Raw genomic sequence first — 144,179 nt, forward strand, 5'->3', positions numbered from 1 at the left:
TGCACCAGGCTTGGAGACTGAATCTGCAACAGGTAAGCAGCTTGGTGTGAAGAAATCACCTGTGGGAGCAATTATTAGGAAATGGAAAACATACGAGACCACTGATAATATCAATCCATGTGGGGCTCCCCCCAAGATCTCACCCCTTGGGGTCAGAATGATCACAAGAACGGTGAGCAAAAATCCCAGAACCACAATGGACTGTGGTTCTGTGAATGTCCTGCAGAGAGCTGGGACCAAAGTAATGAAGGCTACCATCAGTAACACACTACACCACCAGGGACTCAAACCCTGCAGGGCCAGACGTGTCCCCCTGCTAAAGCCAGTACATGTGCAGGCCCGTCTAAAGTCTTCTAGAAAGAATTTGGATGATCCAGACAATTATGCACCTTGTGTGTCAGAAGATTCATAACCTCCTATAACAGTAAAATCTGTCCAACACGAGAGAACCAAAGATGCAATATTTGATTTGAGGATGTTTCTGGAAAAGAGCAGTGGTCAGAAGGAGCGGCATTATATTTTTATAGATCTAGAGTAAAGTCTATGACAAAGTAGAGAGAGAGGAGCTGTGGTTTGTCTGAAGTCTGCAGTGGCAGAGAATTATTTTGGAGTTGTTCAGGATATGAGAGACAGTAGGGAGTTGTGGTGTAACAGTTCAGACGTGACAAAGGAATTCAAGGAGACGGCTGGACAGCTCCAAGGATCAGGTTTGAGCTCCTTCTTGTTTGCTGTGTTGATGGACAGACTGACGGATGAGGTTAGACGGGAATCTCTGTGGATCATGATGTTTGCAGATGACCTTGTGATCGGAAAGGAGAGCAGGAAGCAGGTGGAAGAACAAAAAATGACAAATTGATAAAAAATAATCTGCAGCTGTAGTATTTCAGTTATGGATTTAAAGGAGTGTTTTTTTAATGAGCCCATTGCAACTGAATGAAAAGTATAAGACTAGTTTATTTTCAAGGTTAAATTGTTCCGAACCTGCTGCAGTGGACTAAAACCACCTTTACATGTGTTGTTATCTTTAAAGAGAAAGGATTTTGCTGCCAGCAGGCTCCATTTATGACGTCTAAAAAAGTTAGACAAAATCCAGAATCCCTTTTGATCTCTTTGCATGTCCTGCTTTGCTTGTTAAACAACTTCAGCCCAAATGCCACTTGTCATGTTAACTGAAACGAAAAGGTGAAAATAGGTTTTCATGTTAGCCACTGCATTTCTCTCAGCATGTAAGAGAAAGACAGCAAAAGACAGAATGCAATTTGAGCAGTTGCATGGAGAAGAAGATACGATCGGGAGGTGCAGATTATGTAAGAGTATAACAAATATCATGGTAAAGACCAAAGAGGGAGCTGTGCTATTTTAAACCTGGGCTGGAGCTCAGAGAGAGAAACAGTGTGGGCTGTTATGTTGGCCATCGCGGCAAACTGTGAGTAAGCCTGTATGTGTTCTCCTCCTGCAGAAACTTGGCGCACACCGGACTGGGACTTTAAATACTCATTACATAATGAGGGCGATGCTTCTTCACAGTCAAGCTCCTCTCATTTGTGTTCTGGTTAAAACATTCTCTTCCCTGATGTTTGATGCATTCAAATGTTGCTAAAAATGTAAATAACAAAGCAAATCAATGAGGAAAAGAATCACAAAGTAAAGAGGCTGATATATGAGCTCGGCGTTAACTCCTTTGACGTCTTAATGCTAAATATTTATGGTAAATTATGATATTGGAAAATGCTGCTCATTTTTTGGATTTTTATAGATGCCTTGTTAGTGGACTGAAATATGTGCATGTAGCCTTAAATTCATGCTGTAGCCTTAAATCCATGCTGTAGCTTTAAATCCCTGCTGTAGCCTTAAATCCATGCTGTAGCCTTAAATCCATGCTGTAGCCTTACATCCATGCTGTAGCCTTACATCCATGCTGTAGCCTTAAATCCATGCTGTAGACTTAAATCCCTGCTGTAGCCTTAAATCCATGCTGTAGCCTTAAATCCATGCTGTAGCCTTACATCCATGCTGTAGCCAGTGTGACGTGGGTTCTTCTTAGCACTGAATGGTTAGCACTCTAAAATAAAATGACCAAGCCAGCTGACTACAAATACTTGTTTGGTTAAAAAAATAGATAGTAACAAATGAAATACAGAAATTGGTTTGAAACATAATCAATTAGACAAAAAGGAAAACAAAGCAAAAAAGTAATAAATAAAAAAACAATTCTGAGATGTGATGTCACTTCCTGTTTCCTGTGGATACGTAAGCTGATGTGACAATGCTCTGCTTTGATCAAGGTCTGAGGAAGAGACAGGATTGTAGCAGCAGTGGGGGAACCTTGCGGTTGATGGTATTGATCAAAGGTTAGCTGTTGCTGTCAGGTAATCCAATGACCTCCAGGACACGCCCCTGCATGCATGTAGAGGCAGAAAGGAGGGGATGAACTCAGATCATCTTGAAGGAATGTTGAGAAAGCTTTGGAAGGCGTTCTCCATCTCCAAATAAAACTGGTTAGTTTATTACCTTGGATTATGCTTCCCCTTCCACTAACAAAAGAACTCTGGGGATGATGGGAAATCACGTATTAACATCGTCAACATTTCTTTAGAAGTTATCCATACTCCTATAATTTGTGTTGACGTATCCAGCTCTGGGGTGGGGGTACGTAGGCCGCTCTCAGGTTGCTGTGTGTGCTTCTTGAATAACTGCAGTTTGGTTTAACGCAGCCGTCTTCATCAGAACTCAGAGGAGGAGGGGAAGAGGACTGCTGGTGAAGATCTAGTGCCATGTCATCCAGGAGTTCCTACCAAAATAGTCATCATGGATGCTTTTGTGCACGTGCAGAAAGATGTCACAGTGGGCATCTGTGAACCGTTGTGATGGATATCAAAACCATGTGGAAGGGGTTTCCCCTGACAGAGTTTTTTTCTGGGTTCCCTGAACTGCCTGGTGAGCTCATGCACAACACCAGCACCTCTTATTGACTAGGTTCCTGTTTTAGCTCTGTCTTTTAAGAGGCTGGCAGCATCACTGCACTGACTAAAACAATCTTCCTTGGTCTTACAAAACGCACAAGTGTTTCCTCTGAGCGGGGGCTGGCTCTCCATGGGGTCCTGCAACTTAAAGAAAAAATCAAATTTGGAATTTTCAAGGCTAAATACAAAACTAAGGCTAATAAAGAAAAAAAAACATTTAAATGAAAGATTTAGATAAATTATTTTCTCTGTGGAGAATTAGAAACCAAAAAGTAAAACCCAAAAACCAAAAATTCATTTTGAAGAAAAAAAATGAAAACACGAAACACAATAAGAAATCAAAAAAAGGTTTAAAAAAATGGATGCAAATATGATGAATATAAATAAAACTTTGCCTCACATCCAAAGAGGGTTCATACAAATATGCACCTTGTGTGTCAGAAGATTCATAACCTCCTATTGTAACAGTAAAATACCTCCAACACAAGAGGCCTTCAGCTCTCATCTGCCTGCTCAGCTGTTGGACAGGACATGATATAAAAGTCAAAAAAGCAAAAATGGGAGAAGGTCACGGTTGTGGACTCCTGCTTCTGAGTAGAGTCTGTCTTAACTCAGTGGACCCTCTCAAGGGTTGCTCCAGGAAGCTGCACCGGCGCTACACCGGCAGCAGGACCATCAGCCCTGTGGCCGTAAAGCCGGACCCCACGTGTGTCCTGAGAGACCATCCACTGTTCCATGTGAGCAAACTAAGCTTAGAGAGTGAGTTCCCTTCATGCTGCTGCTGAGGTTCCCCCCCTGTCCCGTCTCATTAATGGCGGCCCAGTCAATGGTGTCAAACAGCTCCTTGCCTCTCGGGGGGGTTGGCTGAGGTGTCCTTCACTTAACCCCATTTGTCCTGTCTTGTATCTGGGTCATCCTGACAGTCCGTAATCCTCAAAGTCTTCCTAACCTTGTTTTTCCCACCACACCACCCTCTTCTACCCTCAAATTCCATTCAAACCCTTGATGAAAGGCTGTGGTTTTATCCCTGAAACATAAAAAACATGTGACATCAGTTGCCACCAGCTGAAGGAGCCTAATCCACCACTGTGGAAGAGTGGATAATCGGAAATGTTCTTCATGTTTGACCCTTGTGCTATCCTAGGCACCTTGACATTGGGAGTTGGGTCATCTAGACCCACTAGACAGTGCGCTGAACCTTTTTTCTTCAATGATTTGTGATCTTCACTGGTGTCCATGGATTACATGAAATCTTTCCACCTTTATCCACCTTCGTCATGGTAGGGAGAACACGTCAATGTAAAGGTGGGGTCATCTGGACCCCATAGGATAGCACAAGGGTTAAGAGAAGCCACCACAGGAGTATTTTTCCCGTTAGGGTCCTCCCTTCCACAGCTGGACAGGAGGACGTTCAACGACTGCAAGTGAAAATAAAAAGTTTAGAAATAAGGAAAAAAGATGGATTTTTCAGTTTTGGTTCTGGTCCAAAGAGAGAAAATCCAAACTCTTTCTAAAGTGCTGTGATTCAATGTCTTCATTGTGTGGTTTTGTGTCCTGCTGTTGGTGGCTGTCCTGCAGTGACAGGAATCTACATTCAATTAAGTGGGTGTGGTAGAAAGGAGACAGTTTGCTCTTTCCAGGTGTGATAAATCTTCATGTAGGCCACATGAATTACTTGTGGAGTAGAAATGATGCAGTTGTTTCCTTGGGGATGAAAATGTCTTACAGCATTCCTCCCTCATTTACGTATTTGGACCAAGTAAACTTATGTTGAATTTATTAGAAGATACATTTTTTCATATTATCATTAAACATTGCTGTGATTATTGAATCTGATTTTCTTTATAAATGTGGCACATTGTTACAGTTTACTCGTCCTTTGAAGGTTTTTTACATATTGTGAGATAATTGGACCTAGTAGCACGCTTAGCAGCTATAAACTGAAAGTTACTAAAATGGTTTTGATGGTTTTAGCATAAGACCGTGTCAAACAGCCACTACGTACATTTTGTTCATATTGCAGGGATGAAAATTGGTCACATATGAATCTAAAAGTGAAAAAAGTTATGGTCTTTACTTTACATTTTCACAGATGTATCACAAAGGAACCACACAAAAACCACAGAAGAAGTACAAATAAAGCACGCAAAGAACACGTCAACCTGCAAGTCATTGAATGACTTCACTTTGACATTCAGAGCACAGGGCAGAAATCCCGTCAGCACCATGGTCAGCTCCCGCCGCGGGCCCTCGCCATGTGTTGTTTGGATTAAACGGTCAGAATTCCCTGGTCCGCACCGGTTCTAAGTCAGCTGCTGGCCGTAAGCCGAGAGTTCGTGCACATTTCTGTCCTGCGGGGTGAGGTGGACACTTACGGGGGAGCATGTGAGACACAGGCGTGTTCTGCTGATATTTATTTTATTCCCCCGACACCCTCGAAATCCGTTAGTGCTGTTCAAGCGATACACTAATTTACCAAAGGTATTGGCTAACGCTTTAGTGAGAGATTATAAAGCTGATCTCTAAAGATTTTGCACCAGCTCACACTTCAGCAAATGACTTTCATCTACCTGAAGAGGCTGGACTTCTGTCTGGGTTTTCCAACTAGGAGTAACGTATATATACTTAACAAATATTTTTAAAACTTTAACTTGTGTGATTCTACACTCTTCAGATAACAAATGGTTAGTAACTTTGTAAAGAAGATGAAGGAATGTTAGACTGAACTCAGGATAAAAACTTCAAACTTTAAAAGATGGACCAAAGATTTTATTGGTTAATTTAAGCTCTGCGTTGTTGCCACCTCTGCCGGCTCCCACGTCATCATCAGCAGTGTTTTCTAGATGTGTTTCCATTCACCATGAAACTCAGCAAATTGGATTTGCAATAAAAAATTCACCCAATGGAAACACAACAATTTTTTATCCAAAAAAAATTTGTTTGTTCTTGGAGGAGGAGCTTTTTGAGGCGTATCCAAATTAACACATTTCACTAAACTACAATGGAAACACTTTTTTTAAATGAAATGAGTCATGTGACCAACAACCGCATGGCGATGCCCTTCTTGTGTCACAGCTCATCAGAAGTTGAGCGTGTCATGTGGAATTGTTGGATCCACAGCTCCTCTGGAAAACCACCAACCACCATTTCCCAAAACGGCTTCATCCGTAGCCCCTCCCACATGTAAGGAGCTCGCTGCACCACGGCCTGAAGAAGACGCCGACGTCTCCTTTGATAGATGATGATGAGCGCTAGTGCCGTGGTAGAAATGTTAATGGATCTGCTGTCAATCAAAGTATTGGTCACATCCGTGTTTCTGAATGACTTATGGGGGGAGTCGGTTTCTTTTTATTCACATAATTAGGATTTCATGGAAACAGTGTAGCTGTGAAATTGTGTTTTTTGTCATATTTCTAGAATTTCTACTAAGTTTTGCACCTACGTGTGATGAAAACACCGCTGCTGACAGCCCGATAATCTCTGAACCAGCGAAGCTTTTGTGATCTGATGGTTGACCGTTGTGTGATTGAAGTGAATGAGAGTATTGACCAGCGGATTGTGGTCACCAGTTTGACAGTCTTTAGGTATTTTGGTTTTGGAAAGCTGTTCTCAAACAGTACTATGTATATCTTTATCTCAGACATTTTTAGAAACTTTGATGGGTTTCTATGATTTACATAACTTTTGTTGATCATAGACGCTGTCCAAAGAAAACAGGAAATCAAACAGGTGACCCTCTGAGTTTTCTCTTACCGGTGTGGAGCCTCAACCCAAACACTTATTGCCACAGATCCATTACATTCGTCACAGATCCAGGACTCATTTGTAATGTTTTGAAGTGCATTTGTTCAGTTGTCTGTTAACCACTGAGCTGAGCCAGATGATATGACACATCCACATGATGTGCCCTCCACTGTCCAGACCACGGCGTGTTCTTCATGGAGTGTTCTGCTGGGGTTGCAAACATGCTGGGAAAAAACACAACTAGAACGTGCAATCCTGTCAGTGACCTTGAGCGGGTCACAGATATCAGCTTTAATCCTGCAAGAGCTGCCCATGTGATGCAAATCTTTGTCTAAAAATGGGATGCAGCGCCCTCTGGTGGGGCAGCTGTGTTACTGATTTATCACCAATCTTGTGCTCATTTTGTCTCCAAGTATCATAGGGATGTTATGTCTCTGCATTTTCATGCAGGGTCTTGTGCTGCATACATACATTTGTATGAGCATCTGTTTTCCTGTAAATCCAGTGCGGCTGAATATTTTGTTCGATGCTAAACTGCGAAGCCTCGATGTGTGCTTAATGAAGCTGCAGACAGGTTGCCATAGTGATTCTCAGAGGTGAACCCAGTGAACAGTCCTTGTCCATGAAAGATGAGATGTTTTGCTACATGCGGTTAACTTGCGACATCTATGTTACCTAATTAGAATCTCTGTATTTCCTGAAGTGCACACATGGTCTATAGGGTTCTCAGCCACAGGCTTCATGAAAAACTGCCACTTTGATCATCCTGCATGACAAGTTAGACGCTAATCTTTATTAGCCTTATTCCTGCTTGATAAATCTGTATTACTGTTCACCCTTGTGCTTTCTTAGCCCTTGTACTATCTTAGATGACACCACCCTTACATTGACGTGTTCTCCCTACCATGACAAAGGTGGATAAAGGTGGAAAGATTTCATGTAATCCATGGACACCAGTGAAGATCACAAATCATTGAAGAAAAAAGATTCAGAGCACTGTCTAGTGGGTCTAGATGACCCAACTCCCAATGTTAAAGTGCCTAGGATATCACAAGGGTTACACAAAAACTGCAGCCGTTCTCTTTAAACCCAAAATGAAGTCTCAAAAATTCCCTGGAAGGATAAATATCCCTAATTATTTTTAAAACGATTCTTTTACTTTTGGTAAAATAGAAAATTTAATGAATGATGTAATGTAATCTGAATTCAATCTTCTTTAGAGAAGTGTTTAGAAATGTTTTTTTTTATGGGATGTTTGAAAAAGTTCTTTGACAAACAATCTTCGTATGAAGCTGTTTGGTAAATCTGCAATCGTAAGCGTCTGTCCGTCCAAATTAGTTTTCAGTACAATAAACTTGTTGATGAAAGGCATAAAGTTTGATTGGCAGTTTCTTCAGGCCATTTTCATATTTCAGCAGAAAGTTAATTCCACCTACATCCCTTAATATTTAGGGAGGGATACTGAAACTAGAAACCTAAGGGAGCCAGTTCAGCTCGTGCTAGTTTGCGGCGCCTTCTGTCCGTGAACCCAGGGTTCAAATCTGGGCTGCTCCCTGTTCCCCTCTCTGCTTCTGTGCCGGTCCCAAGCCCGGTTAAATTGAGAGAGTTGCGTCAGGAAGGGCAGCCGGCGTAAAACGTGCGACTCATCCTCGAAGGAGAGATTGTTTCGCTGTGGCGACCCCTGATGGGAAAAGCCGAACGAGAAAGAAGAAGACTGAAACCAGAGACCTATTCCGTTCTTTTGCACAGTGTGGAATGTCAATGTTTGTTATTTTGTATATGCAATATTTGTTAATAAAGTTTATTTAAAAAAAATGTAAACCACCCCTCTGAACACAGGAGTCACGGCTCTCCAGTAAAGTAAAATGAGCTACTGTGGTGATAAAACCCAAAACGTCCACGCACGTGGACTCCTGGTGTGAAGAATAAACAAAGAAGAAATATTGAACAAAAACTAAACTATCGTTACCGACATTAAACTGCGAAGGCTAAACAAAAACTAATCTACAAATCTTTCCGTAAACGCAGCGCAATTTGATTGGACTAGACAAACAACGGGGCGGGAGGCTGCGCTGTGAGCGTCAGTGGGACGTGTTGACGTCATCGGCGGAAGTGCTGTCCCAGTCACGCGCTGAACAGAATCCTGGATCGTCCTGCAGTCATGGCTCTGGAGGCCTGGTACATGGACAGCTCTGACGAAGATCAGAGGGAGCCGCACAGGCTCCACCCACATCAGCCCGTCTCCTTAGACCAGCTGAAGGAGCTCGGAGTTTTTCACTGGAGGGTAAAGTCTTCACTCAGCTCATTTCTCTCCTTCATCCACTCTGCACTTTCCCTCTGACGTCAGAAGCGGCACGCGGAATCAACCGTGTCACGTGACTCTTGCCTCTGCAGCTGGATGCTGATCGGTACGACTCCGACCCAGAGCTGAGCAGAATCCGCCAAGAGCGAGGCTACTCCTATATGGACATCATCACGATTCACGAGGACACGTTACCCAACTATGAGGAGAAGGTAGCCACGCCCCCCTCTGTGTATACATCACTCCCTCAGACGTCACGTGTGGAGCTGATCTGTTGCTGTTCTGCCTCAGTTGAGGATGTTCTACGAGGAGCATCTCCACTCGGATGATGAGATCCGCTACATCCTGGATGGACGCGCTTACTTTGACGTGAGGGACAAGGAGGACCGCTGGATCCGGATCTCTATGAGCAAAGGAGACCTGATCACGCTGCCCGCTGGCATCTACCACCGCTTCACCCTGGACCGCACGGTGGGTCTGAAAGTCACCGTGAATCCCGACTTGTCCAAAATTTGTCTCTTTTCTCCTTGTTATTGAACCCCTTTGTTGTTGGCCGTTGAACCAGCGACTCTTGCTCTGTCTCTGCAGAACTACACCAAGGCCATGCGGCTGTTCGTGGGGGAGCCGGTGTGGAAGGCTCACAACAGGCCGGCCGACCACTTCCCCGTCCGCCAGAAGTACGTGTCTTCTCTGCAGGGGTCCTGATGGACGGTCCCCTCCATCAACAGAGAAATCAGCCTCCATGTGCATCACATGGTTGTTCCACATCAGTGCCAGTTCTTCCAACCCGATGATTTAGAGGTCACATTCTGAGAAGACCGACCTTTAGCCCGCCGTTGGACCAGGAACTACAGAAAAGAAAATTAAAATGACAGGGTTTTCCAGGAAATGAAAATAAAGTTGCTGTCATTTTATTTCTCCCAAGTGTTCTTTTTTTTTTAAGGAGGGGTAATTCATTTAAATGATTTGGACAGAACCCTTTTATTGTGTAAAAATGCTGCACAACATTGGAACAGAGCAGGAGGAAGCCGAGAGAACAGAGCCAGAGGTTTGGTGGAGCTTGGTTCATGAAGTGCAGGGGTCTCTGCGGGAGTCCAGCTGTTCTCAGAGGACTGGAGCTCCAGTTTGTTCTCAGACTCCAGTTCGTACGCAGACTCATGAACTGGACCGAGTCTGCACAACCGTCTCCCAACCACAGCCGCTGCTTCTGGGCTGAAAGGATCTGCGTTGAGGTCAGATCTAGGCATTTTAGCTCTATGAAACACCACCTTAGCTGCTCCACTCCACGGCGTCTCACTTCTGACAGACACAGCTTGGAGCTCCAACACCCGCTTTATGCCCGAGTATCCATTAAGCACCTCATGGCTGTGATTCAGTTACTGCTCGTTTCCAGTCTTTAGTGTTCGTTTCCCACACACACAAACAATAATGCTGCTAGCAGTTCCCAGCCCATGAAAGCTCTGGTTTCAGCGAATTCCCTCTTTCAGATCTCAGCGTCTGGATGCAGCGACTCCACGAGACAGGAGGAAACTGCAACCTGAGGTTAAAACAAAGACCTACGGGAAAGGGGATCTTTTTTTTTTTTGAAAAGCTGGGAGTGTAAAACATGAACACGAGCTGCCAGATTAACAGGCTGATGGTCAGTCACATGACCACCACCCTCTCTCCCAGCACATCCATACTGTCTCTGTTGCTTAGCAACAGTCGTAGATCACAACAGTTCATAACCCCGGCAAAGCCGATTTTCACATTTCCATTTCTGCACGAGTGAAACAAAGATGATTTGTTGTGAGCCTCACCTGATAGTGGTTGGTGGTTGTGAGGGTTTGGGTAACGTACAGCTAGTTCATATTTACAAGAAACAACATGTACAACATTTTACACGCATGTGACGTGTGGCTGAGGAATATTTCTGCCCTCAAAATGCCTTTTTTTAAAGTGATAAACCAGAGCTTCAAACTAAAGCAACCCTCTCCCCCTAAAAGAGGCGGAGCTTGCAGCTTCTCGGCGGACCGGCCGTGCGGGTCCCCCCCTCCAGCGTCTCAGGCCAGCTTGAGGCACTGCGTGTTGAAGCTGTCCCCCTCCCTGCAGGCCACGGCTTCCAGCAGAGCCTGCTTCTTCTGAGTGCTGCGGGACGACTCCAGCTCATACATGGTGGTCAGGTTGAAGAGCACGCTTTCATGAAGGTAGGAGGCGGGGTCCTGCTGCACCAGGCCCTCCAGCTGGCCCAAGGACTCCTTCAGCCGGCCCAGGTACAGCAGGCACACGGCTGCGTTATTGTTTGCCTAGACAATGGCAAATAAGGAGCTTCAAGACAAGACATGACTGGATCATAAAGTATTAAACCTATTCAGAAGGTTCGGTTGAGATAGTCATCTCAAAACAGAGCTGGCAAAGATGACAAGTTATGTAACAAGAGCATAAACATGAAAGTTCCTGTCACGGCCCAGAATGCAGCAAACCTGAGTCCTGCTGGTGTGAAAACAAACATTCACCCCCCTCCTGCAAGCAGAACAGCATGACTGAAGGAATGCACTCACCACTGGGTTTGTGGGGTCAATCTTGAGCACTTCCAGGAACGTTGCGTGCGCCTCAGTGTAGTTGTTCTGGCTGAGGTAGACAAACGCCCTGAAAAAACACATTCACCTCCTCAATTCAGATTTCTGAAACACAAATGTTCTGAAAGAACAAGTGGCAGATAAATACCATCAAATCACTGGATTCTTTCTAAGCTTCTTTCCATCCAAAGTTACAGCTTTAGAATAGTGTGGAGTGCTGCCACCTGCTGGCCACTTTGTACACATCAGGATTTTCACTCTAAAGCAGGAAAATGATGGAGCTGAGCTTCAACTATTTTTGTTTGCACTATTTTAGAATTACGCATGACCATCATGCATGGAAGATGTGCCCAGGCCACTGGTTTGCAATGTGACACAGTGTCAAAGTCCATGGCTGAAACCCAATCTGCTGCCTCACTGACTCTTTCCACATCCATATGTTCAGATTTAGTGTATATATATATAATTTTTTTTTCTAAGGTTGTTCATCAAAAGACACAAACATGCAAACCACCCCATCATTGCAAACGGACTAAAATGATGCTAAAACAACGATGCAGCCATGCATCAGCAAAAGCACAGTCTGCGTACCTGTTCATTAACACACATGTGGTGTCAGAGAGGGGTCCACCTTTCTGGCAGCCTTTCTCCACGTCCTGGAAGAACCTCTCCGCCATTTTAACATCTCCAATCTGAAAGAGAGCAAACACACTTGTGGACACCCAAAGCACAGACGTATCTGATCACACCGTGCTGCAGATGCTAAGTCTCTCTGGTTTAGAAGGAGACAGACTCATCATCAGCCCAAACGCAGGCAGGGACTGGCCACCCTGCACGCCACCAGATGAGAGGTCTGCCTACTCCCCAGAGAGTCCCATCTGACCCAACCTCATCAATCAGCCCAGTCAAATCTGACCATAAAGAGGGGCGTCTGGGAGACAGCTTCCTGTAGCTTGTTAGGCGGGTCTCTGAGTGAGTCCTCCATGAGGGTGACAACCAGACCTGTGCCCAAAGGAAGGGACACGTATGTCCCGAGCCACCCCCCGAAGAAACTCCCCCACCAGAATGGCCTGTGGAACGAGCGGTGATTGAATTGAAGTTCTGTCTATTATAGGACAGGATCTTTGTCCTGTGTTCTGTACTGTTAAGAGTCTGAATGATAACCGGAAGTCACCATGGAAACCAGTGACCCAACACAACCTCCTGTTGGCCTTGTGTAAACATGAGCCCACTGACCCTTTCAGGAAATCACGGGGCCCGTCACCGAGGACCAGTCTGCCACGGGACCCTCAGCCAGGGCTGGAGGGCTCCTGGGATCCCTCAAGCTCTCAAACCCCTCCACCACGTGAAGGTGGTGCTTCACATTGTTTGTTCACTTCCTCTGTTGTCGTGTTTTGTATTTTTTTTGTAGTTCTAACTTGTTGATATGATTTAAAAAAACCACAGAGGTAAAAGGTGTGAGGTGGTTTGCCCAGGTGCCTTCCTAGTCAGGCAGTGTCACCATGAGGAGGCACTGCTGTAAGAAGGTTTTTCTCACACCTCAATATCTCCTGATGAGACTAGGAGGCTGGGAAAGAGGAGGGCAGCGCATCCTTGACCCAAACCAGACGGACGGTCCTTATGGGATGGATGTGAGGGCAACAGTTTCCTACCAGTTCAGAGATAACAGCACACAGTTACCAAAATGAAGAGCATGAGGATGATGATGTTGTGGAAGGCCTCTGGTTCCCATCAAACATGATTTTCTTACTCAGATTTTGGAAACCAGGATTTTCACTTTTATGTCTCCCAGGAAAAAAGGACAGTATATGATGAAGCATCCATCTGGTGATGTGCCGACCTGCAGGAAGATGCGCCCGATCCCGCTGAGCAGCTGCACTCTCTGCTGGGGTTCATACTGGACGATGGAGCGATAGGTCTCCACTGCCAGGACGTAGTCCTGAGAACAGGGACAAGCAGGTCAGAAAAACTCCTGAAGAAGAAACGTGGACATAAGCAAGAGTGCTGAGAAGACAAACAGTCAAGTCAGGAGGCAGTGTGCGGGCGAGCTGGTGGAGGCAGGGAGAGAGAGAGAGAGAGCATTCATTAAACATATGGCGGTCTGGCAGAGAAGCCCCTCCCTTCAGAGCAGCCCTGCGCTGATGATAGGTGCACCAAAGGTGAGCAGAGGGTGTTCACACAGGCAGGTGTCCACAAGAAACTGCAGATAAACCAACATTTGGAAACATGTTCATTACTGACACCTAAAAATGACTTCACACCAACATTTGAGTCAGATAAAAGCATCCAGCAGAGCTTTTAACTCCCATTCCACCCACTTCATGGAATAATACGTCCCCAGAGCTGAGCATGTCTTCACTCCTGCGGTGGCCATAGTGGAGAGGTAGAGTGGTCAACCTCTAATCGGAACATCGCAGGTTCGGTTCCCGCCCTGCCCGTCCATGTGTTAAGGCGTCCTTGGACCAAACAATGAACCCCACACTGAAAAAGCTCGGGTTTGTGAGACTCCAACTCTGATCCAACGTTTTGTATTTGTCCACAGTATCCCCCCTCCGTTTTCACGAGGTTTAGGGACCACCCCTGAATATGGAGAAGCCCCCCCCACCCATAGGCCGAAGAATGTCCGTCACTGATCCTTCCTCATCCAAAACCCTTCTGAAACATTTCTGATGCTTGTAAATCATCGGATTGCTCAACATGAAGCGTTTTTTATTTAGATCCATAGACTGTGCGGTAGCGTCCATTTAGAACATTAGGAGTGTCACTGTTGGTGCAGGAACACGTCCTGCTTCTTCCTCCTTCATCAGTTTAGTGCCAGAGCTCGTCTTCCTCCATCATTCATTCAGCTGGATGATATTATTCTCTGTGATTATCTTCCTCAGCGTTTCAGGATATTTTCAGGCCGCTTCTGAGCCAGTGGGCCACAAACCGCGAATATTGTGCGAACACTGTAGTTCCATGAACATCTGGCTCAGAGCCGTACGGCTGCATAGCCCCGCTATCGCTCGCCGTTTTTAGCTACGCTAATGTTAGCTTTCTAATGAACTCCGGCTGTTCTGCAGAAAATATGAAGTAATAAGAACAGATTAGATTTATCTGCTTTTCCAGACGCTCAAAGTTTTTCCAATGTGTCCATCATTCATTCATTCTTGGGGATGGTGACTAGTGATGTACCACAGCTGCCCCGGGGCAGACTGATGGGGGCGGGGCTGCCAGTTCCCGTCTGCGGCCCCTCTGACCATCACATTCATGCACATTCACACACCAGTGGAGCCACGCTGGAGGCAGGGAGGGGGAAGTGTCTTGCCCTGTCTTGGCTGGGGGGAGCGGGGATCGAACCGCCAACCCTTCAAACATTGGACGACCCGCTCTACCGCCTGAGTCACTGCCGTTCAATGTCTCAACCATTGACAGTTTTTTTCTTTATTTTGGCCAAAAACTTTAAAATCATAATTAAAGGACCTCTGGGAATCAGAAAAAATACAGTTTGAGTGTCACGAGCTTAAAGCTAATTCAAACTGAAAGAACAACTTTTGGTTCTTTTTCTCATCATAGGTAATAATGAACTTGATTTATATCTAGTATTTTACTGTATTGGCAACATATTATGATGATATAATTTGAAAACTTCTCAATCTGAGTAGGGAACATGGCTGTGGCGTGATCCTGAATGCTGCAGCGGATACGTCTAAGTATTGTTTGACGTTCTCATTGTTTGTGTTGCGTAGCAACAGCCATTTGTGGGTCCAACAGCAGAACGTCTTGGTCCGGCTAACACCATTAAATACAACATTTCTTGTGGTACATTACAGTAACTAATTACTGCAGAGTTACTGTCTGAAAAGCGTACATTCCTCTCAGCGCTCTTTTTTACCACATCACAGCAGTGAGCTCCGCATGACAGCACAGCGCTGTGGTGGGATTCTGCGTCAAAAACAGTATTTCCATCTTGAACAATATAATCATATAGAACACCACAGGATGTATTTATGTTATTTTGAAATTCAGACTTTGTAGAGGGAATACTAAAGATATTTCTCTCATATTAAGCGTAGTATCTGTATCTGACTCAATGCCACAATTCTATGCGTTTTTACAACAAAATGTATAGAATTTATCTCTAAAAGTTTACTTTTTCACCCTCTGGACTAAACACAGAACTGCTGTGTTTGTTATTTAATCTGGAGGTAAATGTGAGAACATTTAAATTGGTCTTGAAGCTATGTTGTGAATTACGGACATGTTGTCTTCCCTTCTTTAAAGATTTTGGCAGAATGGTGACTTCAAAGCAAAGAGAACATTCAAATTTGTTGATGTAGCTACTTAATCTCTGGAATAACTTGCACATCATTTTATATTGGATGCCGCTTTCCCAACGTCAAATATGAAAGTTCCGTCACTGAAGCCGAGCTGAGTGTAATAACAACCGTCACCAGCAGGTGGCAGTATGTTTCTCTGTGGGTCAGAGCTGAGCCCACACCTCCCCTCCACTCCCACATCCACCGGCTTTCTCTCTTACTGACCAAGAATCCAATTAGTGGTCAGTCTGTGGGGATTTCACTGTGAATCCTCCAACTGCCTGGCATCAGAAATCTCGGAGACTCTGTCTCACGCACACACAAAGGCGACGTGCACACCAGCACACCGTCACACAGAGCTGACAAACACACACTCCTACCTTCATCAGCAGCAGGCAGTTGGCCATGGAGTACATGACCCGGCTGAGACGAGACCTCCACAGCTTTAGAGACGCTAGCAAGACGAAGATAAAAAAAAAGAGACCAAATAAGGGGGTGCCACGACTTTCTATTTTTATTCCAAGTGTTTGTTTCTTGCCCCCCCCCCCCCATACTTCTTTCACGTCCCACTCATTAAAGCCTGCTGTGCACCGGCTTTATTTTAATGAAAAGCAGCAGAACTGCAGCATCCAGAATCTGAATGGCCTGTTACTATTCCCCGCTGCAGATGCAGGGGAGCTGGGGAGAGCGGCTAGTCACTCAGTGGGGCTCTGAAGCGTGATAGCATGGCCCCGTGTTATTGACTTGACTGTCAACTGTGTGGGCAGAGCCAGGAGAGACAAAGGACACAGCCGTTACAGTGATGCTGCATGGGGACAAATGAGCTCCATTTAAAGCCCCTCAGGCACACGCACTCCTAGATGTGCTACCTCGCTAATTCTCTCAGTGTAAACACGTCTATATTTAGTTCCAGTGAAACAAGTTATTAAGCTGATAAATGCATGTTGCAAACATGCTAGGAGCTATATGATGTGTGGATGCAAAGAAAGAAAGAGGAAAGGGATTGTGGGAGTGGCGAGTGTACACCTGCTCATCTCCCTAACGCACTTTTGCAGACATCGCTGGATTGGTGGGATTGATTTCTATTGATCTGACTGGTGTGCAGAGCTGCTAAATCCATTTGATATTCAGTGCGAGTTCCAGGGCAGCGAGGTGCTAAACACTAAGAGCATCACATTGGAGTGAGGCTGGGATGTGCTGCAGTCCTGCAGCAGGTGTGTCTGAGTGCTTACCTTGCCTGTTTTCCTGTGTTAAGGTGACCATGCTGCCGTCTTCAGCCAAGCCCTTTTCCAGGTTATCTAAAATCTGAAGGGGAAGAAGAAGAATCGACAACTGCTTCTCTGCCACTACTGTACTACAACTGCAGCTCCATACGCTTTCTAAAGGATTGAGCATGGTATTATGTTCTGTGCTTTACTAACAGCGAGGCAGATCGTTTCTAGGTGGTGAAGGCGGTCCAGAGCCTCCTGGGGCTTGGCCAGGTACTGGGGGAGCTCAGCGTGCAGCAGCCGCATGGAGAACGGAACCATCGAGCCTGGACAAAAAAAGAAGATGGGTGGATGAAGAAGGGAAGGGGTAAAGGAAGAGAACAGAAGATATAGGGAGGAAAACACAGAGGGATGGAAGTGAGAGACAGAGATGAGAGCATAAACCCATCCACCCACACACAGACTGTACACAGCCCTGCAGGCAGGAACCTACAGATGGCATTGAGCTACGTATGGCTGCTTATTAAAGCCTCTCATCTCTCCCTCTTACTGTGCTGCACCGCTCCATCACTCATCCCTCTGTCTCTGCCTGCCTCCGCATCATTCACACTGTTTTCACACACACTCATTCAGCTAAAGTCTGTGTTCAGGTGAGTCTTCGGGCTTTGATGGCAGTCTTTTTTGATCCCGTCATCTGATCTAAAACCCAGCTCGCTCATCCTTTTGGTTTTTATCACAGTTTCAGCTGTGGTTGAGATTCCAATCTGCCTGCAATCTCTCTCATTCCTCTACAACCCCCCCCCCCCCCCCCCCCCTGCATTTGTGACAGCATCTGGGTTTCAGACCCTCGAGTCGTTCATGCTGACTGGTGAATGGGCTAGCACATTATTCTGTTCATTTTTACTTGTCAAAAACATTTGAGAAAGTTTGTTTCCACAATTCATTAATTCATTCAGCCTATCCATACGATTATGCATTAAAGCACTTGGGCTCCAAAATCATAGTATTTACGGACGATAAGTCCCTCCGGACTATAATCTTCCTTTTGGGAGAAAAGTGGGACGCGTCTGAACGTCACACACGCCCAGCAGATTTACGCCGATTCATGCGTCCTCCATGTTTGTTTTGCATCAGGCGTATCAGCGGCAATTCTTCTTCTTCTTCTTCTATCAGTCGCATATTCTGCTAAGCACATCTACATTGCCCTCTAGCGGTTATTAGTGGGAAAATAATGACTATATGAGCCTAACTATTATTTTAAAATCACAAATAAATTGTGCCTCTGGCCAAACTCTGCAAAAAACAAGGAACCTTAATTTAGCATCAACTTGAAAGCAAAAACATAAGTGATTTTTTTTATGGCTGGAAATAAATTCAGCTGTCAAGGGGCGTTGGTTAGAATCCTAAAATGTTGAAGCAGCTTTTACACAAAGACAAGAACAGCTTCAACTTAAAGCAACACAGAATCCTCACAGAAAAATCATCTAGCAGCATTGGTAGGCTGCAATCAGGGGTGTAACGATGAAATCACTTAATTGATTTCTATTCCAACAATCCAACCAGATCGATCTGTTTGAGGCTAGTTGTTAAACCGAATCCACCTAAACCGTTACAAAGATTGTTGTAAATGAAATAAATCCATTATATCGATCTCCGAAAATACCGTTTTAGATAGAAACGTGGTACGTTTACTTTACAAAATGGATCAGTCCATCATTCCAGTCCAATGTGTGGACAGACTTTGAATAAAGTCATGTGACCATCCAGTGTCTAGAATGTTCTAAGAATGTTCCCTTTGGATTCTTTGGATGTGGAAAAACAACAGTGGGGAACTTTAGGAAACTAACATGTGAATGGATTTGACATTCATTCTAGTTGACTTGTTTGTTTGGCTAAAGATGATCTGGATCCATTTGAGGCCAGTAAATAAAATGAATCCTTATACCACTGGTTGCATTTTAGGAACCAATGTGAAGTTTTATTTAAGACTTACAAAATTTGATCATTGTTTGAAAATCTCCTTCCATTTTGTCCGTACCCGACACGTCCCTGATTTAGCGCCACCTTTGGGGCGTCTGCAGTCTAACAATTGAACACAGCAGAGGCAGAAAGTCTGCTGGAAATGCATATTGGTAAACAGAAACAGCAATTTGTTGGTTGATTACTATTGCTAAGATTTACTGAAACTACCGTTTGTTATACGCTTACCTGCTAAATGAGTGTATTTCTGAGTGACGTTACTGCGCCATTGTTTAACAGTCCATTTTAAACTCAGTTTTTATTTCAAAAGCAAGACAATGAGGGATGAGCAAGCTTTTGCTGAGTTAACCCTTGTGCTATCTTAGATGACCCCACCCTTACATTGACGTGTTCTCCCTACCATGACAAAGGTGGATAAAGGTGGAAAGATTTCATGTAATCCATGGACACCAGTGAAGATCACAAATCATTTGAGAAAAAAGGTTCAGAGCACTGTCTAGTAGTGGGTCTAGATGACCCAACTCCCAATGGTAAAGGGCCTTAGATAGCACAAGGGTTACTCTCAATTCTTGGTGATGACACAGGTATAAGCCTTCTTTTATCGCGTTAACAGAGGGTTGTTGGGGATAAAAAAACAGCCTACACATGCATCAGACAATACAAACGTTGGACTTCTGATCCTATACTACACAACTTAGCAGTTTGTCTCTGGGGAATCAGTGGGCATAAAGGGTTTAATATTGAGCAATGGAAAGTCAATGGGTGCGCTTGTCAGAAGGCTGTGCGATGTCGTTTTGAGCGCTGCTCTTTTTTAAGAACAAGTGTGTGTGTGCAGCTGTATCTCTGATACTGCCTTCATTGTGGTAGCCAGAGGGTGAAGCAGATCCAAAGTAATGGGAATACATTAGAGAGCGATTCATGCAGTGTAAAAAGAGGAAAAACAAAACCAGAGAACTGCTGGAGACAAGTAGAGTTGTTGAAGTTTGTCAATGATACAGTCTGATGTGAAGCTCCTGGCAGAAACTTTCCTGTGAATATTTAATTAGAAAGTTGTGGTGCAGTGTTAATAATGCGGGTATGAGGCTAAATTCTCCTAGAGAGCAGAACAATAGTGCTGCAATTACTTCATGACACTTTTTCAGCAAACATTTGAATTTAGCAGGTTTTAGACAAATGGAACATGAAAGGAGACGAGAGTTAAAGTCTGAGTGTAGAACTGAGGAGCGTAACCTTTGAAATCTCACTGTCTTTAACCTAATTTGAAAGTCATTCCTTCATATATAATTTCACTCATCAGATGGGGGAAGGTTCGACGTTTTTACACATACCTCTCTTCCCGGGGTAAACAGCTGGGTAGTATTCGTAATACAGGTCTGGCTGATCCAGGTTGCCAAAGGGTTCAAACTCTAGCTCAGCATTTTGGAAAAGGTTCAGCTTGGTGAACAGAGCCAGGCGTACAAACCAGAGCTGGAACACACAGAAAATCATTCTAAACTGTTGGTAAAACCATTTTCCAGCCGGTGTTATCAGGCAGACAGCACCACTGTGGCATTTTCCATACAAACATTTCACATAGAAATGGGTTAAAGAGGTTCATATATCTGCGTTCTCTCTGAAACGTCCTGAATGTTTCAATGCATCATTATTTAAAGGGTCTATATCATGCAAAGTCAACTTTTATGAGCTTTTAAGTGATTTATAATGTTTATTCCTCATGAAAAACAACCCCAAAGTGGTACTTTGATCCATTCACTCATTTCTAAGTATTCCACTAAAAACCTGCTCTCTGAGGACCAGCCCCTCCCAATCCACAAAAATGAGCGGGTTCATTGTCACATTGTGACATCACAAAGTGAGAACCCGCCCCTTCCAGGAAGAGAATTTTCTGCAATCCCCTCCCCCAGTCTAACACACACGCCCACTTCCTCCGTGGAGCTAGTGATCGGCTAAATGCTTCCATTTATGAACAATATGAACATCCATCTTTGGAAATGTTCAGATGTGTTGTTTTCATGGGAGAAACTCAGACACTATGCTGAGGCCAACTCTAGGATGATGTCACGAAATGGGCGGCACCCACAAGGAGAGAAAGGCGGAGCCTCAGAGATCCAGTCGTCTTAGTTCCAGGTAGGAAAATGAGCAAAAATAACTCATATTTCACAAAAGAATGGTTCTTTAGTGGGTCAAAGGTCATATATGATCATAAATGTGGATTTAGTTTACTCTAAAAGACTTAAGAAAAGCAGGATATAGACCCTTTAAAGTAATCAGTAGAAAGTAGCATTCAAATTCAGTCAAAAATTCTAGACATGTCTCTAAATCAGACAGGCATCTTCTAAAATAGTTTAACTATTCAGGTGTGGTAGCTAACAACATTTTGTTCCAGGAATGCTCTTAGGTCTACTGCTGGACGGGTTCTATTTCCTACTAAGAAGTAATCGCATTACTAGGCAGCACAACATGCGCCTTGGCTTCATTCATCTCTCCTGCCCACAGAAACACAGCACTCGAGTGGCGGGAAGACAGCGAGATGGATGGCTGCAGAGAAACTGCTGGCATCCTACCTGCAGAGAGTCGGTGGTGTGAGACGCCGCTTGGCCGGCCTTGCCGTATCCTTGACCATGAGCTGTCAGCAGCCGTCCCGTCAGATCCACTGCTGCTCGCCAGTTCTTGCTGCTCTGCAGGGGGCAAATGCATTGCATGTTTGAGACCTGCTGACCGGTGGAACAACAGCAACACATTTTTTAGAGCGCTTAAATGCACGGATACCTTGTTTTCCTGTCATCAGGGCACTTTTCATTTCATGTCTTCATTCTTTTCAACACTGATTGACCCAAAAACAAAGTTTCTAAGACTAGCGTGACCGGGGGACATAAAACTAAGGTTAAAGCAACAGAAAAAGAGTTATTCAAAACTAAAGCAGAAAATGGATTTGCTCATCTCCACTGCAAAATCCACAACGAAGGGGAAAACGTCTGTATGCACTCCAGATAAAGAAAAAAGTGGTGCTGATTGCTGAACAATCTGTTAAAAAATGACAGCAATGAAGGTCAGCGCTTGGGTTCAGCGGCTCTTCTGAAAACCGTCATCAGTTAGAAACCTGAGTTAGAAACAGAGAACACAGACAAACACGATTCAGAGAGTTGTGTGCGTTCTCTAGAACCACCTCTCCTGTGAGCTGATTATAAATGGTGCTGCTGGAGTTCGGACGAGTCAGCACAGACTTGGAGATCCCTAAAGGCATCGCCACTGTAACTGAAGAGAGTGATGGGGAACAGTGAAAAACTTCCATCATGAAACCTATATATAACCTGTAAAACCCCAACTGATGACATATCATCTCAGTGATTTGTTCAAAGCTGGACTTGGTAGAGATCCTAACGGTGAACGTCAGTAAACAGAATGATCAAACTGTGGTCCAACCACGACGGCCATCAATGGAGGCATACGTGGACTTTGTTAGCTACCTACAGATTCAAATGATAATCAGAGGGACACATCGTCTCAGCTCCATAATTTATGGAGCAACCTGGCAACTAATCATCTAAAAAATGAAGAGGATTTCGATATATTCCTGTAATCCCCTGATTCATCTTTAATCTCCAAAAATACTTCACCTCTTGGAAAACCTGGAGCTCATGCAGTATTTGAGTTGTGAGACAAAACTGGCCTTCTTCCAGGTTGTTAGGATTTGAAAACTGCAAACAAATGAAAAAGATGTGTACAAGCCACAACAGCAGAAAGTATCCAAACTCACAAACAGACACAAAACCAGATATTAGCAGCATCTGCTTTCACCAGAGGCGGCACAATCAACGCGGGTGGCGGTGTGGTGGAGAGGAGGGCGTGGAGTCACCTCACCCTGTCAACACACGCGACAAGGTCGGCTCACCGACTGGGTCCTCAGCACTGCGCCATTCATCACAGCCATGTAAGCTAATTAGAAGGGAAGGGGACGCCAAATTCGTCGCCAGCAATTTTTATCCCAAAAACTCATCACAGTTTTCTCTAATCGTTCTCCATTTTAGCCGCCTTCTACTCATTCATCCTTCTGGCAATCTCTTCCACCGTTTTCATGCACGTCTCCTGAACTTTGTTGTTTCGCAATCTTAATTTTATTCCCTCCTTTTTTCCGATTTCATCTTCTCCCTCCACTTCATCAGACTGGAACCCCCCTTCCCTTTATGCCGTCGATGTCTGCTCATTTGATCCTTCGTTCTCATCCAAACCTCCTTCATCCTTCTCTCCTGCCGGTACTTGCACTGCCTCTGAATCTTCATTAGGGGGGGAAATGAAGCTGAAAACGAGGAGGCAGCCTGGACAGCCAAAAGCAGCTGCAGTCACTCACACGCACACACTTCCCGCAGTAAGCCCCAATCCCCTGCCACACAGCACAAGGCAAGGCAGGTGTGTGAGTGAGGGTCTCCCAGTGGCTCTGGTGGACTGGAATGGGTCAGAAAAGCAGCCTTCTTCAAAATACCTGCAGAGCTGAGACACGACACCAAAGAGATTTCTGCAGAGAGGAGGCTAGAGTACAGCCGTCTAGGTTCCCCAGTGACAAACACATTAAAAAAAGAAAAAGTTTGAAACCAAAAGAACGGAGGACAAAGCAAACCTTAAAGCTAGAGATGAGGAGAAGAGTTGAGAGGAAATCAGAGGGGAACACCAAGAAGTCAAAGAAAAAACCCAAAAATCTGAAGTTTTATGGCCCAAATAGCCTTTCTGCCTCAGAAAACACAGTATAACATTTTCCAATATCATATGATCCTCAGTGCTTAAGCAAACAGAGTCCACACTGGTGGCAGAAGGCTGCTTCTTTTCTAAGCTAAGGTGGCGTCATTTACCTCACTGAGTGAGAAAATAAGGTCTAACCCCACTGATGACAGAAGAATCCCAAATAAAACCCAACCAAAATGCTAATCTGACATCCAGAATGTTTTGACTGCAGGTTTTCAATGTCACTAAGTCTATTCTGTGAGGTCAAACTTATTGAAACAAAGGAGGAAGTGACCATGCCGACCTTTCCTTGGAAAAGAGACGGTAAAACTGATGACATTTAAACCTTTAACAGAGCTGGTTCACGTCTGCACTGATGACTTAACCAGATAGGATCAAACTAACTAGTACCAAACTTCTCATTACGCATCCGCTGTCTTTAAACTGGCTTCCTGTTCAGGGGTTGGACGTCTGCACATTGATTATGTAAACACAAACCTGCAGTTGTTTTCTCTGGAGTCTGCTTTGACCTCATTTAGAAACTGAGCATATATTTCACTTCAATTAAGATTTTAGTATGTAGAACATTTTTACATGTCTTAAACAGCATGTGTAGCACACCACACTCTGCAGATTTTGGAAACTAAATCTGTATTTTGGGTGAAGGTCAGGCTTTAGCGAAGGAACTCTGCTCATACATCAGTCAGCGCCATCCTCCAATAAATGCACCCATTTATTGGAGGATGGCGCTGCAGCAAGATATACTGTATGTTTTCCTGCAACATTGCAGTATTCTTTCACTGCAAACTAGTCTCCTGCAAAATTAAATAAATAAATAAACAAAACAATGTGGTTGAGCAGACTGTGAAAATCCCTGCTGGCGGAGAACGCTCACAGACGAATGGATCAGAGGCTCCGGTAACAACCAATAGCAGAGTACGGACTGTTCAGGATGACAGACAGGAGGACGTATTTGGTTTTATGCCACATATTAATTATCCACAAGCTTCAAATGAGTGGAAGCTGACTCATTTGTTTCAAGCAGAAGCTGATGCTGAAACAGAAACACAGACAGGAAACTGCATCCGCTCTTTAGACCGATTCTCCAACCAACCGAGCTATGGTGGAAATCTGCTGGGATGTGGTCTATAATCTAGCCACAGGGGTTGCAATCTAGCCACAGGGGTTGCAAGCCAGTAACTTCTGTGCCGGTCCCAAGCCCGGATAAATAGAGAGGGTTGCGTCAGGAAGGGCATCCGGCGTAAAAATTGCCAAAATAACCATGCGAATCATCCACAACACTTTAGACATACCGGATCGGTCGAGGCCCGGGTTAACAACGACCGCCACCGATGCTGTTAACCTACAGGGTGTCGGTGGAAATTTGACTACTGTTGGTGGAAGAAAGAGGGGAGGCAGAAGGGTCCGTGGCCAGAGAGAGAAGGGAAAAGGCAGGAACATAGGTTTGAGAATAGGGACTCTTAACGTTGGCACAATGACAGGGAAAGGCAGAGAGCTGGCAGACATGATGGAGAGAAGGAAGGTAGATGTACTGTGTGTGCAGGAGACAAGGTGGAAGGGCAGCAAGGCACGTAGTATTGGAGGAGGATACAAACTGTTCTATCATGGTGTTGATAGGAAGAGAAACGGCGTAGGAGTGATTCTGAAGGGGGAGTTTGTAAACAGCGTTCTAGAGGTGAAAAGAGTCTCAGACAGGATGATGAGCCTAAAGTTAGAAATTGAAGGGGTGATGGTGAATGTAGTCAGTGGGTATGCGCCACAGGTTGGCTGTGAGTTAGAAGTGAAGGAGAGATTCTGGAGTGAGTTGGATGAGGTCATAGAGAGTTTTCCCAGAGGAGAGAGAGTTGTTATTGGAGCAGACTTTAATGGGCATGTTGGTGAGGGCAACAGAGGTGATGAGGAGGTGATGGGCAGGTTTGGTGTGAAGGAAAGGAATCTGGAGGGACAGATGGTGGTGGACTTTGCGAAGAGGATGGAAATGGCTGTAGTCAACACTTACTTCCAGAAGAGAGAGGAACATAGAGTGACATACAGAAGTGGAGGTAGGAGTACTCAGGTGGACTACATCCTATGTAGACTAGGTCATTTGAGAGAGGTTAATGACTGCAAAGTGGTGGTAGGAGAGAGTGTAGCCAGACAGCACCGCATGGTGGTGTGTAAAATGACTCTGGAGGTCAGGAAGAAGAAGAGAGGGAAAACAGAAAAGAAGACCAAGTGGTGGAAGCTACAGAATGAAGAAACTTGTGAGGAATTTAGGCAGAAGTTGAGGCAGGTCCTGGGTGGTCAGGATGAGCTTCCAGAGGACTGGGAAACTACAGCAGAGATTATCAGGGAAACAGGTAGGAAGGTGCTAGGTGTGTCATCTGGAAAGAGGAAAGACGGTAAAGAGACTTGGTGGAATGAGGAAGTACAGGAATGCGTCCAGAGGAAGAGGTTGGCTAAAAGGAAGTGGGATGTAGAAAGGACTGAGGAAGGTAGACAGGAGTACAAGGAAGCGCAGCGTAGAGTGAAGAGAGAGGTGGCAAAGGCCAAACAGAAAGCTTACGATGAGCTATATGACAGGTTAGACACAAAGGAAGGAGAGAAGGACTTGTACAGGCTAGCCAGACAGAGAGACAGAGATGGGAAGGACGTGCAACAGATAAGGGTGATTAAGGACAGAGATGGAAAGGTGCTAACAACCCAGGAGAGTGTACAGAAAAGATGGAAGGAGTATTTTGAGGAGCTGATGAACGAGGAAAATGACAGGGAAAGAAGGGAGGAAGATGTGGTTGTTGTGGAGCAGGAAGTAGCAGAGATTGGAAAGGATGAGGTTAGGAAGGCTCTGAAAAGGATGAAGAGCGGAAAGGCCGTTGGTCCTGATGACGTACCTGTGGAGGTATGGAAGTGCCTAGGAGAGACAGCAGTGGAATTTCTAACAAGGTTGTTCAATAGGATTTTAGAGAGTGAGAAGATGCCTGAGGAATGGAGGAGAAGCGTTCTGGTCCCGATCTTTAAGAACAAGGGTGACACGCAGAACTGCAGCAACTATAGAGGAATAAAGTTGATGAGGCACACAATGACGCTGTGGGAAAGAGTAGTGGAAGCCAGGCTTAGGAAGAAGGTGGAGATTTGTGAGCAGCAGTATGGTTTCATGCCCCGTAAGAGCACCACTGATGCCATTTTTGCTTTGAGAATGTTGATGGAAAAGTACAGAGAAGGTCAGAAGGAGCTGCATTGTGTGTTCGTAGATTTAGAGAAGGCGTATGACAGGGTGCCGAGGGAGGAGCTGTGGTACTGTATGAGGTCGTCTGGAGTGGCAGAGAAGTATGTCAGAGTAGTTCAGGACATGTATGAGAGAAGTATGACGGTGGTGAGATGAGCTGTAGGTCAGACAGAGGAGTTCAAGGTGGAGGTGGGACTACACCAAGGATCAGCTTTGAGTCCTTTTTTGTTTGCTATGCTGATGGACAGGCTGACAGACGAGGTAAGACAGGAATCTCCCTGGACAATGATGTTTGCGGATGACATTGTAATTTGCAGTGAGAGTAGAGAGCAGGTGGAGGAACAGCTAGAGAGGTGGAGGTTTGCTCTGGAAAGAAGAGGTATGAAGGTCAGTCGTAGTAAGACAGAATACATGTGTCTGAACGAGAGGGATCAAGGTAGAAGCGTTAAGTTACAGGGGACTGAGGTGAAGAAGGTGCAGGAGTTTAAGTACTTGGGGTCAACAGTTCAGTGTGATGGGGAGTGTGGAAAAGAGGTGAAGAGGCGAGTGCAGGCAGGTTGGAGCGGTTGGAGGAAAGTGTCAGGAGTGTTGTGTGACAGAAAAGTGCCAGCAAGACTCAAAGGAAAGGTGTACAAGACAGTGGTGAGACCAGCTCTGCTCTATGGGTTAGAGACGGTAGCAGTGAGACAGAGACAAGAGGCTGAGATGGAGGTAGCGGAGATGAAGATGTTGAGGTTCTCCTTAGGAGTGACCAGGTTAGACAGGATAAGGAACGAGTACATCAGAGGGACGGCTCATGTTGCCTGTGTTAGCGACAAAGTCAGAGAAGCCAGACTGAGATGGTTTGGACATGTTCAGAGGAGGGATAGTGGATATATTGGTAGAAGGATGTTGGAGATGGAGCTGCCTGGCAGGAGGGCAAGAGGACGGCCAAAAAGGAGATATATGGATGTCTTAACAGAGGACATGAAGTTGGCTAATGTTAGGGTAGAAGATGTCCATGATAGAGTGAGGTGGAAAAGGATGATTCGCTGTGGCGACCCCTGATGGGAAAAGCCGAAAAAGAAAGAAGACTAAGTCAAACTTTGGATTTGTAGACCCAAACACCTTTTTTTTCCTTTGTCCTGTCCAACAGCTGAGCAGGCAGATGAGAGCTGAAGGCCTCTTGAAACATTCAACGGTTATGAATCTTCTGATTCAGAAGGTGTACATTTGTATAAACCCCTTTTGTAATTTAGGCAAAACTTTATTTATTTTAATTATATTTGTAACAATTTTTTGCTGGATCAGATGAAAAAGAAGAGAAGGGATGTTGCAGGGGGAAGGATTATTGTGTGTGTGTGTGTGTGGGGGGGGGGGGGGGGGGTAAAACAAGTTGCTGGAAGTTTATAATCGTTACTTCAGGTGTAAATATACAAAAATCTAAAAGGGGCGGGGCCTGTTCACACACACTCAAATGTTACAAACATACCAGTTGGCTCCAAAAATCTTCACTCATAAACATGTCAAGAGGTACACATTAGAGTTCACACACGCATCCTTAAGCATTCAGACCAACTATTAGTTCAAAGGTGAGCTAACACCTGTGACAAAACAATGTTGATTTACAAACAGATTGTCTGAAGTGAATGAAATGTGGAGTTCAGTTTAGAGGCCTTGTGGCAGATGAGTGGTCTTAGAAGAAGAAAGAAACTCAGCATAAACAGGAATTAAGTAAGGAAGTAAAACTAGAACCATTTGATATTCCAGCTCTAAAAGGTACTCAAAAAACATTGTACTGTATTCTTATCAACCAGTTTGACCTGCCTGACATCTCTCACACAGAAATTCTCTTTTTTTTAAAGCTAAAGAATCCTCACAATTTTCATCATAAAAAAAAGATAATTTGATTTTAAGTTGAAATTGTCACAGGGTTTATAATGTCCTTAATTTAGCTCATTTGGAAATTCAGCTTGTATATTAAACGGGGAGTTAAAAAAAAACATCACAGCTTCATGACCAAATGAACGCCCACTTGTTCTCTCACAAGGCTCAAGGTCCGCAGGCAACTTCAACTTGAAAGGGCTTTTCACAACAGCTCTGGTTTACATGGCGAGCTGGAGTGTTACTTCAATTAGACTCCTGAAGTTTGGATTTCACAGAGGGTGTGGGGAAACAGTGGAAAAGCATGGCAAACATGCGCATCAACTTTACTTTGATGACCTTCTTCTCTGGTAGGCAGCTATGTGCTAAAATACACCAGGCCTTATGACTATATGGACATGTAGTTCACTGTTTACCCATTTAAGGCTTTGCATTTGCTGTTCATGTAAAAAGGTGACACATTTCTCAAAGGTAATGTTTCAAACGCTTACTAAAGTATCACACAGCTACATATAAATGTTGTTTTGTGATATCACATCTTTGCCAGAAAACCTCTCAGGGATGGTCTCCCTAATTGCGGTGCTCCTTTGGGTGACACCAACCACTGGTTTTGTGCATGTTAACAATAAATTGTCAATAAATTGCCGTGTTACTGCCGCATCACAGGCACTGTTTGAAATAGAGCTGTGACGGGGTGGGAATTTTGACCGCGGTGATGAAGCAGCAGGAGTTGTGGAGTTGCGGTTTACAACCCCCCCCACGCACACACACAAAATCCCCCGGCGGCCACTTAGCAAATGAATACCGTTACAAGTAATAATTACAACGCAGTATTCTTTTTTAACAAACAACATTATAAAGTAATTAACTAATGAACTAACTATATAGGTGTTGTAGGATGACTATATGTGTCAGCGCGCTGCGTGTGTAAGAGGAAGGAGCGCGTGCAGAACAAGAGTGAGTGAGAGAGAAGAGTGAGTGAGAGCGCTCACAAGTGTTGGGGGTGCGCGCGTGTTCATTTTTGGTGTTAGGAGTGAAGGAGATCAGTTATAAAAGTTTTCCGCCAGAAGAACGGTGATTGTTTCTTTATTAATCCGCTCTGGAGTAAATGGCGTATACTTGTAGTTGAGTAGAGCTGTGACGGTGTGGGATTTTGATCACCGCTGTGATAAAGCAGCAAGAGACTCTTGCAACCCGACCCCTGAACACACACAAAATCCCACGGCGGACAGCCACATCGCAAACTCAAGAATGCACACAGCTTGTAATGGATATGAATACAATGGAAATTCCCCCAGAAGCCCTTGAAATTTGAACACAGGGCTCGCAGAAAAAGTTAATTAATCAGTAAAGATGATTGTGTTTATTATAGTTCAAATCACGCACCATATGCAGAACTTTCAAAAAAAAAAGTGATGAATCATCACCGCTGTGATGCGGTTATCGCCACACCCCTAGTTTGGAAAGAAAAGCACAGGTATTTTATTAAAACTTTGAAAACTTTTTCTGTGTACCGTCTTTCCTTGTAAATATATCATGTGTTGAACCTTTCCTGCGATTACTTTTTTCTTTCTGACCGTGGTCAAATGCAGGGGAAATCCTCTCCGCTATTGGGGGATCTTCCTTTGGGGTTCACTTCCCCGTTCGGACCCTCAGAGCCCCCAGAGTGGGTTAATAAAGAACCATTCATCTTCTTCTGGGGGAAACCTTTCTATTATAACAGTTCTCCTTCACTCTGTATTTAAAACATGAACGCACACCCCCAACACACTTCTGCTGCGCGCTCTCGCTCCCTCATTCCGCTGCACGCGCTCCCCCCTCTGTCTTACGCACACGCGCAGTTTCAGCACATACACATCCTAATGCTACAACACGTTTCAATGTGGCCACATGTGGCTTATAGACATGTGCGGCTCATGTATATACAAAATGGTATATCCTTTAAAAATGTAATGGGAGCGGCTTATAATCAGGTGCACTCTATAGTGTGGAAATTACGGTCAACTCTTGACTTTGTAGAGCCTTATAATGCAGGTAAACATCCAAACCTGAATTTGCATTGCTGAAGTTGTTGTTTAGAAGTCTGAGTAATAATGGGAAGCTCTTGCAAAAGAGTAAAAGAATCAGGTAGTGCCATACGACAGTATATGCTGATAAAAAACAATGTTTTGTCTTTCAATGTATAGTGTGTAATACAGTTGAAAATTTCCCTTAAGATGGCAGCCCAACAGGCCAGATTCATGTGCCCCTGGTCAAACAGCCATCCTAAGTAAGGTTGTTGTCACTATAAAAAAAAGCAGAGTTGAAAACAATCCGCACTAAGGTTTAAACATGCCCTTCAGCAAGACAAAAGCTGATGCTGCATTTCTCACACCTGGGCCGGTCAGTGTAAATAGCCATGAAAACGGCAGCCGGATAGAAAAGTTATGATAATGACGAGTTGAGGTTACAGATATCAAATCAAGGTGTGTAGGAGCAGCTGCCAGTTGGTGGGATTATGAGAGTGTCTATTTGACCCAACCAAGGTGCCTCTCTCTTTCTCTCAGACACACAGTGACACACTTTCACTCTGGCCTCCAGCCTCGGCAGCAGGACACTGTGAGGCGACAGAGGGGCTAGGCGTGGGTCGAGCAGTACAAAGGAAAAAAGTATAAGAGGGATGAAGGAGAGGTCGGGGAGGGAGGTAGAGAGAAAGAAGAGGGAGGTTGGCCTATACAGGTGTTAAGCTAAAATGAACTAGCCCACTGCTGACTTCACATCAGCATAAAAGAAAGATACAGAGGTCAGAGGCACACGTTGATGGCAGACCAGAAGGCCTGGCCAACATGACTGCATACATTACTTTACTATAATGCTACATTCACACTGGGCATGTGTTGCGTGTTCAAGAACGTCCATTACGCAGTTTCATTAACATGCATTCAGCCTGTGGTGTTCACACTGGACTAGCAAGGTGGGGCTTCTACTTTTCATTTTCTTCTGTTTAGTAGCGCATCTCTGCCTGCATTGAATTGGTGCAAATGTCGCAATCTACCTCCAGGCTGCTTTTTGCACAGTCCTAGTCTTATAATTATAAGACATGGTGGCATAGAATTAGAACAATTATTAATCTAACCTTTGTGAATAATCTGTCAACCACTGATCTGCATTTGTCATGTTGATTTCTAAAATAGTTATGTCTATTTTTTCCATAATTTTAAGTAATTTATCTTTGCCATGTGATTTATTGATACCTAAGGATTCTTAATTCTGTCTGATAAAAGTTATGAACCAGATAATGATAAATCATGTAATAAAATGGTTACGGTAGAAGAGGGGTGGGATTATATAAACTCGCTTCCTTCCACTCCCTTTCAGGCAATCTTTAATTTTATGTCTAATATTCCTAAATTTGATACGTCTTTGTATGAATGTATAACTGATGATTGTAATGTTTTTTGTGTATTATTCTTATTTGATTGCTTGAAATAAACCATTTCAAATCATATCAAAATCAAAAAAGTCCACTTAGCCCGTAGGAACCCATGGTGACTTAAGTGTAACAGAAACATCAGAAATGTGTTTCGTGGTCCACTTGGTTTGTGGTGCAGTCTACATCAGTGATTTTCAACCTTATCTGGGCCAAGGTACACTCTCTCCTTGACAAAAATCCCGTACACCAGCATTCAAAAAGGAGAAACTCATAGTCTGTATTGATGGACAGTCCCCTCCATGATCTCACGTGCCTTTTTTTGATAATTGTGACAGAAAAAGCTGGAAGTTGCAGCTGTTATTTCTAAAAGATGTAATAAAAGATGTAATAAAAGTTAGTTTTTAGTAATAATTTTCAACTAATTATTTGAAATTTTACCCTGATAGTTGTTTTTCCCTTCAGTTTATTAACATGCAATTTTATGTAACCACACAAAAAAACAAATATATTTTTTCTAAATAGTGATTTATTTTTTCAATGTCAAAGGCAACTGTAATTTTTGAACAATTATATGATCACACTATGTTTGATAAATTGTACACAAAAAAACTAACATATTTCTGTTTTCTGTAACTACACAAAACGTGAACATGTTGAAGTTTTATTAGTTTTTCTTTTGTCTTAATCAAAGATGAAGTCTTTCAAAACTTTAACAAAAATGTTTTATTTCTTTTTAGATGATTAAATTGTTTCAATTTAGTCTAATTGTTGGCCACTTCATCTTAATCCTGTTTCTTAAATGTTGTTATTACTTATTCTTAAGTTTAACATATAAAATAATCCAGACATTATTAGAAAGATGACTTGGACCAAACTCTGGGATGTTTGGCTGTTCACTTGTTCCACGGTCTGACTCCGGATTCTGTGGAAAAGCTACACCGCTAAAGACGAGCTTTAGCTGTTTTTTTTTTGTTGGAATTGGGAGATTTTATGAGCCGAGTCGGAACAAGGAAGTGAAGACTTTAACCACTTCTGATTGGTCAGACTGATGACGTGTGATTAAGCCTCCAAGAATGTTTGGAGGAGACAGATAAAGGGGCGGGACTTTTCCAAAAACAGAGCTGAAGATGCCGCTAAATCGCGGTACCGTCATTCTTATCAAAATGTCTTTAATAGAATCAAATAAACACAAAGGAAAAAGTATTTTATGATCTTTCATATTCCTACCTAGTCAGTGTTTTATCAGGGCCTGTTTGGATGAACACAGAGCTGATATCCTGGAGATGGGAAATGTTTTTAGATCAGTGAATGGGTCATTTCCCGTGGCACACCGGATGGAAAACACTGGACATTTTTTAATCTTTCAGGAAAAATGGGTCTGGGTTCTTAACAAAACTCCAAAACATTGATGCAAAATTAGACTTAGAAGCATGTCACAGTTTATGTTAATGTGATTTAGTAACAAATCGATTGCAAAGCATCACAAATATCAACACACTTTATCTTTAAATACAGTGCAGATGTTTGTTTCAAATTTAATGACACTTCATTCCCTGCATGTTGCAAGTACCAATGCCAGCCTGCACTGGCGCACAAATGCACACGCTTGTGCACACACACACAGACACACAGCTGGTTGTGCTCTGGAGAGCCACCCACACCTTCAGCAGACGCCCTTTCATTCTCTTTCTCACCAGTACTTTAGTGCAGTTGACTAAATGATGAAAGGAACAGCTTGTGTGTATGTATATATCTATATATGTGCTAAATCCAGAGGGCCTTTCAAATATGCACAGCAGTGTCATGCATAATACATGGGCACAGCAGGAGAACAGAACTTGGAAGGCAAGTGGGTCTCCGCCTCTTCCTCTTCTCAGACCACACTGCCTATCCTCGGCTTTGCCTTCTTTTCATTGGCTATGCATGTGTCTTTAGTGTCTCAGGGTCATTTGTGGGTCAAACATGCTGACAGGTGCTAATTGAATGCCAGCGAGATAGATACCAGATAGTAGCTGCAGTTACATGGATGAAAGTAATTGGAATGAAAGTCTGATCAGAATAAAGTGTGTGAGTAAAAAGTAAAGAGTGTCATGTAAACACTCCGTTTGGAAAACTCTGACATGATCAGAATCATTCGGATCAAAATTTTTTTCTTTCTTTTGGGTTATGCTGATTGTTGATCCGATCGTAGTGCATATAAACAGTTTATTCCGATCGTGGGTCACTGATCTGGCTTCACGTCATGCATAGATGGCATAGCGCTCCAGAGGAGGAGTGTGAACGCAAACTGGACCGACCTGCTGCTCCGCGTGAGGAGAGCGTGTCTCTGAGCAGAGCAGCCGGACTCATAGCTTCGTGTTTGCGGGCAGGGGAGGGTCTTTGTTACGATGTGCGCCCTAGAGGAGGCTTCAGACCGCAGACCGTCCGTCCGCTCTGCGTGAGCGAGCTGCTGGACTCAGGAAAACCGGGTCTCCCGGGAGGACCGTGTTTCAGTGACAGTGTGTGAGCTAACGGAGGCGGCTTTTGAATGCGGAAATGCTGCGCTGTCCTTAAAAACTGTGTAAACAATCATGTGCATTTGTGTTTATATTCATGTCCAGACAAAATAAAGGCTGAAGTTATCCCCCCATATTTACGTCCAGCCAAGATGCACATTACACCATTGACCGCAGGGATTTTATGTTCATCCAAAGCTAAATGTTTTTAGCACATATTAGCCCAATCCTAACCCTTCTTCAGGTTCTGTTTAGCCAAGAATAAACCACCAGCCGCACGGATTAAAAAAATATCAGCGAACAGGCACTTAAAAGTAAACATAACAATGATAAAATCATGTTTAGAAAGTCATCTCGCTCTATGCTGCAGCTTTGTTTGTTTACAACAGAACTCGCTATTTCTGGGCATGTCCAAAGGATTTATTCTGACCGAAAGTGTGGCGTATGTAAACGTTTGTTATATATGGATAAGGTTTTTCTGGTCTCATGTACACAGTTCAATTCTAATGTGATCTCTGATCCAATCAAAAACATTTTGCACATGTAATCGCAGCTACTGACCAGGGCTCCCTTGAATATAAGGTTTTAAATCTCAATGGGACCCCTAGTTAAATAAACGTTAAAGGAAAGAAAAGAAAAAATATAAACACAACACGTTTGTTTCTGCTCCCATTTATCATGAGATGAACTCACATTTTCTACAAACACAAAATAACCATTTTCTATCAAATATTGTTCACAAATGTGTCTCCATCTGCGATAGTGACCACTTCTCCTTTGCTGAGGTTTTCCAACCCACCTCACAGGTGTACCATATCAAGATGCTGACTAGACAGATTGATTGTTTCACAGCTGTACCTAGACTGGCCACAATAAAAGGCTATAATGAAATTACCCATTTGGTAGTGATTGGCAGATGAAGCTTCATGAAGCATTGAAGCCTTTCATGCAGTGTTTCTTGAAACGTCATTTGCTGTAGTACAACATCTACTGGACACAACAATATCACTTGAATTTGAAGTGTGGTGTTCTGCGGAAAGGCTGTGAATTAACATGTCCACACAATAAAGACGTTTACAAAACATGTACACTGTTTGTTTTGTACACTACAACTGTTTCTAAGTTGGGTGTTAAATTGGAGAGTAATTTTAGGATGGACCAACAGATAAGCTCTGTAATGAAGTTAAGCTTTTTAAGCCTTCGTCAACTTGCTAAGGTAAAACCTTTTTTAACACCTGCACAATTTGAAACAGTAATCCATGCTTTCATCACGTCCCAGCTGGATTACTGCAACTCTATTTATCTTGGACCCAGCCAGTCGTCTCTTTTGCATCTCCAACGTGTTCAAAATGCAGCTGCTCGTCTTATGGTTGGAGCATGCAAGAGAGACCACATCACGCCGATCCTAGCATCGCTTCACTGGCTGCCTGTGCATTTTAGAATTCATTTTAAGATTCTTCTGCTTGTTTTTAAATCTTTACACGGTCTTGCCCCGCTGTACCTCTCTGAGCTTCTCACTCCCTTTTCGCCGGCACGGTGCCTCAGATCAGCTGATCAGATGCTTTTAGAGGTACCGAGGTCCAGACGGAAGCTCAGAGGGGACAGAGCTTTTGCTGTAGCCGCTCCAAAGCTGTGGAATACTTTGCCGCTGGCCATTAGAGAAGCCCCTTCACTGTCCATTTTTAAAACCCGTTTAAAAACCCATTTTTATGCCTTGGCTTTTAGCCCAATATGAGACCACTGTTTTTCTAACTGTTTACTGTTTTCTATAGTTTTATCTCCCTCTGTGTTTCCCCCCCCTTAACATGTTTTAATGTTTTTTACTATTGTGTTCAGCACTTTGTCTCAACTACTGTTGTATGAAAGTGCTATATAAATAAAGTTGAGTTGAGTTGAGTACACTGCCGAATATTTTCTTTGTGTGTGTTTATTTATATTGTTTGAAATAAATAAACAAGTGAATTTATAAAGTATTTTTACTGAATCACAAAGGAACATTTGGAAATTAAGGGGGTTGTGTGTGAGTCTGGGTTGGTCCCTAAAAGGGGCTCGAACCTGTATTACAAAAAGAAAAGAAAAAAAAAGGCTATTTTTTCCTATGACATCTAGGTGTGACAAATCAGTATCACAGGGGGAAGGAGAGCGCATAAATGTGCTTAAGTGCTTTATTTCATTATTTCTCAAAGACTGAAGGGATTCATATCGTTGTCAAAACTCACGGCAGAATCTGAACCAGTTCATGAATCAGTCACATGGTACAGTGGGCAGCAAGGCTTCAGAAATCATCAACATCATGAAACCCCCCCCTTTCCTCTCCCCTACTCGGCACATGCTGTGAAGCCTCGATACCAAATGTCATATCACTATATAAAATTGTTCTTTCTTACAGAACCTGTGTTCTGCATCCTGATTGGCTGTAGATTTTGTCAATCAATCTCATCCGTGCCGTGTCTTCTGGACTTCTTGAAGGTTAGAACTTTGAGAGAAAAGTGTGAAAATGTTCATGTCTGTCTGAGAAAAGAGGATAAAGTGTGTAGTGAGGAGTTTTACAGCCTTAAAATGTCTGTAATAATAGTAAAAAATTAAAGATGAAATATTTGCAGATATTGTCTATCATGGGTTATTTTTAGAACGCAACTCCTGCGCTAAATGAAGGACCACTGTGGATAATGATTATGCTTTTTTAACACTGAGATAAGGTTAGGGGTTATTGTTTAGGGGATACAATGGTTTTATTTAAATATCACAGTTTCTTCTCCTAACTCTCACTGACTTTGCATTAACATTTTGAAAGGCGCCTGAGGGATTCATGCCGCAGCGAAAAATCGCAGGACAATGTGAACCACTCCATGAATCAATCACATGGCTTTCGTAAAGCTTCAGACGCCATCATTTTTGGCGCCTCCCCTAAATTAAGCAAGCCTGGATACGTTGTAGGTCCCATAACCATTTGGCCTGCAATAACCGTTCGGGGTCCTTTGGACTAAGGATAACGTCACACTACGGTAGCCCCACTTGGAGAAACCACGTAGCGTGGAGATCTGCTCGGGTTCTACACGTTTTCATTTCACGTCACCATGTCTCTGATCAGAGCAGCTGGAGTCTCGTAGCTTCGTGTTCGCAGGCAGAGAAGGTGCTTTGTTATAGAGTGCGGTCCGGAGGAGGGTTCGGACTGCAGTCCGTTCGTCTGCACTTAATAATAATCGTAACAATAATAAAAGCACATTTAAAAGATAATCTCGCTCCATTTCGGAGCTCTGTTTGTTTACAACAGACTGCATAATATCTTCTTCTATGGTAGTATCGTAATTTGTCCAGTCCAATCACTATCTGACACGTCATCGGACCACCGGACAGCCAATCACATAATGTGACGTCTGCATTAGTCAAAAGACCCCGAACAGTTGTTGCAGGCCGAATGGTTGTGGTACCTACAGGCTTCGCAGAAACGATTCCACTACTCGACTCACGTAAAGTTAAAAAAAAAAAACTATAAAAAAAACAATTACTAACTGAGATTTTTTGCTACTTCTAAGAAAAACAAACACAAATTCAAGCTTTTTGTACCACAACTATAACAAAAATTGCACACAAAATTCTGGAGGGACTAGTACATCATGAATACGGAGTTTCTCTTTTGGAACATTTTTTGTTGCTGCTTTGAGTTTTGTCAAGGAAAAAGTCTACCTTGGCTCAAAAAAACACTGAAAAACATTGGTCTGAGCCTACACTAAAATTTGAGGCAAAGCTTTTTGACCAATGTGTTAATCCCCCTAAATGTTGGGGCAGTTTTTTTATTTTACAGTTTGATTAAATGCTAAGGTAACTTAAAACAATTATAAAAAGCAAACAGGCTCTTACGCAAACTAAGTGGAGTGTAACTGTATACAAAATATACATATCCTGTTTGAAAGAACCTTTTTTTCTCCAGCTATAGTTATTTTAAGAGTGAATATTGTAAGATCGGTAAAAAGCTAAAGGGAGCCTTACAACGAGCTGTTTGAGGCCATTGAAGGACTGCTCCACAGAGCTGGCGGTGAGGACCTGACGCTTCATTGCTGCTTGCTCGCCCACGAAACGAAGCATTAAGTCCTTCACAGCATCCACCTGAAACAAAACACATGGCTTCAAAAGCATTTTGAAGAAACACAAAATCGTTATTTCAAAGCAAGCAACTGCTGTTAACCAAAGTGACACATTTTACACAATAATTAAAGAAATTATATGGTGAAATGGAATAATGCCAACAAAATTCCACAGCAGACAAAAAATCCAGAGGAAATAAAAATCCCCAGAAAAGTGAGTAAATCTTAGCATAGATATCAAGACAGCTTTTTTCTTTTCCAGAATTTAGAGGAATAGAACATGGGAATGCTTGGTTTTTAAAAATAATAATAATACATTCTATATAAAGTGCCTTTCAGAACTCTCAAGGACACTGTACAAGTGAGTAAAACAAAACAAATAAATATTGAATAAAAAAAGGACTAAGAAAGAGGTGGGGATGTGAAATTCTGATGAGTTTGACCGTTTGAACAGATGGGTTTTGAGTTTTGATTGAAAAATGGAAAAACAGTCTGTTTCTGATTGCGGAGGTAGTGAATTCCAAAGTTTGGGGGCAAAACAGCCTAAAGCTCTGCCCCCCATGGTGCTGAGACAAGGGAGGGGGGCCGTCAGATGAAGAGAGTAAGACAATATGAGGATCTTGGACTACAGGGTGGTGTGGCAATGTGGATCAGGCTGGACAGGTGTGAAGGGGCGTGGTTGGCTTTAAAAGCATGCAGGAGGATTTGGACAAGGATTCTGGAGTGGACTGACAGCCAGTGCAGCTGCTGGAGTATATGGGTGGACAGGGGGGGTCCTAGTGATGATTCGGGCAGCTGAAGTTTGTGAAGGGTTTTTTGAGGGAGGCCACAGAGCAGGGAGTTACAAAAAGTCGATAAGGCTGGTGACGAGACTATGGACAAGGGTGGAGGCAGCATAAGATGGGAGAGAGGGACCAAGACGGTTGATGTTTCTGAGAAGATAATATGCAGTCCAGATGATGTTGTTGATGTGGGCGTGGAATGAGAGGGAGCTGGCCAAAATGACGTCAGGCTCTTCACTTGGGGGGGAGGAGGGGACTGATGACTTACTTATGGTGAGTGTGAAGCTGTTGACCTTGGAGAGGATGAATTTTGTGCAGACTAGAATAACCTTAGTTTTTATTACAATTGAGTTCAAGTGAATTGGAGGAGACCCAGGATTTCAGGATAAGAGGCACGTGGGGGTGGAGGGTGGAGTTTGGTGTGGTTTATAAATAGAGTCGAGTGTCGTCGGCATAGCAGTAGACTTAGATATTGAAATCACAGAAGATCCAAGAGGTAGGAGGCAGATTATGAAAATAAGGGGGCCAAGGACAGAGCCTTGGGGAATGCCAGAGGTTACAGGGGAGGGGTGGGACCGAGAAGAGGAAAGTTGTATAAACTACCAGCGAGGTAGGATTGAAACCAGTAATAGTTTCCGTCTCCGTAACAGGATGGAGTGGGAGATGGCATGAAATGCTGCGCTGAGGTCGAGAAGGATGAGAGAGTAATACAGAGTCCGCTGTGAGGAGGAGGTCGTTGGTGGTTTTGGTGAGTGCAGTCTTAGTACTGTGACTGGGACGGAATCCAGACTGAAACATCTCATAGAGTTATTAGTTAAATGTCAATGGAGTAGTTCGGTGACTACTTTATTATTATTATCAGTTTTTTCAGTAAGCATTCATCGCATCCTGATTTTACAATGAACACTTTCTGAGTCCGGATCTGTACATAGGAGCCCTTAAAGACTACCGGTACACAAGAAAGGAGAGAGCATCAACAGGGTTGTTGTTGTTGTGAGTTAGTAAGAAAGCTGAAAAACTTCAGAGGATCTTCAACGATGGATTCTATTTAGAATATTATGTTTGCTTTAGTAACTGTAATTCACAAACGACAGAACTTTAATAATAGTTTAAAACTGAACTGAAGTCACAGGCTGCATGTGGGATAGTGGTTAGCAGTGAGAAGGCAATGGTTCAAATCCCAGCTGGGACAGTTCTGTGTAGAGTTTGCATGTTCTCTACGTACATGCGTGGGTTTTCTCCAACAGTCCAAAAACGTACTCAATAGATTAATTGATCATTGAAATTGGTGTGAGTAAGAGGGTGTGTGTGTCTGTGTATGTGGTCGTGTTGCCCTGTGACAGACTGAAGACCAGTCCAGTGAACTGGACTTCGTCCAACAGTACCTGGGATAGGCTCCAGCAGCCCAGTGACCCTGAAAGAATTTTGTAATTTTGGAAAATAGATGGATGGAAAATTTTTTTAAACTCATTCAGCCCCGTCTGACTGCACAGTCTGCACATGAACAGGTGATAAAAAAGATCAGTAGCCACATGGTAGAGTGTCAATCAAGGGATCCGGTGACAAGAGCTTTGAATCCAAAGCTTTTTAACCAATTAAGGCTCAGAAAATACCCCATGAAAATAAGCAGAGACATTTTCCAAAAAGCAAATAAAACTCATTTGATTTGTAAAATTCACTGAATTGATTTTTTAATGAAAATAGCCATTCTAGAAAAACAAAAACAATTATGATCATGTCGTCGAAAAAAAAAAAAAAAAAAAGGACTTGGCAAGTTTCCTACCTGCAGGTTGTCAAACTTTAGACCAGGCATGGTAAGTCTGCTGCTCTCCACATAGGCAGGGCTATACTGCTGGGTGGCCACTGAAATCAACACCTTCCTGGTTTCCTCACTTGGCAGCCAAGCATCATGGCGCCTATCCACCTCACTCAAGCTAAGTGCAGTTGCAAACGGGTCGTCTGTGCCTGAAAACACAGCCTGGAGCTGGTTAAAGGGTTGCTCTTGTGATGTTGGAGTTGAGACAGGGGACTGAGTGGGAAGTGGGGCTGTCTGGGTTGGGAGGACATGGGGCTTGGTGCTTTGTTCATTAGGATCAAGAAAAAACATTGGGTTGGGAACAGGACCAGAGTTCAAACTCCCACCTGGGGTGGAGATGGAGGAGGATGTGGAGGACAGCTGGTGCTCAGCTGTAGGAGCTCCAGCTGCCATTCCAGTCCCAGGAGGCACCTCTGCATTTGGGTTGGAAATGGAGATGAAGGAGGAAGGGGTGGTAAAAGAATCAAAAAAATCAGAGGCTGGATTGACCTGCCCGTTGTCAGTGAAGAATTTACTGAGACTAGGGCTTGGCTGACACATTAGTGGAATGTTCTGCTTATGAGGGGTCGCTGTGTCCTCATTGGCTCCATCGCTTCCCATGCTAAAACTGGGGGATTTGATCAGGGTGGGTTTGAAGCCATCAGCCACCAGTGACTTAGGCTGTGCACTCTGGCTGAAGATTGTACACACCGGCACAGGCTGGTCTTTTGATTCTGTCTCCTGGGGTGACTGAGATTCTGGTTCCTCACATCCACTAACATACAAACTCTCATTGTCACTTTGCGGTGAAACAATGTCTTTGGATTCCTCTGGTGTATTCATCTGCTCTGTTGGGCCCTCTTCTGAACATATGTTGTTCTGCTGCTCCACAAAAATCTTTGTATCAGTTGTCCCCTGTATCATCTCAGCCTCTTTCCCTTCATCCTTTTCAGTTGCTCTCTCATCTTCCCCTCTATCCAGAAATGAGTCGATGGGAGCCACATCCTCTTCCTCGCTGTTGTTAGGTGAATCAGAAATCATGACGCTTTCCATCATTTGGTCGTTCAACCTGTCCATCAGGCTCTCTGAGGGGGTGGCGCTGCTGTCCTCGTGGGGTGTCGCAAACTCTGCTCCTCCCAGATCAATGCTGTCCTCCAGGGCCAGAATGTTGTCCTTGAAGGGGGCCAAGCTGCCGGGTGCTGCCGGCTCTGAAGATGAGGCTGCAGGGTCGGCATCGTCTGTGATGTCCAACGTGTCAGGCCTCTGGGAAGGAGCTTCCCTTGCATCCATCTTACTGTTCCTAAAAGGTTAAACACATCAGAAATCACCAGGTGAGTTCAACCAGTCATGATGATGTACAAAACCCAAATTGTGACTACTTCCTGTCACCTCCGCTTGTTCGGAGACACTAATTATATTCAAAGTACTTCATTTGCGCTTAAAGTAATCTCAATAAGTCTCCATTTAAGGTAGACAGATCTGTCTGATGCTGTGTATGTTGCTGCGTACTAGCCGTTTGGCTACCGGAAGCTCATCAATCGGCTAAGCTCCAGCTCTCGAGGTCCGTTCGGGTTCTACCACGGACAGCAGAATAGATGTATAACATTTTCAGAAAGCAAAAACGTACAAACGTGTCAAAACAATGTTAAAAAATGCCCCAAAAGAGACAATTACGATCATGCTTCCTACCTTACTATCGACTGACAGATAGGCTTACAGTGCGCATGCGTCACCCGAGGAAATCCTTAGTAAGGTTCCCTAGAAAGGACAAACTTAGTGAACAGGACTGCTTTGACATTCCCGAAACCACCATACGTAAAAAGAGCAGAGAGCTCGAGCTCTTAAAACCGTAGTGACGTATGTTCACGTTACGCTTGAATCTTTAGTTACGCATCACTTCGCGGAAGTGCTGCTGTTTTTAATGAGAAGCACGGGGTGGAAATAAAGCATTTTAGCAGCTTTTTTATTCTCGGTGAAAAAGTGTTTTTGTTGCAACAGCAAACTGAAGGATGGAAGACGACGCCCCTGTCATTTACGGGCTGGAATTTCAGGTAAACATACCCACTAAACCATCATTCATTACTATTCGGACCAAGAAACTATTCTATTCTATTCTATTCTATTCTATTCTATTCTATTCTATTCTATTCTATTCTATTCTATTCTATTGTCGTTTTTCCTCCTGTTACAGGCGCGTGCGCTGACAGCCCAAACAGCTGAGACTGATGCCATTCGGTTTCTGGTGGGAACCCAGTCCCTAAAGTTTGATAACCAGGTGAGCAGCACTCAGCAGGTGTCCTTCAGATTATAACGCTGCTTCCTGTCAGGCTTGTCTCTTTTAAATGGACAGTTTTATGGGACATGCACTTGTGGGACAAGCACCAGTCCAGAGCAGTCTGGAGGTTTCACCCATGATGAAAAATTTTCCAAATCTTAACTGGTGATGTGAAACATGCTGCAGACTCACTGACTTGTTTGGCGGTACACCTGTTTGGCGGTACACCTGTTTGGCGGTACACCTGTTTGGCGGTACACCTGTGGGCTCTGCTGCAGTGGTCAGTGGGCGTTTTTCTACTACTAGAAAGTTTGTTTGCCACCATTGCCTGATGTAAGCAGATTTATTTGGCTGGGAGGAATTGGTACAGTAACCAAAACACAAACTTCCTTTCTACAAGTTATATGTGGTGAGGACTTCTTAGTTTTAATTTTCTTACTTAATAAAAAGTCAGATTTTCCGTCTTGCACAGATCTCAGAGATTCAAAGATGTGAGTTTTACGACAGAAGATCAGATCGATAGAATGTATTTAACAAATCCAATCCAGATGTCAAAAGTTTACCGTCTGAGTAGTAGTTAGAATGAGAATTTCACTCCAACGGCACTGTTTTCTTTAAGCTTGCTGTTCTTTATTTGAAATGGACAGAATTTAAGGATTGAGTTAGGTTGTCAGATATGTAGTTTTTTCAGTTGTTTCTAGCTTTCAGTGTTTAGAGAATTCAACTATCCTGTCCTTATATCCATTTTAAAGTTGCCTCTCACCACAAAACCTTGATCTTTCTGTTTGTGTCTGAAAATATAGTTGTGGTGGTCCTACTTTTTTTTCTCCACAAAATAGAATAAAAACATTTTATATTTTTTCCTCCTTGTATTTATCAATTTTAATATTTTACTGGTTTCATATTTTTCCCTCCTTTACAGATCCCTTCACGTGTATTCAACATTCTGATACGCTTCTTGTTATCAAACCTGATATTAATATTTAGTTTGATATCCTAGCCATTGTTGGCACCCCATTTCAATCTAGGTTTTAGCGGTTCTCCAAAGTCCCATTCCAATCATCGTTTGATTCATTTTCAAAATGTTCCCAGTTGTCTTTTTATGATGATGATGCCATCTTTAGCCAGGATAAAAAAAAAAAACTGTCGTTTTCTAGGACATAGTTTCTGCAGAGTGCCAGGAGTTCATTAGAAATTCACTTCTGAGTTGTGGGCTGTACTTTTGCCGCGGAGTAAGCCAGCCCTTATTTCCCATCATTCCTTTGTTTACACTTTGACCCACTAGCTTACAGCCCCTCACACCCCCAACCTAACAAAATGCAGTATCGCAGCTCACCAGCCGCACAGTTTGGATCCAGATTCTTGGCCTCTCCAACGTGAATCAGAAGGTCGCTGCAGAGTTTTGGACCAGCTGCAGCAAAAGTGTGGTCCCCTCTAAGTTTGTACGGTACTTTTAGAAGCAGCTGATCTAAGAGGTCAGGAGGAGACATAAGGCTGCATCAGCTCAGAGAGGTAAACCAGTGCCGAGGCATGGAAGGATTCAAAAACCAATAAACGAATTCTAAAAGGAACAATGTCAATCATGGATGATTGAAGCTGAAACGGGGGACATGTGACCATATTTTCACCTCCTAGTTAGGAGACGAGCAAAGCTGCATTTTGCACTGATGCACTAAAACACATTTTGCTTGGTGTGTATTACTATCATCATTTCCCAATTTGTATAGTTAATCCAACAATTATTTAATGGATAATGGACACCACAAACGGTATTATCCTGCTTATACCATGGTCATTTATGAAAGAAACAAATATTAAATAAAATAATAGTGCTTTAATCCAGTTGTTTTTTTTAACCTTTGAATCATTTTCACAAGATGTGGACCAATTGTTATGCAGTTGTCATGGTAACGGCTACCGAGCCTTCATGATAGTTGATCCAAAGCATCATTTCAGAGAGAAGGTTTACCTTTTTATTCCTTGTTTTTGTCCAGATGATGAAGCAAAAGTTTGTTTCAAAGAAACAAAGTCCACAAGTATTTTCCTAGATCACCTTTATTCACTCTTAACTCTGACCATTAAATCACTCATAGATCCTCAATACTGTATCAAGCACCAAGGTAAGCAATACAGAAAGACAATAAGAGAGGACCACATGCAACAAACTGTTTAAAATGAAAGGCAACATTGCCATTGATGGTAATTAATTCTGACACGTCCATCATAGAGACATTTGAAGGACACAGATCTCTTCTACTGTCTTCCTGTTGTAATAAACTGTAGAATAACATCTGTCCACCTATCTTCCAATCTTCAGCCCGGTTCAATAATATAAAACATTCAGGCTTGTATGACCTGAATTTCCTTTTTTGGTGCCCATTATCTTTCTAATTGAGACTCTGCAGCCAATCAGAATTGAGTATTCACCTGGACCATGGTAGAACAAATGTCAATTGTTTGTTCAGATGTCCTCATTCATATATTGCTGCAAATCCACCAAAAATCCTTTTCTCACAGCAGTTGATCATGTTTGCAGCATTCATGGTAATCACCAAAGTCTGGAGATGATGGCGTGATTTTGTTACTGATGCTTTGTGAAATGTATGATTGGGAGGTAACGCTTTGCACAGAGTTTTGGACCCTGAATATTGGAATCGGGGTAGCTTGTAACTTTCTGAATTTTTGTTTAGTTTAGTTTACAATATACAGTGGAGATTGATGAAAAGAAAATCAAGTACAATGCAGGGAGGGCAAAAAAAACAAATGGTTTATTCAAGGCCTCCACCCAAAGGAATCACACATATTATATAAAAAAATCTGTAAAATATGGAGAAACACAGAGAAAAAGTGACAAGACATGTACAAGCGTAGGTCACAAGTAGCAGAATATGTTTAAAAACAGCAATACAGTCAAATAAAGAGCAGAGAACGTAAATATAAAATAACACCGTTGAGATAAAATGCAGAGGTAAATAAACAGTTTTAAGATTCAAAACCAATTTGTTCCATGATTGACATTAAAAAGGACATTTATGTCAATCAGAAAGAAATTCAACCAAAATAGAAAGATGACTGATTACAAAACAGAAATTAAATGCTTTTCGTAAACATCTTTTACAAAACTTTAAAGAATTGCAGGTTTTTAAAGCATGGGAAAATTCATTCCAAAGTTTTACCCGAAATCTAATTGAAAACCACAACACAGTTTTAAGGCCAGTTTACAAACATTTTTTTTTTTTTAATTACGACTTTAAAGTAGACAACTTTTGAGTTTTTTTCATAAATTTACTGTTTATCGGAGCCTAGCTTGTAGATGAAAGATGTGGAGCGTTTTCTGCAGCTTTATTTCCAGATACGTTTAAAAAACAAAGAAATGTTGGGAACTCAAAACCAGATTATCGTCAGCGTAGCCGTCTTTCTGGGGTTCGGTGTCGGTAAAACAGAGTGTCATCTGTAAAATAAGGAGCTCAGAGACACGTTTGGGTGTAGAGGACCAATACTTTATTTTCCTTTTCATTCACCTACCCAGAAGTCCATTTGTCTCATTGCGTTATGAACCTGTCATGCACAGAACACCAATGTGTAAACAGTTACATACGCCCCCTCCTCCAGAAGAAACGTCCCGTTTCAACATAAAACAACAAAGATGAATGAAAAGAGTCTGTTATATTAGCGTTACAATGTTGAAAATGCCAGAAAGTGCTCCACCTCAGATGGAAGCATCACACAGACTTAGAGATCTGGTCTTTGGAGGAAGAAAGGACTGAAGTGGACAGCTGCAGGGACACCATTGCTTCATCAACGGCTGCAGAGATCCTGCAAACCACCCATCCATAAATAAAACATGAATAAATCATAAATCTTCCAATAAAGCTTCCAAACATTTGGAACATTATCAGTAAACAGTCAGCTCACCTGTTCAGCTACGTTTAGTAGGTCTGCTCTGCTGAAGCGCTGCGTTCACTTGGTGCTCTGTAAGATCACTTCCACTTTAATCTACTGTAATTTACGAGATTTAAAGCTGTAAATTTACGACTTTAAATCTGTTAATTTTACTTTTTTTTTCATTTTTTATTTTGGTCGCCCTCAAACTGCGTTGTAGAAAGCTGACCTTGACAAGTGAGAAACTTAATTAAAGGAAGAGCTAAAGCATTACCGGTTAAATGAGAATGAAACCGTAAATTACTGCTCAGGCATATTCCCTTCATGAAAAAGAATATTGCATGTAAAAACACAGATTTGAAAAAAATATTACAGCACTGGCTTCCTTCTTCATGTTACAGCTGAAGTTAAAAGGGAAAAGGCTCTGATGATTCATTCATCCAGTCATCTTCTAAACCCGTTTTGTTTCTTTTCGGCGTCACGGGGCTGCTGGAGCCTATCCCGCCCACTCGAGGGCGAAGGCAGGGGGCGTCCTGGACAGGTCCCAGTCGGATGCAGGGCCACAATCACACATCCATGCACACTCACATGCACAGCTAGCACTTGATAATAATTTGTTCAATTTTATTCAGGAAAGTGAGGGATTTGGAACATGACACATATGACTTTGGTTTACATTAAACTAATTAAAACCAAATTTGTTTTTGTTCTAACATGACAGCAACAGGAGCATACATAAATGTGTAGAAGACACAATAATCACAGTACTCTCAAAAACACTGTTTCCAGTCCTTTGAAATGGGCCTAACCAGAAGTTAATATTCGTTTTAGGTCCATTTCAGTCCTTCCAGGGATTACTTTGGCTCCTCAAGGTTGTAAACTGTGGCTGAATCTGTGGGATTGGATTTATTCATGTAGCACATTGCCTTCCAATGCTGGCTAATATCGTTGAGCTCTCTTAGCAGAGTTTGAACTCAAATGAAAAATGTTTTTTCGATTGGCATTTCCTCCCAGATAGCCTCAGCTGTATCCATAAGCCTGCTGTCCTCTCCACCTCCCATTAAGCATAATGCAGGGTGAAAATGTCTCTCTTAACTCACTGAGTACCTCTCAAATCCTTCAGAGACCAGTAGTCGAAATGACAGATCGGAGGGTTCTTTGGCATGGCATTTAGGGCTGCTAACGAGATAAAACGGCCAAGCTTGGCACTTCTCACCCGCTCACTACTCCTCTGTTCTGCTTACTGTCATCTGTGCAGCTAAAGAGCTTTAGTGGTGAAGCCCACAAAGTGGGGGCAGTGAGCCAGCTTGGCTTTATCCCCACCTCACCACCTCCACTTACCTTCCTACCTCTCCTCCTTCCTGCCTTAAATTCTCACCGCTGGCTCATAATTAGAGGCTGGGACCATACCCAAGTGGCTGAAGGCTATGAGTCACTCCTTACGCCTGAAAGAGTGAAGAATAAATCACCTTGGGGAGGAGAGCTCAAAATCTGTCCTCTTACACCTGGGTTCATTCGGGGGGACCCTATTATCAGGCCCTCCAATTACCCTATCCAGTCAGTCTAAATTTATTTGTGCTGCACCTCCACAGCCATAAAATTACAACTTTGCGTAATATTTTTTTACCCAACTCAAGGTTAATAGCTGCCTGTTTGACTTTGAGGGGGCTGAAAGATGCTGCCGCTCCAGTGCTCTTCTACTCCTCCTCCACCACACCTCCTCTGTCCTCTTCTTCAGCTTGTAAAAGTACTATATGCAAAGGGAGTGGAAGTGTCTAGAAGGAGTTATTGTCCAGTTCAACCCTATTAACGGCTCTCCAAGGTGCTGTAAGTGTCTTTCTTATGGGAGAAACTGCCATTAATTGTCTGATCAAACCTTGACATCCACACCATTTTACTGCATTGAGGGCCCTGAACTGCATTCAGTTGAGGGCCCTTGCCGAATATATAATAGAATTTTTCTCATGAAAGGAGCTCAGTAAAGTGGTTTTTCTAATAACTCCTTGTAAATAAAGGTTTTGATAGTCTGATGAATCGTTATACTGCAAAGCATCACTGTTGTGCCACCAAAGCCTTCAGACAAGGGGAGAAAAACAAGGTCAAGGAACTAAGAGCATTTTCGTTCCACTTGTGGTTTGTAATGGTTTGTAATCTGGTTTCTAATCTTTGCAGTCATAGTTACAATGTTTGAGAAAAGATGCTCCAAGTTTCTGTAAGACATTTCAAAGGTATGAGCGTAGAGACTAAAGATCAAGGTGAGCTGGAAAGTAGACCTAATCAGTCTAAAGAGAGGAGAATCATCTGACCATACCTTTGACACACTGAGCTTTGTCATCACTTTGGGAGCTTTTGGAGTTAACCACAAACTGCAGGGGTTGAGGGTGAAAACCAGAATTGTAAAGGTACATCATTTGCTCTGTCAGACCTTGAGATTTGACTGTTAAATGTAAAGGCCGTGTCACACAACCACTCTGTGCATTTTGCACATATGGCGCGGATGAAAATTGGTAATGTAAGAGTTAATAACTGACAAAGTGTGCATTATCAGAAATTAATACACGCCGTGGAATACTGAACAGTCCGCCACGAAGCGGCATGCAGCGCAAAAGGAAAGATATCTATGCTGATGACCACGATGTGTTAAATAAAGCATCAGTTCAGAGAGAAAGTTCTCCTCTAACCGCTTGTTTTTGTCCAGACGATGAATCTAAAGTTTGTTTTAAAGAAGCCAGCGCAGTGATATAGAACATTTAAGCTATGTGACCGGAACTACTTTTTTAGGTGTGCATTATCACTTTTTATTTATTTATTTTGAATTAACAAATTTTAATGCACACCCAACAGCCACTCAAAATCGAGATTTCCCCCGGACAATGGTATAATCGTGAACATACGTGGAAAAAGTGAGAAAAGTTGTGGGTTTTTACGTGAAATGTTCACATCTAAGAAATGAACCACTTTTTAACCACAGACGAATTAAGAATAAACCACGCAAAGAACACATAAACCAATGTAGAACATGAACCGTGTGATTATTGTGCGGTTTATATGCAATTCATGAGTGATTCATGCGTCAATTACATAATTTGAACATGATATGTGTGTCGTATACGTGATAGAAAGGTTATACATACATATATCGGTGGTTCATGCATGAAAAGTCTGTTAGACATACGTGGAAAGGTCGAGAAAAGCCACAAATTTGAGTATACATCTCACAAAAATCACGCACAATTGCAAAGAATTTACGTGATTGTGTATAAACTACGTAAAAGGCCAAAAGTTCTGAACAGCTTAAGACTGAATTCACATGAAGACCCGTCACTTGAAACCCTTGACAGACATCTACGCATTGACGAAGGCAAGAATCACGTATAAATGACGTAGATCACGCATGAATAACGAAAGACAGAAACTTCATACATGGAAAATGCACTAAATGTGCGTTGTAGCTGTACTACACAGCCTTCAGAAGGTTGATTTATTTTTTTTTTTTTATTTTTTTTCCCCCCCAAAAAATATTTTAATAAAATGACCAAACATATGAATAGATTACTAGAAATGAGATAAATCATTTTCTTCGCCACCTTTACAATTTCCTGACAGATACACTTACTGCTTAGGAAAACACTTCATCGAGGCATGGACGTATGATGAAGTGTTGTCAAATTTCACATAGAAAAAAAGTGCATAAGCCCACTAAAATCTGATTCTGAATGAAGAAAATGAAGCCTGAAGTGGGCTGGTATATTGACTGAAGTTTACTCTGCCTTAAACAACAGCATTCCTGAGAGGGCGGATGTGTCGTGGCGAGGATAGTTTTGTTTAATCCACCCGTCGCCCTGCCTGCCAAAAAAAAAAGAGGCAGAGGAATGTTATGTTTGTATTTGAGCTAATATCACAAATGCAAGCAGTTGTCATGTAAAACAGGTTTCATCAACTGATTAGTACATTTTTTAGAGTAAAATTAGACACACAGGGTTCAGTGAAATATAACTCGGCTCCAGAGCAAAATGTGATACTCCTGGCTTTAAAGGAGGGTGGGGAATAGAGGATGGGGCTGAAATAATCACTGCAACAGCAATAGAAGAATGGCTTTTGTCGTCACGCTTTGCTGTTTTACCAAAATGCTGAAAAAAGCAACAAAAAAATCCCCCTAAAGAAAGGCTTTTCAATATGTAAGTACAGCTCAAACTTGATCAATATTTATTCTAATTGTTTACAACACGTGCATCATGAATTTACAGATTAAAAACATAATAAAGTTTGCTATTATAAAAGTGTGCTACTGAACATTGTACATCTAAAGTCCAATGTCAAACGATAAAAAAACAAATGTAGGTCCGTAAATCCTACCTTGAAATTACTGTCCGTAGACAAAGTTTTTTAATAAAAATGTTCATGTTTTCTGAGGATGGAGTTGGGTTTGGGTATACTGACAGTTTCCCTCTAACCATCTCCTCTCTTTGTCTTTGCTCTTCTTTCAGATCCACATCATTGACTTTGATGATGAGAATAACATCATTAATAAGAATGTCCTCCTGCACCAAGCTGGGGAGATATGGCACATTGCTGCCAGTCCTGCAAATAAGGCTGTGCTTAGCACGTGCTACAACAAAAGTATGTCCGACCACCTCCTTCTGTCTATTCACAGCTTCTTTATGTTTCTTTTTGGTTTCACTTTTGTTTCTTTTTTACATTTACCTAATGATCCATTTTCTTTTGCTTATCTTAAGTCTAATGACCCCATTCAGTGATCCTTAATGGCTGGCCAGTAATGGCCAGACAGTCCTTACAGGTTTAATGGAAGAAGCTGCGTTAGAAGTCATGTTCAGACCCTGATACAATCAATACTAATGTATGAACATAATGACCAACAAGAGGGATAATGGCTGAGGCAAAGTCAATGTGTGACACAAAAGCAATGATGGTCACATGCACATCAACGGCACTTTTCATTGAGGATTTCTAAATCCATTTTTACTTTGCTTCGCTGCTACTGTAATAAACCCCCAACCCGAGTCTTTAACCAGATATGGATTATTAGGAATCTGGTGTAGCTGAAATTCAATAAATGGTCAGAAGATTTTGATTTAAAACCAAAAATTTTAAAGGACTTTACACACCATGTGTGTTCTGTGTGTTTAAAGTTGCAGTTTTATCTTAATCAGACACATTATTGTTTTTTATTCGAAAATTAATGTTAACTTATCAATTATCTTCAAAGCAAAAATAAATAAAAAAGAAGAAAAATAATACATTTCTGGACTGTAAAACAATTAAAAATCATATTTGATTCTAAATCTACATATATCTAAATATGTTTTTATAAAATTCATGGTGGTTTAAGTGCAGGAAATCAGGGTTCAAATCCCAGGTGACGCAATTAACCCATCATGCTGACATTGCCCGGTCAGGTGGTGGTCCTACTTGATTTTGCATTTACTCCATACCTTTAGCCCTTTTTGGATTTTGACAAAGTGTAAAATGTATTGATTTGGATTAGAACAAATGTATCCGGGTCGTCAAATGACTGCCTGCTACTCCAGTTCCTCTCTGCTGAGTTGAGAATACGACCCATAAAAATGGAATCAATGCTAAGATCGTGTATACCAACGTTAAATGTGACCCATTCCTTTTCAGCCAATGACAGCAAAGTGATGTCGTGTGCAGCCGTTTGGCAGATGCCCTCTGGTTGGGAGACAGGAAGCCACGAGTCAGCTGATGACTCTGCCCAAAATCCCCAAACCCTGGAGCTGCTCTTTGACCTTGACAGTGGGACTCAACACAGCTCTTCCTGGTAAGTGTTTCTTAGAAAACAACTTCAGTTGCTGATGTATGTTTAAGAATAGAAAATGTTCAGTAATACATTTGTGAATTACAAAATCTTGTCCTGTCTTCGTACATTGTTTAAAATTATTGATGTCTAATAAAAGGAATTGCAGAAAAAAATATGATTTAATGAAACCATATCTTTGTAGTTGCCCTGCGACAGACTGGCGACCTGTCCAGGGTGGCCCATGCCTTCGCCAAGCCCTAAAGTCTGTGTCGTTTTCTTAGTTTCTGCAAAACGGCTGAAGTTCATTAGAAATTCACTTTATTGGGTTCTGTTTATTGGATATTTACATGAAAAACTTTTGGTTTGAATATTCTCATATTTGTCAGTGATACCATATATTTATAATTGCTTAAATAAACTTAAGTTGTATGTAATAAGCTTTTTTAACTTTAAAATTTACTGTATTTTCTTTGGTAATATGACAGATACTTAATATCAGTGTATAAATGGGTAAAGTCCTTTTTTTTTCAATTTGTTTTTATTGCAAACAAAAAGAGAATTGTTACATACATAAATACAATGAAACAAAGATATAGTTTCATATTTGTAATACAACATAGCAAGTTTTTATTTTTATTTTTTCAAACACCTCGAACCCCCCCCCTCTCTCCATAGTTTGCAAGACAAGGATAAGATATATATTGTCCAATATAACAAAAGCATATCTCTATGTGATCAACTCGATGGCCAAATCGATCAGCCAAGTGGCAACATAAAAAAGAGAAATATAGTAACATATATAGCTGATGTGATATTATTATGTAAGAAAAATAATAATAATAATACTAACAATGCTAATAATATTTAAGAACAGTTGGAATATTTTAAACTACTAATTTAAACTACTAAACTAATTACTGAGAGTAAAGTCCTTTTTAATTCTCTTTTGTTTCTTTGGTGTTTTTTGCAGTTGGCTTTGTTATTTTAGTAGAGACGTGGTGGAAAGTTGTCGCACAGCACTGACTACACTTTATAGACCCGTCTCTCACATATTCCTGCAACCTGATTCTCACATTTATGTCTAGTTTTTGTAATTTACGTACAACATAGCAGCTTAACAAGCAACGCTGCTATTTTGCAACAAACTCTGGTAAACTAACATTTCTGCAATAAATGGAGGGTCAGTACCACATCAGCCCAGAAGACCTGGAGAAGTAAATGAAGGCATCCTTGCATCTGTTTGTCTCAGTGAAAGCAAACAGCATCTCAAAATCCACCTGCAGCTGCCGTGAGCAGTCTCCCAGTGACTCTCCAGGCAGTCTGGCGTCGACATTCTCAACTGCATTGATTAAAGATTGTTTAGCCTCAATGCTTGCCTTAACTTGCACAAAGTTCTTCACACAGTCGCAAAGTCGGCATCTCTAAGCACTCTTCTCTCTCACTCACTCGTCTCTCTCACTCTCTCGTCTCTCTCACTTACTCGTCTCTCTCACTCACTCTTCTCTCTCACTCACTCTTCTCTCTCACTCACTCTTCTATCTCACTCACTCTTCTCTCTCACTCACTCTTCTATCTCACTCACTCTTCTCTCTCACTCACTCGTCTCTCTCACTCACTCGTCTCTCTCACTCACTCGTCTCTCTCACTCACTCTTCTATCTCACTCACTCTTCTCTCTCACTCACTCTTGTGCTGCACACGCTCCTTCCTCTTAGACATGCAGTGCGCTGACACACACACACACACATACTCATTCTACAACACCTATTTAGTTAGTTCATTAGTTAATTACTTTTTAATGTTATTTGTTAATAAAGAATACTGCGTTGTAATTATTACTTGTACCGGTATTCATTTGCGACGCGGCCACCGGTGGATTTTGTGTTGGGGTGGTGTGGGGTAAACCGCGACACCACAACTCTTGCTGCTTCATCACCACGGTGATCAAAATTCCCACCCCGTCACAGCTCTATTCCAAACAGTGCCTGTGATGCGGCAGTAACACGGCAGCAATATGGTAGTAACAACACTAACAGGGCTGGTTAAAAAAACATACTGGTAAAAGTCCCTGAGAGCAGCAGTAACTTATAGGCACCTGAAACCATGGAAGTCTTCCTCCTCAGTGTCGGATTGGAATAGCGTCAGATATTCTTAGCCACACAGTTTCAGTCTCTCCTTCGTTGTCGCCGTCAGTGTTACTCTCATCCTGAGGTAAATTCTCTCCTGAGCATGCGCTGTCCTCTCCGTCACGCAGCAGACCGGCTTTTCCAAACCCGTTGGTGATGGTGGATTTTTTCACACTGCTTTTAACGATTGCTTTTAACTTGAAAGCTGCATCATATGCATTTCTTCTTGCATTTTCCATGATGAGGGTCTGTTCGTGCCATTTATTCACAAAGCAGGAATTTACATTAAACTTGTGTCTTCCTCGACACATAGACCGTATTCCCCCTGTCTCACTCTTACCCTTTCTGCTCGAGCGCCCCTAGCGGTCGTTAGAAAAAATGCATAAATTAGCCGCATCATTGAATAAGCCGCAGGGTTGAAAGTGATTGACAAAAGTAGCGGCTTACAATCTGCAAATTACGGTAATGTATTTATGTCAAAGACATGAAAGACCCAAAAGTTTAGATTTGAGGAGTACTTTTTGTCCGAACAGACTTGACAGAGCTTCCTGAATCATCAGAAGATACTTTGCCTTTTAATTCTTCAACTCTCCACTCAGCTTTTAAGGGAGCGGGAAAAAGCCTGAGCCTGTGTGAGAGGTTGAGAAAATAGTCAGAACCCTTTTTTACTCTGGAGCTGCTAGTGATGAGAGGAGGCAGACTGGTGTGGTGCACTAGGTGAGATGTCTGAAAGTACTCTAGCTGGGGACTTTAGCACCCAGTGATACTGCAGGTATTATGTAATGACAGTAAAACTCAGGAGGGCATGATTGGAGGGAAAGGCTCCATGATCCAAACATGAGTGGGGAGTTCAATTAGGTGGAGGAGAAGGCCGGACAGATGAGGGATAATCTAGGTGTGTTTGGCTGAGTGTTTGGAGGATTTCTTCAGTGCTGCTGAAGCTCCTTCTGCTGGGGAAGCAAAGACTGGGATCCAGGAGGTCCAGCGGTAGGGCGGTCGACCCATGATCATAAGATTGCAGGTTCGATTCCCGCCTTGCACGCCCATGTGTCGAAGTGTCCTTGGGCAAGACACTGAACCCCACCTTGCCTCTGGTGGGAGGTTGGCGCCAGTGTTCGGCAGCGGAGCCGCCGCCAGTGTGTGAATGTGTGTGTGAATGTGTGTGTGCATGGGTGAATGGGACTGTGACTGTAAAACGCTTTGGGCCTTCATAAGAAGGTAGAAAGCGCTATATAAGTATACGCCATAAGTATAAGTATACGCCATACTTTGGCAGCTAGGGCTGGGTAGAAAATCGATTTTAGTGATTATTGCAAATTTGTTGTTTTGGAAGATTTCGTTTTGGAAAATCTGGTTTTATTTCCCAAGCGCTCAGCTTTCTTGGGCTTCCGTTGTTCAGAGTAAGGTCATACGCCCATTTCCCGCAACGAGCAGACAGAAAGCGGCAACTAGCAAAGAGGAGCTTGTTCCTCAAGATACACAAGCACCCCCCGTCACTCCTGTTAATTCACATGTAAGGGTTTTTACCAGGATCCACGAGAGGATAAACCTGCAGGACTTACAGCTGCAACAGAAAGTTTCATAAAAACTGTTGATGTGGAGACAGCGGTGCTGTTAAAGCAGGGGTGGTCATAAGAGCCAGACCAGGAGCAGATGTGTGGCGTGTTTTGGGAATCCATACCATGGATTCTGGACGAAAACATGCTTTAATTTAGATTCAAACTTACTTTAAAACAGAACATTTAGAAGTATTTATTTCAAACCTGGGGCTTTTGTTCTCTTTTATTCCCAATTGCATTGATGGGTTGATGTCCTTCAAGGAAAAACACAAAATTAGAGAAATGCTGCTTTCATGCAGTGTTGGAAGGATTTGAAAAATGACAATTTTAACTGCACATTTTATTCCACACATTCCTTTACAACAATATGCACTCAAACACACACATATTACCCAAGGAATGTGGGGTCTGTTATTCTCTGTCCACTACCCCAACCCTGGTGGGGGAATCGGTCCCTCAGTGGCGGTGGTTGTGTCCCTTGGTTGCTGGCTTCCTGGGCCTGGCAGTTCTCTCTTTACTCTGCCAGAGTGGAGAGAGGAGAGCCGGAGATCGCATTACATCTGAGCCTGGGGCTGTGGTACCGTGTGGTACTGGTTCTGGTACTTGCCCTTGGGCGCTTGCCCTTTTCAAAATTCCCTACAGTGGGAGAACTTGTTTCCCATATTTACACACCCGCCAGTACCCTCACTTTACTTGGGCGTCCTTCTCTTGGGCGGAGGGGAATGGCCCTTGCCTTAGTCTCTACTGGACTTCCCGTGGGGTGGGTGGGTGGTTGCCTGGAGTGCGGAGCAGGTCTCCCTCGGGGGCCTGGTTCGTTCCTGGTGTTGGGGTGGGGGGATGCTCAGAACTTCCAAGTGGTGATAGGCTCGTCATCTGGGGCTGGGGGAGCTCTCCAGTGACATTTACTTAGATCTTCCAGGATAGGCTAATTTCCAGAAGCTGCATCAGCAGTATTGAGAGCTCTATTTCTTATTCCCACCTTTACATCCCACTCTCTTCTTTCTTCAAATTGTATTGGGTGTAAAAAATCTAGATTTCATTGTTTCGCTATATTGCCCAGCCCTACTGGCTGCCATGAGCTCTATGTAGGGGACTCCTGGCTGCTGCATCTCCTCTACATTCAGCAACATGCATGTACATTCCAGTAACACAACTGTTTGGTCACCTATGTACAGCCCCCACCTTTCCATGTATTCTTTTTCGTTTGGTCCAGATCCCATAGTGCAGACATGTAGAAATGTATGTAACGTACACAGTCTAAACAATTATAATCCTTTAAAATGTTCATCTTTAGATTGTTTCTCTTTGTGGGTGGACTTTTCTTTCTTTCTTTTTCCTGCATCTGGCCGATGACATCTCTACATCTCAGATTCCTCTGTCTTACAGTCAGAGCTTTGGCCATAACCCCCTGCCTTCTGACAGGAAAAATCAATGATCATTCCCCTTTCACTCTGCTGTTCATTGTGTGCCTTATGATGGCTGTTATTTTTAGATACACAAGTCAGTTCAGTGTGAAGTAAGAAGTGTTGAAAAACAGAGAAATAGACAAAAACTGTTGTGTATTTCTGATGCTTCAGGAGCCTCATCACGTTGTTCTCCAAATTGCCTATAATGTAATGTGTAGTAGATAGGCTAAAGTATAAAGGAACTGACTACAACAAGGTGAAAGGAAGCTATCTTACACCAATTAGTCTCCCCGAAAGACAACTCTGTGTGTGTCTGTGTGAGTTTTGAGTGTGTAACTAAGAGGTCAGGTAAAGCAAGGCTGCTGAGTAAAGATGAATGAGTTTAGACGCCAGTATCTCAGTACCCCAGAGAGCTGTAACCCTCACAAGGGCACCACACTGTGCATGTGCACATACAGAATGGATGTGTGAGCACATTTGTGTGTTGTGCCTGTGGCACAGGCTATGCACCATTGGCCTTCTGGGATAAATGGCTTTGGTCCTCTGCCAATCTTTACCATTTTTTTTACAACGCGTACACACTTACTCCCCGTCTACTTTAGGAATACTTGTAGGGTTCATTTTTGCAGAGAGAAGAACTGGATGAGGGACAATGTTGTTTATGTTTTGTTAATTTTTGTTTTCAGGTGATTCAGGATTTAGATGAACAAAACCCACATGATCCAGATAACCAATAGCAATTCGGGCAAGGTTTCCTGAGAAAGAAAGCAGGGCAGTACCTCTCTGCCATTGACCCAATATCTTTCTGAATGAAAACAGACATTTACTGTGTGGACCTTGAATCAGATTTTTATTGAAACTTGCATAGCTGTTAAATGCATTTCCACAATGTAATTTACATAGCCTGCTGGATCTTTACATTTTTAATTATCTTCGTGTGGCACACCGTTATTTCCTCACTGCTGGTAATTACAAGACAGAATTCTGTGGCCATTAGTACCAAACTGCAGCAAAAAATCTCTTGACACATTTAAAAACGTGTTTAACCATCTAGTTTTGGTTGTAAATCATATTAAAAAATATGACATACACATTATCCTGTTGAGTTTGTCTATAGAATGAACTGGAATAAACATATGGATGCAAAGCAAAGCCTGTCTGCTGCAAAAGACAAGGATAGAGAGAAGAGTTTGTCCTTGCCCATGATGTAGATTTATAGGTCTCTAAAACTTTTGCAGTTCTTTCTGACAGTATTTACATATGGTACCAGTATCCAGCTCATTGCAGAGCTTAAGGTCAGATGTGCATAACTTAAAGTGCCTAATAAGATAGAAAAGCAATTTAAAATGTGACATTCAACTGTGCATCTCTAATATTTCTTGGTCAGCTGTTGTTTGAAACAGCAAGGAAACAGCTGTTTGAAAGGCAGGATTATCTGGGTGGTTTGATCCAATTCAGCCTTTGGTTCGCTACAGAAAGTAAACAAAAGCAGATGAGAAGGAAAATTATTTGATCAGTCCATGCCATTCTCTTAATGTAAAAGAAAAGTTAAACATTTTTACCATTGCGTCAATAATCTTTACTAAGCTGTTCAGTGCCAAAGTTGGTAGGAAAAATATCCTGTTAAGTCTTTGTGATCTAAGTTTTCTCTTTAAATCCTTTCTTCTATGTCATTAAAAATCTGGTATTGATACAGTAAATTATTATTTTAACTTACTTATTACACATTTGACAAAGTTGTAGTTTTAGTATCACAACATGAAAGGTTCAGATTGTATGAAAATGTTATGATTGGACACTTTGATTCTTAGAAATGATGATTAAAGGTAAAAGAAAAAGTAAAGAAAATATAATTTAAGCATTAGAACATGGTATGTCTCACTATTATCCCATTTTTCTGATGAAAACTTGTGTGCATCAAGTAAGACAACTATGTCATGCTGTTGTCACAGAAGGTGATGAGTCAACTAGAAGGGCTACCCTTTTCCCCTCTTCAAGCCTCAGCTACAGGGTTAGATAGTGGCAGCCGAAGAGAAGAAGTGTCAGATCTGCTCAGTCTACATGAATTATAGAATGACCAGTGCACCTGGGTACAGCAAAGACAGTCAGAGGTTTATACGTCTCATCATAAAGTGACGAGACATCAAAAACAAACGACTGGTATTGTTGCAGCTTCGTGTTGACTAAGTAACATAGATGTTTGAAATTAAGAAAACATACTAATTTTTCCCCCAGAAAATTGTTATTTTGAACATTATGACTTAATATTGACAATAATGACTTAATAACATTCAAAGGTGACTGAAGAAAAAAAAGGGTTGCATTGACTTTGAATTGTCAGCTTGTAGCAGCTTTGAGGTTCATGATGATGAAGGCAATTCTGTTCTGCAATTACGGGCTCAGAATTTCTCTCACAAATCAATGGAACGAAATAAAATATAGTCAGTTGAGATCAATATATTTATAAAACGGATTGTGTCGTTTTCTAAAAACATATTTTCTGCAGAGTGGCAGTAGTTACAACCGTTGGCACAGAGTGAGCACACCTTCATTACCCATCATCCCTTTGTTTACACTCTCTCCCCCACTACCTCACACTCCCAACCTAACATTAGTGATGCAATAGAAATGGCAGCAATATCAGATCTATCCAGCCGTCCTGTTTAGGTCCTGATTCCAGCTCAGACCAGGAAAACAAAGACGTTCATGGTGTGAGGTACTGGGGTCAGGGCGGTTTTTTGTTAGGCTGTTGTTTTCCTTCTCCGGGTTTTGTTATGCTTTATTTTGTTGTTTCCTGTTCTCGTGCTGTTGTACCTTTCCGCTGTCTTTACGTTCTCTCATCTTCCTCATTGTTTTCACCTGCCCTCCCTGATGGCACCTGTTGTTAATCACACCGTTTTTTTGTATATAGCCAGTGTCTCCCCTGTCTTTGTCACTGGATCGTTCTGTATGCTTTGCTTACAAGTATTACGAGTTCCAGTTGTCCCACGATAAAATCTGTCATTCATTCAACTATAACCTGCTGCTGTCCTGCGTTTGTGTCCACACGCTCATCCTGACACATGGATCTATCTGTCTCCAGATGGATGATCAGAATGGAGCAGAGCAGGAAGACTTTGGACCTCTGTTTGTAGTCTTTATGCAAAAGCTACAAGCTTTTTTAAACAGCATTTTCTGCTCCTGATTCAAAACAACCTGAATAAAGAAATACTCAGAAATGCAGTTTTAATCTTATTTTTCTTTCATATATGTCCCTCGTCAAAAACAGCAAAAACATCATTTTCGTTGGGGTGTGTCTTTAACAGGTCAACTGTCTGTTCCAGGGCCTCACACTCACTCACTCACACACATAAAGAAAATTTCGAGAAATCAATTTACCTAAAAAGCAACTTTTTAGACTATTGGAGTATTAATTGAGCCAGAACACCCAGCGTGCGCTGGGGGGTGAAGTTGATGGAACAAGGTTTAGCATGGCAAAGTCACAAAATTTGAGGTCATGCTTTATGGGTTCTTGACCCAGAAAAGGTAGTTTGTCCTCTCTGACTGGGTGGAGAGCTCCTGCTCGCTGGAGGAGTTCACATATCTTGAAGTCTTGTTCCAGTGTGACGGAGGACCGGAGCATGATATTGACAGGTGGATTGGTGCGGCGTCCACAGTCATGGCTCATTGTACTGATTTTTGTACTGATCTAAAGCTCTCACTTTATTGGTTGGTCTTTTTTCCAACATTCACCTGTGGTCATGAGTTGTGGGTCCTGACCAAAAGAACAAGGTTATGGATACAAGCAGCTGAAGTGGGTTGTCTTCGTAGGCTGGTTGGGTGCTCCCTTAGCAGTAGGGTGAGAATCGTGGTCACCTGGAGAGTGTTCGCTGTTTCCACATCGAGATCAGCTTGCTTATGAGACTTAGGAAACTGGTCCAGATGCCTCCTGAACCCCTTCATGGAAAGGTGTTCTGGACATGTCCCCCCGGGGGATGACCCAGGACATGCTTGAGAGATGCAGCTCTTGGCTGGCCTGGGTACCAATATAGGGATTAACCTGGAGGTGCTGGAAGAAGTGGCACCTCTGAAGATTAAAACAGCAATCATTGGATTCAGTTTTGTTTTCTACCAATTGAACATGTCAAAGTCTCTCTTGAACATTACTAATGTTTGACATTTTGTCATTTTTAAATGAATGTTTTAATGAATTTTAAATATGAGCACTGCCCCTGGAAATGGTTTTTATGTAAAAATTATGTCTAACAATCCTGTGGGATTTGGCATCACATTATGTTGGTAATGCTCTAGTATCTGAACTAACCTCAGTTTTTGTTGCTCTTGTGTATTTGCTGTGTGTCTTTGTATATGTACAGCGTGCTGTGGGAGCCCATGGGTGATGGCAAGCGTGTGATTTCATTGGCTGATAACCAAGCACTGCTCTGGGACCTGCAGGAAAGCCCCACAAAGGCCACAGTAAGAGACACACAAGCTGTGAACCACAGGGTGCATGCAAGCACTCAGCCCATATCGCACTAAAGCCAACTCATTATTTGATAAAGACCGTATCATTTCGGTCTTATCAAAAGCTCATCCTGTGAGAGAAGTTGTTTCCACTGTTCTGTTACATTAATACACACTTTCACGCAACAACTGAATGAATAAAAGTTGCAGTTCCTTTAATGTTACTCTGTTTGTCTCTGACTGATAGTGAAAGTTTGATTTGTATGGAAGACAGAAGTCATCAGTCACACCTGATAATATGCAGAATCTGAAAAGATTTTATTTTTATATTACACAGAAAATGTTTCTTTCTATGCATGCTTAGTGTATCATAATGTTATTTTAAATTATACATGCACTGTCTTTTAAGTATTAATAACTACATTTTTGTTAGGTGATACATTATTTTTTGCCTTTACAGTACATAAAACCTGCTAGTTAAATTACCTCTGATGCCAGGAACAATGTTTTTATGATTGTATTCATCTTTGCGTATGGGTCTCTTTTCTCTTTTCGTTTCTTTAAATGAATATAATGATGATTTAGTTACTATGGTAAGACTAGTAGACAGTACAACATGTAGCGGGATTTGTTGTCCAAAACCAACTTTTGCTCTTTTTAGTACAATAAGGCTTGTTTGCCAATTTAGTTTGTAGATACTTAAATATCAGTGGGGATAAAAAATGTTAACACCCTTGGTAAAACATTCTGTCACTGTGCATAAAGAAGCCAAGGAAAGACATCAGATTACAGATTCCTAACATGTCAAATTCACTTTTTTTCCTTTCAAATTATCAGAAAACTACGGAGCCTGGGTCCTGACATTAAAAAAAAATTTATATATATCTCGTTCCCACAAATTAATATCTTGTTCGCACCAAATAATATTCCGTTCCCACGAAATACTATTTCGTTCCCTCGTAATAATTAAGTTGCATTACATTGCATTGAAAACACGGAAGATGTTTAGAGATCAGATTTATTTATTTTAAAAAGCTCTACAAAAGCCTTTATACTCGTTATCAGTCACTTTACATCAGAAGCTAGTTGGCTACATGCTACTTATCCCATCATGCATCACAGCCAGCCAATCATTTGTCTTGTTGTTACACCACAGTTATAAGGACACAGTGATTGGTCGAGATGTATCATGGGGAAAACGTGATGCAGGATGGGACCCGTAGCATGTAGCCTTCTAGCCTTCGGATGTGAAGTGACTGCTAACGAGTATGATGCTTTTGTAGAGCTTTTTAAAATAAATAAATATGATTTCTAAACATCCTCCGTATCTTCAATGCAATGTAAAGAGACACACACAGACAGAAATGTGAAGGTATCTGCTGTAAATCCAACTATTGCTCACATCCAGGTTTATGAATGCCATGACGTGACAGGTTAATAATGGGCTAGGTAGCATGTAGCCTACTAGCCTTTGGATGTAAGGTGACAGCTAAAGAGTATTTTAATAAAAGACGAGTCCTGAATATTATTATTCCTATTTGACCCTAAACTACAATATCCCGGTAGACGGCCAGCCAGGTGCCCGAATGCCGGCATGACAAGCTAAAGAGTTCTGCGGCGGAGCTAGGAGCTACGTCCAGAGAATCGCTGCGGTGCGGTGAAGCAGCAAGCTTGGGCATCCTAAATCGTATGATATTTTTTTTAATGTTGATTGAGACAATAATAAATTGATCATTCTTGTTTTTCTTTTTCCTTTCTTGAACGAATGTGGGTCACAGAGACACTGAAGTTACCACTGAAAGCGGCTTTTGCGGCCGGATGGAGAGCATATCCGTGTTTATGAATGACTTATGACGTGAACAATTATTTGGTCTGACGAATTAATGAAATATTATTTTGTGCGAACAAGATATTAATTTGTGGGAACAAGATATATTTTATTAATTTAAATTTCAGGACACGGGCTTAGTAGAAAACAAAATAATGGCATTGTAAAGGTATGGGCCCCCTGCAGAGTCAGTGCCTTGTCCTGCCCTCTCTTTATTTTTGGACTTTTCACAGATGCCAGCATGTTAGGGCTGAAATTTGGGTGAATCTAGTCTTCCTTCTACTCGTGAAATGTCTCCTGTTCCGCTGGCTGCACTCCAACCCCAGAGCATGATTGCTCCACCCTCACGCTTAACAGTTGGACTGAGGATCTTTTCATTTAACTCTGGGTCCTTTTTTCTCCAAATGTACCTTTGCTCCTTCTGGCCATAAAGTTCCATTTGAACCTCGTCGCTCAACAGAACTTGTTTCTAAAATGAACCAGTCTTGTTTCTGTGTTCATTTGTGAACTTCAAAAGTTAAAATTTGTGACGAGGATGTGGAACAGGTGTTCTTCTGATGATTCTTCCACTGGTTCGCTGGATTTTTCCTCCAACCCAAACTGACAGCTTTGAAAAAACATTTTCCAAATGCATCCAGACTTTGTATCCAAACTAATGTTGTCATGGAACAAGCCCTTTTCCACGTGTGCAACCGTGCCAGGCTATGGACAGTACTTGGACCTGAACGGTGCAGACAAATCAGGCCTGTTCTGGCCTGTGGTGACGAGACTCTTGCTGGGTGGTGGGTGGCTCCTGGGTGCTCTGGGTCCTGGTTCCACCTTTGGCCCATGGCTCTGTGTACAGCGCCCGATGGCCCAAATGGCTGCAGTCCGATATGGCTGAGCACACCTGCTTTGTGACCTTGGGGCCCTGACAACAGAGTTACCTGTGCTCCACGGTGCTGGAGGGCGCCTTCTCTGCACCTGGTGGAAGGGTGAGCGATCCTCCTCGCTCGGGCTGCATGGGTCCTTTCACCCCTCTCTCCTGGTCTGGCTGGGGAGGATCTGGTCCGTCTAATTAACACATGATACACTTCGGCAGCGTGCTTAAATCTCCACATAGGAAGTAGTGTGCACGTGCACACTGTCACACTGAAGCTTAAAAATCATAACCCTCACCCTCCTCGGCGGATTTCTCCTCCAGCTCGGAGGTTACTGCCCCGAGTACTCCAATTACCACAGGCACCACTGTCACCTTCACTTTCCAGGCTTTCTCCAGTTCTTCTCTGAGGCCCTGGTATTTCTCCAGTTTCTCATGTTCCTTCTTCCCTATGTTCCCATCGCTTGGCACTGCCACATCCACCACAACGGCTTTCCTCTGTTCTTTGTCCACCACTACAATGTCTGGTTGGTTCTCCATCACCATCCTATCAGTCTGGATCTGGAAGTCCCACAGGATCTTTGCCCTCTCATTGTCTACCACCTTCGGAGGTGTTTCCCATTTTGACCTTGAGGTTTCCAGTCCATATTCTGCACACATGTTCCTGTATATTATTCCAGCCACTTGATTGTGGCGCTCCATGTATGCTTTGTATGGCAGGGTCCCTCTGTATGTGGTGTCTTTTTTGTTTATTTACTTTTCATGGCCCGCGATCCACCCACATGTCCTGAGCACCCCTGGTTTAAACTATACCCTCTTTACCTCCTGTCATGGCAGGGGGTTTAGGGAGTACCCAGGTGCAGAGAGGAGGAGGCAGGAGGTTCCAGGTGAACAAGAACTTTAATAATCAAACACTAAAAACCAAAAACCACTGCTGAGCAGGCAAGACAAACTAGAAACTAGAAACTCGAGAGACATAAGAATAACATCAGACTACAACAGACTAAATCAGACTATGGACCAGCACAGGAGGAAGGGAAGGACAGGACTTAAATACATACAGACAAACAAACGAGACACAGGTGACAACAATGAAGGCAGTAAGGGACCAAAGTAAAACTCGATCCAACAACAAAACAGGAAACCTTTATAAAAAAAAAACAGGAAACTGAAACTCAAAACATGACGGAACAAAAAGATAACAAAACACAAAAGCAAAGAAACGTAAACCGTTACATAGCAGTCGGCTGGCGGGTTGGAACAGGAGTCTGGAACTGGCAGGTCAACATGGTGTGCGTCGGAGACCGCCTCCGGAACTGAGAAAAGATGGGGTGTGTCGGGGACCACCACCAGAACCGAGACAAGATGGGGTGCGTCGGGGACAATCACCGGAAACCGAGACAAGATGGGGTACGTCCGAGACCACCTCCGGAACTGAGAAGAGATGGGGTGCGTCGGGGACCACCACCGGGACCAAGAAGAGATGGGGTGCGTCGGGGACCACCACCGCAAGCGAGACGAGATGGGGTACGTCCGAGACCACCTACGGAACTGAGAAGAGATGGGGTGCGTCGGGGACCACCACCGGAACCGAGAAGAGATGGGGTGTGTCGGGGACCACCACCGGAAGCGAGACGACATGGGGTACGTCCGAAACCACCTACGGAACTGAAAAGAGATGGGGTGCGTCGGAGACCACCACCGGAACCGAGAAGAGATGGGGTGCGTCAGGGACCACCACCTGGACTGAGACTAGAAAGAGTACGTCCGAGACCACCACCGGAACCGAGACGAGATGGGGTACATAGGAGACCACCTCCGGAACTAAGACAGGATAGGCTGAGTCGGGGACCACCTCCGGAGCTGAGACGAGTTGACGTGTGTCAAAGACCACCACCAGAACCAAGCCGGGATGCCGAGAAAGCCGGCGGCAGCGACGACGGCCCCCTCCCACAGTCAGACGACTCCCGTCAGAAATAGAGATGGGAACTGGGCCCAGTCAGCAGTCCAATGGCACCTGGTCCTCTCCGCCTACTTACAATATGCCTGAAAGAGCCATGGGTAGAACCATTGATTTAATCAATCTATCAATCAATCTTTATTTATATAGCACTTTAACATCTGCCAGACATCCAAAGTGCTGCACAAGTAAAAATACACTAAAACCATAGGTAAAATTCAAAGAAGCACAGTAAAACAAAAACAATAAAATCATCAATAAAGGAAAACACTAAAAAAAAAAACTGCTTAATTCTCTCTGGTGTTAAAAGCTAATGTAAAAAGAGGAGTTTTTAGCAGAGATTTAAAATCATTTAAGGATCTGGCAGACCTCACTCACAGGGGGAGACGATTCCAGAGTTTAGGAGCAGCCACTGAAAACGCTCTGTCCCCCTTGGTCACAGGTCGAGTCCTTGGAACCACTAAGAGCATCTAGTCTACAGATCGCAGAGCTCTACGAGGACAATGGCTCTGCAGGGGCTCTGAAAGATAAGGAGGTGCCAGACCATGTAAACATTTAAAAACCAAGAGTGAGATTTTAAAATCAATTCTAAAAGAAACAGGCAGCCAGTGCAGAGTGCGCAGCATTGGTGTGATGTGATCACGCCGTCTGGTCCCCATTAGTAGTCGGGCAGCTGAATTCTGGACCAGCTGAAGACAGTGGAGGAGAGACTGGTCCATCCCGGAATAAAGGGAGTTACAGTAGTCCAGTCTGGAGAAGATGAATGCAACCCTTTCCAGGGTGTCATGGGGGAGATATGGCTTCACTTTACTGATTAATCGAAGATGATAAAAGCTGGACTGGACTTCTGCACTAACCTGTTTGTCAAATTTAAAACTACAATCTAAAGTAACCCCAAGATTCCTAATAAAAGACCGGTTAGAGTCTAATGACCCAATGGCACTGCTGCAACCTGTCAGGAGGTCTGTTTTCCCAAAAAGAAGGACCTTGGTTTTACTTTCATTTAAGCAGAGGAAATTTAGGTTCATCCAAGCTTTAACTTTCTCTAGGTTCTCTACACACCTACAATGAGTGTAGGATTATAGGACTCCTGTGTGCGTGTTGGTGTGTGTGTGTGCGCATGCATGTAGATGTGTGTGTCTTTGGTGTGGTGGTAGGTCGTGTACATTGATTAGACTTACTGGTGGAATTAAGTGGAACACCTGAGAATGCTCTCAGAACACCCCATTGGTGTGTCCTGCTTTGACAGAAATTCAGCCCACAAAGACCACATTTCAGAGTTAGGATGAATGCTCTCCGATTTGACAGATAACTCTGCATTAGTGTTGCTTTCTCCCCTAATGAATGCGTCCCCTTGTGTTGGGTGCACTGCCTTGTTAGGGCCCCTAATTTGGTTAGTATCCTAATAAGGCTGGGAAACTGGGATGCACGGAGCTCAAGCACTTAGTTCAGTCTTTCTATTGATCCCAGTGTTAACAGAGCATCACAGACTATGTTAGTTTTATAGCAACCTTGTCTAAAGATATAAGTCACTTTTAGGCTAAATAAAATATATTTATATTTAGTAATTTTCTGTGTTTTCTAATGTATTATTTTTAAGAACAGTCGAAGATCATGCTGTCATCAAGCAGGGAACACTGTAAAGATGCCACCTCTCCACTCAGGGACAGAGAAACAAAGCAGCCTACAGTTACAGTGCCTCTAGAAAGTATTCAAAGCCCTTCACTTCTTCCACATTTTTTCATGTTGCAGCCTTATTCCAAAGTGGAAACAGTTCATTTATGTCCTCACCATTATATACACAACTCCCCATGAAGAAAATGTGAAAAAGGTTTTTTTTTTGGGGGAAACTATTACAAATTTATTTAAAATAAAATCCCGGAGTAATCACACATACAAAGGTATTCCCAGCCTTTGCTGTGAAGCTCTAAATTGAGCTCTGTTTCCTCTGATCATCATTGACATTTTTCAGCAGCTTTAGTGGAGTCCATGTGTGGAAAATTTAGTTGATTAAACATGATTTGGAAATGCCACACACCTGTCTACATAAGCTCCTAGGGTTAACAGACTATGTGAAAGCACAGGCCAAGCATGAAGACAAAGGAATTGTCTGTAGACCTCTGAGACAAAGGTTTCTGTTGCTTTGAAGGTTCCAGTGAGCACAGTGACCTCCATCATCTGTAAGTGGAAGATGTTTGGAACCACCAGGGTTCTTCTGAGAGCTGGCCGGCCATCTTAGCTGAATAATCGGCGAACCAGGGCCTTATTCAGGAAGGTGACCAAGTCACGGCAAGTAACCCAATGGATACTGGCAGAGCTCCGGTGTTCCTCTGTGGAGAGGGCTGAACCTTCCAGAAGGAAAACCATCTCTGCAGCAATCCACCATTCAGCTTGTATGGTAGAGTGGCCAGACAATTCAAATCAACTTTATTCATTCATTCATTAATTTTCTACCGGTTTATCCCTTTTGGGGTGACGGGGCTGCCAGAGCCCATCCTGGCCACTTGTGGGCGAAGGCAGGGTACAACCTGGACTGTTCACCAGTCTGTCGCAGGGCTCAGCTTTATTTATAAAGCCCAAGAGGCATGGAGAACTAAATGATAAACAATGATCAAGAATAGAGGAGAGAAGGAGAGTAGAAGTAGATGAGACTAGAAAAGAGGACAGAACCCCAGTGCACCATAGTTACCCCAGCTTTAAACTTCTAGCAGCCTACTAACAACAAATTGTTATTAAGTTTAATTTAAACACATTAACATTAAGTTAAATGATCTTTGATTACTTGCTAGTCTGACAAAAAGCCTGTCCAAAGAGGAATGTTTTCAGTCTAACTTTGAATGTAGAAACTGTGTCGGCCTCTCTCACATGAGCTGGGAGTTTATTCCAAAAAACAGGAGCTTCGTGGCTAAAGGCTCTACCTCCAACTGTACTTTTACAAATCCTAGGAACCACAAACAGTCCTACTTCTTCCATGGTTTTATTTTCATTCGTGATACATCTGTCAAAATTTCACATAAAGACCCCAACTTTTCTTCCTTTTTCCACGTATGTTCACGTATGACCAATTTTTATCCCTGTAGTGGCTGTTTGACACGTTCTTTGGACTCCATCAAAAATTAAAAGTAATTATATATTATATATTTATATAATAAATGTGTTTTAAATTTGATACCATAGTAACAAGATAAATAGTTTAGCTAGTCTTGTCCTCCTTTTTTCATCAGTGTCTCTCTCAGTTTGCCCTTTTAATCCTCAGGTTTTTTCTCTCAGTATTCCTCCATGCTTCCCTTCTGCTTTGACGATCAGCCTCTCTCTGCCTCCCGCCTCTGTCCTTCCTAGCTGAAATAATGAGAAAGCACCACGGAGCTGTGTGGTGACGAATCGATCCATGATCCATGATCCAGCAGACAGAGAGGAGAGAAAAGAGAAACAGGAGAACAAACATCTGTAGTTAACAATGGAGCAGAGTATGCTGCTTTTGAAATTAAGTGAAGAGTGATTAGAAGAAAAGAACATTTTCAAGCTCTTGTAAACCATTTCAAAAGTCTCCTGATGAAGTAATATTTTTCAAAGTTTTCCAGCATTGTGACTCTAAATATTTTCACTTTCGGTGTTTTTCTTTAAAGTAAATGTGACTTATTAGCTGTTTACTGAAATGCTAGTGAACTCTTTCATTTATTTGACTATATATAGCATTTGTGAGTTAACTGTACTTTTGGTTTTCGAAAGACCTCTCAAAAAATTACATTATTTAAAGCTTTGTAGTCCCTCTGTGTTATTCATGGAATGATTGAACAAAAAAGAGCACTGGCAGATCTTCTATACGAATCATTGCCGTGAGGCAGAATTGCAGTAATAGATCTTTTCATCAGCCGGGGGCAGCAAACACAGCTACAGATACATTATCTGGCATATGCTGCCTTTCAGTGTTAAATTGTTGTACTGCTTTTAGGACAGCATTTTGAAATTACTTTAACTTCTGATTTTTTAAAGCTTTTAATTCTCAATGCAAGTTTGCAAAAACATCCCAGATCTTCTGAATCCTACAAGTTGTCTTTTTACGCGTCTGCAATAAATCTACCTGGATCTCCTCTTCCTTCCCCCTCTAGAATTTGTCCTTCTCCTATAGCTCTTGTCCTACCTGGGGTTCATAACCACTGACAATATTCAACATCACACCTTCAACTTCCAGCTTCATGAAGTCATCCCCCCATCTGAGATTCTCTTTCCCCTCAGAACATTCTCAGCAAACTCAGGATCACTCCTCTGTTCCTCTGTCCATCCACACTGTGATGAAACAACTCGATGCTGCTCCCAATCTAAATGCCAACTTTTCTTCCATCTTGAACACCCATCCTCAGCTTTCTCCATCATGTCAGACAACTGGAGTTTTGGAGAATTCCTTCTCTAAGTCACACTTTTGCCTTCATTTACAACATTAATGCACCCCTACTTAAATCAATCCAGGTTTCTTAATTAACCAGGTGGCGTCTTGAAATTGAGTTTTGGCACCCGGTCAAATCTTCCTCTTGAAAACGTTTCACCACTCATTCTAGTGACCTCATCAGACTCATGGAGCCACTAGAATGAGTAGTGAAATGTTGGCACTTGCATATTTTATACAGAGATGTATAAGCGTGAATGTATTTTGTCTGCTAAAGCGTGCAATCATGTGCAAATCCCGTCACTTAACCTAAATTTAGTTCTGGTGAAAAGGTTGTGTAAAAGGTTGCACTCTAATTAGAATGCAAAAGATTCTTAGGACAAATGTCTTTTTGACGGAGCAAACTCTCTCTAGAAAATATGGAGTAACATTTATGCCCCCAAACAAACAAACCTTCTAAGTTGCAAATGAAAATATTAAATATTTCCTATCAAATTTCTTTTTTCAAAAACTTTTATTGCACTTGCAACACAAATGTTTTTTGCATGCGTTGTGTGTCATCTCATTTTTTTTCCTGTCTCTGATTTTGCTCTCATAAGTTTCAGCTTAGAGTGACAAAGCTGTCATTAAACAGCTGCTGATTGGTCCACCGTCCAAAAACATGCTTCATAGGTTAATTGGTTAATCTAAATTGTCCCTAGGTGTGTATGTGAGAGTGCGTGGGTGTGTGATATTGGACACTCTTCCCTGCGACAGACTGGCGACCTGTCCAGGGTTCTCCCTGCCTTCGCCCACAAGTAGCTGGAATAGCCTCCGGCAGCCCTGTGACCCTGAAAGCGAATAAACGGAAAAAGATGAAAAAGATGAATGTTTTACAATGCCCTTACGCCGCACTCTAGTGGTTACTAAAGTGCGAGTCCTGGTCCCGCATGTTGCTCGCATGGGTGTGCATGTGATACGTAGCGCCCATAAGACGCCGGTAGGATTCCAGCACAAACTAACTAACTGTTAAATGTCCTGGGGCCTCATTTATAAAACTTTGCGTAGGATTTGCGTCAGAAGTGGCGTACGGATGAAACATAGGACGTGCGTACGCACAGAAATATTCGGATTTATAAAACCGTGCGCACGCACATCCTACGCATCTTTCCCTTTATAAATCACAACCGATTCTAAATGCAGCGCAGCTTTTGCGGCTACATGACACGCCCATAGTTGCCCATAAATAGTCCGGGAAACGCCCACAAATTAATATTCATGGCTTGCAAAATCATGGCAAACACAGAGGGGAAATCAAAAAAACGTAACTTCACTCAATGTGAAGTAGAAGTTATCGTTGGCGAGGTGGAAAAGAGGAGAAAAGTGTTGTTTGGGGCACAGTGTGGGCATTACTAATGCCAAAATGGCACGTGAGTGGCAAACGGTGGCAGACGCCGTAAATGCTGCAGCCTCACAACCTCGGACGTGGCCGAAATAAAAAAGAAATGAAAGAAATGATCGGACATCAAAGTCGAGGCAAAAAAACGTCTAGCGCTGCATCGGCAGAGTGTGTCCGCTACGTGGGGGGGGGGGGGGGGGGGGGGGGGGGGGACCGGAGCTGACCCCTCTTGATGAGAAACTGGCCGCTATTATTGGGGAATCCCTATTAAGTCCCCCTTATCGGCGTCCTCCTCCGCCTCAGTCACCTGACTGAGACGGAGGGGACGCCGACGCGCCAGGGTCAGGGTGACACAGGTAAGAGAAATAATTCAAATGAATGCAGTCGAGTCACATGTATGCAGGCTACACAATTACAGATTATTAATATAGAAAATTTTTATTTTAGTTGCTGGGTGTTCCAGCGGGGCCAGTGGTTACGATGCTGCAGCTGAGCAGCCGTCTGGCCCCAGCGTCTCCACGGCACGCGGCTCTCAACCCTCCAGCAGTGGGCGCGTCCTCACCGATGCAGTCCTTGAAATGCAGAGGGAAGTCAGTAGTTCAATCAGAGAGGTGGCCAAGGAGTTGGGCGAAAATTGAAAGTTGGGCGAAATCAAGATCGCCCTGACTGAAATAAACTGCACGATGAGGGAATTCTTAAATAAATAATATTTTCCACACCTCTTTTTCTTTACAAGCGACGCATCACTTCCAAACGCTGGCGCACAGCAGCAGCAAATGGCTCAAATGCGTGGGGATGGGGTTCAGGGTCGGGGCCAACACAGCAATCAGCGCCAGGGGGTAGAGGCACGTTTTTAAGCTGTGCCACATTGTGTAGCACAGCACATGCCAGCACGATTTGGCACGCACTGTCACTTTCACGTGTTTCTTCCATCTGCCGACGGTGTCGCCATTTCTCATTTCACCCGTTTTTGTGCGTACGCCTGGGTCAGAGCTTGCGTGGAGGACCGCACATTTTCCCGTCAAGTTTGCTTTTTATAAATCTCAACTATTGCGTAGAGAGTGGCGTACGCCTTCTTTTGTGCGTACGCAACGTTTATAAATGAGGCCCCTGATCTCTAACAGTGGGGCTGCACAGCAAGGAGCTCGCACTTATCATTTGGCCAGCACTAGTGGGTTCCGTGGACTGTGCGTAGGATTTCGGGGAGGTTGAAAAATGAAACAATCCATGTGACACCTGATTCTCACCTGTTTTACCCTTACCTACGCTTGCATATTGTATAAATGTTCACTATGACCAGTCGGTCGCAGGATCCCCGACTAAAAAAAATATGAATGAATATCAGGTTATCACCTTAATATACCGGTAAATACTTTGCCTATTTTTCAGCTAATTCACATTCCTAGCACATCCATGTTGTAGTGACTAGAACATGGACTAGAATCTAATCCCTAAGAAAACTTTATTTGATAATGAGCCACAATGCAGAATGGAAGAACTATTTTGCTTGTCCCCTCCTGGAATTTAGAGGCAAAATTTGATACAGGTGTGTCCTTGGCAGGTTTCTAGCACAGCCACTCTGGAGGGCAAAGGCCAGCTGAAGTTCACCTCTGGCAAGTGGAGCCCCCACCACAACTGCAGTCAGCTCGCCACAGCAAATGACACGGCTATACGAGGCTGGGACCTTCGCACCATGAGGTGAGCTCCCAACTCTGCTTTGCTGCTAGACTCCAAAATCTGCTGTTTGAGTTTTTAAAATGATCAAAATTTACAGAATACCCCACATTCTGTTGAAGTTGATGTAGTGAACTTATTTGTTGGTCAGTGGTTGGGCTACTTTTGTCACAAAAAAGAGACCGGTGCAAGTTTATAATAATGCAAAAGGTCTTTAGGAATAATGTCTTTTACCTAAACAGATCTTTAAGCTTATGTGCTAAAGCAAGTACTAATCAGCAACAGAAACACTTTTTACAATACTGATAAAAGTAGAAAGCCTTTTTCCTGGCCTGTTACAATAGAGGGTTATGAATCTACTCACACACGAGGTGTATATTTGTATAAACCCCTTTTGTATTTTAAGGCTAACCTTTATTTATATGAACTATGTTGCTATAAAGGTTTATTGTTATTACTGTCAGGTGTAGATGTTAGTCAAAGGGCGGGGCCTGTCCTCAGACACACTATAACAAATATACCTGTTGGCTCAAAAACCTTCACACACAAACATGTCAACTCATACACGAAACAACAACAGCTCACAAGCACAAACACGCTGTTTTGACTGCATAAATATTTTTCTTTCTCTATTCAAGATTGTTTTATTTAGTTTATTAAACCAAACTTATTTTCAAATAAGAAAAAAATCTTTCAAAGTAACAACATAGAATGAACAAAAATACCCTTCTAGGAAGGCAGAGCCTTATTAGACTACAATGAGTTAAACCTTTGTAAAATTTAAATGACATGAATCAATTATATTATTAGGTGTTTTTTCATTTTAAGTAATTAAGTACCTCAACTGCATTGCATAGTAACATACATCATTTGAAAATTTAAAATGTCAATTTTTTCCTAAATTTAATAGTTTACATATTGACTGACATTTTATTTTCTATGCAGTGTAGCACTTTAAACCAAATGGTTCTCCAAACCCTTTTCACACTAATTAAAATCCACATGTCTCATACTGTTGGTCTATCCTTATTTAGTTACCCAAGATGTCAGTTCTTGCCAAGGACCACGTGCACGCCGTTCAAAATCTACTTCTAATTGCAACATTTCTCCCCAATTGCTTCACATTGATGCCCGAGAAATTTGGAGATAAACGATGAAAATCCCTAGGACTGTTTTCCTTAGCTGGTACTAAAGATTTTTTTTCTCTTTTTAAAATTCAAGATGGCGACCTCCTCCTGAGGTCATTTCTGGGAAATTTCGTGAAGTTTTCCCTTTTTCATGTTGTGGAAAAGCTTACACAGTGCCACAAAACAGCCGCCAAGCCAAGGGTTGTGTGACTATCCCATAATAATTTAAAAACCTTTCTTTGAAAATCACCTACATGTGGGTTTTGGTTTTTATTGATGTATTGGAAAATATTTTTTTGGGCTCCATAAGCAATTTTCGGACCTTTTTTGTTTTTACAGTTTAAGGGGGGTAGTCGTTTTTATGCCTATGTGGCGGGGCTCAAACATTTGGCTGAATGGCGCAGACATTTTTCCAAATGCAAAACCAATCTGGTCCTTGCAGTCAGTGACTCTGACGAATGTTTCCAGACTGGTGTCAAGATGTCCTTTCCTGATTTGTTGAATCTATGCACCAAGGATTAAGGCGGTTCTGAAGGCTAAAGGGGGTCCAACCTGGTTCTATGAGGACCTAAAAGAGTGGATGTTGAGTGGATTCTGGTTTCCTCCCTGTTTTATTTTTAGTCATGGTTTAGTCAAGTTGGCTGGGGGTCAACTCCTGTTGTTTTGTGGGTTTGCTTAAAATGTGATAATTGTTGGTTAGCTGAAAAAAGTAATTTTGCCTTTTTTCAACTCAAGGGTGTGATGCAGCAGCGATTATTCTTTAACATGTATTTGTTAACCAACTGCAAGTTATTAACAGCCCCCCTACAATCTTTTGTGTTTCTGTGTTCATGCATTGTGTGTGTTTTTTTAAATGCTCCTGAACTACATGATGAGGACGGTCAGTTTGTGTGTGGATGGTGCAAGTTGAATAATAATAGCTTCACTATTGATCTCAGTGATAACAGCAAAGTGTCGAAGAGATTGAGGGGGATTTGATGAGAGGAGGCGGAGAAAGAAAGAGAGATAGAGACATGGGGTAAGCGAGAATGTTTTTGTGTATCACGGAGCTGGATAAGATTACAATATCTCTTCCTGTCATCCCTGTAACAAATTAGAGTTCCTACACCCTTTGATTTGGCTACCATCCTCTTTTCTCTGCTCTTTTGCAAGATGCAAGAAAGCGTATTTAGCCAGCATAAGATGAGAAACTGTTAAATTACAAATATATTTATCACCCACCACAGTCTTACAATTCTTTTAAAAGTTGATCTATTTCAGTATTGACTTTTTTAAACTCTCCCAAAATGGCTGCATTATACTGTTCTTTTTACACACAAACACGTACGTTTTTAAAGTTTATTTCTTTTAAATTGTTGATGAAGCATTTAATGAAAGTCAGAAAAAAAGGAGATTATTTTGTTATTCTTTGGTTAAAATTGTCTTTGCATAACTGCTACAGTGCACTGTCACATGAAGGCCCGGTCAAAACTGAAAGCTCTTATTGAAACAAATCTTCCATGAAAATGAAGTGATGCCTTTTTGGCTCCTTCTTCACCACCATAACCTAAAACAAGTGCTGTGATAATACACTCACTTCACTTATCTGCCTGTGAAACACATGGTTCCTCACTCATGAACAAGGTTGCAAGATATTTGAACTCGCCTACTTTGGCTACAAATTCTTCACCGCTCCACAAGAACAAACCATCTTTTTCTGGTCCATGGCTTTTGGCTTAGAGGCGCTAAGGCTGTATTTAGACTAGACACATTTTTTTCGGTTAAAGTTCCTTTTCCCCGATATTCTGGAACAAATTTTAAGTCTGAATACACCCAAGAAGGCCCTGATCCGGGACCAGGATCCACTCTTAGACCCATCTTTGGAGGTAGTCTCGGTTCGTTTCCGATCGGACTCCGCTTCTGTTCACTCTGAGTTTCCTCAGTATGAATACAATCTGTTCCTGGACCAAAACGGCCATCACGGTCGATGGTCACATGATCTAAACACAGACAGCATGTAGCAACAGATGCGCCGCGGACAAATGTAAAGTAACGATTGTTGTGTTATCAAACAGATAAAAAGAGTCCAACTCCTTATTTGTTACAGCGTTTATGTTAACACTGCTGAAAACACGTTTTACATGCTTTTCTGTGACGTTTCGCACCTGGTGCTGCTGTGACGTCATCTTACAAGGATTCTTGTAGTTTCATTAACAGAATTCTCTTTAAATAACACCAAAAAACTACAACTATGAGACACAGCAACTCATTGAAATGTAGTCCGATAAATTCAGGCTCATTAAAATAACTCTTTACATAACACACACGTCTTCTCACAGTTTTCCCGACAATCTATGTCATAAACACTTGTCAGTGTACCTTCTTAGACACCTTCTTGGCAGTAACCGTCTTGCAGCATGTCTCTTCCTGTCCAAAGAGTGAAGAGATTTATTCACATGGTTTTGTTTACAAGCTTTGGTCCCTATCAGGAAAGGACATCTTGACACCAGTCTGAAAACAGTCCAAACGCAGGATCAGCGCTCCATCCGGACCAAATTATGGGTCCGGAACGAACGTTTTTCCCTGTCTGAATATTCCCACAATTCTCAGAGACACAGTAGATTCTGAAAGTCTTAGTTCAATGAAGCCAGCAAAAAGCGGACATAAAATCCTGAGATCACTGATGTAATTCTGACTGCTTCTACTACATTTTTTTTTGTGAGCCAATACTGTTAAACAAACACTAGACTGAGTGACCCCTCCCCTCTGGCGTTCCAAACAGGAAGTGGCTCCAAGAAGCCAAAATCGCACAGACATCTACAGAAAAAATAAACAGCTGTTACTCAGTCGTTCTATTGGTCAGAAGAAATATTCATGTTCTGATACATTTTTTAACATGTTCCTGATGATTCTTTTTTTTTTTTCATTATGCCTTTTCTTTATATCAAGTTATTCAAGTTATGAACTGAACAATCAGATGCCTCCATAAAAATACATCATATTACCAAAAGTATTGGCTCACCCATCCAAATGATCAGAATCAGCTGTCCTAAGCTCTTGGCCTGTCCACAGGTGTATAAAAGCATCCGTCAGGCATTTAGACTGTTTTTACAAACATTTGTGAAAGAATGAGCCGCTCTCAGGAGGTCAGTGAATTCCAGCGTGGAACTGTCATAGGACGCCACCTGTCCAATAGATCTAGTGGTGAAATGTGGAAGAGTTTGAGAACAACAGCAAATCAGACACCAAGTGGTAGAACACGTAACCTGATGGAGAGGGGTCAGCGGATGCTGAAGCGCATAGTTCAAAGAAGTCACCGACTTTCTGCAGTCAATTGCTACAGAGCTCCAAAGGTCATGTGACCTTCAGATTAGTCCAAGTACAGCACACAGAGAGCTTCATGGAATGGATTAACAGATTCTCCAGAGACCATTTATTTGAGTGTGGACTTCCAAGAAGTTGACTCCTAATTGGCAGGAGTGGTTGCCATAGAAACATTCGTTTAGACAGATTCGGATCAGTCACTGCTTACTGACGACATGTGGCTCCAAATGGCAGCGCCTGTATCATGAAAAAATGGCGACTGAATTGACTTCATTTGGTTGGAGCTGGTAGTGAACTATTCGCCTCACACTCACTCGGTTCAGTTCTTTTACGCAGTCAATGGGGGGAACACACCCTTATTATTTTAAGGCTAATTGATTAAATGTTATCACTAGTAATGGGGTTGTTGTAATAGTGTTATGTTGTTAAAATTGTCTATGTGGGATTTGCTTAGTAGACAAAGAAGCCAACAGAGTCTCAGAACAAACTTGGCGGTCCCTAGTAACTTAGGTTAGGTTTAGCCAATTAAAACTGGCTAACTTCTTTATAATTTAGGTTTTCCATTTTTCCCACATTTTTGACACATTAAATTCAGAAATGTTGGTAGATTAAATTTTTATTATATAGGTAGTAGTTAAAATCATGCTGAGTACAATGCAAAATATGAATATATTCATTCATTTCATTCATTCATTTTTTCATTTTCTGTACCGTTTAATCCCTTTCGGGGTCACGGGGCTGCCGGAGCCTATCCCGGCCACTTTTGGGCGAGGGCAGGGGACACCCTGGACAGGTCGCCAGTCTGTCGCAGGGTATAATGTCCACAATTACACATCCATTCACTCTCACAGTCACACCTATGGTCAATTTAGAGTTGCCAATCAACCTATGATACATGTTTTTGGACGGTGGGAGGAAACCGGAGATCCTGGAGAGAACCCACGCATACACAGGGAGAACATGCAAATTCCACACATTGATGTTGTTTTTCACATCCCCCAGCCGGGACTTGAACTGGGGGCCTTCTTGCTGTGAGGCAAGAGCGCTAATCACTGCGCCACCGTGCAGCCCCTAAAAAATATGAATATAAATATACTAAATATACTAAATATAAAAGGACATCCTAATGTAAAATAAAATGTATACGTTAAATAGTCAATCTAAATTTTATGTATAGATCATTAAATTTGTGTTTGTAAATTTACAGCAACATTAAATGGTAATGCTAAATGTAAATATTATATATTATGTGTAAATGGTGATCCTTTACCGAAATACTATGAGTTAAATCCAAATGTTAAATGGCTATTTTAAATCTAAATGGTAAAATCTTAGGTTTTGTATGTTGACATACATTTTAAACTTTACTTTATATTGCAAAACACTAATAGTACTTGTAAATCTAATCACAAATGTTTGAAATATATAGATTTATGTGGCTACACATCAGTTTTGTGAGGCCAAAAGGTGAGGCTGCTTATTTCATGGAGAAGTATAAAATGAACTTTGTCTACGTTTCACAGAGTTACCAGACAATATTTCTGATTATAGCCAGTCTTACATAATCATACTTTGACCCCTGTTATTTCAGGCATTGATGGGATAAGGTGAAGCTCATCAGTCAGTCCAGAATCTTAACTTTAAGTGGTTGAAGTGTTTTTTTTTTCTTACATGCACATGTTTAGATAAAATTTGTAAGAGTCCATGAAGCTCATCAGGCTCATGGAACATGGAACATGCATGATCTGGTCTCTGTAGAGTTCCTATTACCATTTCCTGAGACTGTCCCTCTATGTCATTTATGTATTCTTCACTGTCATGCATGGCTGGACTCTTCCACCTTTCTCTCTCCCATCTGTCTCTCTTAGCCTGTTCTGTTTCTAAGGGAGGCTCTAATTTTGATCAGCAATAAAATGAATGCTCTCCTCTTTCAATTTTTCTCTCTCCTCTTCTTGTCAGGTTGCCATAGAAACCAAGGGATATGTGTGCAGAGGAAAGTCTAAGGTTCTGTGAAGCAGTCAGTCCCCTCAGCCAAAAGATTTATCACTCCCTCAAAGTTAGGAAGGTGTTTGGGAGAGGGATGCCAAATGCACCCTCCCTCTCTACCCTGAGGTAGCTTACTTCTTACACACTTTTATCGACTGTATTTTCACACAGACCTGGTGTTGAGGCTGTGTCTTTTCCCAGTTTGTTGTTTTATCCGTGTAATAGGTCCCCTGTCCCTTCATCACCCCGTCATCGCACACTCCAGCTTGTAGAATGACTTTAGATGAAGTGTTTTGGTGGCTTAGGCCAACCACAGTCCTAATCCTCGGTACTCAAACACACATAAATACTCAGTTGGCCGCATGCATCAGGTCCCAGGTCTCCCCTCTATTAGCCGGGGCTGAGGGACTTTGAACGCATGTCTGCGTGAACGTGCTAGGGAAGGGATTGCTCAGAGACAAGTGGGGGAAAGGGCGAAACTAACCCAATTTCCTGCTCCATTTCCTTTTCACGCAGTGGATTTTTTTCTATTCCACAGTGGGTCGGGATGAACACCAGCTACCCTAAAGCCTGAGGTCAGGCATTTTACCTCTGAGTCACACTCAGGAGGGGGCAGGAGCGATGTAAATAAAAGCCACAGCTTTACATTCAACAAAGCTGTCATTTAAAAAACAGAATGATGACTACATTTAGTCATAATTATTTTCTTTTTCATTTTAAGTTTCTGTGTTTGGTGTGTTTTAGTGTATAACTGAATGTGTCTGTGGTCTGGACCAGGGCTTTTGGTAAACATCTACATGTGATAGCACTTCCACCCACCCATTTTCTTCCCCCCGTCCGGTCAGGGGCATCAATGGAAGCAGTGATGCCCAAACTTTCTGCCCCCACCCACATGTAAGAGTAATAATGATAAACCTCAGATAACTTGCTGCCTCTTTTTGTTTGTGATCTTGCCCCCTTAAATGCATATTTTGTTTAAATCATCCATTTTTCATGCTTGGACCACATCTCACTGACGACTTCTGGTTCCAGACTTCTGGTTCCGCCTAATGATGTCTGGGCGCCGTGTTGTTGTCTGCAACCAGGTCACTTTCACCACCTTCTCGCATGATTTCATTTTCAGGTGCAAGCGTTCCCTCGTTTTTTGTTATTGGTGAAATCTGCAAGCTAGGATTACGGATGTTTTCAGGCTCTAAAACAGGGGTGCTCATTACGTCGATCGCGGTCGATCTTCAAGGACTTGAGGGTAGATCGCAGGCCAGCAAAAATAAATAACCAAAACAATATAAATGTATTTCTAAAATTTCCGTCAGTGAATCAAAATCCTCACGGAGAAGTATGTGACTTGATTGACATGCAGAACAGCCAATCGTACATCCTCTGAAACATACATCACTGCACATGCTTGTTTAAATCATAAAGTCACTACCTGCCCCACTGCACGTCGAGTCCCCGGCAGAAGACCACTCCAGCACACTGGGGTGTTTATTGAGGCCCGGATCGCCCCGCGTTCCTCCACAGTTCCCCCCCGATGGATCCGAACTCTCTGTGTCTTTGCTCTCTGTGGCAGCAGTGAATTCCTGCTCAAAGAGAGGCAAGGTAGTCCACACAGGAGGGTCTGACTCCCAGAGGGAGTGATAGCAGACATTGAGGACAGTTACAAGGACCTTGGAATTCTGCAGGCAAATGGCAACCTGGAGTAGGCAACAAGGAAAGCTGCAACTAAATACCTCCAGTGAGTAAGGCAAGTCTTGAGAAGCAGCTCAATGGCAAGAACAAGAACTGGGCAATAAACGGCTACACACTGCCAGTTATCAGATACCCTGCAGGAATAATAATATGGCCAAAGGAAGAGATACAGACCATGGATGTTAAGACACGAAAGCTCCTCACCATGCATGGAGGGTTCCATCCCAAATCCAGCACCCTAAAAGTGTATGATAGCCACAAGGAAGGAGGCCGAGGACTAGTGAGCGTGGAAGCCACTATCCAGGATGAAACATCCAAGATGCATGAGTACATCAAGCTCAAGGCCCCAACTGACAGTGTGCTCAGTGAATGTCTCAGGCAATGGAGGGCAGAGGACACTGTGCTGGGGGACAATCCTCATGGCGGCACAAACCCCTGCATGGGATGTACCACCGGACCATAACTTAAGTGGCTGATATCATGATCCGACCAATGGCTAGATAGGGCTGGCCTACAGGACAGCACTGAAGCACTAATCCTGGCAGCTCAGGAACAAGCCCTGAGCACCAGAGCGATAGAGGCTCAGATCTACCACACCAGACGAGACCCAAGGTGTAGGCAGTGCAAAGAGGCGCCTGGAACAATCCAGCACATAACTGCAGGGTGTAAGATGCTGACAGGGAAAGCATACATGGAGCGCCACAATCAAGTGGCTGGAATGAAATACAGGAACATTTGTGCAGAATATGAACTGGAAACCTCAAGGTCAAAATGGGAAACACCTCAGAAGGTGGTAGAGAATGACAGGGCAAAGATTCTGTGGGACTTCCAGATCCAGACTGATAGGATGGTAATGGAGAACCAACCAAACATTGTAGTGGTGGATAAAGAACAGAGGAAAGCCGTTGTGGTGGATATGGCAGTGCCAAGCGATGGGAACATCAGGTAGAAGGAACATGAGAAACTGGAGAAATACCAGGGACTCAGAGAAGAACTGGAGAAAGCCTGGAAAATGAAGGTGACAGTGGTGCCTGTGGTAATTGGAGCACTGGGGGCAGTAACCCCCAAGCTGGAGGAGTGGCTACAACAGATACCTGGAAAGACCTCAGACCTCTCAGTCCAGAAAAGAACAGGAACAGCTAAGATACTCCTAGGTCTCTTGACCCGAGTTTTTGTGAGAAACTACCTGCGGAAGGGTGACAGGGACGTTTTTCTTTTTATATATAGGTAGACATTGTTCTCTCAAAAGTGGCTCACATGCCAAAAAAGCGTGGGCACCCCAGCTTTAAAACATCACGCTGTATCCACTTTTCTAAGACATGAACCTTATCACACTTTTCTCTCTTGTTTAAACTCTTAAAGTTCAAACCTTCATTGGAAAATATGTCCAGGATTCTAGAATGAATACAAGAACCTGATCGTGATTGAGGATTTATGTAACTTAATTTCTTGCATGCATCATTTCTTTTGTCATGTGCGTGCCTTACTTTCTAGTGAGCACCAGACACCAACGCTATTTAGTGTTTTCTTAAGGGGCTCCATGGTTTTTTCCATTTCCAGCCTTTTCACAATACTCTGTTGATACACCTTTGGCAGCCTCAAGCTTGCCACACCTGTCTTTGAGCAGTTTCACCCATTTCCTCCATGCAGTCCCTCTCAATCTCCATCAGGTTGGACGGGAGGCGACTATGCAAGGCTACTTTCAAACTTCTCCAGTTGGACTCAGGTCTGGGCTCTGGGTGGGCCACTCAACAACATGATTATAAAGTTACTGTTTCGGTATCTTGTCTCCCTGCTTCGAGTCATCGTCCTACTGAAAGATGAACCAGCATCCCAGTCTGAGGTCAAGAGTGTTCTGGAGCAGGTTTTCATCCAGGATGACTCTGTACATTGGGGCATTCATCATTTCCTCTCTGCTGACTAGTCTTTCAGTTCCTGCTTATGAACAGCATCCACATCCACATGCTGCCTCTACCATGCTTCACTGTGGGGATGATACTGGCCTGGTAAATTATTGGGTCATCAGACCACAGAAATGTGTTTCTTTGCCTTTGCCACTCCACCATGCAGGCCTGATTGGTGGATTGCAGCAGAAATGGTTGTTCTTCTGGAAGGTTCTCTGCTCTCCACAGAGGAAGGCTAGAGCTCTGACAGAGTGACTATCGGGTTATGGTCACCTCCCTGACTAAGGCCTTTGTCTTGTGTTGAGGATATAAATAAATGTATCCATTCTGGAATAAGGCTGCACCGTGACAAAATGTGGCCAAGGTGAAGAGCTGAGAAAACTGTCCTGATGCGCTGCATGTTTGCCAAATTTAAGTCAGTCTTTAATTACACCTGAGAATCTTTACCCTCTTTGTATGCAGATAATGGAGCTCTAACCAGGCTGTCAGATTTCTTTAGCCTAGAGTGGCACATGTCGAGCTGCTCTACCATGAATGTTTGATTGATGGAGTGCTGTTGACATGGTCATCCTTCGGGCAAATCTCTGGAGGGTGCACACAAGTTGTGTCACAGACACCAAAGTGTTTTTTGTCTCTTTTTCTTGAATATCTGTTCGATGCGAATTCTTCTTGCTTCATAGTGTCAGAAAGTTTATGGTCATGGACAAGACACTGGACTATTGTGAAGCGGCTTCTGTGAGGCCCGATCCGAGCTCCATTGAATGTCTGAGAGAGGAGCTAAAAATTGCTGTAGCTTCAAACTTCAGACATCTGACGCATTTTGATCTTAATGAGCTGAAGAGTGCAGACGTCTCCTTAGAGGTTACAGAAATTCTTTGGTTACCCAAATGTTGTAGAGTACATGACAATAAGGTAATTTGTATGTTTCTTAAAATGATTTAGTTGAAAAACAGTTCCTACTGTAGTTTTTTTAATGAATTATTCTTGTTATCACTTGCATTAGGGTTGGTGTGGGCTTGAGCTATTTTAAGGATCAATATTGGATTTTAGTTCATTTGTTTAAACGCACTAAGTATTCTCTCCATGGACGTGTAAACCTGTTTAATCCCATCAATTCTACTGACATGAATCTGGAGATGGCAGTGAAACAATAATACAATAACAACAACCCAAATCTATACATGGACATGAAATTATTTGAAAATTTGTTTCTAAAAATGTTTTTAAACCAGTAGATGACTAAAAATTTAAAAATACTCTCAAATTATTTTTTTGATGGAAACTTTCAGCTTCATTTGCTCTTTTAAACAAAGTATGTACAAAATCATTGTCTCAAAGTGATTTTATGAAGAGTCTATCTGAACCTACAATCCTATTTGTATGACTACATGTCCAGAGAAATGAAAACATGGTGCCATAGTTCTGGAGTTTTCACTTTCACTGTAGTGAACTTTCCATTGTTGGTAAATATCTTCTATTTTGGGGGGGTGGGGGGTGGATGATTTAATCCTGGGTGGGTGTTTACCAAGCTCAAGTGTGTGATATAAACAGAACAGGATTCCCTGTTTTTAGCCAGACTTTTACATTTACGGTAAATACTAAACCAAAATAACTTCTTTATCTGTCTTCCTTTTTATGAGGCTGTCAACAATTGGTCTAGTATATTAAGTTAGTATAAACTATCATCTGTTGATCATATTCCTTTTGACATGCAAGTAAATTTGCTGAGTTTACCTTTGAGGCTAGGTTACAAACAGGAAGGTTCCTCATATTTGGATTGGAGCACTTTCTCAAGAAATGAAGTGTCGTTGTACTCTGTATATTCAGATAAATTATTAAGTAACATCTCTCTGCCTAGAGAAGCAATTACATGTAGCAATGGAAATAGTAAAAACCTGCTCATGTCTTTACTAATTCCTTTCTGTGTGAGAATATAACTAAAGCGTTGCTTGGCTCTAGTAGTTTCCTTCCTAGACCAAAGTTAAAGAAAAGGGGTAAACGAGGCTGGAGTTCCCATGTAACAGAATTATTTTTAAAAGCACAAGAAGCCTCATAAAATGGGTTCTCGCTGGAAAACTAAGGCACATTTTGAGCAAAAAAGGGTTACTAATGCAAGATATAGGTATGCGATATATTTTGCTTATAAAATGATCAGGCAATGAGAGCTGATTCCAAGAGTCTATTTTGTCACAACACCAGAGAGTTATGCATGAAGTGAAATGCAATCCTTCTGGCACAAAAACAATTCTGTGTGGTAGATGGGGTCTCTGGCTCTGAAAAGATTTTAGAACTATGGCGACAACACTATAAACGAATATTTATCTGTGTCCAGAAGGATCTGTGTGTAGCAAATGTCACTGATACCGCTGATGTAATCACACTGCATAACGTCCACCAAGCTACCTCCAAACTGTCAAATAACAAAGCCACTGGACTTGATGGGGTATCTGAGCATGTGAAGTTTGCCAGTGCAAGGGGTAATCCCACTACTTGCCATGTGTTTTTACAGCTTTAATGTTCATGGATTTTTACCAGACTCTATGATAGCCATTCTGTTAGTAGCAGTGATAAAAAACAAAGCTGGAAAAGTTGGTTGCTCTGAAAATTACAGACCGATAGCTTTTGCCAGTATTCTATCAAAAACTCTTTGAGATAATCCTGCTGGACAGATTACAGAGTTTGTAAAAATGACTGACAATCCATTTGGGTTTAAAGAAAAGCCTGGTCCGGACATGTGTAAAGATGATCTTACAGAAACGATTTGCAAATATAGGAATCTATATTCCTCTGTTTTTCTGTGTTTTTTAGATGCCTCTAAAGCGTTTGACAGAGTAAATCATAAGAAATTATTTATGAAACTGGCAAAGAGAGGTGTACCTAAATGTGTTGTGTGTATTCTGGCATATTGGTATGCTCAACAAACAATGCAGGTTAAATGGGGAAACCAGGTGTCAGAGCCTTTTAAATCCAGCAACGGGGTGAATTAAGGGGGTACTCTCCCTCCTGTTCTTTTTCATTTATTTTTGGATGAATTGTCTCTCAAACTGAAGACCTGTCAGATGACGCAGATATTTACAGGCAGTGTCGTGTGGTGTAGGGTTAAGCCAACACTCTGAAGTTTGGTTTGTGTACAGAAGAAGTCAAAGTGGTGTTATTTAAAGCATTTTGTACTCTTCTGTATACAGCTCAACTTTGGCCTAACTGTGAAAGTGCCAGTATGAGAAAGCTGCAGGTGGTAAACTATGATGCTCTGAAAGTGCCTTTAAATAAGCCGAGGAGGACGAGTGCTAGTGAGCCGTTTGTCTCTCAGAATTAACACTCTCTGGGCTTGTGTGTGCTCACTCAAATTCAGGTTTATCTGCAGGCTAAAGGCTTCAGAGAACCCTCTCATCTTGGCTATAAGTAACATTAGATTTAGTGCCATAAGCTTATAGTCAAACGCATGGAAACACTGGAGGTAATGTGTTTTTATTTGTCCTTGTAACTAGTGTTTATGGTGTGTTACGTATAATTAACGTTTTATTTTATTAACTATTGTAATTTTTTGTGTACTAAATTGTGCTTTTTTTAATGTAGGGGTTTGTGTACACCTTTTTATTGATTGGACTATGAGTCTGGAATAATTTCTGTCTGTCTGTCTCCATCTCTCTAACTCTCTATCTGCAGCTCACAGCTACAGATTAGTAAATGTTTTCCCAACATTAGATGATTTACAGGTGACTAGCTGGTAAAAACTGATATGTTGTTAGCAGAAAAGTCATCCATTTTTGTTACCTTTATGTTCCGTGGAAATGGTGGTAATTTAAGAAATATCTTCACTGTTATTTTTAACTGTCAAAAAGTATCCAAAGCCAAGCATGTTGCAGGAGCATCTCCATACACACACGCGCACACACACAAATGCATCACACACACACATGCACACACACTGTGTGTAGTAGTCTTGACCTAATTGAAGCCCAGTGGTCTGCCTCGGGTCATCCTCCTATACGTTGCTTATTCTAATGACATTTTTAATTAGTATGTTAATTGCCAAACACAATCAGCAGGGTGACTAGCTTTCTGGATAGCTGCTGTTGGCATCCAACTGGGCCACAACAGAGGGGCTTTCCACTCCACTGAGCAAAACTTTGTGAGGACGAGCTGTGGAAAGCTGCCCTGGAGAGAAATCTTGTTAAAAAAAGGGAAATTTGCCTTTAGAGATTCACTTGGGATGAGGTTAGATGTTTAAATCCAAAAATATTAATAGTTTTTTTTAAAAAGCTTTTAGTATCCCTTGTGCTATCTTAGATGACCCTACCCTGACATTGACGTGTTCTCCCTACCATGACAAAGGTGGATAAAGGTGGAAAGATTTCATGTAATCCATGGACACCAGTGAAGATCACAAATCATTGGAAAAAAAAGGTTCAGAGCACTGTCTAGTGGGTCTAGATGACCCAACTCCTAATGTTAAAGTGCCTAGGATAGCACAAGGGGTATCTTGATTATCACGTAGTTATTGACAAATTTTTGTCTAGAAATACCACAGTAGAGGCTTAATAGGAACAACTTATGAAATGGTAATGCCTTAGTAATGCTTTTTTTTACCGTTCTTTAAAGCCCAAAGTACCTAACAGTCCAACCCCCCCCCACCCCCCACCCCCCCACACACACACACCCACACACATTCACAACCGTTCTACCCCTGCACTACAGCTGTTCGTAGTATTATTATTTCAATAAAAAGTTAGCTATTTGCCCTATATTTCAGCACTGATTGTCATCTTTGCAAATTAGGGTAGATTACAATATGTGCTCATGAACTGAGTTTAGTTTTGTAAGAATAGAGCAACTTTAAGGTAAAAATGTTCAAAGTTGACCATAATGAAAGTGATTGTAGAATTGGAAAACCACACAAACATAATAAAGTAGCTGTGAAAATGCAGACGTTTTATATAGTGATGTTTATACCAAAACATTTTGGACAATTCCAAGCTCCCAACCTTGGGGGATCAGTTTGGAGTGGGCCCTTCCTCTTCCAACATGACTGTGCACCAGTGCACAAAGCAAGGTCCATAAAGACATGGAGGACAGCGTCTGGTGTGATGAAATGGACTGGCCTGCATAGAGTCCTGACCTGAACCCCATAGAAGACCTTTGGGATGAATTAGAGCAGAGCCTGAGAGCCAGGCCTTCTCCACCAACATCAGAGGGTGACCTGATCAATGACCTTTTGGAAGAATGGTCCTAAATTCCTTGAAACTCCTCAACCTCATGGACAACCTTCCCAGAAGAGTTGAAGCTGTAAAAGGTGGACCCACATCATATTGAAGTCTATGGGTTAGGGATGGGACAGTACTTCAGTTCATATGTGAGTCAAGACAGGTGAGCCAGGACTTTTGGTAATATAGTGTCAGTCTTATGTAGCAAATCCAGGTTCATTTGTAGACACAGCTACCTATAGTACAAGAAGAACTAATACAACCCCATCAATAGGGTTGCTGCCTAAAAATGTTGAGAATCCAATGCTGGCTTTGGGAATTAATAACCAACTCTTGCTTTTTTCTGTTAGGCATCTTGATGTATTCAAAATATTCCGTTGTTAGTTATTCTCAGCTAAAAAAAAAGAGATACTTAAATTTACACCTGGCAAAAGTTAAGATAGCTAAACATGCTGCTGTACTGCCTCTTGGACTTGTTTGTCACACTAAACCATTTCCTTTATAGATTTGCTATATTCACAATTCGCCTAAATACTGAATTGATTTGAATCCCAAGTAGGGTTGGGCGATGTCCCTTAAATTGGCCGTTGACGATGTTTGCTGTCAACCATCGGGATGGACGATGACATCGTCGGGGGGGGGGGGGGGGGGGGGTATTTTTTTTATACAACTGCTATTCGTTTTTTTGCTTTTTTCATTTTTTTTTTTTTTTGTTTTTTTTTTTAACTTGTCCTGTCCAACAGCTAGGCAAACAGATGAGAGCTGAGGGCCTCTTGTGTTGGACATATTTTATTTTAACAAGAGGGGTTATTCATCTTCAGACAAACCAAAGGTATGTCTGAATAAACCCCTTTTGTAATTGAGGCCAAAATTTATTAATTTCAATCATGTTTGAAAATCTTTGGTGTTGGACCGGACGGAAAAGGAAAGAGGGGAAGAAGAGAGAGGGACGTTAGAGAGAGGGGGGGGTAGGAGGGTGATAATAGGAGGGGAAGGGGGGTAAGACCATGAAGCAGCATAGAGCAGACAGGTTTACTGGTTGTTTATCGTTACGGTACGGTTCAAATGTAGTACAAAAAGGGCGGGGCCTGTTCACACACACTCAAATATTATCAACACACCTGCTAGCCGCAAAAATGTCCACATGTCAACATGCACACAAAACAGATAGTGTTCACGAACGCATACCTATGCCTTTAAACCAACTAGTGTGAAATCTTTCATTCATTCAATCATGCAAACTATTAGTGCAAAGGTGAGCTAACACCTGTGCTCAGGTGAGTGTTTATGTTCTTCTAAAATGGATGGTGGAATGTGAAAAGAAGGAGGAGGAGCGCCCAGCCACCCCCACACCCATACCCCCGCCGCAGCAGCAGCGGCAGCCGGAATTCCCCCAACGCCACACGGGAACAGGCAGGGAACAACCGCCCCCCGGGCGACCAAGACCGCCACCCAGGCCAGGGCCAGCCGGACCGCCGCGAGGCCCCCAGAGCCAGAGAGCAGGGAGGCGCAGAGGGAAAGAGAGCGCCGCCCCAGCCCAGCCAGGAAAGCAGCCCCCCGCCGCGCCGGAAGAGCCCAACGCAGGGCCCCACTGGAGAGGGACGCCCACAGCCCCAGACGAGCACCCCACCACCACCCAGGAGTTCCGGGCATCCCCCCGCCCCGACCCCAGGTACGAGCCAGGACCCCCCAAGGGAGACCCGCTCCGCACTCCAGGCAGCCACCCACCCGGCCCACGGTTGGTCCAGGTAGGAGCAAGGCAGGGGCCCGCCGCCCCCGCCCAGGAGGGGGGAACCCCGGGGAAAAAAGGGCGGCCCACAAGGGATGTTATAAATATGGCCCGACCAGGCTCGGCCATGTTGGAAGTTTGGCGGGGCCCAGCGCCCAGGGGCAAGGACCAGGACCCACCCCCCAGGGACACGAACACCCCCGGCTCAGGTGTAATATGAACCCCCCCACCGTGCGGAGAGAGCACCGCCGGGCCCAGGGAGCCGGCACCCAAGGGACACGGCCGCCATCGCCAAGGGGCCCGCACCCCCCACCAGGGAAGGGGTAGGGGACAGATGGACCCAGGTCCCACCTTCCTTGTAAAATGTGTGTGCGTGTATGGGTGTTTGAGAGGGTGTTTGTGTGCATGTGTGTGTGTTTATGTTTGAATGTATATATTGAAGGGGGAGGGGTGTGTGTACTAAGGGGGGTGCAGTTAAAATTGGCGAGTAGGGCACTAAGGGGACATCTCCTGATTACTCACAGTGATGTCCCCTCACCCTCCACACCAAGGGGCCCTAAATGTCTAAGGTGCGGTTAAAATTGGCGGGTAGGGTGCCAGGAGGACATCTGCTGCTTGCTTGCAGTGATGTCCAAGCACCCCACCTACCAAGGACCCTACATGTCTAAGGTACAAGTAAAACCGAAAGAGGGGGGGCCCACTCCATACGGCAACCATAGGAGGGGGGCCACTCCCAAGTAGCCCCCCCCCAAGGCGCATCGCAGGCTAGACCCCCCACCCCCTCACCCTAATATGAGGTTATATAAGGAAGGGGGTAAGTTGGGGACAGCTGGTAGACTGTCCCCCGGTGGTCAAACAGCCGTCCCCCAGCCCACCCCCAGCAAAGGGGCCAGGGCCACCCAGCCCAGGGGCCCACCCCCGGAGGCGCCGACACCCCAGGCCCGGCACCACCCACCCCACACAGAGAGAGAGGAGCCAGAAAGCGTCGCCCCCCCCCGGAGCAAGCCCAGGCCCCCACCCCCAGACGCTGGCCCTAGAAGAGCTCTGGTCAGGCCTCGACGGGACCGAGGAGGCCAACCGGCCGAGGCAACCACTGATTGCCTCAGCGGAGACCCCGACCCGCTAGCCCCCCCGACCCGTACTAATAATGGGCCCCCCCTCCCCCCCAGAACGCCCCCCCACAGGACAGGGCCGACAAGACCCCCACCCCACCCCACCCCAGACCCCGCAGCCGAAGCGGGTGACACCCAGAGCGACCGGGGGCCCCGAGAGGGTTGTCCCGTCCCGTCCCAGAGCCAGGGAAGGGCCGATCCCAGCCCCAGGTGCAGATGGGCAGCCCATCCGGCGCCGCTGGGCCCCCCCCACCCGAGCAGGGCCCCCCGCCAACCCCCCCCAGCACAGGCAAAGGGACCACCCCCCCAAGCTAAGCCAGACCACCACCCCACCCCCCCACCACGCACCCCCACACCCAAGCCCAGAGGACCACGCAGCGCCCCAGCCCGCCCCACCCAGGCACCGGACCCGACCCCCCGACCAACGGAGCCCCCCACCGCCCCCGCCAGGCACCGGAAGCCCCGACCCCCACCCCAAACCACGGCAGAAGGGCAAGGAGCAGCGACGACCAAGCCCCCCACCCCCTAAGTCATGGAGTCAACCACAGGAGACCAGAGAGACTGAATTCTTTCAAAGTTACTTGAGCTTTGGGCTGACATTTTTTCCAAGCTGATATGATCAAACAGCAGATTTCTGTGTTGACTTATGTTTATATTTTTCTTGTTTTTCCAATTTATTAAAATAGTTTTTTTGGCAATACAAAGAGTTATGAAAATGATAGATGCTAATCCTTCTTCTATATCGATGGCACTCATGTCACCAAGCACACAAAGTGACGGTGAGGCAGTGATTGAAACCTTAAGCCAGACTGATAAATCGGCACATACCTGCTGCCAGAGAGCCTGGACAGGAGTGCAGAACCACAGTGCGTGCATGTAGCTGTCGGGTAGATTATTATCACAGTGCTCGCAAATGTCTGAGTTACTGAGACCCATCTTGAACATCCTCTGTCCAGTGTAGTAAATTCTGTGAAGAGTTTTGAGATGGATTAGCTGCAGATTTGGACTTTTTGTCAGTTTAAAGGTGTTTAGACAAAGTTCTGACCAGAAGCTTTCATCTGTGCTGATGCTCAAATCTGCATCCCATTTTTTTGTTGGAAGGGCAATATTGTTATCTAAATTACATAAAAGTTTGTATATTTTGGAGAGAGTTCTATTCATTGAAAAATTAATCAGAGTGGTAACTACATCTGGTAGCTTTAAATCGTCGTCTTTAATTTTATACTTTTTAGTAATACTTGATTTAAGTTGCTGATATTCCAAGAAGTTATTTATTCCATGTTTGTCTTGAAGTTCCTGGGGGGTTATGAATCTTCTATCAATAATTACGTGCTCTAGTTGTTTTATGCCCCCTGCTTGCCAAGCTGGGAAGTGAATCATTTTTTTGTTAATAAGGATGTCCGGGTTGTTCCAGATGGGTGTCATTTTGCACGGTTGAATTGATGATTTTGATATTTTGAGAAATTCCCACCAGGCTGTTAAGGTGGCATTTATATTAATGCTTTTGAAACAATCCTGTTTTTTAACTGTTTGGCTAATAAATGGTAGCTGTGACAGGTTGATCTTTCCACATAACGCCTGTTCCAAGTCTAACCATGAGTTGGTTTCTGGATTATTTTTTAACCATTTTAAGATGTATTGTAATCTATTTGCAAGAAAGTATTTGTGGAAGTTAGGTAATTCTAATCCTCCACAGTTTTTTGCAGATTTTAAAGTTTTTAGACTAATTCTTGCAGGTTTGTTGTTCCATAGAAAGCTTGATATGGATGAGTCTAATGTTTTGAACCATTTTAATGGCGGTTGTGTGGGAATCATTGAGAAGAGATAATTAACCTTGGGTAAGATTTTCATTTTAACCGTGGCTACCTTGCCCATAAGGGACAAAGGCAGGTTGGTCCAGCGTGTTAGATCGTCCTGTATGCTTTTCAGTAATGGGGTGTGGTTTAGCTGCACCAGTTCTGATAGTTTGGGGGAAAAGTAGATACCCAGATATTTGATATTTCCTGTTTTAACTGGAATTGTGAGTCTTTGTTCCATATTCCTGTTGAGTGGTAATAAAACAGACTTATTCCAATTAATGGAATAGTCTGATATGGAGGAGAATTCATTTATGATCATTGCTGTTTCATTTACAGAATGTAAATTCCTTAAAAACAGTAATATGTCATCCGCATAAAGACTAATTTTATTTTATTTTAATTTTTTTGCTTTTTTCATTTTATTTCCCAACTAATGACTCATCCGCTATGATCCAGTATAAACTGAGGGAAGTGACTTTAACAAAAAAAGTAACAAACAAAATAGAAAAGAAGTAGTCCGCTCCCGCACTTAACTAGTGAAGTGGACCGGCGGAGCGCGGACTTCCAGCTTTGTGTTTGAGGGGAAGGGGGGGGGTGCTTTGTTACATGAGCGCTATGTGTGGGAGATTTAAGACTGCGATCCGTCCCGCAGCTCTAGGGGTACAAGCAACCGAACACAGAACCGGGTCTAAAAGTGTGTGTCTGAGCACAGCTCGGATCGTCAGCACACACAGTGGTTTGAGCTTCAAAGCAGAAATGTCACTCAGTCCTTAGAAAACATTCAAACAATCACGCGGATTTGTGTTTCCAGTCGTGTCCCGACTAAATAAAGGCTGATGTTATTCTTACATGTTTACGTGCAGCCAGCAAGCAGCACCACCCAAAGCTAATGTTGTTAGCCCGTGTTCGCATACTGCTAATCCTGGCTTCGTTCAGAAAGAGCACTGACCACACGGATTAAAATTCAAATGATGAGCGAACAGGTGTTTCATAATAACCGTAACATTATTAAAAGCACGTTTAGAAGATCGTCTCGTATTTTACCGAGCTGACATGTCAATGTATAGCCGCTCGGCGCTGTTTAACATTGTTTTGTATTGAATTGTTACATTCAATAAAGTTTGAAAAAAGAAGCCGCTCGGCGGAATTTATATCCTTCCGGTTTTCAAACCCTAATGCGCATGTGCGAATGATTTATTCCGACGGAAAGTGTGACCTTAGTGAACGTTTTTATATTCTGAAAACATTTTTCTGGGCCCATGTACACGGTTGGATTCTAATCCGACCATTGATCCCATCAAGATATTTTGTACATGTAACCGCGGCTTATGGTGTCAACGCGCAACGTAGGGGGGCGTGGCATCACGATGGTGGTCTCTCCATCGGGATGTCAGTCACCCATCACGATGGACGATGATATCGTCCATCGGCACGACCCTAATCCCAAGTGTAATATTTTATTCAATTTTTCTATATTTATTCAATTTCCACTTCCAAAAAATGTTTTTGTTTTCAAAAAAAGTTTAGACATGAGCAGGGATTTAAGTTAAAACAATATATGGTACCTTAAACCAATTGAGTGTACAGATTTTGATGGGGATGACGGTAAGGTTAGAGAGAAATGTTTTGCAGATGATTTCTTCCTCTTTCATTTAACTTTGAGCTTTGCTGTATCAGTATTTCAAGGCTGTTACGTTACAAGGTTTGTCTTTATCATTTTTCTCAGCATCTGCTTCTCTAATAATCCTGGCCTTCACTGACAGACAGGGACATAGAAAGGGCTTTGATTTAGTTCAGGAATTCTCTTGTTTGCATCTGTGAATCATTTTCTGCCATTTAAGTTCTAGACAATTTTTTTTCTCAACATATATTTATTTTCCTTCTTTTCTTATCACCTTGCTTATCTTCTTTTTTTTCAGTCAGATCTACTGTGTAGAAAATGCTCATGGCCAGCTGGTGCGTGACCTGGACTTTAATCCAAACCGTCAGTACTACTTGGCGAGCTGCGGAGACGACTGCAAGGTCAAGTTCTGGGATGTCCGCAATGTTCAGGAGCCTGTGAAAACATTGGAAGAGCACTCTCATTGGTGAGTGGAGTCAGAGATGGAGGCAGTTATGTACCACACCGATACACGTGCATAACATACATTCAAAGGCTAAGCTTTAAATGAGATTTGATCACTTCTCCTGGTCTATAGTGTCACTTTGAGAGCAGCCAATATTGTGGCATAGATGCAATTTCAATATACAAACTTAGTTAAAAAAAAAAAAACATGTTTCAGAATGATTTTGTGTAGAATTGTTGCAGTCAGCTTTTCTGTTTAGGTGGGGAATTTTAGCCTACTACTAACTCTGGGAATCTAAAACGTAGGTTTGCTGATTCCCAGGATTGTAAAATGAGTAAAAAGAAGTTGTTTTTTATATATGCAGACTCTCGGAGAAAGGTTCAGATTCCCTTGTCTGCACAAATGGGATTTATTTTACAAGTTCAGAACTTTGCACACAACGGCCAAGTATTTGAGGCAAAAAGGTCTGTATTATTGATTTCAGGAACATTCGGTCTTATGCTGCATTCACACCAGACAGGATTCGTGTGCCGCCTCTCTTTTGACACACGTCAAATTTACCGCTCGATGCTTTGACACCCCGGCCGCAGAGCAACCGTCAACGTTTCTCTGCACTTCATTTGTTGCCACATCAAGGAAAATATGGCTGATGTTGAGCGAGTAGCTTGGGTTTATGTATTTTGGAGAGCTTTATAGAGGCGCCGGCGAGCATGTCACCGTCTCTGGATTCACCAGATCCTTCAGAGATGCTCACAGTACGGTGAATTTACTGCAGGATCTCCGCTTGTTTCTGGTCAATGTAACTGTTACTTCCGTCTGTTTGTGGCCCAGTTTGAGCGTTAACCCGCTGGGGGAAAGATAAAAATAGAGCTGGAGGATCTTTTGATTACTGTTTCGATGAAAATAAGATAAGCATCATAAGCCCATGGACCTGGAGCTAGAGAGTGCCACCGCCTGGCCCTGGCCGGACTGCGGGAGACCAGGCTAATCTTTTAACGGATGTGGGCTCAAAACCAGAAGGCGTTAGCTCATGGACTTGCAGGTAGGGGTTACTAAAATCTCTCCTAAAAAATGTCAGGGTAATTGAAGATGGGTTGCAGGTGTGTCAATAGTCCCTGCCATTATTCCAGCGCACCTGTTGAGACAAGACAGAAAAAAGCAGAAAGAGACCAGAGGAAGGTACTAGTAGGAGTAACCAGAGAAGGTAGACAGAGGTACAGGGACCCTCCAAACCATGACAGGGAAGGCACAAGCAGAGAATAAAGCATCCCTAGAGGAGGCTTTCATGCACTTTGACAGCGGAGCTGACAGGAAATGTGCCCCAGAGATGGTCTATCAGCTCCTTGAGATCCTCTGGAAGCTTGCTAGCTTTTAGCTCATTTTTAAGGGGCATGAAAGACCTTGAAGAATCACCTCCACCAGGTTTTACTAAATTCCGTCCCATCTGACTCTGCGGGAAAGTTATGGCCTAATTTGACTATCGAACACAGAACACTACATGCATAATCTTAGCGTAACCCTAGTGCTATCCTAGGCACTTTAACATTGGGAGTTGGGTCATCTAGACCCACTAGACCAGTGGTTCCCAAACTGGGGGATGCGCCCCCTAGGGGGGGCGTGGAGGTATTGCAGGGGGGCGCGGTGGAGTTTAGAAACAAAGGATTTGTATGTTTGTGTCAGTGTGGGGGGCTCGAAAATATTCTAATCTTCAGAAAGGGGGGCCCTGCAGAAAAAGTTTGGGAACCACTGCACTAGACAGTGCGCTGAACCTTTTTTCTTCAATGATTTGTGATCTTCACTGGTGTCCATGGATTACATGAAATCTTTCCACCTTCATCCACCTTTGTCATGGTAGGAAGAACACGTCAATGTAAGGGTGGGGTCATCTAACATAGCACAAGGGTTAGTTGAGTTGCAGTATTCACACTGGGAGTCAAACAAATCTAAAACCATGGACATTTGTCTTTCATTTTTGCTGCTTTGACATCATCTTAAAAGCAACCTTGTAGTTCCATGACAAAGTTCTTTTAAAATAATACCATAACACCACAACGATGAGACAGAAATGTGGTTAGATGAATTCAGGCTCATTAAAACAACCTTTAACGTGATCCCCATAGCTTCTTACTGTTTTTCCAACAATCTGTCATAAACACTCATCAGCATTCCCTCTTAGCCGTCTTTTTGCCAGTAACTGCCCTGCAGCACATCTTCATGAACAAAAAAAGCAAGTTAAAAGTGTCGAACCTGACGTTGATACAGGTGTTTAAAATTGGTCAACGAAATATAAAGTTTTTAATGAACTATCCCGACAAGTAGTGCAAAGCACAGGACTTCCATTATTTCTGCCTCTAGTTGTTTTGCCCTGCCCTTGTAATTCCTGACCAATGAGTGAAGAGATCTTTAGTCATGTGGTTTTGTTTACAAGCTTTAGTCCGTAAAGGCCACTTGCCAGAATTAAGCGGTACAAACTTTCTCAGTCTCAATACACCCTTAAAAACTGTCAGGTTTAAAACCTTTAAATTCCTCTTTTAATTTTTGGCTGGTATACATTTGACCAGTCCTACCAAAGAGAGAACTTCAAAGGTTGACCAGACTAACATGTTGCTCAAAAAGATTTTTTCATTGTTTTATTTTTACATTTACATTTTGTTTTGTGAAATTATCCTGGTGGAATAACTATCCTGTTTTCTCAATAAATTCAGACTACAAAATTTTAGAATTATGATGAAAAAAGGTCAAAAACATACATGGCAGTATTCCTATAACTGAAAATGATGCTTTTGGCCCAACAGTAGCCGGGTTTGTCTCCAGCAGCCCCATTACCCTGAAAGGGATATAGTGGGTTTAGAAGATGGATGGATGGATGCATGGATGGGCGCATGTGTGTGTGTGTGCACATGTGTGTGCGAGCGCGTGCGTGTGCGGGTGTTTGTTTGTGTGCACGCATGTGTGTGCGTGTGTATGCGCGGGTGTTTGTGTGTGAGCGTGCATGTGTGTGCGTGTGTATGCGCGGGTGTTTGTGTGTGAGCGTGCATGTGTGTGTTTGTGTGTGTGTGTGTATGCGCGGGTGTGTGCGTGTGTATGCGCGGGTGTGTGCATGTGTGTGTGTCTCTGATATGTGCGTGTGTCTAATATAACAGGACGTCTGCAGCTGGGTCATAGTATTTTATACACATTTAGAGTGTTTTCTATTTAATATATGCTCCTGCAAAGGGCCCCCTTTCTATCTATCCGGTCTAGCATTTGTGTGTATTCATGCATATCCAAAATGCATATTCGCATTTGTTTTTTTTCTGTATAAAAACAGTCTTCAGTGGGATGCATTTATGTGTGGGTGTATCCTTGCATGTGTGCATGCTCATTTTCCACAGTGCAGCCAGGATATGGCCTGAGGGCTGCTTTGGGGGTATTAGGGACTATTTTTTTACCAGGGAAGCGGATTAGTGGAGCGCAGGGAACAGCGTGGCCGGGGCTGATTTTCTGTCAACAGCCTTGGTTATTCCTCAGTCCCTCCCTGTGAGGGAACTGGGACCCCACTCTGAGCTGCGCCCCAGGCCCACAAAGACAGACACACGCAGACTCACACAGCAAATAAGTCAGGAAGCAGAATTAATCATTAGAGAACTGGAAATAGAAAGAAAACGAAGAGAGATGTAATCCGATTGAATAAATATGAAACTGAGTAACATCAAATTAAGACAGGATTATGCAGTTTATGATATTTATAATCAGCATGTAAAAAAAGGCTCAAACATTGATTACACGTTTCCCATATTCCTGTAACTGGGATCTGAATACTCGCCCAAGCACACATGTGAATTCTTAGATAACTCCACTAGGCAATGTTTAAGAGAGGAAGAAACTGTTGGGTTCTGCATCTTTTATGAATTTTACCATGCTTGGCTAACTGTAAAACATCAACTTTAGATAGAACAGTATTCCCTTTTTACCCTCCGGTTCTGTTAATACAATAAAGCACAAAGTGTAACTTTCCGGATAAATAATATTACACCTCAACCCATTTCTGTGTAACTGTAGGTGAATGATCAAACTGTGCTCTGCAGGGTGTGGAGTGTCCGCTACAACCAGAGCCATGACCAACTGGTGCTAACAGCCAGCAGCGACAGCCGCCTCATCCTTTCCAACATGGTCTCCATCTCCTCGGAACCATTTGGACACATGGTGGACGATGAAGAGCTCAGTGAAGGGGAAGACAACCCTCAGGAAGAAAAGTAAGACAGTGTACTTCTTGCAGGCTGACAAATATATTGCTATTGCTCCTTAGAGTCTTTATTGAACTGACTTTTTTTTTGGGGGGGGGGGGTTAATATGGAGGAATTATGTTTAATTATGTTTATGTTTCATGCAACTGTATGGAGTTGATCTACGTGAGTGCTACAGGTTTTGGGTTGTCCGGACCCGTGGATGTGTTACACCCCTGTCTAGAGGCTCATAAAACGATGTCACACAAAAGGAACAAATTAAAAACAACAATGACTCAAAAACTCTCAGAAACAAACCCAGGCTGAAAATAAGCTGGGAATTTATTTACAGAAAAACTCAAAACTACACAAAAACAACTGAAATACAAGGAGCAAAGCCAGAAACAGTCAAACAAAGTAAGCACTGCTGCTGCCAGCTGGGGAGGGGCTTCCAGCAAATGATGTGGCAGTATTTAAACTCGAATCTGGACGTCCTTATCCTATCAGGTTCTCCGGACAATTCCGGCACCAATCTGCAAACAAAGACTGGAGGGAAAAAGAAAAGAAAGACAGACCCTCCCACATCAGCAGAAAACGGAGACAGAAAAAACTCCAAATGCATAAACTAACCTCAGCCGTAACAGGAGGGTCGTAAAGAAGAGCGGCTGCATTTTAAAGCGAACACAGTTCCTTTGTGGCTTGTCGTGAAAATGGAACGTTCCATGGTTGTGCGTGTGGTAAATGAATTGTAAAGTAACTATAAGGTTATGATGTTTAGCTCAGGCAGTAGAGCAGGTCGTCCAACAACCGAAGGGTTGGCAGATCGATCCCCGCTCTCCCCAGCCAGCTGTCGCCCCCCGAATGCGGCTAGTCTGCAGCCCAACGCTCCCCCCAGGGGATGGGTCAAAATTTCCCCATTGTGGGATAAAGAAAGGATCAATTATTAATTATTATTATTGATGTAAGTACAGGTGCCCTAACCCTGTTCTCTAGTCATTAGTGAGGTGTGCGCCCTGGTTCCTTAATGAGAACATACAAATACGGCATGCATGAGGTGTGCACGTGATATGCAAGATGGTAGGATGCTAACATAAGTGCACTAATTTCCTCATTTATACCAGTCAGGCTTCAAGCACAGAGTGCACAATTGGTGTGCATAGAGGCACGCAAGGTGTCTCTATCGCCTCCCGGACGGACAGGCGATCTCTAGTACCACCTCTCTTTCGTGTTGTTACCAGTCACAGCTGCAGGTGCAGACCATGACTTGTGATTGGTCGGATCCCCAAGCTGCAGAAGTGTTAGTATTCTCACTCTGAGCTTGCACTTATGATAGCAAGTCTGCTCTTTCATCACATCTTCCTTTTCTTGATACCCTGAGGGTCCAAGCATTTCAGATGAAGATGCGTCAGAGTGATGGAAAAGGTTAGCTTGGTCTAATGAATGTGCTTTATTCACATCATGGAGGCTTAGAGTATGCATCTCTTCAATCACTTACATACATTTGTTAGGACAAAGAAATAGCTAGATTAGGCAGTCGGATGGTTTTGTGCCCTGCTTTACTGAAGACCCTTTCGTCTGGCCTTCCATAGAATTTTTATTTAACATGTGTCAAACATCTAGGCAATATAGCCAACTTTTGTCACCTTTTCTATGCGACGGTATTTTCTAAATCAATGGGGACTCGTTTGTTTCATGAACACTAAGACAATTATGCAGATAAAGTTCAAGCTAAACTTTTGTTGCCATATGCCAGAAAAATATGTCATAAAAAAGAAAGTTGAGTATTTTGATTATAGTGATATGTTTTTTTCAACCAGAAGGAACGAGCATATTACTCCAGTTCTAAAATCTTTGCAGTGGCTCCCAGACAGATTTAAGATCGATTTCAAAGTTGTCGTTCTTTCCTCGTTTTGCAAAATTTCACATGGAATTGGAGCTTTTTTTTCCATCAGATTTACTTCTAGTTGATGACCCTCCCAGAGCCCTCGGGTCCTAAGGTGCAGGTCTGCTGGTGGGCCCACGGGTCAGAACCAAACGCCACGGCGAGGCCTCATTCCAGCGTCCTGTGCCTCATCTGTGGAACAGCCTGAGGATGTGTGGAGGTTTTTAAGACAAAAATGAGAACTCCTCTTGTCAGCAGAGTTCTTACATTTCCATGTTTTCATTATTGTTTTTGAGGGGTGTGTATGTGGGGGTGGGGTGTTGTTGTGATTATTAATTTCAGCAATTTTTTTTCTTTTTTATGAAAAAAACTTTGATATGCCCTTTACCAGGAACAGTGCCATATAAATAAAGTTGAATTTGAATTTAAGGTATTATTCGAGTATCTGTAGGATGTGCTGGACTGGATCAGCCTCTTCATCCCTAATAGTGGAGTCTATAGCCCTTGATGCTTGATGTGCATATGTGAAATTATTGTTTAAAGATACTCTAAAGATAGAGAATTGGAAAAAAGCATCACAAACAATTTTTAAATGTTCTTACCATTATTTTACTTGCAAATGTGAAATCATCTCTTTTCCTATAAAATGTATTTCTGATCATTGGTTTTCATGTGGTAGTCATAGCTCAGAGTGCAGCTTTCTCCTTTTAAAATCCATTTTTTAATGCTTTTCTTATGCTTCTTTTATTTCTTCTACTGAAAAAAATTAAATGAGTCTCAATTTGAGAGGAGGAAAAATTAACTGTAATGGTTACTATTCAGCTCTTGCCAAATTCTCCCTGTACTCAATCTATTATGGTCCCATTTCCTCTCTTAGCCATAACTACTAGCTCTTACACTCAATGGCCAACTCTCATCAACAATTATCAACCCTTATTCTCAATCACCATCACTCAACTTTACCCCTTCGCTGCAGTTATTGACCCCACTCATACATACACTTTAAGGCCACTCCTTAGTTCCTGGACACCGCATGCAGACCCCCCAACCCCACTCCCTCCTAATCACACAATGAGCGGTAAATACTGAATACATTTTAGAAGCAGAGCAAAGCAGATATAACTTTTGGTAGTGAAAGTACATCTGCAGTCCGGTTGCCATTTCTCACCTTCTGGTTCTGGTTCTCAGGGTTTTGGGGCTTTAAATTCTAAAAGAAAGACTTTTCAATGGCATCAGTTTCAACTTTCTGACCAATAGATTGACTGAGTAACAGCTGTTTAAGTCTCCAAAGAAGTTCATGGGATTTTGGCTTCTTGGAGCCAGCTGGTACTTCCTGTTTGGAACGCCATGGAGGAGGGGTCACTCAGTCCACTTCTCATATAGCAGTGGTTCTCAGACTTTTTCTCTTGTTCCCCCTTTTGGAAGAGGAAAAATCCCCCCCCCCCCCCCCCCCCCCCACAACCAGACACACACACGCAAAATACTGTGACAAAATAAGCTAAATTTGTTCAACTTTAACACCCTATCAAAATCCTAAACATTCCTACTGCTAATGACTAGAATAAATAAAATAAAGGATCATTTACTTTGTAAGAACAATAACATTGAACCTATGTGCAAAAAGAAACACAAAGTTGTGTTCATGGCTGCTATTGTCTGCATGGTTACACATCTGTTCTAAACCAAGTTGCAGGTTTGTTGCTGCAACTTTCAAGTCCTGCTCAGTATTGAGCCTCGCTCTGCTCTTTGTTTTCAAAGTGGCAACAGTAGAAAATGTCCCAAAGACTGGGGGGGGGGTGCATTATTGGTACGGGACCTTGGGGGTTTGACGGGTCGGGGTCTCCGCTGAGGCAATCGCCGGTTGCCCCGGCCGGTTGGCTGCCTCTGTCCCGTCGAGGCCTGACCAGAGCTCTCCCAGGGCCAGCGCCGGCATGGACTTGCTCGAGGGGGAGGGGTGTCGGCGCCTCAGGGGATGGGACCCCTGGGCTGAGGGGACCTGGCCCCTATGCTGGGGGGAGGGGAGCCTTGACAACGGCGGCCGTGTCGGTGCTGGTTTTCTCTCCACGCAGGGAGAGAGGATCCCTGAGCCTTTTGGCAAGGTCAGAAGCCGGGGATCACATCACACCTAAGCCGAGGGTGTCCGTGTCCCTGTGGGGTGGGTTCTGGTCCTTGTCCCTGAGTGCTCGATCTCGCCAAATTTCCAACTGTGCCCCAAGCCTGGTCGGGCCTTGTTTACAACACCCCTCGTTGGCCCCCCTTTTCCCCAGGGTGCCCCCTCCTGGGTGGGGACGGCTGGCCCCTGCCTTGCTCCTTTCTGGACCAACCGTTGGCCGGGCGGGTGGCTGCCTGGAACGCAGAGCGGGTCTCCCTTGGGGGGTCCTGGCTCGTACCTGGGGTTGGGGCGGGGGGATGCCCAGAACTCCTGGGTGGTGATGAGGTGCTCGTCTGGGGCTGTGGGCACCCTTCTGGGGTGGAGCCCTGCGTTGGGCAGCCGCCCCAGCCCAACCAGGAGAGCAGCCGCGGGGGGGCTGCACGGCGGGGGTTGATGTCTTACAAGCAGATTGGTTAAAGAAGAAGGAGCAAGACCATAAAAACGTTTCTAAACCATTAAGAGAGCTTTAAAATCAATCCTGAAACCCACAGGGAGCCAATGCTGCCATTGTAAAATGGGTGTCATGTGTTCCCGCCCCCTGGTCCTCGTCAGAACTCGTGCCGCGGAGTTCTGTAATAGTTGTAGATTTAAAAGAGACTTTTTGGGTAAACCAGAGAGCAATAATCTAAATGACTAAAAATAAAAGCATCAGCATCCGTGCTGCAAGAGAGAGGAACGGGCGGACTCTGGAAATGTTTGTAAGATGATAAAATCCTGTTTTCGCAACGATTCTGATGTGAGGAATAAAACTCAGGTCAGAGTCAAAAAGTACGCCCAGGTTTCTCACAGAGTGAGAAGGTTTAAAATTCCCAAGTTTTCTCTCTCTTGTCTTCAGACCCAATGATTAAAACTTCAGTTTTATCCTGGTTGAGCTGTAGGAAATGTTCTGTCATCCACAACTTTATATCTAAGATACAGTTTAAAAGAGTGTCAACAGGTTCAAGGTCATCAGGAGACACGGCGATGTAAAACTGTGTATCATCAGCATAGCTGTGAAAGTTAACGCTGTGTCCCCTGATGAGAACACTAAGAGGCAACATATGCAAGTTAAAAAGTATTGGACCCAGAATTGACCCTTGGGGAACCCCACAAAATATTTTGTGGATCCTTAAAGAGCTAGTATCCATACTTACAAAAAAGTGTTGGTCTGTAAGATGAGAATAAAACCACTTCAGACTCACTAGACTCCTGAGTCTGTCAAGTCAGAATTATCTCTGAGATCATTTAAAAATGTTTAAAAGGGCCATCTAAGTACTGTGATTTGTCCTAAAACCAGATTGACATTTTTCTAAAATAATTTGTTCATGTATGAAATCATGTAATTGTGTAAAAGCAATTACCTAAAAATTGTAAGTTGGATTAAGGTCTATAGTTGTCCATAATATTTGGATCCAGGTTCTTCAGAAGGGGTCTCACTACCACCGTTTTACAGGCAGAGGGTACAACATCCGTCTGAAGAGAGCAGGTTACGATATTTAAAAGCTCAGACTCGAAGAATCCAGGCAGGTTGTGGTGTTTGCTTGGGAAAAGACTCGACCAAGCATCTTCTCATTAACCAGAACAAAACTCGCCAGTGTTTCCTCTGGTAAAGACAATGCCACTGACCTGCAAGGATTAGTGTCATGTACTGGTTGAAGGTTAGATCTAATAGCATTGACTTTACTCCTGAAGTGGTTTGCAAAGTCCTCACATGCCGTTTGTGACTGAGGCAAGATGGATTTATTGAAATCTTTAATAAAAATCAATTGTCTTAAAAAAGAAACTGGGGTTGTGTTTGTTGTCTGTGATTAGTTTTGAAAAATTAAGAGTCCTTGCCTGTTTGACAGCATGGTCGTACATTTTTAGCTGATCCTTAAAAAAGTCATAGTGGACTGTTAAATGTGTTTTTCTAAATTTTCTCTCTGCAGATTCTCTTCCGTTTTAAAACAGCACTTCATAACTCAACCATAACTCATTGAGCCTTTTATCTGTTCTCATTCTTTCCCAGCATTTTTTTTGAGTAACATGCTTGAGGTTTAAACAAACCCCTTAAGACGTGATGTGAAGATCAGCCACTTATTCATTGAATAGCAACAACAGACATGTCACACATTTGATTGGCAGTTCGGCTGACTTCATGTCAGTCTGTCACCTTTCTATGGCACTTTTCTTTTTGACAACCTCCCCCCCCCCCCCCCCCCCCCCCTAAGATTCACACAGACAACTGTTGGAAGTAGGTTAGTCAGAGACAAAAGTTTACATTCTCTATGCTATTCAGTCTCTCTTTAAAAATAGAAATGAAACCATTCCAAGCTGTCCTGCTCAGTTACCAACCTCTCCACAGAATCTCCACGTTTGATCTATGCGGGTTGGCTTGGATGATAAATCTTTTTGCTGTCTTTAGTCCTGTTCTGTTACTGATCACCTGATCTGTTTTAACATAATGCAGGGTTAAGGAGCCCCTAAAAGACAGTGTGGTGTCCACCTACGAGGAGCATGAAGACAGCGTGTACGCCGCTGAGTGGTCATCAGCCGATCCCTGGCTTTTCGCTTCGCTGAGCTACGATGGTCGTCTGGTTATCAACAGGGTTCCCCGAGCCCTCAAATACCGTATCTTACTGTAAGGAACGTTGGGGTTTTGGGGGCTTGTATTTTTGAGTGTATGTTTAAAATGACCAATAATGTGTACATTCTCTGTAAAAAGTCAGCTGTCTATCAATAAAACCAAATACTGATCTCTGGATGAACGATATTCTGTTCTTTTTTGGGGGGGCTGTGACGCAGAGGTTTAGCATTCGATCAGGGGGTCGTGGGTTCAGTTTCCTCTTTGCCTGCTCATGTGCCAAAGTGTCCTTGAGCAAGACACCGAACCCCCACATTGCATCTAGCTAGTGCTTTGCATGGCAGCTCTGCCGCCATCAGTGTATTAATGTGACTGTAAAGCACTTTGGGCTCAGCTGAAGGTTTTTCCATTACTGTTGTATGAAAAGCACTTTATAAATAAAGTTTAATTTGATTTAAATCCCTTGCAGCCCATGGCCAGTGAACAATTAAACCTACAGTAAATGCATAAATCAAATGCAATTAAAACTTGCTAACTGTGACCAATAATAATGAATACAACAACAGAGGGACTAATGAGGTGGTGAGGTGTCTGTTGGACTCAAGTGAAAAGACTTCAAACATAAATAGCAGAGGGTTTAACCCTTGTGCTATCTTAGATGACCCCACCCTTACATTGACTTGTTATTCCTACCATGACAAAGGTGGATAAAGGTGAAAAGATTTCATGTAATCCATGCACACCAGTGAAGATCACAAATCATCAAGTACTGTCTTGTGGTGTCTAGATCAGTGGTCCCCAACCTTTCAAACGTCACGGACCGGAGTGACGTCAGACAAAGTTTTCACGGACCGGTCTTTAATATGTGGCGGACGTTTATTGTAGCAACGCTACGATGCAGAAGGTACAGTGACGTGACAAGATGAACCCTGGGCTTTTATTTTGACACGCACGACATAGTACATCGGACAGGTATCATCTTCCTCTCCCCTTTCCGCACTCATGGTACAAAAAAAAAAGCACTGTCTATTGAATGTAGCTTCCTTTTTTTGGAAGTCAAAGACTCCTCTTCTGTCTCCTGGCTGGACGTTTTCCCCTTGGCAAAGAAACTTTCCAAAGAAGTTTGTTTTTTACTCATTTTGCTAGCTCCTGGGTTTTATTTTAGCGGTAACCTTTCACGTGACCGAGAAGAGCGAATTGACCTCCGTCAAAAGTGACTTAGACAGATGTAAAGGAGAATCGGGCAATTTTTCTAAATAAAACGTCTTTCAAATTCCGCAATAAATAAAAAAAGAAGTAATGCAAGTTATTTATTCTGTGTGGCCAAATGACCCATGGACCGGTGGTTGGGGGTTGGGGATCACTCCCGATGTCACTCCCACCCATTGGGACCACTCCCAATGTTAAGGTGCCTAGGATAGCACAAGGGTTAAGTTTAACCCTTGTGCTATTCTAGGCACTTTGAAATTGGGAGTTGGGTCATCTAGACCCACTAGACAGTGCTCTGAACCTTTTTTCTTCAATGATTTGTGATCTTCACTGGCGTCCATGGATTACATGAAATCTTTCCACCGTTATCCACCTTTGTCATGGTAGGGAGAACACGTCAATGTAAGGGGGGGGGGTCATCTAAGACAGCACAAGGGTTAAGCAAGAATTTTAAAACAACAGGGACAGACAGCCGTCAATCCTGCTGTGCAGTTGGGAACAGCACAGGATTCCATGGAAAACCATCCAGCATCAAACCTACTCTGCCAAGATCCTCTGTCTAGTCTAGACTAGTTTAACAGAAAAGTGGCCCCTTGTGTTTTTTTCAGTGCAGCTTCACAGTTGAAATGCGTGAACATCACCGCACTACAGCAAACCTGTTTATGAAGGACACAGCTGCTCCCCAAAACTTAGAGGAATAACAGAATGTAACAACGGAGAGTAACCACTAAAGACGCAAAAAGATCAGCATTTCTGTTTAATGGGTCACTGTAGGCAACGAACGACAAGAGTTTTGAAAACAAAATACTTTGCAAAAGGCGAGCCAAGAAAAATGGTAAAAGATACTTATAAAGTGCTTCTCAACCTCTTGAGACCGGTAGTCCACATTTGAAAACATGACATCGGGGTTTTATCACCACTGTAGTTGATTCTGATCACCTTGGGCTCTGTGATGATGAAATTATAAAGGCATATCAAACAAGAGCCAGCGTCTCAAGGCCCAAAGTATTTCACAGTCACAGATTCATTCACACACAGGCTGCTGTCTTACACTGGCACCAACCTAAAAACACCAGCAGAAACGTGGGCTTCAGTCTTGCCGAAGGACATTTCAAAACACGGAGGGCAAGGCGGGAGTTGTGCCAGCAATCTTCTGGTCAGAGCTTAACCGCTTTACATCTACACCACAGCCACCCCCGCTAAACATGATAGGTCAGATATTTTGAACATAAACCCCCAGGATCTGAATTTGGGTTTTTCAAACCACATTTGATCTTGAGGATTGGGATTCAGATTTGGGGATCCCGTCAGGCCCATGAACTCATCACTGTGAATTGAATTGGCGAGTTGGTTGGCATTGGCTGTGCGTAGGATTACACACTGGCACATATTAATGTACAAGATACTCATGGGACTGCTCCCTTCATGTGTGAGTGTGGCTCTGCAGCGCAGATCTGACGGAGCTCATGCTCTCCAATCTCAGGGCATCTACTCGCTGTCACTCCAGAGTGTTCCAACAGAAAAAGGAGGGGTTGCTTTTCAGTAGAAGGCCCCAGCGGACTGGACCTTTCTGGAAAAAAACAATTCAACTTTCAAAGCTCATAACTTTGCCACAGTTTGATGTCATTTTGAAGCACCTGGAAACAAAGTCACTGACCTGGAGCTGTTTTGAATTAATTAATTAATTTTATTTATTTGTATTTATATTTTTTAACGTATTTAATTCTATGAAATGTCTTTGGTGTGTGTGTAACTTTTGCCTCTTGACCAGGACTCCCTTGAAAAAGAGGTCAGTGGATCTCGATGGGATTTTTTTCCTGCATAAAGATGAATAAAAAAAGAAATAAAATCCAGCATCTGTTGGACATTTGCTGCACAATTTTTGCAGCCAGAAGTTGTGTAGTCTTCCTTCAATCAATCAATCAATCAATTAAATCACATTGGAAGAAGGAAAAACAACTGCAAGGCCAAAATAGTCTTGTCAAAATCCAGAATTTAGTTTAAATTCATTTTAAGACTTATTTTTAGAAATCTTCTGGATCAAAGAAAGTGGAGCAGTTTTCTTAGAAGGTATATAAAACATCACAATGGCTACAAGACGCTGTGTGTTTTTGTTCCATTGCTTTATATATAAAAAAAATTCCACAAGCAGCTATAAATGGAGAATGATTGTCTTCCAGGAAACACAAACACTAAAACTAGTTTTTGGCCAAATCTGAATTCTTTCCCTGCAGCTTCCCCCGAACTCCACATTTAGCCCTCCCAACAGAGTTTTAGAAAAATAGTGTCTTCCAGTTCAGACGTCACTCCCACTCGATGACATCATCAATGGTCGCCGGTTATCCACGTTAGCGAGTAGCTGCCAGCGCTTGGAAAATGCGGAACAACATCAGTTTCATGAGTTAAAAAGTCACGCTGAAACAAGAAGTCAGTACTTACATGTAAACGTCTGTGCTTCAGAACACATCCACGTGAAGAAATGCATTTGTCCTCAGCGGCACAGCGCAACCCAGATTACAGTCACGGTGGAGGGATATGAAGCCCTCTGCTGCAAGGGTTTCCCATTCAAAAAACGATTTCGGACACCCCTAATCCTCCAAATGCCCCTACAATAGGAGGCGGAGGGAAAAACCCAGAGGGGTAGGGGAAGAGTTCAGATTCAGCCTTTGTTTAGCTTTATCTTCACCAGCAGCACCGGCGCTCCACAGAGGACCGCTCTCTTTCCCCTCCTCTTTACCTTCTACACGTCTTCCTTGCGGAAGACCTGTAGTCCTGTACTCCCCCTCCTCATCATCTCTGATGCAGGCCACAACTGCTGTGTCACCTGAACATTTCTGAAGTTGACATTCCTCAGAGTTGTTCAGGTGACACAGCAGTTGTGGCCTGCATCAGAGATGATGAGGAGGGGGAGTACAGGAGTCTGGTGAAGACATTTAGAGAGCACCAAAGGAACATTCTTCACCTGAACATTTCCAATACCACGGAAATGGTCCTGGACTTTCCTCAGGTTCTTCCACCACCCCAACATCCCAAAAGACAGAATGGAGGATGAGGTAGTCTCTTTCTACACATACCTGGGTCTGCAGCTGGACAGCAAATTCGACTGGTCCTCTCACACACAAGGGGAGCATAAGAAGGAAAGAGCAGGATGGATTTTCTGTGGAAACTGGCCTGCTTTCACATCTGCTCGAAGCTCTGCGTATGTTCTACCAGTGAGTCGTCTCCAGAATCCTCCTATAGGCTATAGTGTGCTGGGGAGGCAGTGCTAAAAACAGGACCATAAGAGACTGAACTAACTGGTCAGGAAAGCAGACTCGATTGTTGGTGCAAGTATGGACTCTGGAGACAGTGGTAGACACAAGATCTGTCTGTCTGTCTGTCTACCGTTGAAAAGAGATCAAAATTAATCTTAAATGTAACTATTTGGAAGAAGATGACCTTCACAGTAAGAACTCACACACTTCAAAACCAATCAAATCAAATGCTGTGTGATGAAAAACAAGAATCTTTATTCAGTCAGCAGGACCAATTTTCTGTCGTGAATTTGTGATACTTTGAAAAAAACATGTTTGTTGTGATTTTACTGAAATGCAGGCAGACCAGTGAAGGAGACTTGTGGGAGAAACCGCTTGGGTCATTATTCATATCAAACCTGATGTTGATTTTCTGTCCATTGATAATGAATTCTACTTTTAATTGTTTTATTGGCAGGCGACACAGTGGCAAAGTGTTTAGTGCTCGCATGGGTGGAGTTTGCACGTCCGCCCTGTGTTTTCTCCCACAGTCCAAAAAGCTGCTTCATGGATTAAATGAGGATCTGAAGTTGTCCCCATGTGTGATTGCGAGTCTCTGTGTATGGACCTGGGACAGACCGGGAACCTGTTTTGGGTCTTCCTCGCCTTCACCAGCAACCCTGTGATCCCTAAAGGGTTTCAGTGGGTCGGATGGATTCATTTAGTTTTGTTGGCATGAATGAAAGTGCTTCAGTTCAATGCAGAGCAAATGTTTGAGAAATTAACAACCTCAGTCATTTTTAAAGGGGAGCACACCCCAGGAATGTTTCGAACTTCACTCCTGCATTGTTCCCTCTCAGTTTGTCTTGCCTCTGAATCTGTGTGCTGTCTGTGCACTGAGGCTGGTCGATAGTGGCAGTCTGGCCATTGACAAGCTTTTAATTGCAGCTTGACTTTATGGATTTCATGTTCACACGCTCAAACTCACGTGGAATAAGAGTTTAGAGGCTGAAGACATTTTGTTTCTTTGGCTAGCTGGACTGCAGATAAACGCTGTAAACTTTACCGTCTACTTCAAGAATAACGTCTCAGAGATGTTTAACCTGTGACACACACATAGCACAGTTGTAGAGTTAGATAAGCTAATTCTATTTTAACAGTTCTGGTCCATGGCCTTTCCGTCCTGGGGGAGGATCCCTCCTTCATGTGGACACCCCTGAAGTTTCCTCTTTTTTTCCCCCTCTCACTGAGAAGGAGGGTCTAAAGGCAGGGATCCCCAGTTTAGTTTAGTCTAACAATCAGCTACTTTGAAGATATTTTATGTTTTGTACAGTTACGAGTGTGAAGCCTGTTGAGATGACTGGCTTGTAGGCTTTATCAATAAAACTGAATTGAATCTTTACTCTTTCATGTGTTTTAAATTATTATTGCACTGGAACAACACAAACAGGAGAAAGCCCAAACAAGACAAATATTCACCCAGAAATCAAGAATGGACTGAACACAATAATTGGAACCTTGTTGTCATTGTAAGGTGCTTGCATGTGATGCCTTGCACTACACTGCTGACACAAAGGCAAAAAAACAAGACTGGAGTTTGCCCAAACGTATGTGATGAAACCACCATCATTCTGGGTGAATGTACTGTGGACAGTTGAAGGACATCATGGCATCGTTTACACGAAATCATACCTTGAGAAAAGTCATTTATTTAAGTGCACGTATACTATCCTAAGAGTGAGGTAGTTTACTTGTAGTTGACTTTTTATCTATCTATCTATCTATCTATCTATCTATCTATCTATCTATCTATCTATCTATCTATCTATCTATCTATCTATCTATCTATCTATCTATCTATCTATCTATCTATCTATCTATCTATCTATCTATCTATCTATCTATCTATCTATCTATCTATCTATCTATCTATCTATCTATCTATCTACATATTGTAAACTTAAAATGTTCCAATTAAGAAAAAGTATTCAGTTAGTGTACATCCTACACTGGTCTAGAGCAGGCGTCTGCAGCCTTTAACACCTAAAGAGTCATTCGGCTGGATTTCTCACTGACCCACAAAGTCTTACTTCAACCGTTTAGAAAAAAGAAAACACTGCTTTGTAGTTATGTTATTAGGACTGTCGTGATAAATATATATAAAACTATTGTTTTGAGTTTTTTTTGGCATTAAACACCTAAATATAAAAAGTGGCCCTTTTTTCAAAATATTAAATAATTAATAACTTTTGATAGCGGATCACATTGCTTTCAAAATAAAAGACGTCCTGTATTATATAGGATCATCCAATGTAGTACACTTAGTAAAAGGTAGTGTGACGTCTTCGGAGGGTAAAACAAAATCCACAATTCCCTTGAGCAGTGTGGCTGTAACTAAGTGTCCCGTAGAATATTTTAAGGCACACTTAAAATCCTTTAATTTTTCAGCGCTCAAAGATCTATCAAAATATTTTATACAACTTGGTAAATGAAAAAGCCACACAACTTGATGCATTGCTGTAGAATGATAGGAGCTGCAATTAGGGGGCCTAGCGGAGTGAAACGTAAGCTTCAACTATTTGTGAATGAGTTAAATAAAGTGTGGCGTACGTGACTGTTTTGTATCGCATGACGCACCTTGTTGTTTCTGCTTTTTAAAATTAAAGATATTTTAATTTTAACCAAAGAAACACATATCTTTCCAGATGTGAGCAGGTGGGACAAAGACTAACTGCATGATAGTTTTTTTTGCATGTTTGCTGTGTTTTTTAAACCCTTTGCATGCTGCATGTGGACACGCCCCTTAATTGGATGTACCTGCTCATAATTGAGAGACTATATAGGAGATGCGAAGAGAAGAAAAGAGCAGAGGGAGACGCTCGCTCAAGGAGGTTGCGGACTCTGGGAAAAGGTTTCCACCCAGCCAAGAGGGCGCACGCCCCAGGGGCGCTTGGACCTGCGTGCCCTGGGAGCATGGTGCACACTCCGGGAACCACTGGGCCTGTATGCACAGGCATTTGGACCGCCAGAACACTCATCAGAGGCACCGATGAAGTGAGGAGGGCACACGCACCGGGAGCAATTGGACCGCTGGGACCGCCAGTTCTGCCATGCAGTCAACATGCAGGGTCAGGGCAGGGACCCTGCCTGTGTTGTAAGCAGCCCGACGTGATTTAGCAGAACGGTTGAAACACACAAGAAGGCTGGGTGCAGCCTGGATGTATGAGTGCCTTTGGTGCTGCCGCTTGTGTGTTTCCACGCAGGACTCCCAGCGTGTCGGAAGGCCAGCCAGAAGAGACACGACACGGGGAAGAGTGTGTGATGCTGAATACGCGCAGAGGCAGAGGGGGACTCTGCCCGCCCTGTAAGTATGGGAAAGCGTAGCCACACTCCTCGGGATGGCCTGAGGCAGCCGTGGTCGCTTCTAGTGCTGGCAGATGTGTTTGCCTTCAGGTCCTGGTGCGTGTGACCAGAGGACTTCCCTGGTCATGGAGGGAGAGAATATCATGGACCAAGTCTGGCGGGATGAGGACGTCTTCTCGATCCTGGATCTGCGGCCTCCCCAAGCTGCTTTTTATTGCCTCGGCTGTCCCCCGGACTTTTAGTATTTCTTTTTAGTAGTTTTTATCCTGTTTCAGCATTTTATTGTATTTTATACCTTTTAGAACTGGGGGGTATTCCAGAAAGCAGGTTATGCTAGCTCCCACGGTAAGTTTGAGGCTAAGGAATTTGATAACCTCAGCTTTCGGTTCCAGAAATGGAGATATGTTTCAGGGTATGTCAAGTTGCCATAGCAAATCATGCTCTGAACATAACCTGGTCTGGAGCAGGTTTAGTTGAAGGTTAGTTTGTTTTCAGACAGGTGAAGCAGCATGGCGTGTCCATTTAAAGATGATTTAGTGGATGAAAAAGCTCAGATAATACTTTTTCCACCGTGAGAGGGTGATAAGACCACATATGTTTGAAAAGATGTTTGAAAAATAAACTTTTTTTACTTTGATCTAACTTAATTAATTGCTTCAGTTAAAATAAATCTTTTTTGTTAAGTCAGCTTAAAAATAACACGTAGTTTTCAGACATTTATTTTTACTTTCATTCAAATGAATTCAATTAAGTAGGTGTAACTTTGGTGCTGCTGTGAGATCAGCACCGCAAAGGATTGTGGGATACCATTCCCTTTGCCTGTCTGGACGGATTTGGGTTTAAGTGTGCGTGTGGGATTTTGACCAAATGTGTTTAGTTGTTTAGCTGTTTTACTGTGTTTTGCCGAGTTATTTCGTCCTACTATACTTAAGTCTCTGCAACATGAGTGAGAGGCAGGGAGAAGATGATGAGTTTAAATAGCACCCCTACCATCTGAACTTGTAGTGACAATGATGGAAATTTCTGATTGACTTGTTGCACGTTTTGCATATTGTTTCGTTCTTTTTATTGTTATACAAATGAGTATATCCACCGGCTCAAAATTTGACATATGAGAGTTCAAGAATTATAATTAATTAAGATGGAAAAAATATTAATTGAATTGGAGTAACATGACATTTAGTTAGATACAAATTTAATTTTCAGTTGTATAAACAATTATTGAGTTTTATAGACATAAGGCATTAGGTTGAATAAATTTAACTCAATTACTTGTTATCAGTTGAAGCATTTAAGTTGGCAAAATTGGATAAGTTATATATATATATATATATATATATATATATATATATATATATATATATATATATATATATATATATATATATATATATATATATATATATATATATATATATATATATATATATATATATATGCATCACAAGGAAAATGGAAATGGAAAGCAGAAACTCCTTCTTGCTGATGCAGCAGTATTACTTTTTTGATGGGCGTATAATCTTCATAAGCGGTCATTTAAATCTCCGACTCCGTCTCACTGAAGCACAGCGCTCTCTTTTTTTCACCACGCGTTTCCATGGTGACTCCGGAAATCGGAGATCCATTGAGGATGTCTTTATGTACTTAACGTGCACATGCTTTAACCCAGGGTTACCAAGTCGAGCGTAATTACGCCAACTCATATCCGGCCTTTTGAAACCAACATACCCCGAGTAAGCAAGTTCAGGCGGATTTCAGCCAGAGTTCAGGCTTAAAGTCAGGCTAGTTTAAACATGCTTCCTGGAATACCCCCCTGTTTAATGTATTTTAGTTTTTTTAACCATATCTCAGTGGCCAGCCAGATTTTATGATTAATAAATTGTTATTGTGGCCAAAATACCCGGTTCCTCTTTGGTGGCATGTGTGTTCTCACCCAGATCATCCCTATAATCTGCAATAATTCAATTTAATCTTTTCCATTCCATCTCCTAATGTCTTACAGCCTTTAACCATTTACTACCACCCCATCACACATAAATACATTTATGTCTCTCTTTTGTTCATCTTCTATATTGTTTTTTGTTTTGATTGTTTGAAATAAACCAATTCCAATACCAGATGGCAAACACATTAGTTGTGGGGTCCCATAAAGATCAATTCTGGGCCCGTTGCTATCCAACCTTTACATCAATGATATATATTTAATGTTTAAAAGTCTGATCTTTTAATACAAATATTTTTGACTCTGCAAATGTAAAAACCCAGCTACCTTCATGTCTTCCTTCTCTGCATCCAGAATCCTCCTCTCTGGTCTTCCTCTAGACCTCTGGCAGCTCTAGACTCAGCATCCTTCAGTCTCTCCTATGGACATGTTCCAACCATCTCAGTCTGGCTTTTTCTCCAGAACCTCTAACATGTGCTGTCCCTCTGATGTCCTCATTCCTGATCCATCCCAAAGAGAATCTCAGCATCTGCCCTGTAGGGTAACAATGAAGGCAGACGGATAAACAGGCTGTTCGCAACTCAGCCTGCAAAAGTGTACACTCAGTGGCAGGGTCAAAACAGCCGAGCAGACCCACCAAGGCTGGAAACTGAACAGTACTGGAAAAGCATATTGGAGAAAGAGGCAGCACATAAAAGCAATGCCCAGTGGCTGGTCTCTCTGAGAAAAGAACATAGCAACCTCCCTGAACAGAATCCAGTCTCCATCACAGTGGCAGACATCCAAGAAAGAGTCTGGCAGACATCCAAGAAAGAGTCTCAGGTATGAAGAACTGGACAGCACTGGGCCCTGACATGATACATGCCAACTGGCTAAAGAAACTCATCGCACTCCACGAGCACCTGGCAGCACAAATGAACCAGCTGCTAAGAGATGGGACTCACCCCGAATGGCTAACGGAAGGGCGAACTATCCTAATCCAGAAGGATCCCTCAAAGGGTGCAGTCCCATCCAACTACTGGCCAATAACCTGTCTCTCCACAACATAGAAGCTCATGTCAGGCATCATTGCAACCAAGATAAATAGGCACAAGGATCAATACATGAGCAACACACAAAAGGGCATTGGTAGAGACTCCAGAGGAGCCAAACACCAACTCCTGGTTGACAGAACAGTCGCTCAAGACTGCAAGTCACGACACACCAACCTGTGCACAGCCTGGATTGATTCCAAGAAAGCCTACGACTCAATGCCACACACGTGGATCACTGAATGCTTGGAGCTGTACAACATCAACAGGACTCTAAGAGCCTTCACAGGAAACTCAATGAAGCTGTGGAAAACCGACCTTGAAGCCAATGGGAAACCACTTGCACAAGTGTCCATCAAATGTGGGATATACCAAGGTGATGCTCTGTCCCCACTTCTGTTCTGCATAGGTCTGAACCCCCTTAGCCAAATAATCAACAAGACTGGCTATGGATACTGACTCAGAAATGGGGCCAACAGCCGTCACCTCCTCTACATGGATGACATCAAGCTATATGCTAAGAGCGAGAGTGACATTGACTCCCTGATCAACACCACCAGGATCTACAGTACTGACATTGGGATGTCATTCAGGCTCGAGAAATGGAGCCGGATGGTGACAAAGAGAGGCAAGGTAGTCCACATAGGAGGGGTCTCACTCCCAGAAGGAACAATAACAGACATTGAGGACAGTTACAAGTACCTTGGAATTCCGCAGGCAAATGGCAACCTGGAGCAGGCAACAAGGAAATCTGCAACAGCTAAATACCTCCAACAAGTAAGGCAAGTCCTGAAAAACCAGCTCAATGGCATAAATAAGACCCGAGCAATAAACAACTACGCACTGCCAGTTATCAGATACCCTGCAGGAATAATAAGATGGCCAAAGGAAGAGATACAGACCACAGATGTCAAAGCACGAAAGCTCCTCACCATGCATGGAGGGTTCCATCCCAAATCCACCACCCTGAGACTGTATGCTAGCCGCAAGAAAGGAGGCTGGGGACTAGTGAGTGTAGAAGCCACTATCCAGGAGGAAACATCCAAGATGCATGAGTACATCACGCTCAAGGCCTCAACTGACAGTTTGCTCAGTGAATGTCTCAGGCAATGGAGAGCAGAGGATACAGTGCTGGAGGACAGATCTTCATGGGAGGACAAACCCCTGCATGGGATGTACCACCGGACCATAACTGAAGTGGCTGATATCAAGAAGTCCTACCAATGGCTAGAAAGGGCTGGGCTACAAGACAACACTGAAGCACTCATCCTGGCAGCACAGGAACAAGCCCTGAGCACCAGAGCCATAGAGGCTCAGATCTACGACACCAGACAAGGTACAGTATGGTAACACATGGATGTTGAATATTAAGCTGTAAGAGCAGTGATAATAAACAATGAGTATGTGCAAAGGTGTGCAAAGGTGCAGTTTGTTGTTCCAGACTCCTGTCAGCTGTTAAGGAGTCTGATGGCAGAAAGAAAGAGTTCTTGAGTCTGGTGGTCCTGCACCTCACACTCCTGTACCCACGACCCGAGGGGAGGAGAGTGAACAGACCTGGTTGCGGGTGGGTGGGGTCCTTGATCATGGAGGCAGCTCACCTGCGGACCATGCGCTTGAGGCCTTCTTTAAAACCAGGTCCCACCCCTTCTGATGTCAACTTGACACTCAGACAAATAACCGCTACACAAATACACTACCCAAAACACTACACAAAGCCTGTAGTTAGGACTACAGGAAAGCTGCTGTCTGCCTAAGCTACTTATTTACCAGTGCATCACTACCGAAAAAGATAAACTCCTTCGTAGAGAGGTGAGCAGAGACTATGGAGCTGTCACCAAAAATACAAAGAGCTATTGCAACACTAGAAAATAGGATTTTAAGGGATATCTATCCTACTTCTTCATTTCAAAAGGAAGTTTTAAACACGATGATAACCTCAATTGCAAGAGAAAGGGACTGTTACGGCTTTGGCAGCATTAGTTTTGATTTATCTTTTTGTTCTGTGTGGTGCTTCTTTGTCAGGTTGGGCACTCGCTGTTTTTTGTGGATCTGTGTGTGTCTGTGTTGATGTGGTTCTGGAGCGGTGCCTGCTGATTGGACCAGAGCTGAAGGAGGCAGCCTTTAAATCATTCTACTGCAACCAGACATCAGCTCAGCTCTCATCTCCACTTTGTGACACCTTGAAACAGTGTAGTACAGATTAGTGTAGCTCATTGTGTGGTGCTTCGTGTTCAGGCCTGCTCTGCCTAGGTCTTTTTGTGTTGGTTGAGTTAAAAGTGAAGCTGCTGAGTGACGCACTTTCTTAAAAACTGCTTTTCTCTTGTTTATGTTAAGGAGGTTACTGTTATTTTCAGAAAAGAGTGTTTGTTGATTTAGACGGGTGAGAATTGTTCATTACTATGTTCACCCGGAAGCCTTTTAGCTTCACCACATGAAGTTGTTGTTGTTTGTTGTTTATCAATAATCTAAAGAAATGTGCTTATTGTACTGTAATTTTGGTTATCGCATAAAAGTCTGAGTAAAACTACAAAATGCTTTGTTCAAAGTTCCTTTAAACATAAAAAAGGTATAACAGTGATATATTTGACGTAATTTAACACTGACTTTAATTCAAGAAAAGAGAAAATTGAGACACGACTTTTGTGTTTGACAACATCTAGGAGAGGAATCAAGCTGGCATTGGGATGTCATTCAGGCTCGAGAAATGCAGCCGGATGGTGACAAAGAGAGGCAAGGTAGTCCACATAGGAGGGGTCTCACTCCCAGAAGGAACAATAACAGACATTGAGGACAGTTACAAGTCCTCCAGTACAAGCTGGCATTTTCCAAAACTGCACTGTGAAAAGGTTAGCCATGTGATGTGACACATGCAGGACAGATCATAAAGTCAATCCCCAAATATAGCCATCTACACAATTACCAAATACGTTAATAATGCTCTAGTGCAAAAGTTAGAGTCCATGCCAAGAAGTCCGGCTGTTGACTCAGGAGTTGCCTTTTAAAAATGAGCTAATGAGCTAACTTTGATAAATTCAGTAACATTTAGAGTCCATTTAGGAAAAATCTAATTATAAAAGAGTTGGCTGTTTCTTCATCAGCATTAAGAGAACACTCTGAAAATTCCTTTGAATACTTTTAGGCCTATATTTCTACACTGAATAGTAAAATACCAAAGATACATCTTCACTCCAACAGAGTTTATACTTTTTTTCACCATATTTCTTTGATGACCAATAACATACTTACGAACCAAGAGTTTCTCTAAAAAGTTATTTTGACAGAAAAACCTAAATATCAACATTTAAATAAAAACATAACTAGTTTTGAGTGTGTTTAAAACAGCCTTCTTGATTGCTTTGTGATTTCCTTGGAACTACAGCTAAAGATTGAAGTTTCTACAACATTTGATTATTTATTAAACCTATACTCACTGACCACTTTACTATGCACGCCTGTGCAACTGTTCTTTAACGCAAATTTCTAATCAGCCAAATTCTGGTCTAAAGATTTCAGAAACTGCTGATGTACTGGGATTTTAACCCACAACCATCTCTAGGGTTTACAGGGAATGGTCAGAAAAAGAGGAAACATCCTTGTTGATGCCAGACGTCAGAGGAGAACGACCAGACTGGTTCCAGCTAAAAGAAAGACAACAGGAACTCAAAGAACCACTGGTTCCAACCGAGGTCTGCAGAAGAGCAAACGGCCTCCACAGTCACCAGAACCCAATAGAGAACCTTTGGGATGTGGTGAAACGGGAGATCGGCATCATGAATGTTCAGCCAACAAATCTGCAGCAACTGATGCTGTCATGTCAGTATGGACCAAAGTCTGAGGAATGTTTCCAGAACTTTGTTGAACCTATGCACCAAGGATTAAGGCAGTTCTGAAGGTAAAATGGGGTCCAACCCGGTTCCTCGAAAGGTGGACCTGACATAGTGGCTGGTCAGTGTGTATGGTAAATGCTTTACTTTGCCAAGTCTATTTGAAGAACTGACTTAATGTTTTTATAGGACTACCAGGATTATTATTGATAAACTACCTATTGTTTACGTTTGATTGTGCGCTTTAACACTTTTTGTATCATCACTGAATGCTCTGAGTAATTAGAGTGATAACCTCTTTCTCATGTCAGTAAATGAATACTATAAAAATAAAGATTAGATATATTTTTGCATATTTGCAGATTTGATGCTTTATAGCATTCAATCCAATAATGTAAATAAAGTTTAGCCTAAATTACAAAAAGGGGGTTTCTACAAATACACATCTAGTGTGTCAGAAGATCCAGAACCCCCTGTTGTAACAGTAAAACATGTCCAACATAGGAGGCCTTCAGCTCTCATCTGTCTGCTCAGCTGTTGGACAGGACAAGTTAGAAAAAATGTTCAGCCTGACGTTGATACAGACGTTTAGACTTGATCAGTGAAAAATAAAGTTTGAATCAGTGAACTATCCCGACAAGGACTGCAAAGCGCAGGGCTTCCATCATTCTTTCTCTAGTTGCTTTGACTCACCCTTGTAGTTCCTGGCAAATGATTCAAGAGATCTTAAGTCACATGGTTTTGTTTACAAGCCTTGGTTTGAATTAAAAATGTCTGGTTGAAGTCAGTCTGAATACAGACCAAACACACAGTTCAGGACTCGAACCGGAGCAAATTAAGCAGACTCTGTCTGGACCAACAGACCTTTTCAGAAAATACACCCTAAGAGGAAAAGCAAAAAGTGAAAGGTGTTCCCCTCACAGTGATCAAGTGACTTACATTTTTTTTTAAATAAAACTTTTTTTGTTCATTTTCAATTTCATTTTAATTTATTTACTTGTTCATTTCATAAAAATTATTGATTGTCCAAAATGTTTATGTTTGTTGTACAATATTAAAATTTTTAATTTTTGGAAAGGAGCAGAATTGAAGAATACTTAATAGAATTAAGATACGCTGCTCTCCTCAATTAAACTTAAGCCTTGAGCCCAACTGCCCTTACAGGTGGATACGGGTTGTGAAAAAATGAGCAACTCATAGCAAGGTTGTAGACCACTCGGTGGCATTTGTGGACAGTCACTACCGGGCCAGGAATGGCAATGGCACCACTCTATGATTTGAATAAAGAAACACTCAAAAACATGTTAAAAACACCATTTTTATTGGAGTGGGTCTTTAACCTCTTAAGACCTGGCATCCAAATGCTTGGACATCACATTTTAGGTTTTATTGCCACAGTAGGTAATTCTGCTTGACTGGGGCCCTGTGACTACATGTGTAGAGAGTTAGCTCAAATGTTGGCTCAAGTCTTAAAGTTCCACTCTGATCATCTTTTTTTATCTATTTTCAAAGCATTTCCAATGGTCTTTTTATTATAATTTTGTCATTTTCTGGGAAATATTTTCTGCAATGCGACAGGAATTCATTAGAAATTTGCCTCCGAGATCTCTGCATGACCTTTAGCACGTAGTGAGCCTGTCTTCATTTCATATCATCTCTTTGTTTACAGTTTTCCCGCTAGTTTACAGCCCCTCACAGCTCCAACCTAACATTATGGATCTATTGGTCTTCAGGTGGATGAATCAGAAAGGGGTGGAGCAGAAATAATGTGGCCCCGCCCACTGTAGTTGGTACATAACGACTACTATCTTTTTGAACTGCATTTTTTATCTACTCCTGATTCACAACAATTATAGAAAAGAAATACTCCAAAACACATTTTTAAACTTAATTTGGTTTATATATGTCCTCCAACATCACAAAAATGTTACAAGAACACGTTAAAAACACCAAAAACACTATTTTCTTTGGAGTGGGTCTTTTCGAGGTTAAAGTACTTACAATTGTAACAATTAATTTCGTTTCGGAGCATATTCACACTTTCTTTCAGTTTTTTTCTCCAGGCTTTCTTCCTTCTTCATTCTACAGTAATAGGTGAGTAGCTACAACATCCATCACCTTTGTCTGGTTGGCCAGCCCTCTCTTCTTCTGTTGGAAAAGGGGATTCCAGTGAAGGAGGAACTGTCAATGTGCCCTGCTCCTTTCTCCAGCCACATTGTTTTTCAATTACCAAGCAAGCACATGAGCTGAATCCCAGTTATTTATGAGCTGGTGGTACCAGGACGCACATATAATTACCTCTCAAAGTTTGTAATTGTGCTCATTTCTCACGTCCAGCACAGACACCCACCCCAGTGCCCCTGAGGTGTCTCAGTGGAGATCGAGAGCCAATTGTCTTTGAAAGACACCCGGTCATGCGTCGGGCGCTGAACCTTTACTCAATGCATCCCTCATTGTGTTAGTATTTTTAATCCTACCTTAAAAGACTTAACCTTATTTTCATCCCAAGAAAGTCTGTGCACCATCACTTTTTTTTTTTAATTTCACAGAAAAACTAAATTTCTGTAAAGGGATTTAGTGTTGAGCAAAGAGTTTTTATTTGTATTGAATGTAATGGAAATACATGCAACTGCATGTTCCTAATCCACTTCTGAATGTGAGTGTGGTCAGAGCTGCAGAGCTGCTTGTCATCATTATGGCAGTGAAAATGGACAGTTTGAATGTGTTTGATCAGATTTTCAAAACCTTTTCTCAATCAACGGCTCCTAAACGCCACCCCATGAAATCCATTAAAACCAATTTAGCTAAAATGGCGCAGCTCAAAACTCTATAAATGCTTTCCCTACGGTGAAATAATGATGGAGTTTCAAAACTGGGCTGACGAGAGTGACTGCTGTTTTTTTTCCTGGAGCTAGTGTGTAATTGCCAATGATGTCATGAAAGAAACTCAACAGTTTACAATTTTGTTGATTTAAACATTCTTTTGTCACATTTAGAAAATAAAAACACAAAGGAAACTTTTCAGGTCATGCCCCGATAATAATTCATAATAATAATTTACTAGTTTTTTCACCTATCCTTAATGTGGTACCCATAAAACAGGTCCAATCACTTGTATGATGAAAATGTGCTAAGAAGCCTTTCTCAAGGGAAAAGGCATTAAATAAAAGAATTAAACAGAATTCTGGAACTAGATGGAACTGCAGATGTTAGATTAATGGTCACAGAAACAATTAAAATGGGTTTTACAAATAAAGAGGGACATTTTGGCTCTCACTGGGTTCTGGTTAAATGAACCCAAATGGCTCCTTCAGATAGCAACAGAAACAGGGGCAAACTGGAAGTGGCACAGGGGCAACAGGCTGCTTACTTGTTCGGGGTCTACCTCGCCTTTGCCCTACAGTAGCTGGGATAGAACCAGCAACCCCGTGACCCCAAAAGGGGTTCAGTGACTTCTGAAGATAAATGGATGGATATAAAATTGTGGCGTCTATTTATATACAGTAAATGTTTTAGAAAAGTTCTTTAATTGACGTCTAAAAATGTCTAAAGATTAGATGTCTGCAGGTGGATGCGTAGGAGACCTCTACATGCAGAACACCATTAGTAGACATCGAATAGAGTAACAGAATAGAGATGTCTGAGACGTCCAGTAGTCAGTGTACAGTAGATTTAGTTTAGTAATCTGTCATCTTGTGTTCAGTGAGAAGAAACTACCCAAATGGCTTGTTTACAAAGCGTGATGGGACAGCGACACGATCAGCTTTGGGAAAGTCGTCTCCTAGAGATCTAAACGGTGACCTCTAATACATGTCTGACAATAATGCATATCTATAGCTGTGAACATCGAATAGATGTGTATGTGCCCAGTGGGTTTTAGTAGATCTTTAGTACTGAACTGCTTTGTTGTGGGTCGCCCATTTTCCTAGCGTTCAAGGCTACAGGACAGTGACTGTGAGTAATGCTTCAGCTAGTGAGACCCTTTGATGTCGTCATTGAGTTTTTTGAAGTTTGTAAATTTGTCTACATGGTCATAAATAAACTATTCCAGTGTTAAATTAAAACTTCGAGTCTAAAACAAGCAGATAATAGGCCTAAAGCATTTATAGAATGGTTCCAAAGAGGTTTTTACATTTTAATTTAAAATTTTACAACATTTTCAAGGTCCAATAGTTCCTAAATAGTCTCCAAATGTCTTTAAATTTCTTTCTTTGGTGTCACAGTGATTTTAAAACAGTATGACTGCAACTTTCAGTAGGAGTTTCATGCAATGAGATTTGGAAAAAGAATTGAATGGTTACTCTCAATTTGGTTTGACTGGAAGGGGAGAGCCATCCTGAAGGTGGTGTGGTTGTATGTAAAATTCTCTCTCTTCTGTTGTCTTTTCCATGAGGACCAAGCAGTGGAGATGAAAGAATCAACAGTGGAATGTCATCTAAAAAAATGTTCAGTTGCGCCTGCATCTAGAAGGGTTTAAAGTAGTTACATATTTTATGTGTTAGAAGGAAAGTGTGTCTGTGATCAGAGTAAATGTGTAAAAATGTATTTGTGTAATAATATGTGAGTGTGTATTTGTGTGGTGGCTCTGTCCTCCCCTGACCCTTTGCAGTTATTTTGTCATAATGCACCCTCACTCCTCCACTCCTCAGCCCTCTCCTCCATGTTCATTCACTCACATCAGACATGTCATCCACCGCAGAGCGCTCGCATACACTCTTGGGAACGACCTGACCTAAATCTGTCTTTTCCTCTGCCCAGTTGACCACACACAAACTCAACCACAGATGCACTTGACATTTAGGTCACTGACAAGACATCAGGTGAGGACAGAGGAACCCAGGTGACGAGGAGAAGCAGTGAACCTTTGCCGTGATATTGCCCCTTTGAATCTGAAAGCCAGCCGCGCACACACACTTGTCTCCCCGCTGTGTTTGCCTGTCAAGCGAGCAAGAACAGAGAGGCTGCTTTTCCACATCTGAAAGCCAGTCAGGGATTCAGACACTGCCTTTCCAGAGATTTGATCACAGCTGCCAAGTCAAAGGTGTTTTTCCTGGCTGCTTAACATCAGGCCCCCCACAAAACACACATATTCACATTATGTTAAATGAGCAAAATTCTATAAAAATTGTGAGCAAGAAAGATAATACATCTAAAAAAAAAACTGAAAGAAAAATAATAATCAACCCGTAAGGTCAAGCTAAATGTTTGGGTATTTGCTTTGCAGAACTTTTATACTGCAGTTTAGCTACAGCCATTAATTAACAGTGATTGACATCCAACTTACCGTTACAGAAAGTATCTTCACTTCATTGGCTAGTAAATTCTACATTATAAAGAATATCATGCTGTTTGGTTTTGATGTTAATCATAACAACTTGTTATCTTTTGGCCAAATTACAGCAACAATGTTTTAGCAGAGCAACCAGCCTGCTGAATGAAACCTTTACAGATGATCCAAGACGGTGTTGACGTCTCATTTTCTTCATCAGCCAATACGCACTCATGTTTATTTCATGGATTTCATGGATTTCATGGATTTATGACATTCAAAGTTTCAACTTAACCTTTTCTGTTTACTATGGTCTACCAACAAATAGTGAGAGGTGGTCTGCATAGCATAAGGCAGGGGTCGGGAACCTATGGCTCGCGAGCCATATATGGCTCTTTTGATGGTCACATGTGGCTCGCAGACAAATCTTTAATTATAGTTTTTTTTTTCATTAGACCAGTCCTTCTCGGGCGCGATGCGATGTCAGAGGCGCGTAGTAGTAGCAGTGCTTAGAGAGAGAAATCTGCGCCAGCGCTATCAGTTACTATTATCTATTATTTCACAGAGTTTGTACCAGCTGGAAACCTGTGAATTGCCGTGCCTAAAACTACGCGCTCCCGTCTCTGAGAAAGAGCGCGCAGATGCGGGGACGGGATGTGTGAGGGAGAAAGCAGAGGGTGGGGCTGAGGTGTTGTGGGGACAGGCAGCAGGTGAATCGCGCAGGGATTGTAAAAACGTAAAACCCGCTTCCCGTCACTCACTGCAGCGTGTGAGTGTGTGTTTGGCTCCCCGTCTGCATGTGAGCAGTCTTTGTCACATCTACAGAACATTCAGACCTAAGATCACGTTAAAGTCTCAACGCCTGCGTGAAGCAGAAACTCACCACGTATCAACCGGACTAGACCATCAGCAAAACTACCACGAGAAATACTCATCATTTATTAGCAACAGAATAACAATGTTATTAAAAAAGAATCCACAGACTTATTGTACTTTAAAAATGTTGAAATTAAATCAAATGCACACATTCATTTGTATATTTAGTTTTAAACAAATTGTCGCGGACTGAGTTGGATGGCTGTTGGGCCGCGTTAAAAGTTCTGGAGTTCATTGAACGCATCGATCAAGCAGAGATCTGATTGGCCCTCAGTTCTGTCGCTCAGCCTGTTGTTAGGTAGTTTGGACCAATGGGGTTCAGCTATGGGCCGAATAAGGGAAATGGGAGGGCTGCAGCGGGAGCAGGGGAATATAAAGTTGGGAGAAGCGCTCTCGTGTCGGCGGGAGAGATTCAGGGGTTGCTGAATTAATTGAACGGCGTTTGTTGCGGTCTGCAGTAATCGGAATAAAGAACTTTAAAAGAGGTTAAGTCTCCGTGCCTCAGTGTGGGAAAGGGACACTACATAATTGTATGGCTCTTTCGAAATTACATTTCAAAATATGTGGCATTTATGGCTCTCTTGGCCAAAAAGGTTCCCGACCCCTGGCATAAGGACACAATCTAAACTCTGCAGCTCTGTGATCCCACAGTGCTGGAATGATCTATCCAAATGTAGATGTTCACCAACCCCAATCACAAATGCAAAAAAATGCTAAAGATAAACTTTTGTAGTTTCCTATTCTCTTAAAAAAAACATTCAACTCCTCTTCACTTTTTTATGTTTAAAGTCCCATTCTAGATCTATATCTTTATTGTAAATTTGTTCTCAGTGCCCTTTTAATCATGATTATGCAGTTTTTAGCTCAAATCGAAGAACGTGTCGTCTTTAAGACACATTTTCTGCAGAGCGGCTGGAGCTCATTAGAAATTCACTCTTGGTTGTGGGTGGGACTGTTGGCCTGGAAGTTAACCTAGCTAATTTCCCAGCATGCCTTTGTCTACACTCTCTCCCACTAGCGACAAGCGCCTCACAAGCCCAAGCTAACATTAGCGTAGCAAAAACATGGAAGGTATCCAGTTTAGAGCCAGATAACAGCTCAGACAAGTAAATGAAAACGAACATGGATCTGTTTGCCTGCAAACTGAGGATTTAGAATTGTAGCGGAGAAAGCCAGACTTTGGCCCAACCATAGTAATGTCTGTGGGCGGGTCAAAAGGTCAGAGCATTTTCAAGCCTCTGATATCATCTGCTCCTGATCCAACGTGATATGAATAAAGAAATACTCAGAAACACAGTTTTAATCTTACATTCTTTTATGCATGTCCTCCATTATGAGAAAAATGCTACTAGAACAAACTAAAACACCAAAAACAGCATTTTCATTGGAGTGGGTTTTTAAGACATTTTTCTTAGAGTTTAACCTGAATTGTTTTGGCTCTGACAGTTTCTGTACCTTATTTGTAACAAAAGTGATTGGTAAATTACTCACTGATGGATGATTTCTAATCAGCTCCTTCTGAATAATAGTAAATCATACTCTATGCTCTTTCAGACACATACCAAGAACAAAGGAGTAAAGCTTAATTAATCCTTTTTAGATTCCTCTCCTCTGGACTCAACTAAGTCTTTTAGATATCTTGGTGTCTGATTAGAACCAAGTTCATCTTTTCAAACTCACATTCATTCCATCTTTACCAAGTTTAATCAACGTCTAAAAACTTTTTATCACTGTGAATTTTTTTAACTTTCATGTAACAGATTAGTTTCTTAATTATTACTTCCTATTTTAGATTATGCTGATTTCATTTACTCTAATGCCACTTCCGCTTGTTTACATTCGCTGTATGTTATCTACAACAATTTGTCATTTTGTTCTTCACCGCCCTTATATGCCTCAACTCTGCTCATTTTAGAAGCCTTGGTTGGCTCTCATGGAAGACTAGTTCACTGGCTACTATTTATTTTTTAAATGTATTTCTTTCAATCTCCCTTTATACTTAAAACAGTACTTACAGTTGGGTAAAAAAAAGTATTCAGTCAGCCATCAAGTGTGCAGGTTCTCCCACTAAATAAGATGGGAGAAGCCTATAATTTACATCCTAGGTAAACCTCAACTACGAGAGACAGAACGAGAAAAAATCCAAAAAATCACATTGTTAGATTTTTTTTTTTTAACTTGTCCTGTCCAACAGCTGATCAGATCAGAGCTGAAGGCCTCTTGTGTTGGACAGATTTGACTGTTACATCAGGGGTTTATGGATCTTCAGACAAACAGAGTATATTTCTATGAACCCCTTTTATATTTGAGGCTAAGCTTTATTTATGATAATTATAAGTATATACATTCCTCGTTGGACCGGACGGAACATTCTGACCCCATGGGGTGAGATCTTGGGGGGAGTCCCAGATGGAGGGAGATCATCAGTGTTCTTGTATGTATTCCATTTCCCAATAATTGCTCCCACAGGTGATATCTTCACACCAAGCTGCTTACCTGTTGCAGATTCGGTCTTCCAGCCTGGTGCAGGTCAACAATTTGGTTTCTGGTGTCCTTAGACAGCTCTTTGGTCTTGGCTACAGTGGAGTTTGGAGTGTGACTGTTTGAGGCTGTTGACAGGTGTCTTTTCTATAAATACAAACCAAGTATTTATATGGAAGACCAAGTATTTTTCTCTGTTCCTGTGATGGCAGCATACCCTGCTACACCCACAAACAAAATGGCAGTAACCTCCCCACAGCATTGCACTCTTTCTTAATTTTATTATTTCGGATTCTTCATTCTTAAATAAATGCACACATTTCTTTGAGTTAATATATACAGTTATTCTCTCTTTTCAGTATTTATTTGTTGCAAATGCATGAACATATGTTTAGTTTACTCATTTCGGTTTGTTTGATTCATGTCACCTGATTTTGAGTTGCCAGTGCTGAGGGTGCTACTGGTCCTTATTTAACATATGAAACTCCGCTTTCCTAACACCAAACCCCGGAAAGACGGCTACACTGACAATAACCTGATTTTGAGTCGCCAAGAGGTTCAGAATCTCTTTGTTTTTTAAACCTATCCGAAAATAAAGCTCCACATATTTCATCTTCAAGCTAGGCTCCGATAAACAGACAACTTTGGTGTTTTTTCCTCGTTAATCCATGATTTTTTTCTCGTAAAAAATTTACGAGATTTTAAGTCGTAAATTTACAATTTTTTTCTCGTGAATTTACGAGAAATAGTTTTTATCTATTATCTATCTATTATGTCCTAGATTTGTGACTTAAAATCTCGTAACTTGACAGTTATGACTTTCTTTTTCGTAAATCTACGATTTAAAAGTCGTAAAAAAATAAATAAATTGTAAACTGGCCCTAAAAGTCCATCGTACTCATCTACTCTTGTAAACGTTTGATATGGAGGACCCTCTTAAAAACCAGATGGTTGCTTATTCTCATGGTTAAATGCCTAAATAAATAATTTCGTAACTCTTGTGCTATCCTAGGCACTTAAACATTGGGAGTTGGGTCATCTAGACCCACTAGACAGTGCTCTGAACCTTTTTTCTTCAATGATTTGTGATCTTCACTGGTGTCCATGGATTACATGAATTCTTTCAACCCTTTATCCACCTTTGTCATGGTAGGGAGAACACGTCAATGTAAGGGTGGGGTCATCTAAGATAGCACAAGGGTTAAAATGTTAGCTCACTTGTGTTTGTTTAGGTGTAAGCCATAACTGTGCATTGCTTTATTTTGAAATGCTCCAACACTGTTCTCATTTGCTTGCAGACTATTTCTTGTCTTTCATCATTACTCATACTTTTAGAAGTCTCAGTTGCCATTTTTTATTCTTTTTTTTAAACCTTCTAAACTGATGGCATCTCACCTGTTCATTGGAGAACCAGCAAGGAACAATATCGAAATCATCATTTGTCAATCAACTACATGTACCTTAAATGGAACTCATAAAAGCCAGTTTAGAAAGAACTCCATGGAAACTAAAGACATGATGGAAAAGTGAAGGATTTAGAAAACTTTGCTAATATGAATTGATTGTCTGTACTTTTTTGCCCTGGTTTGGTGTTTCATTCGTTACTATATGTTGAAAAGGTCTCTCCATAAGAGGAATTTTGGTCTAAATGGTATAAATGATCAGATAAACATTACGATGGTGTGATAAAACCATAAGATAAGGATTAAGATTTAGCTCTGTCTTAATCTCATCAATAGTTGTGGGCAGAGAACAATGGCTGTTTCTTGGGGGACATGGTCCACCACGCTCAGATGTTGTAGACTCCCTCTCTGCGTGGAAAAGAGCCGCAAGGTCAGGGACGCAGGAGCCCCCAGGACGCCACCAACACCTTGGCAGCAGACGCCAGCGCCCATCCCACCCACTCTGGGGGCGGGAGACAGGGAACAACGTGACCATCCCCCTCTCATTGTGTGTGTAAATGTGTGTGTATCAAAGAGGTGCAATTAAAATTGGTGGACCGGGCGATACAAACTCCTCCATTCTTCAACAAGGGAATCGTCCAGACGTGTCCACCACAGGGCCCTACGTAAGTGTATTTGTGTATGTTGGTGTTTAGTGTGCAGTTTATGTACTAAGAAGGGGGGCAATTAAAAGACACATGTTGGAAACAAATGTGTCTTTTAAAGACATCACTGCTTTTTCCCCTTTGGAAAACACATTGTCTCATTTTGACATATCCATAAAGAGAGTTTCACTGTACTCACTGCAGTCAGAACACGTCTGGATGCCGAGAACAACAGGTTCTCGGTACGATGGGAAACCTGGCATTAGGAGGACAGCTACAACTTTAGACCATGTGTGGCTTTTAGATAAGGTTTAAACCCACAGAATAAAGAAAGTGTACAGGGCATGCTCACTTGGCTCACAGGCATAGGTATCAGTTGTGTGTCTGTACGTCTTCCTCCCTGGTATTTCCTCACTTCCTGTAATACTTTCACAGGCTATTAATGGCGAATAAGAAACCTGAGGCGTTCTGCTGAATCCTCCAGACAGCTGAATGTGCTTAAAGGGCAAGGCAGCTACGAGCACCCAAATATCAACCGACCCAAAAATGGGTTTCGACTTTGCACCGCCCCAACATTCTATTGGTGAGTGGGAAAGGAGTGTTGAAGCCACACTGTGTTGTACTTTTCTCAATGTTTTAGTCCACTTTGGTTCTCTGGTGTCCTGCTGGTCTTTCCTGATGGAAAACTCCTGCTGAGAACGGCTGAAGTTTAGGTTATAGGAGGTCATTTTTATTATTTTGTCAACATAGATAGAGTATTTACATGTGGATTGCAGTTCTGTTTGTCTTGTATGAAAAAAATATTCAACCTAAGAATGCCATTAGCACCATGGGGTCTGTGATGCATCTTCACTGTATTGTGTATATGGAAAGGTCATATTCCATTTTCTCGTCATTTCAGGAAAAAGGTTTTCCAAGCCACCACACGACAACAGAAAAACTACAACTGGGCTCAGCTCAGCTAGGACGGTGACTGAAAATACATTTGGCCACCTGAAAGGTTGCTAGAAGCCAGGCTAATGAATACCACCATCACAATAACTAAAACACATTGGTACTCGCTGAGCCTGGTTGTGTGGGGCAACACATAGCAGAAACATAAAAAAACACGGCCATGCACGAGGGGAAAAGGTCCATTTTAAGTTATTTTGAAGTATTGTTCATTTTGCAAATTCCTCAGTGCGGACACTGTGACAAATTGGGCCATAGAGGTGGAGCTATCGACCTCTGATCTGAAATCTACAGATTTGGTTCCAACCTTCTCTGCCCATGTGTTGAAGTGTTCTTGGAAATGACACTGAACCTATTGGTGGTCTGGCTAGTGTCTTGCATGGCGGCTCTGCCCCAGTCATTGTGTGACAGCAATTTTTTTTCCCACATGTTTTTTTATTTAGTCTATTGTTTCTCATCTACTCTTGGAAATGTTTTAGTTTTTCTAAGACCATTCTTAAAAGTTTAAAAGTGTTTTTTTTTTTCATAAGGCCCAGTTGGACAACTGTGTTGTAACCTTGAACTACATAAACTAAACTGAATTGAATTGAATAAGTGTGATAAAATAAGTGACACTTCAGGAAAGCAGTTAGGAAATTAATCAATGACATGGGGTGGTGACAAAACTTCAGCTTTAAACTGCTGGTCAAGTTTTTATTAAACTTTGAAATTTATTCTTGTTCAACTATTGGTTATTTCTGTGGATTTAGTTTTAATCAACAGCAAAGATTGGGTTGATTTTACAATTCTTTGCATGTCAAAGTTAAAAAAAAATCTGATTTTGAGCTGTAGCTGTACTCCACAACTAAATAGCAATTAGGTCTTAACTGATAAAACAAAGACTTGAGCAACAAAAAGAAGAGCAAAATTGTAATTAACCCTAATCAACATAACAGTTAAATAATTCTAGCCTCCAGTGTGCATTTACCCACAACACTTAGCTTCCTCTCTCTCCCAAACATGTGATTGTGAATATTTAACCCTGACTGTCTTTAATGAATATTTAATGGAATATATGATCAAGCTAAATGTAGAAGTGTATCCAGTCTGTGCATTCAAACTGGGTACATTTCTTGTTTTTGGGGGGCGGGGATGGGGTTGTGTGTGGTGAAATGGTGACCATCTGTTAAATTCCTTTAGATGTGTAGTCACTAGGCTTCATGCCTGCACACAAAAACACTACCCATCAGCCCTCAACACTGAATTAGTATTACATTCAAGCTGCTCTGAGCTTCATTCAAAGCTGTGACAATCTATTCTCAGAGGTATATGCTCCTTTATCTGCTGTGGCCTCTGTGTGTCTGCTATAATAAGCCTCACTCTGTCTCCCTCCAGCATAGAAGTTCCACATCTCTGAGTGATGCGGGTGGAGGAGGAAGTGACCTATATAGGCTGCATCTCTCTCTCTCGTCTACCCCAGCTTCCTGCATTTCAACTGTGTGTGTGTGTGTGTGTGTGTGTGTGTGTGAGAGAGAGAGAGAGTGTGCAATGGAAAGAGCATATGAATAATTCAGCAGATGCCTTGACACGACCGCCTTCAATAAAACCATCCCCCTTAATGAGTCTTAATGACAGCCACAGAGTTGAGACAATCAAAGGATGTGTGTGCATGTGTGCGATGGCGGAGCGTGGGTGGGTGGAAAAAGAGGGAACATCATCGCCTGAAAAGGTGTGCGCATGCGTTGCAGTAATCATGCCTTCTACCCGCTTCCCTGAGTGTGTGCGAGCGCTGCCACAGAGCAGCCTTTGCCCCAGGCTCTGTCAAGGTTGCCCTGGGTAATACTACCTGAGACTTTGAAAAGAACATGAAAGCCGAGTTCGCAGCAGGGGAGGTGAGAGGAGAAGCTAGGCAGGGTGGAGCAGCAGAGAGGAGCAGCGGCTGCATCCTTACTTCCCTACAGCTCGTCAGACCTGTTTGTGGGTTTGAACTCCAGAAGGACTTTATTGTTCCTCCTCCTCTTGGTGCTTGCAGCGTTGCTTTCCTTTTCCTTTGCCTCTTTGACCACCTTAGCATGCTGACTGAAGCCTTTTGTTATCCGTTGCAACCTTTGAGTTTGACATCACAGTGCTTTGCTGTGTGTTTTTAAACTATACTTTTGTAAACTGCAATACCAATAATATTTTTTAACTGAAATATATTTTTGTGACACCTTTTACACCAAAAGACTCAACTTAATCAGTGCAAAACATGAATTTCGGTGCATGTTCTGACAAATATTTTCATCCATTTATTCATTCCCTTTTAAGGCACAGTCTCTTTATTTTCCATTTGTTAACCTGAACTTTTATTGCTGTGCATTTTCAAGCATGACATGTTACTACCAAATCTGGTTATGATTAAGATAAAATGGGAGTTAAAAAAACATTGGAATAAATACTGTAAAATGAATCAAACCTTTCTGTTTCTGGACTAAATTAGGTCTATAAACCACAGTAATTGAGTGAAAGGATGAAAAATAAACACAGTTTTACCGGATTTAGCTGGCTTTTCTCACATTTGTCACATTTAAATCAGACAAATTACAATCATAAGTCTTATGTGTCAGCTACAATCCTTGGTGCATAGATTCAACAACATTCCTCAGAGACTTTGGTCCACATTGACATGATATAATCTCACAGTTGCTGCAGATTTGTTGGCTGAACATCCATGATGCCGATCTCCCGTTCCACCACATCCCAAAGGTTCTCTATTGGGTTCTGGTGACAGCGGAGGCCGTTTGAGTCCAGAGAACTCATTATCATGTTCTAGAAACCGGTCTGAGATGATTCCAGCTTTATGACATGGAGCCTCATCCTGCTGGAAGTAGCATCAGAAGATGGAACAATGTGGTCAGAAAGAGATGGACATGGTCAGCAACAATACTCAGGTAGGCTGTGGAGTTGGAACCATGCTCAACTGGTACTAAGGGGACCAAAGTGTGCCAAGAAAATATCCCCTTACACCATGACACCATGTCAGCCTGAAGCATTGATACAAGGCAGGATGGATCCATGACTTCATGTTGTTGAGGCCAAATTCTGACCCTACCATCTGAATGTGGCAGCAGAAATGGAGACTCATCAGACCAGACAATGTTTTCCATCTTCTATGTTCCAGTTTTGGTGAGTCTGTGGGAATTGTAGCCTCAGTTTCCTGTTCTTAGCTGACAGCAGTGGTACCCGGTGTGGTCTTCTGCTGCTGTAGTCCATCTGCCTCCAGGTTGGACGTGTTGTGCATTCAGAGATGCTCTTCTGCAGACCTCGGTTGGAACCAGTGCTTCTTTGAGTTCCTGTTGTCTTTCTATCAGCTGGAACCAGTCAGGCCATTCTCCTTTGACCTCCTTCTGCCCGAAGCAGTGTAAACAAGGAATATACAGGGTAGGATAAATCCCATAAAATGTTTTTGGCTTTTTTTAGGCAGCGGGAACTCTATTGTTCTTCCAGAGATGGGACAGGGTGACCAATAATCTTCTGGGCTGTGGAGGTGATCCTCTGGAGCGCTTTCCTGTCCGCCGCTGTGCAGCTGGAAAACCAGACACAAACACAGCATGTTAAAATGCTGTCAATAGAGCAGCAGTTGAAAGACACCAGCAGTTTGTCACCAAGGTAGTTCTTTCAAATTCTCAGAAAGTACATTCTCTGCTGGATCTTCTTCACCACAGCAGTGGTGTTAGTGCTCAGGGTCAGGTCTTGCTTTATGGTAGCGCCCAGAAACTTGATGGCAGCCACCCTCTCCACACAGTCCCCGCCGATGTACAGTGGCTGAATATCCGTTTTTTTCTCCTGCAATCCACTACCAGTTCCTTGGTCTTGTTAGTGTTTAGGACCGGGTTCTTGTCACCACACAAGACAGAGAGCCACTCCACCTTAAAGGATCAATGTCTTTTTTGCTTCACAAATTAAAAGAAGGACTTGTAAGTGAAAGATGTCATGTGTTACCAGTATGTAGTAAAGGTTCTCCTAAAAAAGAGAATAAAGAGCACAGAACTGCCCGCCTCTCCACTTGGAAACCAGAAGTTATTTCCTGCCACCAATATCTTGTAAAGTATTCCAGCTCTGAGATCCTGTCAGTCTCTTCTGTGTTGACCTCAACCGGAAATAAGTTTCATCGTTTCATTTTCCACTATGAGGAAATAAATAGAAATATCAGGATTCTCCACAGCATACGGTTTGTACTATTGCACAGGGCCATATTTCCATTCACACTGTGTTGCAGTGCTGTAGAATTCCATTAGGCTACTAAAATGACTTGTCCTGCGCCAAAATGTGGCACCCATTTGCAGATTCTATCACCGGCACGACGCTAACCTCTGCTTCCCAGCGCACACACCTCCACACATGCTCATGCTCTGTCCGGCCTGTAATGATGTGCGGATGTTACAGGGGTTTCTTCAGAGGCTGTAAAGATGCAGCCTAATGGTTGAAACCCCTCTTGTCCATTAAACATAGTAACCAGCGGCAGTATCTGGATCACAGTAATGACTTACTGCTCGTGTATGCTCCGGTTTCTGTCTGTAATTGGAGTCCTGAATGGAAAGCATTCTGTCAGGAACTCTAAACTCATGTCTGTCGTTCATTGCAAGTCACAGCAAACTCGCGTTTCTTTGCTATGTCCTGGGAAATCACTGATGCTTTCTTTTAATCATGGCTGCAGCTATTTAGCCCATGCGGGCCACCATCAGGCTTCTTGTACTCCAAGCAATGCCCCTATATGGTTTTTAATTCAATTATCTTAATGATCCAATCTCAATCTCTTGCTTGTATTGACCTCAACAAAGAGTCACATATTGTCAAACTGCGGCTTATTATCAGCAGGCAGATTACAGCCCCCACCCCCTGACTTCAAAATAACACTGTAGAGTGATTGCTTATGAGAGAACAATGCTAATATATTCTTAACAGATAAATTAAAGGCGTTGTGCAGATGGTATCTTTGGCTGACAGCTTCTATATGAAGGTTGTTTAAATAGATTGACCTTTTTTCCTTCTATGTAACAGACTGGATCACCATGTCTTCTATTTTCCCACCCTCCCAACCACCTCTCACTCCCTTCCTCCCTCCCTCTCTCTGTTCCTCTTATCTTGTTATTCACCCCGTCTTCCTCTTTCCCCAGGTTCTTTACTCATCTTTTTGTGCCCACGCTGAAATCTCTATGCTTCCGGCGGAACAGTTGACAGCAAAGGGACTTCAAGCTGTTGTGATTTTGGCATCCAGACCTCTCATCTGCATCACAAACCAGTATGTGACCATGTTTGGTGTTTAGTTTCAGGACACACAGGTGACTCATACTGAGGCTGATGGGGCAAAATGACGACACGAAACAACAGATCGTAGATAACACATCTGTTACATCACTGAGTGCGGTGGGGTTGTGGACTTGATCAGTATGAGATTTAATATATATATATATATATATATATATATATATATATATATATATATATATATATATATATATATATATATATATATATATATATATCCTCTGTTTCAGAAAGCCCTCCAGCTGACAACTCAGTAAGACAGTCTATTACAGAGACTGAGGAAGGCCCTGGGGTACACATATGGGAAGGAGATAACACGTGGGGGTAGCAGCGGAGGGCTGAACAGGCTGCAGGCAAGTGCAATGATGGGTGTTGATTTTCTGAGCATGTGAGAGCGCACCACGTTAATCAATGACTGTGTGTTTCTGTGTTGTGTAGATTAAGGCGTATTTCTGTGTGTGTCTAAGCCTCTCTCTCTTCTTCTATATCTTTATCTTGCTCTCCCACAGCCCACCCAGTAAAGGTAGAGAGAGAAACAATAAGATGTGTGTGGGAGTGAGCAGGGTGAGACTCAGATATAGAATTAAGTGTGTTATTACTACTGGGACAGGATTTGCAGGCAGCAGCCTGCCAGAAGCCTCGCTCCCTGTCTTGGCTTGAGATAAACATTATATATGTACACAGATGTAATTCAAAATATTACTAAACATAAATCCTTAGAAAGGTAAAGAAGCATTGCTGTTTTCAACATTGCCTCTGTTTCAAAAATGTACTTTTTTTAATGTAAAAATGTTCTCTTTTATGATGACAGGGGAAATGCACACCACAGTGAAAGCTTGCAGAACCTCTTAGTTCCATTGTGGGAACCAGAAGGGAACTTTGTAGGAGTTCACCTGTTCCTTCTGTTTATGGCACAACTAGAACTCTTTTTAGAATTTACCTTTCTAGGTAAATTGAGAGTCATTTGAGACTAATTTATTTGATCAAGCTTTAGATTATGGGCAAATTGACTCACAGTTAAATCTTACCTTATGCTACACAAAATTCATGATAAAATAAGCAAGTGATTGCAGATCGCTCAGGTCTTCATAAAAGTAGCTTTTAATATTTTTTTGTGCCAAAATCTGTCTACAGTTTGGTGGTAAAATCCCACAAATTTTAGGTTTTGGACTTCTCATTACCAAAGAACTGCAGATGTTCAAAATAATTTTGTGTTCCTTTGAACTATCTTTGAAGTGCCAATCCATTCCTGTTAAATCTTTTGATTTGGAAAAATAATCCAATGGCCAGCACAGTACCTAGAACAGCAGTTCAGGAAGCATTTAAGGTTTACTTCACCATCAAGGGTGTCAACCCTGTTTCCTAAAATTGTAGCTTCTCTGACTTATCCTGAGCTGTGCTGCCAGAATGGGCATTTTTTATTTGACAAAACTTGCTTAGGGCAGATGGACATAATATGCGCAAGTTTGGCATCAGTTCAGAAGTTATTCAGACACATTTAAACCAGACTCAATGCCACACACATGGATTATTGAATTCTTGGACCTGTACAACATCAACAGGACTCTAAGAGCCTTCATAGGAAACTCAATGAAGCTGTGGAAAAAACCACCCTTGAAGCCAATGGGAAGCCACTTGCACAAGTGTCCATCAAATGTGGGATATACCAAGGTGATGCTCTGTCCCCACTGCTGTTCTGCATAGGTCTGAACCCCGTCAGCCACATAATCAACAAGACTGGCTATGGATACTGACTCAGAAATGGGGCCAACATCAGTCACCTCCTCTACATGGATGACATCAAGCTATATGCTAAGAGCGAGCGTGACATTGACTCCGTGATCCACACCACCAGGATCTACAGTACTGACATTGGGATGTCGATGTCAATGAAACATCTAAGGGCTGTTTTAGAAAAAGAAAAAACCCTGTTGTGTTGCCTTTATTGAATTTTTACAAATCAGAAACAACTTTTACAAATCAATAACTTTGTTTTATTGAATCTTCGTCATCTGTCATTTTTACTGATGTTCTATGAAGTGATATTTATGCCACCACATTGCAAATAAAACATTTCTAAGTGGCAAATGAAAGTATTAAATAATTGCTTTCAAACTTTACTCTTGCTTTCAAAAGATATTTCTGCATTTGCAGCACAAATGTTTTCACATGCATTGTGTCTCTTCTTGCTCTTTTCCTATCTTTGTTTTTGAGCTCAGAAGTTTCTGTTTAGTGTGACAAAGCTGCCATTAAACAGCTGCTGATTGGTCCAGATTCTATCCCATCAAGTGTCTCTATCTTGCGTTTATGGTGCATAAAACAGACATATGGTGCATGGTTATGGTGCCTGGAAACAGACATGGACTTTGTATTGTTTCTGTTTGATCAGAATTCTACAGTCTTCAACCATTCTGGTCCGTTTTTCTCTTGGTAAAACCCAGAAAGAGCAGCAAAGCCACAAAAATAAAACCGATTTTGTATTAATTCATGTCAGTGTAGCGACCAGCTTGTTTAAAATGTCCACTGAGCTCTGACTCCGTTCTGCCGGGAGTTAATATATATTACAATGAAGATTTGGATCTGTACTATGGTTTTTGTTAAGAATGAAATGTTGAAATATAATTTAGTTTTTCTTACTTTGGACAAAAGCACACACAAGTTCTTAAAAATAAGACACCCTTTTGCAGCACAGGATCATCTGCAAAGCAAATTTACTCAAAGACAAAATTAACGCTAAAAGTAAAAAATGCTTTTTCTGCTAAATACATTGATTCTACTTTGGTGAGGCATCATTCTTTCACTTATTATTGATGTTAATCTGTTGTGCAGCATAGGACAATATGTGCTTTAAATCATTTTATTTTATTTTAATAACAAACAGATCTAAAAAAAAATCAAACTCACTACCAATATTTTGCTTTGAAAGATTCACAGATCACACACAGGCCTGTTGATTTAGCATAATTTACTGTTTATTTTACAGTTTCAGGAGATCCTCAGCCATAAATTCACTAAATGACTAAATACATTTGAATCAGTGCTTAAAAGAAAGAAAGAAAGAAAGAAAGTATAAATTATTTTCAATGTCAGAAGTCAGAGCTCTGTCTCCCATTCTGGTCAGAGTTCTTGCCACATTACATCTCCCAACAACCCCAGCGCATACTTTCTAGATGGCGCACACCTGACTCTCACTTATTCATCAACCACAGTCTACTTAAGCTCTCGACTGAGCCACAGTCATTGTATAGCATTATTTGTGCTGCTTTGCCGGCATAACTGAGCGGTCTATCTGGATCTGAACTGATGTCTCCTGACCCTGTGTCTGACTCAGTTTGCCTGCCCCGACTCTCGTCTGGATCCTGACTACCCCGTTTCTGCTCTGATGATCTCATGCCCGTTATCTGTCTGCCTGTCTGACCCTGATTTAGCTTTGTGGACTTTTAGCTGATCTAACAAACTTTCATTTGGATGCAGCCCTCTGCCTGTTCTGGTGACATTTAAAATGGTTAAAAATGAAAATTTCTTCAGCCAAAAAGCAAAATCGAGGGTAAAAAAGCTGGTTCAGCTTCTGAGCCGCTGTAGGAAACACCATGTTAGATAAATGTGGCAATTGTGATTGGATGGAATCTAGACCATTCAACAGCTGTTTGATGGCAGTTATGGCTGCGGTTCTATGTGGGGAAAAAGTATTTGGTTGGATCAAAGATCATATTAGAACTGAACTGTGTACGTGGGACCAGAAAAACTTTATCCAATTATAACAAATGTTTCCGTTCGCCACACTTTCGGTCGGAACAAATCATCAGTTCTGTTGTACGCAAAAAAAGCTGCAGCATAGAGCGAGAAGATCTTCTAAACATGACTTTATTGTTGTTATGATGATTTTTAAGTGCCTGTATGGTCATAATTTTTCAGATCCGTGCAGCCAGTCATTTATTCTTGGCTAAACGGACCCTGAAGAAGGGTTAGGATTAGGCTAATGCGTGCTAACAACATTTAGCCTTGGATGAACTTAAAATCCCTGCAGTCAATGCTGCAATCTGCATCTTGGCTGAACGTAAATATGGGGGAATAACTTCAGCCTTTATTTTGTCTGGACACAACTGAAAACATGAATTCACATGATTGTTTACACGGTTTCTCAGAACTGCGCGTTGCAGCATTTCCGCATTGAAAGGCCGCCTCCGTTAGCCCATACACCATCCCAAAGCCGCTTGGAGACCCGGTTCTCCTGAGTCCAGCGGCTCGCTTACGCAGAGCGGACGGATAGTCTGCGGTTCCGAAGCCTCCTTCAGGGCGCACGTCGTAACAAAGACCCTCCCCTGCCCGCAAACACGAAGCTATGAGTCCGGCTGCTCTGCTCAGAGACACGCTCTCCTCGCGTGGAGCAGCAGGTCAGTCATGTTTGCGTTCCCAAACCAAAAATGTTACCCTAAATGTTTACCAAGCCTAACAGCAGATGCTGATTACGAGACCAAAGGCCACTGAAAAACAGCAGAGCAACAGAAAACAGAAAATCCTTTGTAACTGCACCAATCACTGTTTTTACGCTCTTTTCCCTGAGTGTTTTTGACTTGTAAATAATTTGCTAAAATTAAATGAAAAATTGGAGTTTGAAAAAGTGTTTCTTGTATTCCTTTGTGAATTGATTTGAGTGTTTTTCAGGCTATGCCAATATCTGTTCGACTGGAGCCAAAAAGAGTCTGTGTAAACCGTTGTTTGGCTGCTCTTTTCTACAGCATCAAAATTCATCGAAGCATAGAAAAAGAAGACCAACAAATTTGAGACAAATCCAAATGCCAAGGTTCTTGCAACACATGCACGTGGTTGATTTACACAAAATGTAGGTGATAGCAAGACCCAAACAATATTCTAACATCTCCTTCATGTATCTAACCTTACCCACCATAGCATACTGTTAATTAATTACAGACCCATTATAGGGAATGTCCTCCACAGCTCCCAGCAGCTCTCAAGCAGTGCAGTCT

General features: G+C 42.5%; 3 protein-coding genes and 1 long non-coding RNA gene across 6 annotated transcripts; 3 read left to right on the forward strand and 1 right to left on the reverse strand.

Annotated features, from left to right (window-relative positions):
- Positions 1 to 8,781: 8,781 nt before the first annotated feature.
- adi1 (acireductone dioxygenase 1) lies at positions 8,782 to 9,923 on the forward strand. Its single transcript, XM_004082679.5, has 4 exons — positions 8,782 to 8,991; positions 9,102 to 9,221; positions 9,301 to 9,480; positions 9,598 to 9,923. Exons 1-4 carry the CDS (start codon positions 8,869 to 8,871, stop codon positions 9,712 to 9,714), a joined length of 540 nt encoding a protein of 179 aa, XP_004082727.1. The 5' UTR covers positions 8,782 to 8,868; the 3' UTR covers positions 9,715 to 9,923.
- Positions 9,924 to 9,971: 48 nt separating this feature from the next.
- trappc12 (trafficking protein particle complex subunit 12) lies at positions 9,972 to 43,243 on the reverse strand. 2 transcript variants are annotated; one of them, XM_023951255.2, is made up of 12 exons: positions 43,117 to 43,243; positions 41,416 to 42,727; positions 38,756 to 38,872; positions 21,618 to 21,731; positions 20,382 to 20,520; positions 17,287 to 17,399; positions 17,098 to 17,170; positions 16,246 to 16,319; positions 13,408 to 13,506; positions 12,159 to 12,259; positions 11,550 to 11,637; positions 9,972 to 11,294 (listed from the first exon to the last, which is right to left on the reverse strand). In XM_023951255.2, exons 2-12 carry the CDS (start codon positions 42,715 to 42,717, stop codon positions 11,052 to 11,054), a joined length of 2,463 nt encoding a protein of 820 aa, XP_023807023.1. In that variant the 5' UTR covers positions 42,718 to 42,727; positions 43,117 to 43,243; the 3' UTR covers positions 9,972 to 11,051. The 2 variants fall into 2 exon arrangements, with proteins under 2 accessions (XP_023807023.1, XP_020569450.1); XM_020713791.3 differs by having other exon boundaries at positions 42,817 to 43,153.
- eipr1 (EARP complex and GARP complex interacting protein 1) lies at positions 43,217 to 107,859 on the forward strand. Its single transcript, XM_004082678.5, has 9 exons — positions 43,217 to 43,478; positions 43,619 to 43,702; positions 52,072 to 52,204; positions 53,228 to 53,384; positions 62,809 to 62,908; positions 74,867 to 75,003; positions 96,752 to 96,919; positions 100,966 to 101,133; positions 107,566 to 107,859. Exons 1-9 carry the CDS (start codon positions 43,437 to 43,439, stop codon positions 107,738 to 107,740), a joined length of 1,164 nt encoding a protein of 387 aa, XP_004082726.1. The 5' UTR covers positions 43,217 to 43,436; the 3' UTR covers positions 107,741 to 107,859.
- Positions 107,860 to 132,865: 25,006 nt separating this feature from the next.
- LOC110017576 (uncharacterized) lies at positions 132,866 to 142,261 on the forward strand. 2 transcript variants are annotated; one of them, XR_013653091.1, is made up of 4 exons: positions 132,866 to 132,975; positions 133,390 to 133,537; positions 139,041 to 139,165; positions 140,896 to 142,261. It is a non-coding gene; the product is annotated as an uncharacterized LOC110017576 (long non-coding RNA). The 2 variants fall into 2 exon arrangements; XR_002293006.3 differs by lacking the exon at positions 140,896 to 142,261 and adding an exon at positions 139,422 to 139,559.
- The last annotated feature ends 1,918 nt before the right edge of the window (positions 142,262 to 144,179 follow it).

Source organism: Oryzias latipes, chromosome 22, assembly GCF_053564925.1.
Source record: "Oryzias latipes strain Hd-rR chromosome 22, Olatipes_Hd-rR_3.1".
Lineage (NCBI taxonomy): Eukaryota > Metazoa > Chordata > Actinopteri > Beloniformes > Adrianichthyidae > Oryzias > Oryzias latipes.

Bases quoted from the DNA above. Each gene is read 5' to 3' on its own strand.
- trappc12 (XM_023951255.2), bottom strand. From the start codon at position 42,717: ATGGATGCAAGGGAAGCTCCTTCCCAGAGGCCTGACACGTTGGACATC. The intron at 38,873-41,415 runs GTAGGAAACTTG...GTTTTGTTTCAG, and splicing joins TAAAGTTTGACAACCTGCAG to GTGGATGCTGTGAAGGACTT. The intron at 11,638-12,158 runs GTACGCAGACTG...GTGTTTTTTCAG, and splicing joins ACATGTGTGTTAATGAACAG to GGCGTTTGTCTACCTCAGCC.
- adi1 (XM_004082679.5), top strand. From the start codon at position 8,869: ATGGCTCTGGAGGCCTGGTACATGGACAGCTCTGACGAAGATCAGAGG. The intron at 9,222-9,300 runs GTAGCCACGCCC...GTTCTGCCTCAG, and splicing joins TACCCAACTATGAGGAGAAG to TTGAGGATGTTCTACGAGGA. The intron at 9,481-9,597 runs GTGGGTCTGAAA...CTGTCTCTGCAG, and splicing joins GCTTCACCCTGGACCGCACG to AACTACACCAAGGCCATGCG.
- eipr1 (XM_004082678.5), top strand. From the start codon at position 43,437: ATGGAAGACGACGCCCCTGTCATTTACGGGCTGGAATTTCAG. The intron at 53,385-62,808 runs GTAAGTGTTTCT...GTATATGTACAG, and splicing joins ACTCAACACAGCTCTTCCTG to CGTGCTGTGGGAGCCCATGG. The intron at 96,920-100,965 runs GTGAGTGGAGTC...TGTGCTCTGCAG, and splicing joins TTGGAAGAGCACTCTCATTG to GGTGTGGAGTGTCCGCTACA.